General features: G+C 40.7%; 1 protein-coding gene across 1 annotated transcript; it reads left to right on the forward strand.

Moving 5' to 3' along the window:
• The first annotated feature begins 15,520 nt into the window (after positions 1-15,520).
• LOC139745926 (uncharacterized) lies at positions 15,521-113,403 on the forward strand. Its single transcript, XM_071656611.1, has 8 exons — positions 15,521-15,825; positions 27,707-27,883; positions 28,252-28,354; positions 44,420-44,583; positions 66,212-66,385; positions 85,736-85,912; positions 93,754-93,915; positions 102,306-113,403. Exons 1-8 carry the CDS (start codon positions 15,646-15,648, stop codon positions 102,447-102,449), a joined length of 1,281 nt encoding a protein of 426 aa, XP_071512712.1. The 5' UTR covers positions 15,521-15,645; the 3' UTR covers positions 102,450-113,403.
• Positions 113,404-144,179: the final 30,776 nt, after the last annotated feature.

Consider the following 144,179-nt stretch of genomic DNA (forward strand, 5'->3'; position numbering starts at 1 on the left):
GGAAAGGTCTGTGGGACCTGGTTGTGGATAAGTAGCTATGGTTTTAGTTCATTACACATGAAAGCTAGAGAATGGATGGGGGCAGATGTAGTCTTTCTTTGTCTGTTCCTGGCACTAACTTGTTAATGTGGAAATTATGATCAAGTATGAAAAATATATGTTTATAACCTTGGGTAGGGGAGAAAGAATTCTGTCTGCATATTTCCTGCATGTCATAGAAGGCAACCAAAGGGAGCTGGAATCCCCCCATTTTGTATTTCAGTATCTAAAAGAAGGAACAGAAGAAGGAGCCAAGCAGGAAGTGCTCATCCTCCTTGAAGGCTCAGCCTGGGATGTCTAAGTATATGTTGATGTAACCAAGATGAGAAGAGAGGAGAGATAAGCAGTATGTTAGAGGAAAGAAACCTGTTCCAGCTCCGAGCAAAACAAAACCCAAGGGTAAAGGGGAAGAATGGTTTGGAAATGTCTTAGGAGTAAAGGGAGGATAAGAGTCAAGGAAGGAGTAGCACTACTCCTGAAGCAGGACCTGTTGGAGTGTGGGATAGAGTGTAAGTAATTTCTATATTGATGTGGTTAAAAATGAAAGTGGATGTTGAGAGATGTATGCTTATTAGTATGTATGCACTTGGCCATGAGAAGAAATACCATGAGAGGCAAGTGTTCTAAAAGCAACTGAGAGAGTGTGTCAGCAGTTTTGATGTAAGAGACTGGATATTAGTGATGGGTGATTTGAATAAGAAGGTGGGTAATGAGACAGTTTAGGGTACAATTGGGGGCATGGGGGTAATCAGTGTTATGAGTGGAAATGGTGAATAGCTTGTGTAATTGTCTGCAGAAAAAGACACGTGACTGGGAGTATCTGGTTTAGAGATATATACACAAGTGTACCCATGTGAATAACACAGATGGTCAGTGAGCATTATTGGATGACATATTAAATATTAGGCTTGTAAATACTTTACCTTGTCTTTTCTTTTTCCATTTCATAATTCTTTCTATGTTTCAATTAAGGTCTGGACTTGATGTGGACTTTTTCTGTGACTGTAGTTCCAACATACAAAATAAGAATGTGCTGTGAGAGGCAGCTGTTGGGAGGTCAGATCACTATCTTGTGGAGCATAGATTGAAGTTTTGTAGAGGTTTTTGGAAAAGAAGAAACCATGTCAGCGAGAAGAGAATGCTGATTGTAAGTGAGCTTAGAAAAGAGGAAACAATGTTGGTGAGAAGAGAGTGTGGAGAGTATGTGAGCGTGGAAAAGAGAATTGAGTGAAGAAATATCAGGAGAGATTGGGCAATGAATGGCAAAAGGTGACAGTAAATGAAGTGAAGGTAATGGTTGAAGAATGGAAGGTACCTAAGGAAGCAGTGCCAACATGTGCAAGAGATGCATGTGGCATTCAAAAGATAGGAGATGGGCAGATTAGAAATGGTAGTGAGTGGTGGGATGAAGAAGTAAAGTTGCTAGTGAAAGAAAAGAAAGGCATTTGAGTGATGCTTTCAGGGAAGGTGTTCAAATAAGTGGGGAATGTATAAGAGAAAGCAGCTGAAGGTCAAGAGGAAGAAGTAGAGGTTGAAAGAGAGGGGAAATGAGAATTTGGGTATCAGAAAACTTTAAGAAAAAATAAGATATTTTGGAGGGAGGTCAATAATATGAGAAAAAAGAGAAAAAAGAAGGAACATCAGTGAAGGTAGCAAGTGGGGAGGGATAACAGGTAGTGATGAAGTGAGGAGATGGATGAGTAGTTTAAAGGACTGTTGAATGTATTTTATGATGAGGTGACAGGTGTAGGTTGTTTGGGTCAGAGTGGTATGTGAAGTGAAAGAGTCATGGAGAGTGGTTTGGTGAAGAGAGAATAGGCTGTGAAAGCCTTATGGCCGTTGATATGTGGATGGTATTGAATTTATTAAGAAAGGGGATGACTGTGTTGTTGATTGGTTGGTAAAGATTATCAGTGTATGTATTTATCTTAGAGAGATGCTTGAGGATTGGTGGAATGCATGTATACTCCCTTTATATAAAGATAAGGGGGATAAGAGTGAGTGTTCAAACTACAGAGGTATAAGTTTAATGGATGTGCCTTCTAAGTTGTATGGAAGGGTATTGGTGTAAAGGTTGAAGGCATGTAGAGAGCATCAGACTGGGGAGGAACAATTTGCTTCCAGAAGTGATAAAAGATGTGTGGATCAGATGTTTGCTTTAAAGAATGTGTGTGAGAAATACACACGGATGGATATGTATGTGGCATTTATGGATCTGAGAAAGCATATAATAGGGTTGATAGGAATGCCTTGTGGAAGGTGTTAAAAGTTTACAGTGTGAAAGGAAAGCTGGTAGAAACAGTGAGTTTTTATCGAAGGTGTAAGGCATGTGCATGAGTAGGAAGGGAGGAGAGTGAATAGTTCCAAGTGAAGGTTGGTTGCAGCAGGGGTGTATGATGTCTTTATGGTTCTTCAATTTGTTTGTGGATGTGGTGGTGAGGGAGGAAAATACAAGAGTCTTGGAGAGAGGGCCAAGTATCCAGTCTGCAGGGATGAAAGGGTGTGGGAAGTGAGTCAGTTGCTTTTGCTAATAAAACAGCACTAGTGTCAGATTCAAGTGAGAAACTGTAGAAGTTGGTAAGTGAGTTTGGAAGAGTGTGTGGAAGGAGGAGGTTGAGAGTAATGTGAATAAAAGTACGATTAATTAGGCTAAGCAGGGTTGAGGGACAAGTTAGTTGGGGTGAGAGTTTGAATTGAGAAAAGTTAGAGGAAGCGAATACCTAGAGGTGGACAATGCACCAAGGAAACAGAAGTGTCATGGGGTGGATGAGGGGGCAAAGATTTTAGGAGCAGTGACGAAAGTGCGGAAAAGAGAACATTATCTAGGAGGGCAAAAATGGGTGTTTGAAGGTATACGAGTCCCAATAATGTTATATGGATATGAGGTATGGGATATAGATAAAGTTGTGCAGAGATGGGTGGAAGTGTTAGCAATGAAACAATATGTGGTGTGAGGGGTTTGAATGAGTGAGCAATGAAAGGTGAAGAGAGATTTATGGTAATGAAAATAAGTGTACATACCGATACATTTCAACATATACATACATGTACATACACAGACATGTACATATATACACATGTACATATTCATACATGCTGCCTTCATCTATTCCTGCCACCACCCCACCACACATGAAATGGCACCCCCCTCCCTCTATGTGCGTGTGAGGTAGCGCTAGGAAAAGACGACAACAAAGGCAACATTCGTTCACACTCAGTCTCTAGCTGTCATGTGTAATGCACCGAAACCACAGCTCCCTTTCCACATCCAGGCCCCACAAAACTTTCCATGGTTTACCCCAGACGCTTCACAAGCCCTGGTTCAATCCACTGACAGCATGTCGACCGCGGTATACCGCATCGTTCCAATTTACTCTATTCCTTGCACGCCTTTCACCCTCCTGTATTTTCAGGCCCTGATCGCTCAAAATCTTTTTCACTCCATTCTTCCACCTCCCATTTGGTCTCCCACTTCTCATTCCTCCATCTCTGACACATATATCCTCTTTATCAATCTTTCCTCACTCATTCGCTCCATGTGACCAAACCATTTCAATACACCCTCTTCTCCTCTCTCAACCACACTTTTTATTACCACACATCTCTCTTACCCTTTCATTACTTACTCGATCGAACCACCTCACACCACATATTGTCCTCAAACATCTCATTTCTAACACATCCACCCTCCTCCACACAACCCTATTTATAGCCCATGCCTCACAACCATATAACATTGTTGGAACCACTATTTCTTCAAACCTACCATTTTTGCTCCGAGATAATGTTCTTGCCTTCCACACATTTTTCAACACTCCCAAAACCTTTGCGCCCTCCCCCACCCTGTGACTCTCTTCCACTTTCATGGTTTCATCTGCTGCTAAATCCACTTCCAGATATCTAAAACACTTCTTTTTCTCCAGTTTTTCTCCATTCAAACTTACCTCCCGATTAACTTGTCCCTCAACCCTACTGAACCTAATTATTCACATTTACTCTCAGCTTTCTTCTTTCACACACTTTACCAGACTCAGTCACCAGCTTCTGCAGTCTCTCAGCCGAATCAGCCACCAGCACTGTATCATCAGCGAACAACAACTGACTCACTTCCCAAGCCCTCTCATCCACAACAGACTGCATACTTGCCCCTCTCTCCAAAACTCTTGCATTCACCTCCCTAACAACCCCATCCATAAACAAATTAAACAACCATGGAGACATCACGAATCCCTGCCGCAAGCCGACATTCACTGAGAACCAGTCACTTTCCTCTCTTCCTACTTGTTCACATGCCTCACATCCTCGATAAGAAACTTTTCACTGCTATTAAAAACTTACCTCTCACACCATATACTCTTAATACCTTCCACAGAGCATCTCTATCAACTCTGTCAATTGCCTTCTCCAGATCCATAAATGCTACATACAAATCCTTCTGTTTCTCTAAGTATGTCTCACATACATTCTTCAGACCTGATCCACACATCCTCTACAACTTCTGAAACCACACTGTTCTTCCCCAGTCTGATGCTCTGTACATGCCTTTGCCCTCTCAATCAATACCCTCCCATATATTTTTTTATTATTATACTTTGTTGCTGTCTCCCGTGTTAGCAAAGGTAGCACAAGGAAACAGACGAAAGAATGGCCCAACCCACCCACATGCACATGTATGTACATAAATGCCCACACACACATGCACATATCCATACCTATACATTTCAATGTATACATACATATACATATATAGATGTATACATATATACACATGTACATATTCATACATGATGCCTTCATCCATTTCTGTCGCCACCTTGCCACACATGAAATGGCACCCCCCCCCCCACGCATGCACACGAGGTAGCGCTAGGAAAATACAACAAAAGCCACATTCATTCACACTCAGTCTGTAGCTGTCATGTGTAATACACCAAAACCACATTTCCCTTTCCACTTATAGGCCCCTCAAAACTTTCCATGGTTTACCCCAGACGCTTAACATGCCCTGATTTAATCCATTGACAGCACGTCGACCCCGGTATACCACATCGTTCCAATTCACTCTATTCCTTGCACACATATCATCCTCTTGTATGTTCAGGCCCTGATCGCTCAAAAATCTTTTTCACACCATCCCTCGTTCCCTCCACTTCCGACACCTATATCCTCTTTGTCAATCTTTCCTCACTCTTTCTCCCCATGTGTCCAAATCCTCTTCTGCTCTCTCAACCACACTCTTTTTATTACCACACATCTCTCTTACCCTCTCATAACTTACTCGATCATACCACCACACATCACATATTGTCCTCAAACATTTCATTTCCAACACATCCACCCTCCTCTGCACAACCCTATCTATAGCCCATGCTCCACAACCATATAACATTGTTGGAACCACTATTTCTTCAAACATACCCATTTTTGCTCTCTGAGATAATGTTCTGGCCTTCCACACATTCTTCATCGCTCCCAGAACCTTCGCCCCCTGCCCCACCCTGTGACTCACTTCCGCTTCCATGGTTTCATCCACTTCTAAATCCATTCCTAAATATCTAAAACACTTCACTGCCTCCAGTTTTTCTCTATTCAAAATTACCTCCTAATTAACTTGTCCCTCAACCCTATTGAACCAAATTACCTTGCTCTTATTCACATTTACAGTCTGTAGCTGTCATGTGTAATACACCAAAAACACAGCTCCCTTTCCACTTATAGGCCCCTCAAAACTTTCCATGGTTTACCCCAGACGCTTAACATGCCCTGATTTAATCCATTGACAGCACGTCGACCCCGGTATACCACATCGTTCCAATTCACTCTATTCCTTGCACACATATCACCCTCTTGTATGTTCAGGCCCTGATCGCTCAAAAATCTTTTTCACACCATCCCTCGTTCCCTCCACTTCCGACACCTATATCCTCTTTGTCAATCTTTCCTCACTCTTTCTCCCCATGTGTCCAAATCCTCTTCTGCTCTCTCAACCACACTCTTTTTATTACCACACATCTCTCTTACCCTCTCATTACTTACTCGATCATACCACCACACATCACATATTGTCCTCAAACATTTCATTTCCAACACATCCACCCTCCTCTGCACAACCCTATCTATAGCCCATGCTCCACAACCATATAACATTGTTGGAACCACTATTTCTTCAAACATACCCATTTTTGCTCTCTGAGATAATGTTCTGGCCTTCCACACATTCTTCATCGCTCCCAGAACCTTCGCCCCCTGCCCCACCCTGTGACTCACTTCCGCTTCCATGGTTTCATCCACTTCTAAATCCATTCCTAAATATCTAAAACACTTCACTGCCTCCAGTTTTTCTCTATTCAAAATTACCTCCTAATTAACTTGTCCCTCAACCCTATTGAACCAAATTACCTTGCTCTTATTCACATTTACAGTCTGTAGCTGTCATGTGTAATACACCAAAAACACAGCTCCCTTTCCACTTATAGGCCCCTCAAAACTTTCCATGGTTTACCCCAGACGCTTAACATGCCCTGATTTAATCCATTGACAGCACGTCGACCCTGGTATACCACATCGTTCCAATTCACTCTATTCCTTGCACACATATCACCCTCTTGTATGTTCAGGCCCTGATCGCTCAAAAATCTTTTTCACACCATCCCTCGTTCCCTCCACTTCCGACACCTATATCCTCTTTGTCAATCTTTCCTCACTCTTTCTCCCCATGTGTCCAAATCCTCTTCTGCTCTCTCAACCACACTCTTTTTATTACCACACATCTCTCTTACCCTTTCATTACTTACTCGATCATACCACCACACATCACATATTGTCCTCAAACATTTCATTTCCAACACATCCACCCTCCTCTGCACAACCCTATCTATAGCCCATGCTCCACAACCATATAACATTGTTGGAACCACTATTTCTTCAAACATACCCATTTTTGCTCTCTGAGATAATGTTCTGGCCTTCCACACATTCTTCATCGCTCCCAGAACCTTCGCCCCCTCCCCCACCCTGTGACTCACTTCCGCTTCCATGGTTTCATCCACTTCTAAATCCATTCCTAAATATCTAAAACACTTCACTGCCTCCAGTTTTTCTCCATTCAAAATTACCTCCTAATTAACTTGTCCCTCAACCCTATTGAACCAAATTACCTTGCTCTTATTCACATTTACTCTCAGCTTTCTTCTTTCACACACTTTATCAGACTCAGTCTCCAACTTCTGCAGTTTATCACCCGAATTAGCCACCAGCACTGTATCATCAGCAAATACCAACTGACTCACTTCCCAAGCCCTCTCATCCACAACAGAATGCATACCTGCCCCTCTCCAAAACTCTTGCATTCACCTCCCTAACAACCCCATCCCTAAACAAATTAAACAACCATGGAGACATCATGCATCCCTGCTGCAAACTGATATTCACTGGGAACCAATCACTTTCTGTTCTTCCTACTTGTACACATGCCTTACGTCCTCAATAAAAACTTTTCACTGCTTCTAGCAACTTACCTCCCACACCATATACTCTTTATACCTTCTACAGAGCATCTCCATCAACTCTATCATATGCCTTCTTCCGATCCATAAATGCTACATACAAATCCATCTGTTTTTCTAAGTATTTCTCACATACATTCTTCAAAGCAAACACCTGATCCACACATCCTCTACCACTTCTGAAACCACAGTGCTCTTCCCCAATCTGATGCTCTACACATGCCTTTACCCTCTCAATCAATACCCTCCCATATAATTTCCCAGGAATACTTAACAAAGTTATACCTCTGTAATTTGAACATTCGCCTTTATCCCCTTTGCCTTTGTATAATAGCAATATGCATGCACTCTGCTAATCCTCAAGCAAGTAACCATGAACCATACATACTTTGAATATCCTCACCAACCAGTCAACAACACAGTCACCCCTCTTTTAATAGATTCCACTGCAATACCATCCAAACCCGCCACCTTGGCAGCTTTCAGCTTTTGCAAATCTTTCACTACCTCTTCTCCATTTACCAAACCATTTTCCCTGACCCTCCACATCACACACCACCTCGACCAAAACACTCTATATTTGCTACTCTATCATCAAATTCATTCAACAAACCTTCATAATAACCACTCCATCTCCTTCTCACATCACTACTTGTTATTACCTCCCCATTATCCCCCTTCACCGATGTTCCCATTTGTTTTCTTGTCTTATGCACTTTATTTACATCCTTCCAAAACATCTTTTTATCCTCCCTAAAATTTAATGATACTCTCTCACCCCAACTCTCATTTGCCCTGTTTTTAACCTCTTGCACCTTACTCTTGACCTCCTGCCTCTTTCTTTTATACATCACCCAGTCATTTGCCCTATTTCCCTGCAAAAATCATCCAAATTCCTCCCTCTTCTCTTTCACTAACAATCTTACCTCCTCATCCCACCACTCACTATCCTTTCTAATCTACCCACCTCTCTCCATTCTCATGCCACATGCATCTTTTGCGCAACCCATTACTGCTTTCCTAAGTACATCCCATTCATCGCCACTCCCCTGATGTCATTAGCTCTCACCTTTTTCCATTTTGCGCTCAATCTCTCCTGCTACTTCCTCACACAAGTTTCCCTTCCAAGCTCACTTACCCTCAATACTCTCTTCTCCCCAACAGACTCTCTCCTTTTCTGAATACCTCTACAAATTTTCACCTTCGCCTGCACAAGATAATGATCAGACATCCCTCCAGTTGCTCCTTTCAGCACATTAACATCCAAAACTCTCTTTCACATGCCTATTAATTAACACATAATCCAGTAATGCTCTCTGGCCATCTCTCCTTCTTACATATGTATACTTATGTATGTCTCTCTTTTAAACCAGGTATTCCCAATCACCAGTCCATTTTCAGCACAAAAATCTACAAGCTCTTCACCATTTCCATTTACAACACTGAACACCCCATGTACACCAATTATACCCTCAACTGCCACATTACTCACCTTTGCATTCAAATCACCCATCACTATAACCTGGTCTTGTGCATCAAAACTGCTAACACACTCACTCAGCTGCTCCCAAAACACTTGCCTCTCATGATCTTTCTTCTCATGATCATTTGCATAGGCTCCAATAATCACCCATCTCTCTCCATCCACTTTCAGTTTTACCTATATCAATCCAGAGTTTACTTTCTTACACTTTATCACATACTCCCAAAATTCCTATTTCAGGACTAGTGCTACTGCTTCCTTTGCTCTTGTCCTCTCACCAACCCCTGACTTTACTCCCAAGACATTCTCAAACCACTTTTCCCTTTACCCTTGAGCTTTGTTTCTCTTAGAGCCAAAACATCCAGGTTCCTTTCCTCAAACATACCACCTATCTCTCCTTTTTTCTCATCTTGGTTATATCCACACACATTTAGACCCCTCAATCTGAGCTTTCGAGGAGGATGAGCACTCATATATGTGTCAGAGGTGGAGGGAATGAAGAGAAGTGGGAGACCAAATTGGAGGTGGAAGGATGGAGTGAAAAAGATTTTGAGTGATTGGGGCCTGACCATACTGGAGGGCAAAATGTGTTCAAGGAATAGAGTGAATTGGAATGATGTGGTATACCGGGGTCGATGTGCTGTCAGTGGATTGAACCAGGGCATGTGAAGCCTCTGGAGTAAACCACAGAAAGTTTTGTGGGGCCTGGATGTGGAAAGGGAGCTGTGGTTTCGGTGCATTATTCAGGACAGCTAGAGACTGTATTTATGAGAAAGGTGGGATGTGGGCAGATTATAAAGGCTAGTGAGTGGTTGGATGAAGAAATAAGATTGTTAGTGAGCGAGAAGATAGAGGCATTTGGACGATTTTTGCAGGGAAATAGTGCAAATGACTGGGAGATGTATAAAAGAACGAGGTTGGAGATCAATAGAAAGGTGTAAGAGGTGAAAAATAGAGCAAATGAGAGTTGGAGAGAGAGTATTAAATTTCAGGGAGAATAAAAAGATGTTTTGGAAGTAGGTAAGTAAAGTGTGTAAGACAAGAGAACAAATGGGAATCGGTGAAGGGGACTAATGGGGAGGTAATAACAAGTAGTGGTGAAGTGAATAGATGGAATGAGTATTTTGAAGGTTTGTTTAATGTGCTTGAAGATAGAGTGGCAGATATAGGGTGTCTTGGTCCTGGTGGTGTGCAAAATGAGAGGGGCAGGGAGAATGGTTTGATAAAGAGAGAAGAGGTAGTAAAAGTTTTGCAGAAGATGAAAGCCGGAAAACGGTAGGTTTTGATGGTATTGCAGTGGGATTTATTAGAAAAGGGGGTGCCTGTGTTGTTGATTAGTTGGTAAGGATATTCCATGTATGTATGGTTCATGGGGAAGTGAGGATTGGCAGAATGCATGCATAGTGCCATTGTACAAAGGCAAAGGGGATAAGGAAGAGTGTTCAAATTACAGAGGTATAAGTGTGTTGAGTATTCCTGGGAAATTATATGGGAGGGTATTGATTGAGAGGGTGAAGGCATGTACAGAGCATCAGATTGGGGAAGAGCAGTGTGGTTTCAGAAGTGGTAGAGGATGTGTGGATCAGGTGTTTGCTTTGAAGAATGTATGTGAGAAATACTTCGAAAAACAGGTGGATTTGTATGTAACATTTATGGATCTGGAGAAGGCATATGATAGGGTCGATAGAGATGCTTTGTGGAAGGTATTAAGACTACATGTTGTGGGAGGTAAGTTGCTAGAAGCAGAGAAAAGTTTTTACCAAGGATGTAAGGCATGTGTAAGAGCAGAAAGAGAGGAAACATCGGTTCCCAGTGAATGTCGGGTTGCAGCAGAGGTGTGTGATGTCTCCATGGTTGTTTAATTTGTTTATGGATTGGGTGATTAGGGAGGTAAATGCATGAGTTTTGGAGAGAGGGGCAATTACGCAGTCTGTTGTGGATGAGAAGGATTGGGAAGTGAGTTAGTTGTTGTTCGCTGATAATACAGCTTTGGTGGCTGATTCGGGTGAGAAACTGATGGTGACTGAGTTTGGTAAAGTGTGTGAAAGACGAAAGTTGAGAGTAAATGTGAATAAGAGCAAGGTTATTAGGTTCAGTAGGGTTGAGGGACAAGTTAATTGGGAGGTAAGTTTGAATGGGGAAAAACTGGAGGAAGTGAAGTCTTCTAGGTATCTGGAAGTAGACATAGCAGCGGATGGAACCATGGAAGCGGAAGTGAGTCACGGTGGGGAAGGGGGTGAAAGTTCTGGAAATGTTGAAGAATGTGTGGAAGGATAGAACAGTATCTTGGAGCAAAAATGGGTTTGATTGAAGGAACAGTGGTTCCAACAATGTTATATGGTTGCCAGGCAAGCTATAGATAGGGTTGAGCGGAGGAAGGTGGATGTGTTGGAAATGGGATGTTTGAGGACAATATTTGGTTTGAGGTGGTTTGATTGAGTATGAAAGGGTAAGAGAGATGTATGGTACTAAAAAGAGTGTGGCTGAGAGAGCAGAAGAGGGTGTGTTGAAATGGTTTGGTCACACGGAGAGAATAAGTGAGCAAAGACTGACAAAGAGAATATATGTGTCAGAGGTAGAGGGAACGAGGAGAAACAGGAGACCAAATTGGAGGTGGAAAGATGGTATGAAAAGGATTTTGAGCGATCGGGGCCTGAACATACAGGAGGGTGAAAGGCGGGCAAGGAATAGAGTGAATTGGAACGATGTGGTATACAGGGGTCGACGTGCTGTCAGTGGATTGAACCAGGGCATGTGAAGTGTCTGGAGTAAATCATGGAAAGTTTTGTGGGGCCTGGATGTTAAAAGGGAGCTGTGATTTGGGTGCATTACACATGACAGCTAGAGACTGAGTGTGAACGAATGTGGCCTTTTTCTTTTCCTAGCGCAACCTTGCGCGCGCGCGGTGTGGGATGAGGGGATGCCATTTCATGTATGGCGGTGTTCCGATGGGGTGGATGAAGGCAGCAAGTATGAATATGTACATATGTATATATGTATGTGTCTGTGTATGTATATGTATGTATACGTTGAAATGTATAGGTATGTATATGTGCGTGTGTGGGCGTTTATGTATATACATGTGTATGTGGGTGGGTTGGGCCATTCTTTCGTCTGTTTCCTTGCGGTACCTCGCTAACGCGTGAGACAGCGACAAGGTATTATATATATATATATATATATATATATATATATATATATATATATATATATATATATATATATATATATATATATATTGGAAAGGATCTCAATTTTGCGCGTGATCAAGATATTCCTATGAGTCCACGGGGAAAATGAAACACGATAAGTAACCCAAGTGCACTTTCATGTAATAATCACATCATCAGGGGAGACACGAGAGAAATATATCAACTGACTTATATTACTCTCTTGTGCCTCCCCTGATAATGTGATTATTACACCAAAGTGCACTTAGTAACTTATCGTGTTTCATTTTCCCCGTGGACTCATAGGAATATATATATATATATATATATATATATATATATATATATATATATATATATATATATATATATATATATATATATTTTTTTTTTTTTTTTTTTTTCATACTTTGTCGCTGTCTCCCGCGTTTGCGAGGTAGCGCAAGGAAACAGACGAAAGAAATGGCCCAACCCCCCCCCCCCATACACATGTACATACACACGTCCACACACGCAAATATACATACCTACACAGCTTTCCATGGTTTACCCCAGACGCTTCACATGCCTTGCTTCAATCCACTATATATATATATATATATATATATATATATATATATATATATATATATATATATATATATATATGGGCAAATGAGAGTTGGGGTGAGAGAGTATCATTAAACTTTAGGGAGAATAAAAAGATGTTCTGGAAGGAGGTAAATAAAGTGCGTAAGACAACGGAGCAAATGGGAACTTCAGTGAAGGGCGCTAATGGGGAGGTGATAACAAGTAGTGGTGATGTGAGAAGGAGATGGAGTGAGTATTTTGAAGGTTTGTTGAATGTGTTTGATGATAGAGTGGCAGATATAGGGTGTCTTGGTCGAGGTGGTGTGCAAAGTGAGAGGGTTTGGGAAAATGATTTGGTAAACAGAGAAGAGGTAGTAAAAGCTTTGCGGAAGATGAAAGCCGGCAAGGCAGCAGGTTTGGATAGTATTGCAGTGGAATTTATTAAAAAAGGGGGTGACTGTATTGTTGACTGGTTGGTAAGGTTATTCAATGTATGTATGACTCATTGTGAGGTGCCTGAGGATTGGCGGAATGCGTGCATAGTGCCATTGTACAAAGGCAAAGGGGGTAAGAGTGAGTGCTCAAATTACAGAGGTATAAGTTTGTTGAGTATTCCTGGTAAATTATATGAGAGGGTATTGATTGAGAGGGTGAAGGCATGTACAGAGCATCAGATTGGGGAAGAGCAGTGTGGTTTCAGAAGTGGTAGAGGATGTGTGGATCAGGTGTTTGCTTTGAAGAATGTATGTGAGAAATACTTAGAAAAGCAAATGGATTTGTATGTAGCATTTATGGATCTGGAGACGGCATATGATAGAGTTGATAGAGATGCTCTGTGGAAGGTATTAAGAATATATGGTGAGGGTGGCAAGTTGTTGGAAGCAGTGAAAAGTTTTTATCGAGGATGTAAGGCATGTGTACGTGTAGGAAGAGAGGAAAGTGATTGTTCCAAGTGAATGTATGTTTGCGGCAGGGGTGTGTGATGTCTCCATGGTTGTTTAATTTGTTTATGGATGGGGTTGTTAGGGAGGTGAATGCAAGAGTTTTGGAAAGAGGGGCAAGAATGAAGTCTGTTTTGGATGAGAGAGCTTGGGAAGTGAGTCAGTTGTTGTTCGCTGATGATACAGCGCTGGTGGCTGATTCATGTGAGAAACTGCAGAAGCTGGTGACTGAGTTTGGTAAAGTGTGTGAAAGAAGAAAGTTAAGAGTAAATGTAAATAAGAGCAAGGTTATTAGGTACAGTAGGGTTGAGGGTGAAGTCAATTGGGAGGTAAGTTTGAATGGAGAAAAACTGGAGGAAGTAAAGTGTTTTAGATATCTGGGAGTGGATCTGGCAGCGGATGGAACTATGGAAGCGGAAGTGAATCATAGGGTGGGGGAGGGGGCGAAAATTCTGGGAGCCTTGAAGAATGTGTGGAAGTCGAGAACATTATCTCGGAAAGCAAAAATGGGTATGTTTGAAGGAATAGTGGTTCCAACAATGTTGTATGGTTGCGAGGCGTGGGCTATGGATAGAGTTGTGCGCAGGATGGTGGATGTGCTGGAAATGAGATGTTTGAGGACAATGTGTGGTGTGAGGTGGTTTGATCGAGTAAGTAACGTAAGGGTAAGAGAGATGTGTGGAAATAAAAAGAGCGTGGTTGAGAGAGCAGAAGAGGGTGTTTTGAAATGGTTTGGGCACATGGAGAGAATTAGTGAGGAAAGATTGACCAAGATGATATATGTGTCGGAGGTGGAGGGAACGAGAAGTGGGAGACCAAATTGGAGGTGGAAAGATGGAGTGAAAAAGATTTTGAGTGATCGGGGCCTGAACATGCAGGAGGGTGAAAGGCGGGCAAGGAATAGAGTGAATTGGATCGATGTGGTATACCGGGGTTGCCGTGCTGTCAGTGGATTGAATCAGGGCATGTGAAGCGTCTGGGGTAAGCCATGGAAAGCTGTGTAGGTATGTATATTTGCGTGTGTGGACGTGTATGTATATACATGTGTATGGGGGTGGGTTAGGCCATTTCTTTCGTCTGTTTCCTTGCGCTACCTCGCAAACGCGGGAGACAGCGACAAAGCAAAAAAAAAAAAAAAAAAAAAAAAAAATATATATATATATATATATATATATATATATATATATATATATCAACTTGCAGAAGACTGTCTTTGAGCTCTCGTTCCTTGTTAGTTTGTATTACAAGTGACTAAAAACTGTTGTATGAATTGGGTTATCGTAAAAATGACACTCCGGGTCGGTTACGAGTGGCCGAAGTGAGTAAAGATTCCTGAATCAACATATATTAAAGATATGAGATTTTTATTGGCCAGTAAAACCATGTACACATCAATGAATATGTATGAATGTGGATACTTTACTTATGTTTGGTAGTTGCTAGGGTATGTCCACTGTCTAGCGTCATTGTCGCGTATATTTCCAAATTTATTTCAGAAAATTGTTTTCCAATGATATCTCGAATTTTAGTGGTAGAACATTTAATATTTATAGATTTGACATTGAAAAGAATTGATGAAATTGCTAAACAATTTTGAACATGAACTAAGAATTATGCCAAGTAAATCGGTTTATATTTATATTTTGATATTCATAGTGTATTTACTGATATTCTTGTAGACTGTAGATAACAATAGAAGGTGTTTTGTCAATCCTGATCAATTGTTGTATTTTTTAATGATATACCAGGTATTTTTCTTTGTATTTATTTGCGATGTGGCACATGTGTGTTGTGTCAGGGAAGCGACGCCGCCGAGTTGTTTACTTCGCGCACATGCAGGAAGGTCTTGAGTGGTAAAGTTGATGTCAAGTGATTCCACAGCTGGACTCTATATCAGCCCTTAACTCTAATATTCGACATTTATCTGTAACGTTTTAATGGTTATGGGTGATAAAGACAAAAAACAGAATGGAGAAGCAGCTGATAATCCCCGTAAGGATGAGGATGTTGGTGCAGAAGGGGATGAAACTACTGACGACGAGGGAGGCGTGGACACTCCTCCACCTCAGGACAGGGAGGAAGACGACGACCAGCCTGACGAAGAAGGCAATTATGAGGTATATTTTTTTTTACAATGAAGGTTTAGGTTAATGAGTTAGGTAAAGCCGTCATTTATGTATGTTGTCATCCTGTAAGTGTAATTGTGTAGGGAGTAATACCTAGCACATCATGCATCATCTCTAGTTTTCGAAATCTGATTTTAACTTTCTCCAAATGTAACATGAATGGTTTCTGTAGCCTGTACCTTCACTTGTGTCATGACATTTCATGAGTATCTTGTTAGAAAATTGGTTGTTGGACTCGTTTCATATATTGTGGTGCAGATAGTGATTATTACAGTTTCATGTATACTGGTGCAAATAGTGACTATTAGATTTTTTCCTATGCAAGATAATCCGGGTTTGACTATATTACCTGAACTTAGACTAGGGTAAGTTAGGTTCATTCAGACTGTACTGATGTCACTTGTTTGCTTTTACATGGCTTTGGTCGAACAAAATTAAACTATTAATCTCTGATTAGCCTGCATGAGATGAAACTCCCATGTTGAATGATGCTGTTAATTGATCTAATTGGGATGTTCCAAACCTAGATTGACATAATTGCAGTGTCAGTATTTAGATGTTAGTTTGATTTTGTGATAGAAATGTGGCAACTCGTGCGGTGTTTCTAGAGGTCCCTACCTTATGTTCCCTGCTAAGTACTACTACCTAATGTTATCAGGGATAGTTTAGGTTTAATTAACATGTCGAAACTTCACTTAATGTACCTAGCAGTCAATATTCATCTTTATGTTCAGTAATCTGACCATGATATGCTTGTCACCCCCAAGATTGAGCTGCATGCGAATGCTGTTCTAAAAAAAAATGGACAACAGACCAAATAGCCTTGCAGTACCCTCAAGCACACCATTTCAGTTGCTATGATGGGTGAAGTTTTTCTAGTTTATTTTTTTTACATGTGTTTTACCAGCTTTTACATTAATCAACTCAACCTTTTCCCAAGTATATGTAACCCTCAGTCCTATTACCTTACACAGTATTCTTCAGTAATAAGTAATACTCAGAAATCAAGCCCTACCATTGTTATTGTATTCCTTAAACACAGCATTGTAGAACAAAATCACTTGACAATCTTATTTATTGGCATAGGGAAGCAGGACTGTACATTTGCCTCTTATTGAGCCTGGGAAAGGGGGAAGGGCACCACAGTATGGTTCTGGTTGAGGGGCATCATGGAAGAGATACGTGTCAATGTTATCCGTATGCATAGTAGGGTAACTTAACAGTGTACACTTGTATCGAAAAAAACTTTGAATATTGACCAATTTTGTGTTGCAGTGTTGATTTAGTCATTAGATATGGTAGAGTTGAAGAGTATTATATTTTTCCTGTGATAGTAGATAAGGGGTCTCCATAAATACCAAAATACTCCTTAAATACAGGAGTAGAAGGAAATACAAACAGAAGACGCGAGTTTAGGAAATACTCTCATAATGGTATAGGATGCCTGACGCTTTGTCCTCTACCAACACTTTAGCCCTAACTGCAACTAAGGGAAGTTGCTGTATCAAAAGGAAGAAATGAAGGAAGATGGAGAGTATTTTGATGAACTGATGTGGGGAAAGGGGAGGCAGCAGTTGTTACATGCATGGGTATGAGGACGGAGGGAAAAAGATACAAGTGTGTAGGTCTATAGCAAGAAGGGAGGAAAAATGGCAACTTGAGGTTGACACTAGGGAAGGCAGTTGGAGTGGATGAGATTATGGCTGAAATGCTGAAGTATGGAGGAGAGAGTGTGATAGAGTGGATCATTTGATATGTTATTTAGCATGAAAACATGCGCCTGAGTATTGGGTGAAAGCTATTATTGTTCCTTCGTTCAAAGGAAAAGATGCTGAGGATGTATGTAGCATTTGTAGGGAATGAATATGTTAAGAATACCAGGAAAAGTGTATGCAAGAATGTTTATTGATAGAGTGATGAAAGTTATTGAATGCAGAATGAATGAAGAGCAAGGGGGTTGTAGGAAAGGTAGGGTATCTGTGGATCAAATTTTGTGGCAAAAATGACTATGGGAAATGACCTAATGAAAGGTAGGAAGCTGTATGCAGCTTTTATGGATTGGGAAAGTGAATGACAGAGTCGAGTGGAATGCTTTGTGGAATGTGTTAGAGATACATGGGGTAGGGAACAACTGTTGGATGGTTTGAAAGCCTTCTGTAGAGGAGCAAATGCATGTGTAAGAGTGCATGGAGAGTTGAGTGAAAATTTCAGGATACACGTGGGTGTGAGGATTGGTTGCATGATGTCACCATGGCTTTTTAACGTATACATGGATGAAGCGATAAGGGAGGTGAAAGCAAAACTTAAGGAAAGGGGGTGCAGAGATGGATTGTGGTGGTGGTGAGGTATGGTGGTTAATGACATTGTTTGCTTAGAGTGAAGAAGAGTTGCAGAAGATTGTAAGTGTGTTTTATGATGTGTGTAAGCATAGGCTGTTAAAAGTGAATGTGAGTAAAAGTAAAGTAATGGTATTTGAAAGGAAACAGGGTGAAAGTCTAAATTTTGAAAACCTAATAAAGTGAAAGGAAAGTGTGCTAAACTTTGTTTTGGATGTCGGGGAAGAAAGACTGGAAGAAGTAAGAGAATTTTGAGTATTTAGGAGCTTCTTGGGTAAGTGTGGAGATATGGAAGGAGAGATAAAGTAGACTGCAGTACAGGGTAGAAGAGTCATTGGGTCTCTTGATAGAATAATGAAGGGTAGATATGTAAGTACGGAAGTGAAGGGTACAGCATAGTCCTCCCACTCTGACCTGTGCAGCCAAAACATGTACATGGAATGAGTCACAGAGGACAAGAATTCATGCTGTGGAAAGGAACTGTTTGAGTGGAGCATGTACTATGACTAGATGGAATGAAGAAAGAAATGAAGGGGCAGATGAGAGATGTGGTTTGGCAGGGAATGCAATGGGAATGAATTGTGGAGTGGCAGAGTGGGTGAAACTTAATACTTTATGGGGGTTTGGGCATTTGGAAAGAATGCAGAACTGGAAGTTTACAAGGAAAGTGTACGATAGTACAATTAAAGGGTTTGGTATGAGAGTAAGACCACCTGTGACATGGGAAATAGAGTGGAAGAATCCTGGAGGGAGAGAAGTGGTGGAAGAATGCCAGGAATAGTGTATGCGAGGAAGGCATGTAAGGACAGGAATAAGTGGATACTATTTCTGTGGCCACCCCTTGATAGGAGTTACCAAAGGGAATGGGTGTCAGAGATACAGATAGATAGATAGAAGTGGATGACTTTCTGTAGATGAGAAAAGATAGATAGATAGAAGTGGATGACTTTCTGCAGAGGAGGAATTACCTAAATGAGTGACAGCATGGTTTTAGGGAAATGAGGTCATGTGTAACTAACCTCATAGAGTTTTACAAGAGAATGAGCTCACTCTAGGCAAAAGGGAAGTCTAGGTTGACTGTCTGTATCTTGACTGCCATCTATCTATGTGTCTCTGACATCTGTTCTAAATGGAACTCATTCAAAGGGTTGGCCATGGTAACAGCTTCCATAACTAAAGAACTCCACTGCCGCTTCTTATCCTTTAGTGCCTCACCCTTAATAGGCCACTGGCAGAGGGCAGTGGTTGCTGAGGCTCCAATCTAATGTTCCTAATGACTACTTCTATCTAATGCTCCTACCTACTGTTTCTAATGTTTGTACCTAATAGTCCTGCCTAAATGTTCCTACCAACTACTTCTTTCTACTACTCCTACTACCATTTTGCAAAAAAGGCAGGGCTAGCGCATAGTGCTCAGCACAGAAAAGTCTAGAGTTAAGAAGAATGAGCTGTGTGAGTTAAGTGTTGTCAAGTGTTACATATAAGAAGAAGAGAGTGTATGTTTGTGGACAGAATGCCAGGAGTCCACATGTTAGTGAGGCAGAAAGAAAAGACAGCTACCTGGCTCAAAAGAGTGCAACCTGACAACTACTAATGTGCTGGCTCACTAAGTAGATGTCACTAACCCTCCTGATACCCAAGCAAGTAGTACTAGTAATATGCCTCCCTGGTCATTGGCTGCCTACCAGAAGTTATTATGAATGTACAGTCTTAATAACTAAAGATACCAAAAATAGAACTAGATATATCGAGAGTATTTAAGAAATTCTCACAAAATACTTATAGATATTACTGAAAATACTTATAGATATTACTGAAACATGGATGAATGAAAAAGGTAAGTTATGAAGTCACTTTAGAAAGATGTATGATCTTTAAGGCTTATAGATGAAAGAGTAAGCAAGGCGGGGTATCAGTATGCATAAGAAACAGATTTGGCGCAAGACAGATAATGAAATGGTTTCACGAGAATTGTGAAACTAGCAGTAAGCATACTAGCAGTGAGATCATTTAATATGCTTACTTAATACCGTAAAACTAAAATGGAGGAGTTCTGCTTGACCCTTAACAAAAACAAGAAATTTAGTGGGATGATAACTTGCCTGAAACAACAGTAATTTGGATGGATTTCAATTTTGTTATAAAATGCAAAAAGCATGAACTGTAATATGGACATAGTGAAAAAAATGTACAAGTACATTTTTAATTTTCCAAAAGAAGGAACAGAGAAGGGGGCCAGGTGAGGATATTCCCTCAATGGCCCCGTCCTCAGTTCTTAACGCTACCTCGCTAACGCGGGAAATGGCGAATAGTTTGAAAAAAAAAAAAAAACATTTGCAGAAGAAAGGAAAAATTTTACATGCTGATAATCTAATGCAAGCAAGGCCTACAAAGTATATCAAATTATAAGTTAACTATCAAGAAATGATAACATCATTGATCTGTTTTCATGATTGATATAGCTGTCTTTTCTTTCTGCTTACCCACATGTGGATTGCTGGTATTCTGTCCACAAACATACAGTCTCTCCATGTCACAAACAGCACTTGACAACACCTGACTCACACAATTCATCCTTTGCAAATCTAGACTGTATTGTGTTTAGTACTTTGTCCTAACCCTTCCTTTTGGCAAAATGGTAGGAGCAATAGATAGAAGTAGTGGAAAAGAATGTTAGATGGGAGGTTTGGGTAGAAACATTAGGTAGAAGTAGTAGGTTGTAACATTAGGCAGGAGTATTAAATATACACATCAGGTAGAAGTAGTTGGTAGGAACATTTTAGGAGCCTCTGAAAACACTGCACTAGAGTTGCCCCGTGCCAGTGGCCTGTTAAGTGTAAGGCTTTAAAAACTATTAAGTGGCAATGGAGTTTAACATTTATGGAGATTTTTTTGCTGTGGCCACCCCTTTGAAGGAGTTCCTAAAGGGAATTGGCATGAATGATATAGATAGATGGAAGATAGATGGATAGATGAAAATAATATACAACACATACAGGAAACGATGAACTCGCATTTGCTTAATTTTTACTTCCACATTTCTGTGTGATAATGGGGTAGGGTAGGTAAGGTTTTGTTATTTTTTCTGCATATGTAGATAATTAATAGGTCATGTATTAGGGAAGAAATTACAGAAGAGAACTACATAGAAAAATTCCTTTAGAGTATTGAAAAATACAGTTTACAATATCATTTATCAAAGAGTTTATGATTGTTTTTAACTTAAATGTTGCCTGTTTGAATTACAGGCATTGTAGTCTCCCACCTATATTTCAGCTATTTTTCGTAATTTATTTTTATTATTATTTATTGTACTCAATTGCTGTTCCCCTTGTCAGCGAGATAGCGCCAGGAAACAGACGAACAACGGCCCATCTACTCACTCACACATTATTTTTTTTTAATTATACTTTGTCGCTGTCTCCCGCGTTTGCGAGGTAGCGCAAGGAAACAGACGAAAGAAATGGCCCAACCCCCCCCCCATACACATGTACATACATACGTCCACACACGCAAATATACATACCTACACAGCTTTCCATGGTTTACCCCAGACGCTTCACATGCCTTGATTCAATCCACTGACAACACGTCAACCCCGGTATACCACATCGCTCCAATTCACTCTATTCCTTGCCCTCCTTTCACCCTCCTGCATGTTCAGGCCCCAATCACACAAAATCTTTTTCACTCCATCTTTCCACCTCCAATTTGGTCTCCCTCTTCTCCTCGTTCCCTCCACCTCCGACACATATATCCTCTTGGTCAATCTTTCCTCACTCATTCTCTCCATGTGCCCAAACCACTTCAAAACACCCTCTTCTGCTCTCTCAACCACGCTCTTTTTATTTCCACACATCTCTCTTACCCTTACGTTACTCACTCGATCAAACCACCTCACACCACACATTGTCCTCAAACATCTCATTTCCAGCACATCCATCCTCCTGCGCACAACTCTATCCATAGCCCACGCCTCACAACCATACAACATTGTTGGAACCACTATTCCTTCAAACATACCCATTTTTGCTTTCCGAGATAATGTTCTCGACTTCCACACATTCTTCAAGGCTCCCAGAATTTTCGCCCCCTCCCCCACCCTATGATCCACTTCCGCTTCCATAGTTCCATCCGCTGCCAGATCCACTCCCAGATATCTAAAACACTTCACTTCCTCCAGTTTTTCTCCATTCAAACTCACCTCCCAATTTACTTGACCCTCAACCCTACTGTACCTAATAACCTTGCTCTTATTCACATTTACTCTTAACTTTCTTCTTCCACACACTTTACCAAACTCAGTCACCAGCTTCTGCAGTTTCTCACATGAATCAGCCACCAGCGCTGTATCATCAGCGAACAACAACTGACTCACTTCCCAAGCTCTCTCATCCCCAACAGACTTCATACTTGCCCCTCTTTCCAAAACTCTTGCATTTACCTCCCTAACAACCCCATCCATAAACAAATTAAACAACCATGGAGACATCACACACCCCTGCCGCAAACCTACATTCACTGAGAACCAATCACTTTCCTCTCTTCCTACACGTACACATGCCTTACATCCTCGATAAAAACTTTTCACTGCTTCTAACAACTTTCCTCCCACACCATATATTCTTAATACCTTCCACAGAGCATCTCTATCAACTCTATCATATGCCTTCTCCAGATCCATAAATGCTACATACAAATCCATTTGCTTTTCTAAGTATTTCTCACATACATTCTTCAAAGCAAACACCTGATCCACACATCCTCTACCACTTCTGAAACCACACTGCTCTTCCCCAATCTGATGCTCTGTACATGCCCTCACCCTCTCAATCAATACCCTCCCATATATCACACATAGATATACATAAACGCCCATACAAGCACATATACATACATATACATATATTCACATGTACACATTCATACTTGCTTGCCTTTATCCATTCCTGTCACTATCCTGCCACACAAGAAATAGCAACGCTAACCCTGCTTTAGTTAGGTAGTGCCAGGAAAACAGACAAAAAAAGGCCACTTTTATTTACACTGACTTTAGCTGTCGTGTGATGCACCGAAACACAGCTCCGTATCCACATCCAGGCCCCACAGTCCTTTCTATGGTTTAGTGTATGAATTAGTCATAAATTTACTAAATAATGTATAGAAAAAAAATATAAAGAATACAATTTATCATATCCGCTGGGTCAGCTATAAGTTTTGAACCGTGAGATGACAGCACCACACGTCCTACCCTTAACTGGAAATGTCCTAAATTGTACATCATTGATCATAGCTGCCATGCTCAGACACCACATCTTCATTTTCCTGGCCTGCTACCCATTATCTTCAGAAGTTTATTCCTTGTGCTTTAAGCCTTTGTTGCAAATAAGGATGTGGTGGACTGGCAGGTTCTTTTTGTCCTCTTGCTTTTGTAATGTATAGTTTAAATGGTAGAGGAAGCTAATCCTAGCAACTGACTAGGGAGGCAAAGGGCCTTATTCTTCATGTACTGGTAGGGGACATAAGGAGCCATGTTTCTCAGCTGCTGGTGGGGAAGCAAGGAGCCTTGTTCTTTTTGTTATTGGTGGGAGAGGTGAGGTACCTTGTTCCTTAGATACTGGCGAGGGAGGCAAAGATCCCTGTTCCTGTGATAATGGTGGTGCTAGGCAAGGAGCCCCATTCCTCTGATTCTGATAGGGGAGGCAAGGAGCCTTATTCTTCAGGTACTGGTGAGGAGATGAAGAGCCTTGTTCCTCAGATACTTGCAAGGGAATTGAGTAGCATTGTTCCTCAGATACTATTGAGGTAGGTTAGGAACCATGCTCCAAAGGTACTGGTGGGGGAGGCAAGGAGGCTTACTTCTCAGGTAATGATGGGAAACTATTGTAATATTGGGAAAAATGAGGAGCATTGGTCCTCAGATTCTAATGGTAGTAGTGAGGGGCATTGTTCATCAGATACTGGTAGGAGAGGTGAGGAGCTTAGTTCCTTAAATATTAGTGGTTGATACAGTTTACTAGATCATCCTCTTTAGCATCTAGAGCATTGCACAGTCTGTGTTCCATTGACAATCCAGTGATAATTCCTTTGTAAAATATAGAGTTTAGAATTATTTATATTTGAAGGAATAGTAGTTCCAACAATATTATATGGTTATGAGGCACGGGCTATAGATAGGGTTGTACGGAGGAGGGTGGATGTGTTTAAAATGAAATGTTTAAGGACAGTATGTGGTATGAGGGGGTTTAATTGAGTAAGTAATGAAAGGGTAAGAGAGATGTGTGGGCAGAAAAAGAGTGTGGTTGAGAGAGCAGAAGAGGGTGTGTTGAAATGGTTTGGACATATGGAGAGAATGAGTGAGTAGAGATTGACAAAGATGATATATGTGTCTGAGGTGAGGGAAGAAGGAGAAGCAGAAGGAGAAGGATGGAGTGAAAAAGATTTTGAATGGTTGGGGCTGAACATACAGGAGGGTGATAGGTGTGCAAGTGATAGAGTGAATTGGAACGATGTGGTATACTGGGGTCAATGTGCTGTCAGCAGACTGAACCAGAGCAAGTGAAACATCTTGAGTAAACCATGGAAAGGCTGTGGGGCCTGGACAAGAAGCTGTGGTTTCGATGTATCACAAATTACAGCTAGAGACTGAGTGTGAACAAATGTGGCCATTTTTGTCTTTTCCTGCTACTCCCTCGCTGAAGCAGGGGATGGTGCTGCTGTTTCCTGTGGGACTGGGTAGTGCCAGGAATGGATGTAGGCAAGCATGAATATGTATATGTGTATATGTCAGTGTATGTGTATGTATTCCTGGTAAATAATATGGAAGGGTATTGATTGAGAGGGTGAAGGCATGTACAGAGCATCAGATTGGGGAAGAGCAGTGTGGTTTCAGAAGTGGTAGAGGATGTGTGGATCAGGTGTTTGCTTTGAAGAATGTATGTGAGAAATACTTATAAAAGCAAATGGATTTGTATGTAGCATTTATGGATCTGGAGAAGGCATATGATAGAGTTGATAGAGATGCTCTGTGGAAGGTACTAAGAATATATGGTGTGGGAGGAAAGTTGTTAGAAGCAGTGAAAAGTTTTTATCGAGGATGTAAGGCATGTGTACGTGTAGGAAGAGAGGAAAGTGATTGGTTCTCAGTGAATGTAGGTTTGCAGCAGGGGTGTGTGATGTCTCCATGGTTGTTTAATTTGTTTATGGATGGGGTTGTTAGGAAGGTGAATGCAAGAGTTTTGGAAAGAGGGGCAAGTATGCAGTCTGTTGGGGATGAGAGAGCTTGGGAAGTGAGTCAGTTGTTGTTCGCTGATGATACAGTGCTGGTGGGTGATTCGTGAGAAACTGCAGAAGCTGGTGACTGAGTTTGGTAAAGTGTGTGAAAGAAGAAAGTTAAGAGTAAGTGTGAATAAGAACAAGGTTATTAGGTACAGTAGGGTTGAGTGTCAAGTCAAGTGGGAGGTAAGTTTGAATGGAGAAAAACTGGAGGAAGTAAAGTGTTTTAGATATCTGGGAGTGGATCTGGCAGCGGATGGAACCATGGAAGCGGAAGTGAATCATAGGGTGGGGGATGGGGCGAAAATCCTGGGAGCCTTGAAAAATGTGTGGAAGTTGAGAACATTATCTCGGAAAGCAAAAATGGGTATGTTTGAAGGAATAGTGGTTCCAACAATGTTGTATGGTTGCGAGGCGTGGGCTGTGGATAGAGTTGTGCGCAGGATGGTGGATGTGCTGGAAATGAGATGTTTGAGGACAATATGTGGTGTGAGGTGGTTTGATCGAGTAAGTAATGCAAGGGTAAGAGATATGTGTGGAAATAAAAAGAGCGTGGTTGAGAGAGCAGAAGAGGGTGTTTTGAAATGGTTTGGGCACATGGAGAGAATGAGTGAGGAAAGATTGACCAAGAGGATATATGTGTCGGAGGTGGAGGGAACGAGGAGAAGTGGGAGACCAAATTGGAGGTGGAAAGATGGAGTGAAAAAGATTTTGTGTGATCAGGGCCTGAACATGCAAGAGGGTGAAAGGAGGGTAAGGAATAGAGTGAATTGGATCGATGTGGTATACTGGGGTCAACATGCTTTCAGTGGATTGAATCAGGGCATGTGAAGCGTCTGGGGTAAACCATGGAAAGTTGTGTGGGGCCTGGATGTGGAAAGGGAGCTGTGGTTTCGGGCATTATTACATGACAGCTAGAGACTGAGTGTGAACGAATGAATGGGGCCTTTGTTGTCTTTTCCTAGCACTACCTCGCACACATGAGGGGGGAGGGGGATGTTATTCCATGTGTGGCAAGGTGGTGATGGGAATGAATAAAGGCAGACTATGAATTATGTACATGTGTATATATGTATATGTCTGTGTGTGTATATGTATATATATGTGTACATTGAGATGTATAGGTATATATATTTGCGTGTGTGGACATGTATGTATATACATGTGTATGGGGGTGGGTTGGGCCATTTCTTTCGTCTGTTTCCTTGCGCTACCTCGCAAACGCGGGAGACAGCGACAAAGCAAAATAATGATAATAATAATAATAATGTGTATGTGTACATGTTGATATGTATTTATATGCATATATCAAATTTCGTGCATTATACATGACGGCTAGAGACTAAGTGTGAACGAGTGTGGCCTTTGTAGTCTTTTCTTAGCGCTACCTCGCACACATGGGAGGGGAGGGGGTTGTTATTTCATGTGTGGTGGCGATGAGAATGAATAAAGGCAGACAGTATGAATTATATACATGTGTATATACATATATGTCTGTGTGTGTATATATATGTATACGTTGAGATGTATAGGTATGTATATTTGCATGTGTAGACGTGTATGTATATACATGTGTATCTGGATGGGTTGGGCCATTCTTTCGTCTGTTTCCTTGTGCTACCTCGCTAACGCTGGAGACAGCAACAAAGTAAAATAGATATAAGAAATGAATATAATGTATATACATGTATATGTGCGTGTATGGGCATTTATGTATATATATGTGTATGTGGGTGATGTGGGCCATTTTTCGCGTGTTTCCTGGCACTACTTTGCTAACGTGGGAAACGGCGATCAGGTATGATGAATATAGATAGATTGTTTCATTATAACTTATTGTGATTATTATTATATGTATTTATGAATTTATTATCATTATAACTATTGTTTTCTGTCATAGCATTTGTTTCCTTTATTTCTGTTGAACGATTCATCAAACAAGCTGTTAATGATTGTCTCATCATCATCATGCAGCATGATTATAAGAAGAGTAGCCTAAGACCAACACTAACCAAGATTATTATGTCTACAGTTTATGTAGATATTGACTGCTGAAGTTGAGTAAATCATCAAAGAAGCTATCATCTTTATAATCAGGGTAGGCCAAGATAGCTGGGTTAACATCTGTTCATGTGAACTGAATTAAGGTATATTTTAGTGAATTGTATGAAACTGTAAATATAATGTGACCAGCATAGCATATGGCCATTACCTGCTGCTCTATTTTATCTTTTTCTCAAAATTCATAATTTTGATTGTAGGTTGAGCAAATAGTGGATATGGAATGTCAGAGGCGTTGGAAGTGTCCAGTCAAATTTCGTGTCCGTTGGCTAGGGTATGGAGAAAAAGATGATACATGGTTACCTGCTTCTGAACTCAGCTGTGATGATCTCATTAATGAATTTCTTGAAATTTCTGGAAGAACTAGTGAATATAAGGTAAGGTGCAGTGATTGATATTATACTATTTACTCTTTAATGTAATTTCAATGTTGACCTAGAGTGTAGCAAAATATACATACAAATTATGTAGTTGTGTAGTCTTTCTTTATAAAATCCAGGTATCTTGGTTAGGTTCTACAACAGTTTAGATATGTCTCTTGAGTGATTTCCAGTATTCAGCGATGAATTTGTTATTTCATTCAAATTATTTATTATTTCATTCAAATTATTTAAAACCAGTAGTGATGTTATGTGTAATGAATTAATTATTGTTGAGATGGTGCTCTCACTGTTGTGAGCCATTATATAGTCGTTTTGAATAATGACAGTTATACTTTTAGATAAAACATCTTTCTTACTAACAGAATGCCATGGCCCCCAAAAAGCGGGCAGGAGAGGATGGGGAAAGGACAATTGAGACAAGAAAAGCAATGAGGTTTTCCTACAGTGAGTTGGATGAAGACCAAGGTAATTAGAAATATCTGACTACAGTTCTCTAAAGATGCCATGAATTGTAGTATGTAGGAGACTTAGATATAATTCACTGTAACCACACTATTTTGAGTTATATTGGGAAATTGTTGGTTGAATAAGCCAAGAACTTGATGTAAGGATTAGAATTATATTGGGTTATTTTTGGCTGGTTTCTGATACAGTATGTTGCTTTTATTGCAGTCACACATAGCTCATACCATTAATTTGAGCAAACTGTTCTGTAGGAATTCAATCTGTGCTCTGAATTAATCATTTCATTGTGCATTTATTTTGAAATAATGCCCCTTCATGCATTTATTTTGAAATGATGCTCCCAGTGCACAAAAAATCCAGAAATTATTTTCTCTTGCTGAACATCTCTTTTGTTTCATACTTGATTGCTGTTTCCCACTTAAGCAAAGTTATACTAGGAACAAGTGAAGGAAGGCCACACCTACTCACATACGTTCACTATGTCATGTGTTATATACTGAAACCACAGCTCCCTATCCACAGCCAGGCCCCACAGACTTTTTCTTGGTTTACTCCAGATGCTTCACATGCCCTGTATCTACACTTACTTGTGTGACTCTCCTACCAGGAAGAGAAAGGGTTCAGTTGGTAGTGTATTAGCCCCCTCCTAATACCCCAGCTAACTCATGAAATGTCCCATCCCTTACCCTTGGAACAATCTATTTAGTAGTAGGCTGTTGACAGCAGCTGCCCAGGGTGGTACTATTGACCTTTCAGAGAAGTGTTGGAGTGGCGCCTAGAATCATCTTATACTCTCCAAGTTAGAATTACTGGTCTTACTTTTTGTGTTATCAAAATGGAACTACCTGCCATCTTTTTACAAGCACCATACACCTGCTCAAACCTCAATATTTTCTTCTTATAAGCACTCTTGCCAACTCCTGTCTACTCAAATGCTCTTCAGCGTAGAGTCCAAGAAATCAGTGGCTCCTAGTCCCTGGCATCATGGGGTGCTGAGAATCTCCCGATTTCCACCTGACTGTATTGTCAATGGAACGGAGGGCTCAGACAGTAGTAGTACCAGCCCCTTCCATGACCTTTCCATCTCTCTTCGACTTACCTCTTTTTCTATTTACTATACCAACATTCCAGGTCTCTAGTAGCCTATCCTTTGGTGAATGCCATCTGTCTAGTACCTCTCCTAATATCTTACTTCTGTCTGAGACTCATTTGTATTATGAAATTCTCACTAATTCCTTTTCCATATCCATCTGTAATCTCCACTCATGATTCTGGCTCAAAGGTGGTGTTTGTGCATATTCCAGCATCAGTACACCTGTTGCATGCCTCAAGGACTTTGGGTCCCCAAACATTGATGTTATGTGGCTCACAGTTTATCTCCCAACTACAACACTTTTCCCATTTCACCCATTGCTCTCTGAATTCTACAAATTTTATATCTCTTTTCAACTACCTAGACTCCTGCCATGAGGCTGTAGCATCCTCTCATCTACAAGCCGAGATCCTTTTTTTGGTGATTTCAACATTCACCATAGGGAATGGTTGAATTCCTCCTCACTTGGCTGCTTGCTCTGTTCCTCCTTTTGGAAAGTAATACAGGAAGTAAGGATTTTCAGCCACATGCTTCCACCCCTTGTAGTCGCTTTCTACGACTTCTTTCTTTTCTTCTTTCTTTCATACTATTCGCCATTTCCCTCATTAGCGAGGTAGCGTTAAGAAAAGAGGACTGGGCCTTTGAGGGAATATCCTCACCTGGCCCCCTTCTCTGTTCCTTCTTTGGGAAAAAAAAAACAAAAAAAAATAAGAGGGGAGGATTTCCAGCCCCCCCCCCCCCCTTCCCTTTTAGTCGCCTTCTACGACACGCAGGGAATACGTGGGAAGTATTCTTTCTCTCCTATCCCCTATCCCCTGTACGACATACAGGGGAATACATGGGCAGTATTCTTTCCCCCTTATATCCAGGGAAAAATTAATTGTACCTGAATAAGTAAATAAATGAATAAATAGGTAATCCCTTGTACTTAAGTAATTAATGTATATATGGAATTTTTTGAAAGCAAGATACTTTATGACATCTTCATTAATTATATCAAATAGTACAGGTATATTTGCTTTGTTGCAAGGAACCAGACGAAAGAATGGCCCAACCCACCCACATACACTGTGGTTTCAGTGCATTATACATGACAGCTAGAGACTGAGTGTGAACGAATGTGGCCTTTGTTGTCTTTCCCTAGTGCTACCTCGCCCACATGCAGGAGAGGGGGGTTGTTATTTCATGTGTGGCGGGGGTGTGACAGGAATGAATAAGGGCAGACAGTATGAATTATGTACATGTGTGTATATATATATATATATATATATATATATATATATATATATATATATATATATATGTCTGTATGTGTATATATATGTATACGTTGAGATGTATAGGTATGTATATTTGCGTGTGTGGACGTGTGTGTATATAAATGTGTATGTGGGTGGGTTGGGCCATTCTTTCGTCTGTTTCCTTGCGCTGCCTCGCTAACGCGGGAGACATCGACAAAGTATAATAAAATAGATATATCTCTTACCCTTTCGTTATTTACTTGATCAAACCACCTAACACCACATATTGTCCTGAAACATTTCATTTCAGCCGCATCCACCTTCCTCCACTCAGCCTATAACCCATGCTTCACATCCATATGATATTGTTGGGACTACTGTTCCTTCAAACATGCCCAATTTTGCCCTCCCAGATAATGATTTCTCTTTCCACACTCTCTTCATTGCTTCCAGGACCTTCACCCCTTCAACCCTATGATTCATTTTAGTGGTTCCATTCACTGCCATGTCCTTTCCCAGATATCTAAAACACTTCTCTTCCTCCAATTTTTTTTGCTTTCAACCTAACATCTTAACAAACTTGTCCATTAACCCAGCTAAACCAAATGATCTTACTTTTTCTCACATTCACTCTGTACTCTCTCTTTTCACACACTTTTCCAAAATCAGTCTCCAACTTCTGCAGTTTCTCACTGAAATCTGCCACCAGTGCTGTATCATCAGCAAACAACAAATGCCTCACTTCTCAGGCCCTCTCATCCCACACAGACTGCATACTCACCCCTCTCTTCAAGACTTGCATTTATCTACCACCCCACCTCATCCATGAACAATTGAGCTGCCACGGTGATGTCATACACCCCTGCTGTAGACCAACCTTTGATTGGAACCTTTCACTCTCCTCCCTTTCTACTCATACACAAGCCTTACACCCCTGATAAAAACTTCTCTTTACTTCTAGCAGCTTTCCTCCCACACTGTATATTCTTAAGACCTTCCACAAAACATATCCATCAATCCTGTCTTCTCCAGATCCATAAGTGCCATACACATATCCATCTGTTTTTCTAATTTTTTCTCACGCATTCTTTAAAGCATACTCTTTATCCACACATCCTCTATTCCTTCTGAAAGCACAGTGCTCCTTCCCAATCTGATGCTCTGTACATGCCTTCACCCTCTCAAACAATACCCTCCCATACAACTTACCAGGTATTAAACATACTTATCCCTCTGTGGTTTTGACACTCACCTTTATCCCCTTTGCCTTTATACAGTCACACCTCACTTGAAATTCCTTATTATGCAATTGACAACACAGTTACCCCTGTCTGAAAAGATTCAACTGCAATACCATCCACTCTAGCCAAATGTCCCAGATGCTTTCTGACAGTCAAGATATAAACAGTGTACCCAATCTTCCTTTTTTTTTTAAAGACAGATTTCACTTTCTCTTAGAAATCCAAGAGATTCATGACTCAGGACGTCCTGTCTCTAGATCTGTGTTGACTCTTGCTTAGTTAATTTCTCCTTTGGCACTTAGCCTTTTTCCAGAGAGGTCATGAACGCTGCACTAGAGTTGCACTTTGCCAGTGGTCTGTTAAAGGGGAGGCGCTAAAGGCAAAAAAGTAGCACCGGAGTTCTCTAGTTATGGAAACTCTTTTGCCATAGCCACCCCCAGAGGGAGATCCAGGTGGGCACAGGCATCAGAGATACAGATAGAATAGGTGGATATGCTAAGATAAGTGCCTTGCCATTAATTCCAACCACAAGTTTTTAATTTTTTCCTGGGGATATCATATGTTTCTGTTGTTTTGTTAGTATTATTTTTATTTTCATTTCATAATAAAGATAACTATTTTTTTATATTACTATTTTGGCAAGCAAAAGACATTTCTAGTTTTGGGAGACTGATCTAAAGAGAGCATTAGGGCAAAACAATTAAGTTTATTTCTTTGGCTACAATTCTTCCTTACTTTTTATTTTGTATTTTATTTATTATTTTGCTTTGTCGCTGTCTCCTGCGTTAGTGAGGTAGCACAGGGAAACAGACGAAAGAATGGCCCAACCCACCCACATACACATGTATATACATACACGTCCACACATGCAAATATACACACCTATACATCTTAACATATATATACACACACAGACATATACATATATACACATGTACATAATTCATACTATCTGCCTTTATTCATTCCCATCACCACCCCGCCACACATGAAATAACAACCCCCTCCCCCCTCATGTGCGTGAGGTAGCGCTAGGAAAAGACAACAAAGGCCACATTCGTTCACACTCAGTCTCTAGCTGTCATGTAATAATGCACTGAAACCACAGCTCCCTTTCCACATCCAGGCCCCACAGAACTTTCCATGGTTTACCCGAGACGCTTCGCATGCACTGGTTCAATCCATTGACAGCATGTCGACCCCGGTATACCACATTGTTCCAATTCACTCTATTCCTTGCACACCTTTCACCCCCCTGCATGTTCAGGCGCCGATCACTCAAAATCTTTTTCACTCCATCCTTCCACCTCCAATTTGGTCTCCCACTTCTCCTCGTTCCCTCCACCTCTGACACATATATCCTCTTGGTCAATCTTTAATCACTGATTCTCTCCATGTGACCAAACCATTTTTCAAAACACCCTCTTCTGCTCCCTCAACCACACTCTTTTTATTTCCACACATCTCTCTTACCCTATCATTACTTACTCGATCAAACCACCTCACATCACATATTGGCCTCAAACATCTCATTTCCAGCACATCCACCCTCCTCCGCACACCTCTAACTATAGCCCACACCTCGCAACCATATAACATTGTTGGAACCACTATTCCTTCAAACATACCCACTTTTGCTTTCCGAGATAATGTTCTCGACTTCCACACATTCTTTAACGCTCCCAGAACTTTCGCTCCCTCCCCCACCCTATGATTCACTTCCACTTCCATGTTTCCATCTGCTGCCAAATCCACTCCCAGACATGTAAAACACTTCACTTCCTCCAGTTTTTCTCCATTCAAACTTACCTCCCAATTAAATTGTCCCTCAACCCTACTGTACCTAATACCCTTGCTCTTATTCACATTTACTCTCAACTTTCTTCTTTCACACACTTTACCAAACTCAGTCACCAGCTTCTGCAGTTTCTCACATGAATCAGCCACCAGGGCTGTATCATTAGCGAACAGCAACTGACTCACTTCCCAAGCTCTCTCATCCACAACAGACTGCATACTTGCCCCTCTTTCCAAAACTCTTGTATTCACCTCCCTAACAACCCCATCCATAAACAAATTAAACAGCCATGGAGACATCACACACCCCTGCCGCAAACCTACATTCACTTGGAACCAGTCACTTTCCTCTCTTCCTACACGTACACATGCCTTACATCCTCGATAAAAACTTTTCACTGCTTCTAACAACTTGCCTCCCACACCATATATTCTTAATACCCTCCACAGAGCATCTCTATCAACTCAATCATACACCTTCTCCAGATCCATAAATGCTACATTCAGATCCATTTGCTTTTCTGTGTATTTCTCACATACATTCTTCAAAGCAAACACCTGATCCACACATCCTCTACCACTTCTGAAACCACACTGCTCTTCCCCAATCTGATACTCTGTACATACCTTCACCCTCTCAATCAATACCCTCCCATATAATTTACCAGGAATACTCAACAAACTTATACCTCTGTAATTTGAGCACTCACTCTTATCCCCTTTGCCTTTGTACAATGGCACTATGCAAGCATTCTGCCAATCCTCAGGCACGTCACAATTAGTCATACATTCATTAAATAACCTTACCAACCAGTCAACGATACAGTCACCCCCTTTTTTGATAAATTCCACGGCAATACCATCCAAACCCGCTGCCTTGCCGGCTTTCATCTTCCGCAAAGCTTTTACTACCTCTTCTCTATTTACCAAATCATTTTCTTTAACCCTCTCACTTTGCACACCACCTCGACCAAAACACCCTATATCTGCCACTCTAGCGTCAAACACATTCAACAAACCTTCAAAATACTCCATCTCTTTTTCACATCACCTATACTTATTATCACCTCCCCATTAGCCCCCTTCACTGAAGTTCCCATTTGTTCCCTTGTCTTACGCACTTGATTTACCTTCTTCCAAAACATCTTTTTATTCTCCCAAAAATTTAATGATACTTTCTCACCCCAACTCTCATTTGCCCTCTTTTTCACCTCTTGCTCCTTTCTTTTGACCTCCTGCCTCTTTCTTTTATACATCTCCCACTCATTTGCATAATTTCCCTGCAAAAATCATCCAAATGCCTCTCTCTTCTCTTTCACTAATAATCTTACTTCTTAATCCCACCACTAGCTACCATTTCTAATCTGCCCACCTCCCACGCTTCTCATGCCTTAAGCATCTTTTGCGCAAGCCATCTCTGCTTCCCTAAATACATCCCATTCCTCCCCCACTCCCCTTACTTTCTTTGTTCTCACCTTTTTCCATTTTGTACTCAATCTCTCCTGTTACTTCCTTACACAAGTCTCCTTCCCAAACTCACTTACTCTCACCACTCTTTTCACCCCAACATTCTCTCTTATTTTCTCAAAACCTTTACAACTCTTCACCTTTGCCTCCCCAAGATAATGATCAGACATCCCTCCAGTTGCACCTCTCAGCACATAAATTCCAAAAGTCTCTCTTTTGCGCGCCTATATTTATTATACTTTGTTGCTGTTTCCCGTGTTAGAGGTAGCGCAAGGAAACAGACAGAAGAATGGCCCAAACCCACCCACATATACATGTATATACATACATGTTCACATGCGCATATACATACCTATACATCTCATCATATACATATATATATATATATATATATATATATATATATATATATATATATATATATATATATATATATATATGGATCTGGAGAAGGCATATGATAGAGTTGATAGAGATGCTGTGTGGAAGGTATTAAGAGTATATGGTGTGGGAGGCAAGTTGTTAGAAGCAGTGAAAAGTTTTTATCGAGGATGTAAGGCATGTGTACGTGTAGGAAGAGAGGAAAGTGATTGGTTCTCAGTGAATGTAGGTTTGCGGCAGGGGTGTGTGATGTCTCCATGGTTGTTTAATTTGTGTATGGATGGGGTTGTTAGGGAGGTGAATGCAAGAGTTTTGGAAAGAGGGGCAAGTATGAAGTCTGTTGGGGATGAGAGAGCTTGGGAAGTGAGTCAGTTGTTGTTCGCTGATGATACAGCGCTGGTGGCTGATTCATGTGAGAAACTGCAGAAGCTGGTGACTGAGTTTGGTAAAGTGTGTGGAAGAAGAAAGTTAAGAGTAAATGTGAATAAGAGCAAGGTTATTAGGTACAGTAGGGTTGAGGGTCAAGTCAATTGGGAGGTGAGTTTGAATGGAGAAAAACTGGAGGAAGTGAAGTGTTTTAGATATCTGGGAGTGGATCTGGCAGCGGATGGAACCATGGAAGCGGAAGTGGATTATAGGGTGGGGGAGGGGGCGAAAATTCTGGGGGCCTTGAAGAATGTGTGGAAGTCGAGAACATTATCTCGGAAAGCAAAAATGGGCATGTTTGAAGGAATAGTGGTTCCAACAATGTTGTATGGTTGCGAGGCGTGGACTATGGATAGAGTTGTGCGCAGGAGGATGGATGTGCTGGAAATGAGATGTTTGAGGACAATGTGTGGTGTGAGGTGGTTTGATCGAGTAAGTAACGTAAGGGTAAGAGAGATGTGTGGAAATAAAAAGAGCGTGGTTGAGAGAGTAGAAGAGGGTGTTTTGAAGTGGTTTGGGCACATGGAGAGGATGAGTGAGGAAAGATTGACCAAGAGGATATGTGTGTCGGAGGTGGAGGGAACAAGGAGAAGAGGGAGACCAAATTGGAGGTGGAAAGATGGAGTGAAAAAGATTTTGTGTGATCGGGGCCTGAACATGCAGGAGGGTGAAAGGAGGGCAAGGAATAGAGTGAATTGGAGCGAGGTGGTATACCGGGGTTGACGTGCTGTCAGTGGATTGAATCAAGGCATGTGAGGCGTCTGGGGTAAGCCATGGAAAGCTGTGTAGGTATGTATATTTGCGTGTGTGGACGTATGTATATACATGTGTATGGGGGGGGTTGGGCCATTTCTTTCGTCTGTTTCCTTGCGCTACCTCGCAAATGCGGGAGACAGCGACAAAGTATAATATAATAAAAAATAAAAATATATATATATATGTATATATATATATATATATATATATATATATATATATATATATATATATATATATATATTATCCCTGGGGATAGGGGATTAAGAATACTTCCCATGTATTGCCTGCGTGTCGTAAGGTATGCCTCTCAAGGGTCCCCCCCTCCCCCCAACCCCCTATTCTTTTAAGCCTGGTATAGTACAGGTTGTATCTCCACTCTGGCTCTATGTGGTCCAGTACATTCTGAATCTGTCATCATTAGTTTGTGGATCTGCCACCAGGCTGGCATTGTTAGCAGCACTAAGGTGCCAAAATCTGTTTATACTGCAGCCAAGCTAATTAACAGTCCTGTTAATTTCTTATGTGCAGTTTTTGCTGAAAATGAATGCCTTCTTTGAAAGGTGCCAGGAGTACAGAATTAGACAGTGCACTTATAAAGTGGTTTAAGCTCCCACTCAATGAAGATGTAAGCATTTCTTGGGAGATGCTTATTGAGCAGGCCAAAGTTTTTTTACAAAGAACTATAGCTAGTCTGTGACTGAATATTTGCAAGAATAGTTTCACAATTCAAGTGGAGACATGGAATTTCAGTACATAGTGTGTGTGGTGAAAAGTGTAGTGCTGACTTGGAAGGAAGCATATAGTATAAGGTCATATTAAAGGAATTGATAAAAACTCCAATTCTATATTAAACAACTGAGAGCAATATGTACAGGGTGAGAGAGAGAGTATGAGCTTGCTGCATGGCTGGGACTGATGCAGTGTGGGCTGGCTGCCTTGATGATAGCAATAAAGCAACAATAGCAATAAGAGTCTTCCAAAACCATCTGCCAACCTGTGGTAATTTGTTACATTAATTCCTTGTCACAAAGCTTCGATAAGTTTGTGTATGGATTTGCACAGTTAGTGGAAATGGAAAACTTAGCCCAAGAACAAGTGTATAATACTAACACATCTGTCCTGTATTGATGTATGCCACAAAAAACCCTTGCCCAAGATATTGAAGATTCTCTATCAGCTCCATCTGGGGGTACTTCTGCTGTAACACTAAAAACCTTGTTTGGAAGCATTAATGGTTGTATTATTTCCTATTATAAGTTTTGTTCTGCCTTTGATAACACAGCAATATGTTTGTAGAATGAGCTGGCAAGACTAGAGGTCAGGCATACGTTTACATAGGGGGTCCCCTCAGGGGTTAGCTTCTGTTTTCTGGCATTTTCTATGGTTTGGCAATGGCCAAGTCCCAAGGTTGCCAGATTAAAGAGGCTCAATCTGTATGTCTCTCAAGGGTCACTCCTTCTGAACCTTCTATTTTCCAAAAGCTTAGTACCTCATCAAATGTGGCTTCGCCAACCACTGGGGTTGCCAGGAACTTAATACTAGAGGCTAGTGAAAGACCTCTGTACCATCCACTTCATCTACCTCTCTATATATTTATAGTTATTTATTTTGCTGTGTCGTTGTCTCCCGCGTTTGCGAGGTAGCGCAAGGAAACAGACGAAAGAAATAGCCCAACCCACCCCCATACACATGTATATTCATACACGTCCACACACGCAAATATACATACCTATACATCTCAATGTACACATGTATATACACACACAGACATACATATATACACATGTACATAATTCATACTGTCTGCCTTTATTTATTCCCATTGCCACCTCTCCACACATGGAATAACATCCCCCTCCCCCCTCATGTGTGCGAGGTAGCGCTAGGAAAAGACAACAAAGGCCCCATTCGTTCACATTCTGTCTCTAGCTGTCATGAAATAATGCCCGAAACCACAGCTCCCTTTCCACATCCAGGCCCCACAGAAATTTCCATGGTTTACCCCAGACGCTTCACATGCCCTGATTCAATCCATTGACAGCACGTCGACCCCGGTATACCACATCAATCCAATTCACTCTGTTCCTTGCATGCCTTTCACCCTCCTGCATGTTCAGGTCCCGATCACTCAAAATCTTTTTCACTCCATCTTTCCACCTCCAATTTGGTCTCCCACTTCTTGTTCCCTCCACCTCCGACACATATATCCTCTTGGTCAATCTTTCCTCACTCATTTTCTCCATGTGCCCAAACCATTTCAAAACACCCTCTTCTGCTCTCTCAACCACACTCTTTTTATTTCCACACATCTCTCTTACCCTTACATTACTTACTCGATCAAACCACCTCACACCACATATTGTCCTCAAACATCTCATTTCCAGCACATCCACCCTCCTTCGCAAAACTCTATCCATAGCCCACGCCTCGCAACCATTTAACATTGTTGGAACCACTATTCCTTCAAACATACTCATTTTTGCTTTCCGAGATAATGTTCTCAGCTTCCAAACATTCTTCAAGGCTCCCAGGATTTTTGCCCCCTCCCCCACCCTATGATTCACTTCTGCTTCCATGGTTCCATCCGCTGCCAGATCCACTCCCAGATATCTAAAACACTTTACTTCCTCCAGTTTTTCTCCATTCAAACTTACCTCCCAATTGACTTGACCCTCAACCCTACTGTACCTAATAACCTTGCTCTTATTCACATTTACTCTTAACTTTCTTCTTTCACACACTTTACCAAACTCAGTCACCAGCTTCTGCAGTTTCTCACACGAATCAGCCACCAGCACTGTATCATCAGCAAACAACAACTGACTCACTTCTTAAGCTCTCTCATCCACAACAGACTTCATACTTGCCCCTCTTTCCCAAACTCTTGCATTCACCTGTCTATATTTCATCTAAACGAAGGCTTTCATCACCTCTCTTCTTTTCGCCAAACTGTTTACCATGGCACTCGCCTTGCATACCTCCCAGACCTAAACACTCAGCACCTGACACCTTTTTTGTCAAACACATTCAACGATCTATGAAACACAGCTCTTTTCGTCTGTGATTCTATGTATTGAGTTGAAATTGTTAACAATCAGTTGAGTTTTTTCTTTATATCCTGATGGAATGATTATTGTTTTGGCTTCATTCTTTTACAATGATTGTCATTATATGGCCCTCATTGATATAACAGTTAGCATTGTTGACTGTGACACATTCATATGTTGTCTGTTTTCAAGTACATAGGTTCAAACCCTAGTTGTGCCAGTCATTCAGCAGTCAACCCAGCAACTCATCCTTCCCTAGGGTTGGTTGATAAAATTGGTACCTGGCTTAGGCAAAGGTTCTGGGAGCATTGAAAATTGTGTAGAAGACGAGAACGTTATCTCAGAGAGCAAAAATGGGTATGTTTGAAGGAGTAGTGGTTCCAACAATGTCATATGGCTGCAAGTCATGGGCTATAGATAGGGTTGTGCAGATAAGGGTGGATGTGTTGGAAATGAAATGTTTGAGGACAATAGGTGGAGGGAGGTGGTTTGATCGATTAAGTAATGTAAGGATAAGACAGATGTGTGGTATTAAAAAGAGTGTGGCCGAGAGAGCAGAAGAGGGTGTGTTGAAATGGTTTGGACTCATGGAGAGAATGAATAAGGAAAGATTGACAAAGAGGACATTTGTGTTAAAGGTGGAGGGAACAAGGAGAAGCAGGAGACCATATTGGAGGTGGAAGGATGGAGTGAAAAAGATTTTGAGCGATTGGGGCCTGAACATACAGGAGGGTGAAAGGAGTGCAAGGAATGGAGTGAACTGGAATGGTGTGGTATACTAGGTTCATCATGCTGTCCGTGGATTGAACCAGGGCATGTGAAGCATCTGGGGTAAACCATGGAAAGGTCTGTGGGGTTTGGATATGGAAAGGGATCTGTGGTTTCAGTGCGTTACACATGACAGCTAGAGGCTGAGTGTGAACGAATTGGCCTTTTTGTACTTTCCTTGCACTACCTTGGTGGAGAAGGGGGGGTTGCTATTTCCTGTGTGGTGGGGTGGCGACGGTAATGGATGAAGGCAGTGAGTGTGAATGTGTACATGTGCACATATGTATATGTCTGTTTATGTATATCCCTGGGAATAGGGGAGAAAGAATACTTCCCATGCATTCCCCGCATGTCGTAGAAGTGGACTAAAAGGGATGGGAGCAGGGGATTAGAAACCCTTCCCTCGTATTTTAACTTTCTAAAAGGGTAAACAAAAGAAGGAGTCATGCAGGTAGTGCTCATCCTCCTCGAAGGCTCAGATTGGGGTGTCTAAATGTGTGTGGATGTACCCAAGATGAGAAAAAAAGGATAGATAGGAAGCATGTTTGAGGAAAGGAACCTGGATGTTTTGGCTCTGAGTGAAACAAAGCTCAATGGTAAAGGGGAAGAATGGTTTGGGAATGTCTTAGGAGAGAAATCAGGGGTTTGTGAGAGGACAAGAGCAAGGGAAGGAGTAGCACTACTCCTGAAGCAGGAATTGTGGGAGTATGTGATAGAGTGTTAGAAAGTAAATTCTTGATTAACATGGGTAAAACTGAAAGTGGATGGAGAGAGATGGGTTATTATTGGTGCTTATGCACCTGGTCATGAGAAGAAATATCATGAGACACAGATGTTTTAGGAACAGCTGAGTGTGTGTTAGCAACTTTTATGCACGAGACCAGGTTACAGTTATAGGTGATTTGAATGCAAAGGCGAGTAATGTGATGGTTGAGGGAATAATTGGTGTACATGGGGTGTTCAGTGTTGTAAATGGAAATTGTGAAGAGCTTGTAGATTTATGTGCTGAAAAAGGACTGGTCCTTAGGAATACCTGGTTTAAAAAGAGAGATATACATAAGTATATATATGTAAGTAGGAGAGATGGACAAAGAGTGTTATTGGATTATTTGTTGATTGATAGGCACACGAGAGACTTTTGGATGTTAATGTGGTGAGAGGTGCAACTGGAGGGATGTCTGATCATTACCTTGTGGAGGTGAAGGTGAAGATTTGTTGAGGTTTTCAGTAAAGAAGAGAGAATGTTGGGGTGAAGAGAGTAGTGACATTAAGTGAGCTTGGAAAGGAGACTTGTGTGAGGAATTACCTGGAGAGATTGAGTGCAGAATGGAAAAAGTCAGAGCAAATGACGTAAGGGGAGTGGGGGAGGAAAGGGATGTATTTAGGGAAGCAATGAAGGCTTGTGCAAAAGATGCTTGTGGCATGAGAAAGGTGGGAGGTGGGCAGATTAGAAAAGGTAGTGAGGGGTGCGATGAAGAAGTTAGATTGCTAGTGAAAGAGAAGAGAGAGGCATTTGGATGATTTTTGCAGAGTAATAGTGCAACTGAGTGGGAGATGTTTAAGAGAAAGCAGCAAGAGATCAAGAGAAAGGCTCAAGAGGTGAAAAAGAGGGCAAATGAGAGTTAGGGTGAGAGAGTATCATTAAATTTCAGGGAGAATAAAAAGATGTTTTGGAAGGAGGTAAATAAAGTGTGTAAGACGAGAACAAATAGGAACATCGGTGAAGGGGGCTAATGGAAAGGGAATAACAAGTAGTGGAGAAGTAAGAAGGAGTGAGTGTTTTGAAGGTTTTTTGAATGTGTTTGATGATAGAGTGGCAGATGTAAGGTGCTTTGGTCAAGGTGATGCATAAAGTGAGAGGGTCAGGGAGAATGGTAAGGAAAGCTTTGCAAAAGTTGAAAGCTGGTAAGGCTATGTGTTTGGATGGTATTGCAGTGAAATTTATTAGAAAAGGGGGTGACTGTGTTGTTGACTGGTTGGTGAGGATATTCAGTGTATGTATGGTTCATGGTGAAGTGCCTGAGGATTGGCAGAATGCATGCATTGTGCCATTGTACAAAGGTAAAGGGGATAAAGATGAGTGTTCAAATTACTGAGTTATAAGTTTCTTGAGTATTCCTGGGAAATTATATGGGAGGGTATTGATTGAGAGGGTGAAGGCATGTACAGAGAATCAGATTGGGGAAGAGTAGTGTGGTTTCTTAAGCGGTAGAGGATGTGTGGATCAGGTGTTTGCTTTGAAGAATGTATGTAAAAAATACTTAGAGAAAAAAATGGATTTGTATATAGCATTTATGGATCTGGAGAAGGCATATGATAGAGTTGATGAGATGTTCTGTGGAAGGTATTAATAATATATGATGTGGGAGTTAAGTTGCTAGAAGCAGTGAAAAGTTTTTATCGAGGATATAAGGCATGTGTACGAGTAGAAAGAGAGGAAAGTGATTGGTTCCCAGTGAATGTTGGGTTTTGGCAGGGGTGCGTGATGTCTCCATGGTTAGGTTAGGTTAGGTTAGGGGCAGCATAGTCTTTCTGACCCTGACCTCTGCAGCTGAAACTTGACATGGAATGAGGCACAGAGGTCAGGAATCCAGACTGTGGGAATGAGCTATTTTAGAGGAACATGTGGTATAACTAGATAGAATAAAGAAAGTATTGAGGTGGTATATGAAAGAATTGGTATGGCAGTGAATGTAAAGGGAGTGAATTATGGAATGGTAGAGTGGATGAAATGTGATACTTTAAGGTGGTTTTGGTATGTGGAAGAATGCAGAAAGGGGATATTACAAGGAAAGTGTATGATAGTATGATCAAAGAGGTTGATGTGAGAGAAAGACCACTTGTGTCATGGGGAAAGAGAGTAGAAGAGTACTGGAGGGAGAGAAATTGAGGAAGAAAGCATGGAATAGTGTATGCATGGTAGACATGTGAGGACATGGATGAATGGGTAATCTTTTGCCGTGGCAACTCCATTCAAAGGAGTTCCTGGAGGGAACGGGCATCAAAGATATGGATAGACTGTGAGATAGAATATACAAGTAAGCAGAAATTGGTGCATGTCGCAACATTGCACATACTGAATAATTCCTTACTTATCGGTCTTATTTGCAGTAACTGAGGCTGATTGTCTTTTAGAAGCATTTAGCTTGATGTTGTGGTAGGAAATCTCAATCAGTGTATACATGGATGGACAGGGGGCTATGATTATTTTGAAATTTTAGAACAGTGATAATGATATTATCACCATTTCATTACTACCCTTACTCCATAATTACCCTTGCTTTATCACCCTCATTCTACCACCACCTTCACTCTTTCATAACCCATGCTCCATAACCACCCTTGCTCCATTGCTACCCTTCATCGCTACTCTTGCTCCATTGTCACCTTTGCTCCATCATCCTCCAACTCCATTACCCACTTCAATCCATCCCAGCCTGTGGTTCATCTCGGCCTTTATTCCACTGTCATTCCATCACCACCCTTATTCCTTTAATACCCTAGCCTCATCACCACCCTTGATCCATCATCTCCCTCACTCTTTCAGCTTCCTTACTCCACTTTTGCTCTGTCACCCCCATGTGGTCTATTTTTTTCCCATAGGCAGAGCTGTTTAATTATCTTTGTTATTATGTATTCCATTCTTATCATTATGGAGGGGATCAGCAGCACACGTGCTTTCACAAATCATCCTTGTAATTCCTCAGTATATGTTCATTCCCAGTGTTTTCCCCTACTAAGTCTGTTATTATAATTCTTTACACATTTGCTAATGTAATGATTGAAATTCTGGTGATTTTGTTATGAATGGTGTGCTTATAGTTTTGTATTCAATTCTTTAACAGATGAAGTCATTCCTGCTGGGACAAGATCTCGTAAAGTTAAGACTAAAGCTGAAAAAAAGTTAGTGAAACCTCCTCCTAAAAAGAAGTCAAGAGTGTCAGCTTCACAGGCTGCCAAGGGAAAAGCCCGTGGAGGGAAGCAGAATGTTGAACCAAAGGAATATGAGGTATATTGATTTTTCTATTTGATGAAATACATAGAGAAATAGATGCTGAATGTTAAAGAAAATTTATCAGTTTTGAAAGGAGGTTGATGAGACATAAATTCTATAGGAAGTGAATATGATGTCACTTCAAGAAATCTTTTAAGGTAGATGCCACTTGAATTATGAAAGCTCATGTACAGGGAGAGCTTAGGGCTATATAAACTTACCACCATTGAGGAGAAAATTGTTAGGTTTGATGCAATTACAGCCTTCAAGTTTTTGAATCATTTGGACATGGACTATGAACAGTTCTTCATGAGATCCTTAGATAGCAATCAGAGATCAAGACAATAAACTAGGCAGGAAGTTTGCTAGAATGGATATGAGGTACTGTTTTAGTGTTAGGGTGATGGATGGAATAATCTCGGTGATTGAACTGTAAATGCTGGTAGCAGAGACGGGTTCCTATGAGTGTAGAGTTCTCTTCTGCTGTACTGTGCTTTTGTCTGCTTTTAGAGCTTCCTTTCAGTGGCTGCTTTGCTTTTTTGTTCTCTAAAGCAAAGTTTCCTTTCTGGCAAATCCTTTGCATTAGTCACTGATTGAGCAGCATCTCCATATTTTACAAATAACAGTGGTGTTCCTAAGGGTTCTGTACTGTTTGCCCATTCTCTTTCTTCTTTCCGTAAGTGATCTCTTTAGCCTTTTTGTTCATTCTCACACTAATGATTCCACATCATATACCTCAGCCTCTTTCTCTCCCCATACTCAAATACTTATTCTCTTTCTCATGCTGAGTTTTTTTTTTCTCTCTCAATTTGGATTTTTTGTAGCATTTTTGGGTAGGAAAACTAACCAGGTTGAATTCTGTATAGTAGTGCTGAAATGCAATTTCTTCATATCTATCTATGTCTGTATCTCTGATGCCTGTTCCAACTGGAACTTTCTCAAGGGGGTGGCTATGGCAGTAGTCTCCAAAACTAGTGAACCCCATTGCTGCTTCATAACCTTAAGTGCCTCACCACTAATAGGCCACTGGCAGAGGGCAGTTCTAGTGCAATGTTTGCAGAGGCTCCTGCCTGATGTTCCTACTGACTACTACCTAATGCTCCTACCTACTACTTCCACCTAATGTTTCTACCTAATACTCTTGCCAGTATTTCCTCCCTACTGCTTTTATCTACTGTTCCTACTATTTTGCCATGCAAAAAGGCATGGCTAGCACATATTGCTCACCACAGGAAAATCTAGAATTATGAAGAATGGGCTGTTTGAGTTTTGGTTATGAAAAGGAGAGATTGTTTGTTTGTGTACAGAATGCCAACAGTCCACATGTGGGTGAGGCAGAAAGAAAAGACAGTTACCTTGGATAGAGGAGTGCAACTTGACAACCACTGAATTACTGGCTAACTATGCAGCTGTCACTAACCCTGCTAGTAACTAAACAGGTAGTGCTGGTAATTTACCTCCCTTTCTAAGTGTACCACTCATTTCTCTTTGTTCAATTTCAAAATGCCATGATTTAACCCTTAATATCTTAAACTGTTGAGCATAACCCCATCCACTATGTCTTTGAAGCCCTATGTAATCAACATCAGAAAGTCTGCTTCCTTAAAGTTGTAATTGTTTTATCGGTGCTGTAACTGTTTATCTTGGGAGCAGCTGTTTTATATCTAGAAATGTTTTATTTTCTCTAGTGTGGAGCACTGTTCACTTATGTTGGATGTTTCTATGTCCATGTGTGCCAGCAAAAATTGAAAGAAAAACCCTTCAATACATTAATTTACCTTGGTGTTACCTCTGATGATCCTTTTCTGTGTCCCATGATTTTTTTTTCATGATGATAGCTGAGGTGGTATGGATTACTTAATTATCCAGTCATGCCTATCTTATATACACTACATATATACCCACTTTTTTTTTTTTTTTCCGCTGTCTCCTGCGTTTGCGAGGTAGCGCAAGGAAACAGACGAAAGAAATGGCCCAACCCACCCCCATACACAGGTATATACATACGTCCACACACGCAAAATATACATACCTACACAGCTTTCCATGGTTTACCCGACGCTTCACATGCCCCGATTCAATCCACTGACAGCACGTCAACCCCGGTATACCACATCGCTCCAATTCACTCTATTCCTTGCCCTCCTTTCACCCTCCTGCATGTTCAGGCCCCGATCACACAAAATCTTTTTCACTCCATCTTTCCACCTCCAATTTGGTCTCCCTCTTCTCCTCGTTCCCTCCACCTCTGACACATATATCCTCTTGGTCAATCTTTCCTCACTCATTCTCTCCATGTGCCCAAACCATTTCAAAACACCCTCTTCTGCTCTCTCAACCACGCTCTTTTTATTTCCACACATCTCTCTTACCCTTACGTTACTCACTTGATCAAACCACCTCACACCACACATTGTCCTCAAACATCTCATTTCCAGCACATCCATCCTTCTGCGCACAACTCTATCCATAGCCCACGCCTCGCAACCATACAACATTGTTGGAACCACTATTCCTTCAAACATACTCATTTTTGCTTTCCGAGATAATGTTCTCGACTTCCACACATTCTTCAAGGCTCCCAGAATTTTCGCCCCCTCCCCCACCCTATGATCCACTTCCGCTTCCATGGTTCCATCCGCTGCCAGATCCACTCCCAGATATCTAAAACACTTCACTTCCTCCAGTTTTTCTCCATTCAAACTCACCTCCCAATTGACTTGACCCTCAACCCTACTGTACCTAATAACCTTGCTCTTATTCACATTTACTCTTAACTTTCTTCTTTCACACACTTTACCAAACTCAGTCACCAGCTTCTGCAGTTTCTCACACGAATCGCCACCAGCACTGTATACCCAGCAAAAAAAACTGACTCACTTTTAAGTCTCTCATCCACAAAGATTTCCCAACTTGCCCCTTTTCCCCAAAAATTTTTGCATTCACCTGTCTATTTTCATCTAAACGAAGGCTTTCTCACCCCCTTTTTTTTTTTCCCCAAAACCCTGTTTCCCATGGCACTGCCTTGCATCCCCCCAGCCTAAACACTCGCCCCTGACCCCCTTTTTTGTAAAAACCCCATTCAACGACCCTATGAAACACAGCTTTTTTCGTCTGTGATTCATGTATTAAAGTTGAAATTGTTAACAATCAGTTGAGTTTTTTCTTTATACCCTGAGGGAAATGATTATTGTTTTGGCTTCATTTTTTTTACAATGATTTTTTATTTAGGGCCCCTTTTTGATAAAAACATTTTAGATTGTTGACTGTGACACTTTCCCTTATTTTGGGTCTGTTTTCAAGTAACATGGGTTTAAAAACCCTGGGGTTTTGGTGCCGTCATTCAGCAGTCAACCCAGAAAAAACTCACCCTTTCCCCTAGGGTTGGTTGAAAAAATTTTGGGTTTCCTGGCTTAGGCAAAGGTTCTGGGGCATTGAAAATTGTTAGAAGACGAGAACGTTATCTCAGAGAGAAAAAATGGGTATGTTTGAAGGAGTAGTGGTTCCAACAATGTCATAGGGGCTGCAAGTCATGGGCTATAGATAGGGTTGTGCAGATAAGGGGGGAAAGTTTTGGGAAAAATGAAATGTTTGGGGACAATAGGTGGGGGAGGTGGTTTGATCGATTAAGTAATGTAAGGATAAGACAGATGTGTGGTATTAAAAAGAGTGTGGCCGAGAGAGCAGAAGAGGGTGTGTTGAAAGGTTTTGGATCATGGAGAGAATGAATAAGGAAAGTTTGACAAAGAAATTTGTTTTAAAAGGGGGGAGGGAACAAGGAGAAGCAGGAGCCCAATATTGGGGGGGAAAGGGGGAGTGAAAAAGTTTTTGGCGATTGGGGCCTGAACATACAGGAGGGGGGAAAGGGAAAGTGCAAGGAATGGGGGTGAACGGGAAGGGTTTGTGGTTTTTATTTGGTTCATCATGTTTCCGTGGATTAAACCCAAGGGATGTGAAGCATTGGGGGAAAACCATGGAAAGGCCCTGTGGGGTTTTTTTTGGGGAAAAGGGATCTGGGGTTTCAGTGCGTTACACATGACAGCTAGAGGTGAGTGTGAACGAATTGGCCTTTTTGTACTTTCCTTGCACTACCTTGGTGGGAAGGGGGGGTTTTCTAAATTTTCCCGTGTGGTGGGGGGGGGGCGACGGTAATTTGGGTGAAGGCAGTGAGTGTGAATGTGTACATGTGCACATATGTATATGTCTGTTTTTGTATATCCCTGGGGGAATTTTTGGGGGAAAGAATACTTCCCATGCAATTTCCCCCCATGTCGTTTGAAGTGGACTTAAAAAAGGGTGGGAGCAGGGGATTAAAAAACCCTTCCCTCGTATTTTAACTTTCTAAAAGGGTAAACAAAAGAAGGAGTCATGCAGGTAGTGCTCATCCTCCTCGAAGGCTCAGATTGGGGTGTCTAAATGTGTGTGGATGTACCCAAGATGAGAAAAAAAGGATAGATAGGAAGCATGTTTGAGGAAAGGAACCTGGATGTTTTGGCTCTGAGTGAAACAAAGCTCAATGGTAAAGGGGAAGAATGGTTTGGGAATGTCTTAGGAGAGAAATCAGGGGTTTGTGAGAGGACAAGAGCAAGGGAAGGAGTAGCACTACTCCTGAAGCAGGAATTGTGGGAGTATGTGATAGAGTGTTAGAAAGTAAATTCTTGATTAACATGGGTAAAACTGAAAGTGGATGGAGAGAGATGGGTTATTATTGGTGCTTATGCACCTGGTCATGAGAAGAAATATCATGAGACACAGATGTTTTAGGAACAGCTGAGTGTGTGTTAGCAACTTTTATGCACGAGACCAGGTTACAGTTATAGGTGATTTGAATGCAAAGGCGAGTAATGTGATGGTTGAGGGAATAATTGGTGTACATGGGGTGTTCAGTGTTGTAAATGGAAATTGTGAAGAGCTTGTAGATTTATGTGCTGAAAAAGGACTGGTCCTTAGGAATACCTGGTTTAAAAAGAGAGATATACATAAGTATATATATGTAAGTAGGAGAGATGGACAAAGAGTGTTATTGGATTATTTGTTGATTGATAGGCACACGAGAGACTTTTGGATGTTAATGTGGTGAGAGGTGCAACTGGAGGGATGTCTGATCATTACCTTGTGGAGGTGAAGGTGAAGATTTGTTGAGGTTTTCAGTAAAGAAGAGAGAATGTTGGGGTGAAGAGAGTAGTGACATTAAGTGAGCTTGGAAAGGAGACTTGTGTGAGGAATTACCTGGAGAGATTGAGTGCAGAATGGAAAAAGTCAGAGCAAATGACGTAAGGGGAGTGGGGGGAGGAAAGGGATGTATTTAGGGAAGCAATGAAGGCTTGTGCAAAAGATGCTTGTGGCATGAGAAAGGTGGGAGGTGGGCAGATTAGAAAAGGTAGTGAGGGGTGCGATGAAGAAGTTAGATTGCTAGTGAAAGAGAAGAGAGAGGCATTTGGATGATTTTTGCAGAGTAATAGTGCAACTGAGTGGGAGATGTTTAAGAGAAAGCAGCAAGAGATCAAGAGAAAGGCTCAAGAGGTGAAAAAGAGGGCAAATGAGAGTTAGGGTGAGAGAGTATCATTAAATTTCAGGGAGAATAAAAAGATGTTTTGGAAGGAGGTAAATAAAGTGTGTAAGACGAGAACAAATAGGAACATCGGTGAAGGGGGCTAATGGAAAGGGAATAACAAGTAGTGGAGAAGTAAGAAGGAGTGAGTGTTTTGAAGGTTTTTTGAATGTGTTTGATGATAGAGTGGCAGATGTAAGGTGCTTTGGTCAAGGTGATGCATAAGTGAGAGGGTCAGGGAGAATGGTAAGGAAAGCTTTGCAAAAGTTGAAAGCTGGTAAGGCTATGTGTTTGGATGGTATTGCAGTGAAATTTATTAGAAAAGGGGGTGACTGTGTTGTTGACTGGTTGGTGAGGATATTCAGTGTATGTATGGTTCATGGTGAAGTGCCTGAGGATTGGCAGAATGCATGCATTGTGCCATTGTACAAAGGTAAAGGGGATAAAGATGAGTGTTCAAATTACTGAGTTATAAGTTTCTTGAGTATTCCTGGGAAATTATATGGGAGGGTATTGATTGAGAGGGTGAAGGCATGTACAGAGAATCAGATTGGGGAAGAGTAGTGTGGTTTCTTAAGCGGTAGAGGATGTGTGGATCAGGTGTTTGCTTTGAAGAATGTATGTAAAAAATACTTAGAGAAAAAAATGGATTTGTATATAGCATTTATGGATCTGGAGAAGGCATATGATAGAGTTGATGAGATGTTCTGTGGAAGGTATTAATAATATATGATGTGGGAGTTAAGTTGCTAGAAGCAGTGAAAAGTTTTTATCGAGGATATAAGGCATGTGTACGAGTAGAAAGAGAGGAAAGTGATTGGTTCCCAGTGAATGTTGGGTTTTGGCAGGGGTGCGTGATGTCTCCATGGTTAGGTTAGGTTAGGTTAGGGGCAGCATAGTCTTTCTGACCCTGACCTCTGCAGCTGAAACTTGACATGGAATGAGGCACAGAGGTCAGGAATCCAGACTGTGGGAATGAGCTATTTTAGAGGAACATGTGGTATAACTAGATAGAATAAAGAAAGTATTGAGGTGGTATATGAAAGAATTGGTATGGCAGTGAATGTAAAGGGAGTGAATTATGGAATGGTAGAGTGGATGAAATGTGATACTTTAAGGTGGTTTTGGTATGTGGAAGAATGCAGAAAGGGGATATTACAAGGAAAGTGTATGATAGTATGATCAAAGAGGTTGATGTGAGAGAAAGACCACTTGTGTCATGGGGAAAGAGAGTAGAAGAGTACTGGAGGGAGAGAAATTGAGGAAGAAAGCATGGAATAGTGTATGCATGGTAGACATGTGAGGACATGGATGAATGGGTAATCTTTTGCCGTGGCAACTCCATTCAAAGGAGTTCCTGGAGGGAACGGGCATCAAAGATATGGATAGACTGTGAGATAGAATATACAAGTAAGCAGAAATTGGTGCATGTCGCAACATTGCACATACTGAATAATTCCTTACTTATCGGTCTTATTTGCAGTAACTGAGGCTGATTGTCTTTTAGAAGCATTTAGCTTGATGTTGTGGTAGGAAATCTCAATCAGTGTATACATGGATGGACAGGGGGCTATGATTATTTTGAAATTTTAGAACAGTGATAATGATATTATCACCATTTCATTACTACCCTTACTCCATAATTACCCTTGCTTTATCACCCTCATTCTACCACCACCTTCACTCTTTCATAACCCATGCTCCATAACCACCCTTGCTCCATTGCTACCCTTCATCGCTACTCTTGCTCCATTGTCACCTTTGCTCCATCATCCTCCAACTCCATTACCCACTTCAATCCATCCCAGCCTGTGGTTCATCTCGGCCTTTATTCCACTGTCATTCCATCACCACCCTTATTCCTTTAATACCCTAGCCTCATCACCACCCTTGATCCATCATCTCCCTCACTCTTTCAGCTTCCTTACTCCACTTTTGCTCTGTCACCCCCATGTGGTCTATTTTTTTCCCATAGGCAGAGCTGTTTAATTATCTTTGTTATTATGTATTCCATTCTTATCATTATGGAGGGGATCAGCAGCACACGTGCTTTCACAAATCATCCTTGTAATTCCTCAGTATATGTTCATTCCCAGTGTTTTCCCCTACTAAGTCTGTTATTATAATTCTTTACACATTTGCTAATGTAATGATTGAAATTCTGGTGATTTTGTTATGAATGGTGTGCTTATAGTTTTGTATTCAATTCTTTAACAGATGAAGTCATTCCTGCTGGGACAAGATCTCGTAAAGTTAAGACTAAAGCTGAAAAAAAGTTAGTGAAACCTCCTCCTAAAAAGAAGTCAAGAGTGTCAGCTTCACAGGCTGCCAAGGGAAAAGCCCGTGGAGGGAAGCAGAATGTTGAACCAAAGGAATATGAGGTATATTGATTTTTCTATTTGATGAAATACATAGAGAAATAGATGCTGAATGTTAAAGAAAATTTATCAGTTTTGAAAGGAGGTTGATGAGACATAAATTCTATAGGAAGTGAATATGATGTCACTTCAAGAAATCTTTTAAGGTAGATGCCACTTGAATTATGAAAGCTCATGTACAGGGAGAGCTTAGGGCTATATAAACTTACCACCATTGAGGAGAAAATTGTTAGGTTTGATGCAATTACAGCCTTCAAGTTTTTGAATCATTTGGACATGGACTATGAACAGTTCTTCATGAGATCCTTAGATAGCAATCAGAGATCAAGACAATAAACTAGGCAGGAAGTTTGCTAGAATGGATATGAGGTACTGTTTTAGTGTTAGGGTGATGGATGGAATAATCTCGGTGATTGAACTGTAAATGCTGGTAGCAGAGACGGGTTCCTATGAGTGTAGAGTTCTCTTCTGCTGTACTGTGCTTTTGTCTGCTTTTAGAGCTTCCTTTCAGTGGCTGCTTTGCTTTTTTGTTCTCTAAAGCAAAGTTTCCTTTCTGGCAAATCCTTTGCATTAGTCACTGATTGAGCAGCATCTCCATATTTTACAAATAACAGTGGTGTTCCTAAGGGTTCTGTACTGTTTGCCCATTCTCTTTCTTCTTTCCGTAAGTGATCTCTTTAGCCTTTTTGTTCATTCTCACACTAATGATTCCACATCATATACCTCAGCCTCTTTCTCTCCCCATACTCAAATACTTATTCTCTTTCTCATGCTGAGTTTTTTTTTTCTCTCTCAATTTGGATTTTTTGTAGCATTTTTGGGTAGGAAAACTAACCAGGTTGAATTCTGTATAGTAGTGCTGAAATGCAATTTCTTCATATCTATCTATGTCTGTATCTCTGATGCCTGTTCCAACTGGAACTTTCTCAAGGGGGTGGCTATGGCAGTAGTCTCCAAAACTAGTGAACCCCATTGCTGCTTCATAACCTTAAGTGCCTCACCACTAATAGGCCACTGGCAGAGGGCAGTTCTAGTGCAATGTTTGCAGAGGCTCCTGCCTGATGTTCCTACTGACTACTACCTAATGCTCCTACCTACTACTTCCACCTAATGTTTCTACCTAATACTCTTGCCAGTATTTCCTCCCTACTGCTTTTATCTACTGTTCCTACTATTTTGCCATGCAAAAAGGCATGGCTAGCACATATTGCTCACCACAGGAAAATCTAGAATTATGAAGAATGGGCTGTTTGAGTTTTGGTTATGAAAAGGAGAGATTGTTTGTTTGTGTACAGAATGCCAACAGTCCACATGTGGGTGAGGCAGAAAGAAAAGACAGTTACCTTGGATAGAGGAGTGCAACTTGACAACCACTGAATTACTGGCTAACTATGCAGCTGTCACTAACCCTGCTAGTAACTAAACAGGTAGTGCTGGTAATTTACCTCCCTTTCTAAGTGTACCACTCATTTCTCTTTGTTCAATTTCAAAATGCCATGATTTAACCCTTAATATCTTAAACTGTTGAGCATAACCCCATCCACTATGTCTTTGAAGCCCTATGTAATCAACATCAGAAAGTCTGCTTCCTTAAAGTTGTAATTGTTTTATCGGTGCTGTAACTGTTTATCTTGGGAGCAGCTGTTTTATATCTAGAAATGTTTTATTTTCTCTAGTGTGGAGCACTGTTCACTTATGTTGGATGTTTCTATGTCCATGTGTGCCAGCAAAAATTGAAAGAAAAACCCTTCAATACATTAATTTACCTTGGTGTTACCTCTGATGATCCTTTTCTGTGTCCCATGATTTTTTTTTCATGATGATAGCTGAGGTGGTATGGATTACTTAATTATCCAGTCATGCCTATCTTATATACACTACATATATACCCACTTTTTTTTTTTTTTTTCCGCTGTCTCCTGCGTTTGCGAGGTAGCGCAAGGAAACAGACGAAAGAAATGGCTCAACCCACCCCCATACACATGTATATACATATGTCCACACACGCAAATATACATACCTACACAGCTTTCCATGGTTTACCCCAGATGCTTCACATGCCCTGATTCAATCCACTGACAGCACGTCAACCCTGGTATACCACATCGGTCCAATTCACTCTATTCCTTGCCCTCCTTTATACCCACCTATGTGAATATTTTTTTTTTTTTTTTTTTTCGGTCTCCTGCGTTTGCGAGGTAGCGCAAGGAAACAGACGAAAGAAATGGCCCAACCCACCCCCATACACAGGTATATACATACGTCCACACACGCAAAATATACATACCTACACAGCTTTCCATGGTTTACCCGACGCTTCACATGCCCCGATTCAATCCACTGACAGCACGTCAACCCCGGTATACCACATCGCTCCAATTCACTCTATTCCTTGCCCTCCTTTCACCCTCCTGCATGTTCAGGCCCCGATCACACAAAATCTTTTTCACTCCATCTTTCCACCTCCAATTTGGTCTCCCTCTTCTCCTCGTTCCCTCCACCTCTGACACATATATCCTCTTGGTCAATCTTTCCTCACTCATTCTCTCCATGTGCCCAAACCATTTCAAAACACCCTCTTCTGCTCTCTCAACCACGCTCTTTTTATTTCCACACATCTCTCTTACCCTTACGTTACTCACTTGATCAAACCACCTCACACCACACATTGTCCTCAAACATCTCATTTCCAGCACATCCATCCTTCTGCGCACAACTCTATCCATAGCCCACGCCTCGCAACCATACAACATTGTTGGAACCACTATTCCTTCAAACATACTCATTTTTGCTTTCCGAGATAATGTTCTCGACTTCCACACATTCTTCAAGGCTCCCAGAATTTTCGCCCCCTCCCCCACCCTATGATCCACTTCCGCTTCCATGGTTCCATCCGCTGCCAGATCCACTCCCAGATATCTAAAACACTTCACTTCCTCCAGTTTTTCTCCATTCAAACTCACCTCCCAATTGACTTGACCCTCAACCCTACTGTACCTAATAACCTTGCTCTTATTCACATTTACTCTTAACTTTCTTCTTTCACACACTTTACCAAACTCAGTCACCAGCTTCTGCAGTTTCTCACATGAATCAGCCACCAGCGGTGTATCATCAGCGAACAACAACTGACTCACTTCCCAAGCTCTCTCATCCCCAACAGACTTCATACCTGCCCCTCTTTCCAAAACTTGCATTCACCTCCCTAACAACCCCATCCATAAACAAATATATATAGTTCTTTATTTCCCATCTGTTTTTATGAACCTCCCATAGCACTCAGGAAGCTGGCTACCCTCTACTGGGCAGGACCATGAGTTATATAGTGATGTGTTCATAAATGTAGGGAAGGTACAGAGCATCTGTGCAGTAAGTGTCTGGGACTGTCATTGTGGTTGTTGTATTGTGGGCATGAAGGATATTGGGATGTGTTGAATCAGTGATTGTAATAATATAGGGATAGAAAAGTCTGACTTATGTTTGTCTGGGGAGTGTAGTTTTAGATGGATATATGTCTGGCCTGTTGATGTTTAAGACTGAGTTGCAAGAGTCGTTGTTTAGTGCTTGTCGGGTCATTTTGGTGTGTGTGTGCGGTTTGTCTGTTTCATTTTTGTTAATGGTAGGGGATCTGTGAGTAGAGGCTGGTGAAGTGTGAGGCATGAGTAGGCATTGTATTTCTGCTTCAAAGTTGATAGATAGTTACTGAGTGGTTTGGATGGGAAGGGGTCTGCTACCATTGCAAAGAATTGAGTGCCAAACATATAGAGGTGGCATTATGTTGGGGGGATATTTGTGTCAGTGTGCTTGTAATGATTTTTCTGAGTGCTTTTATTTTGTGTGGTTCATATGTTTGTTGATATACTTTAGAGAGGGTAGAAGACCAGGCAGTTGAGGCATTGTTTAGAGTGGAGCATATGAATTTTTTGTTTAGGATATGAAGGGATTCTTTTTTTTTTCTCCCAGAATGTCATACAAGTTGATGTTCTAAGGGTATTTAGTTTGTGGATAGCTAATGTGTTAGTATTATTGATGTGAGGAGTGAATGCCATGTGTGATATCTAGAAAGGTTGGTACTGTGTTCTGTAGGACTGATTTTCCGTTCAGCTTAATTGGAGGATGTGAGCTACATTTCTTTCTGTCAGGGAATAAAAAAGTGAGTAAAGACTGGAGGTGCAGATATTCTGTTTTGGGTGAGCCTTTGTTCCAGTTGTGTAATGTAGTTTAGCATGTCTGCATGATTGTTGTTGCTACTATTGTGTCAGTGTTGTGATGTGATTTTGAGGTTGCAAATATGAGGACCCTCATATTGTGGTTTGTTGGAGGTAATGTGAGTTCATGTAGGCAGAAATAAAAGGGGGTTAGAGATGGAACTGCTCCGTGGGGAACTTCTTTGTAGAATTATGAGTTTTAGATGTAGAGCCATTGTGAGTGACTGGCTTGGTGGCTAACTGTGATTTTGGGCAACCACTTCATAGTCAATGTTGTGGAGGGTGGTGTTTAGTATTTTTTGTGTGTTAATGTGTAGGGGGAAAGTGTCAAATGCTTCTTTGAATTTTATTGCGTCTAGTATTGTGTAGGATGGGGGATATGGTTGATTGAAGCCATCAGAGATGTGTTGTACATGGAGAGTGGTGGTTGAGTGGTTGTGTCTGAAGCCATGTTTTGCAGGTGTTAGGTAGATGTTTTGGTTAATTCTTTTGTGGCTCAGTTTTTCAGACTTTGGATATTGGAGACAGAAGTGGTACAGAGCTGTAGAAGAAGAGAGAATGAAGTGGTTAGGTTAGGTTAGGTTTGTCAAGCTTTCCATGTACTTCATAATCATCCTTTCCATGTGTCCATGCCATTTCAGTGGACCCTTCTCAGCTTTCTCACAAACTCCTCTTACTACCACACCTTGCTTTTACCCTATAATTCCTTATTTGATCAACCCTTCTCGCATCACATATTGTCCTCAAATATTTCATGTGACACATCCTCCCTGTTCTATACTTTTTTTTTTCTTGTGAAGGGCCTGTGCTAGGTATCCATAAAACACTATTCAACCCAATTCATTGTAAAGTAATGAGGATGGCTCACAATGGAAGAAGGTGGAAATGATTTGCAGGAATCTCTTTGAGAAAGATTTGGGAGTTGACGTTGTCTATAACCTGTTGCCAGAGTACCACCTTAGGAGAGTAGTGGAGGATGCCAATCGTCTTTTTACAAAAATTAGATCTGAATTCTAGTGCATGGGTAAAGAAAGAATCAGCAAGTTGTTCACACCTTACATAAGGCCAAAACTCGAATATGCTTATCAAGTTCTATCACCATACTTAAAGAAACACAAAGAACTAAGAAGGAAGGTCCAAGGGAGAGCAACATAGGAATTGATAAGACTGGGTTATTGGGAAAGGCTTGTAGCCTTAAATTTGTCTGCCTTGGAAAAGAGAAGAATGAGGGATGACCTAATCACAACCTTTAAGTTTTTGAAGCAGATTGATGATGTAGACACTAGTTCTTTAAGAGATGTAGGGATAGAACTGTCATAGGATATGAATAAAATTTCATAAGATATTTGTTAAGTACTTTTGTATTCTGATAGCATAGAATGCCTGAATACATAGTTAATGGAGACCTGTAGAAATTTAAAAAGTTTTATGATAGAAAATGTTCAAGAGAATAAGTACCTCCCCATTTAGTACAAATAAATAATTACACAAGAGGGGAGACCCACACCAGCACTGCAGATAGGTCAGGAATGTTAGGTAATGCTGATGAATTAACAATAATCGGTAAAGAACTGGAATTTGAGGGAGAATGCACCTGGTATTGTTATGGAAACAGAATTTACTAAAGATATTAGATCTCACCTTTTCTGTTCATAAAGGTATATGACAGTAAGGAGGGAAAGAGAAGACAAAGGGTGAGGATTGGCCCTCCTAATAAGAGATAATCCTTTGTTTCAGGATATAGTGGTACAGGTAATTTATCCGGCCCCTTCAGGACTTTGGACATACTGGATAATGAATTTTTCTTTTATAAGAAGGTATTTTGGTCGAGGTGGTGTGCAAAGTGAGAGGGTTAGGGAAAATGATTTGGTAAACAGAGAAGAGGTAGTGAAAGCTTTGCGGAAGATGAAAGCCGGCAAGGCAGCAGGTTTGGATGGTATTGCAGTGGAATTTATTAAAAAAGGGGGTGACTGTATTGTTGACTGGTTGGTAAGGTTATTTGATGTATGTATGACTCATGGTGAGGTACCTGAGGATTGGCGGAATGCGTGCATAGTGCCATTGTACAAAGGCAAAGGGGATAAGAGTTAGTGCTCAAATTACAGAGGTATAAGTTTGTTGAGTATTCCTGGTAAATTATATGGGAGGGTATTGATTGAGAGGGTGAAGGCATGTACAGAGCATCAGATTGGGGAAGAGCAGTGTGGTTTCAGAGGTGGTAGAGGATGTGTGGATCAGGTGTTTGCTTTGAAGAATGTATGTGAGAAATACTTAGAAAAGCAAATGGATTTGTATGTAGCATTTATGGATCTGGAGAAGGCATATGATAGAGTTGATAGAGATGCTCTGTGGAAGGTATTAAGAATATATGGTGTGGGAGGAAAGTTGTTAGAAGCAGTGAAAAGTTTTTATCGAGGATGTAAGGCATGTGTACGTGTAGGAAGAGAGGAAAGTGATTGGTTCTCAGTGAATGTAGGTTTGCGGCAGGGGTGTGTGATGTCTCCATGGTTGTTTAATTTGTTTATGGATGGGGTTGTTAGGGAGGTGAATGCAAGAGTTTTGGAAAGAGGGGCAGGTATGAAGTCTGTTGGGGATGAGAGAGCTTGGGAAGTGAGTCAGTTGTTGTTCGCTGATGATACAGCGCTGGTGGCTGATTCATGTGAGAAACTGCAGAAGCTGGTGACTGAGTTTGGTAAAGTGTGTGGAAGAAGAAAGTTAAGAGTAAATGTGAATAAGAGCAAGGTTATTAGGTACAGTAGGGTTGAGGGTCAAGTCAATTGGGAGGTGAGTTTGAATGGAGAAAAACTGGAGGAAGTGAAGTGTTTTAGATATCTGGGAGTGGATCTGGCAGCGGATGGAACCATGGAAGCGGAAGTGGATCATAGGGTGGGGGAGGGGGCGAAAATTCTGGGGGCCTTGAAGAATGTGTGGAAGTCGAGAACATTATCTCGGAAAGCAAAAATGGGTATGTTTGAAGGAATAGTGGTTCCAACAATGTTGTATGGTTGCGAGGCGTGGGCTATGGATAGAGTTGTGCGCAGGAGGATGGATGTGCTGGAAATGAGATGTTTGAGGACAATGTGTGGTGTGAGATGGTTTGATCGAGTGAGTAACGTAAGGGTAAGAGAGATGTGTGGAAATAAAAAGAGCGTGGTTGAGAGAGCAGAAGAGGGTGTTTTGAAGTGGTTTGGGCACATGGAGAGAATGAGTGAGGAAAGATTGACCAAGAGGATATATGTGTCGGAGGTGGAGGGAATGAGGAGAAGAGGGAGACCAAATTGGAGGTGGAAAGATGGAGTGAAAAAGATTTTGTGTGATTGGGGCCTGAACATGCAGGAGGGTGAAAGGAGGGCAAGGAATAGAGTGAATTGGAGCGATGTGGTATACCGGGGTTGACGTGCTGTCAGTGGATTGAATCAAGGCATGTGAAGCGTCTTGGGTAAACCATGGAAAGCTGTGTAGGTATGTATATTTGCGTGTGTGGACGTATGTATATACATGTGTATGGGGGTGGGTTGGGCCATTTCTTTCGTCTGTTTCCTTGCGCTACCTCGCAAACGCGGGAGACAGCGACAAAGTATAATAATAAAAAAAAAAAAAGAAGGTATTTATATTTACAGTATTGAAAAAAAGTATTACAGTCAACTCCCTTTCAAAGAAACCTTTGTGTATTGGAATTTGGCTTCTAACAGACCCCACTGGACTAAGTTTGGGATCTGAAAGACATTTATGTAAAAGTAATTTTTCTTAATTTTTTTCCTCTGTGCATGTCACCTTTTTTCTGTATTAACAAGGTAGTGCCAAGAATAGACAAAGAAAGCCCTTATTTTTTTTTTTTTTTTTTTATACTTTGTCGCTGTCTCCCGCGCTTGCGAGGTAGCGCAAGGAAACAGACGAAAGAAATGGCCCAACCCCCCCAATACACACGTATACACATACGTCCACACACGCAAACATACATACCTACACAGCCCTCCATAGCTTACCCCAGACGCTTCACATGCCTTGATTCAATCCACTGACAGCACGTCAACCCCGGTATACCACATTGCTCCAATTCACTCTATTCCTTGCCCTCCTTTCACCCTCCTGCATGTTCAGGCCCCGATCACACAAAATCTTTTTCACTCCATCTTTCCACCTCCAATTTGGTCTCCCTCTTCTCCTTGTTCCCTCCACCTCCGACACATATATCCTCTTGGTCAATCTTTCCTCACTCATCCTCTCCATGTGCCCAAACCACTTCAAAACACCCTCTTCTGCTCTCTCAACCACGCTCTTTTTATTTCCACACATCTCTCTTACCCTTACGTTACTCACTCGATCAAACCACCTCACACCACACATTGTCCTCAAACATCTCATTTCCAGCACATCCATCCTCCTGCGCACAACTCTATCCATAGCCCACGCCTCGCAACCATACAACATTGTTGGAACCACTATTCCTTCAAACATACCCATTTTTGCTTTCCGAGATAATGTTCTCGACTTCCACACATTCTTCAAGGCCCCCAGAATTTTCGCCCCCTCCCCCACCCTATGATCCACTTCCGCTTCCATGGTTCCATCCGCTGCCAGATCCACTCCCAGATATCTAAAACACTTCACTTCCTCCAGTTTTTCTCCATTCAAACTCACCTCCCAATTGACTTGACCCTCAACCCTACTGTACTTAATAACCTTGCTCTTATTCACATTTACTCTTAACTTTCTTCTTCCACACAATTTACCAAACTCAGTCACCAGCTTCTGGAGTTTCTCACATGAATCAGCCACCAGCGCTGTATCATCAGCGAACAACAACTGACTCACTTCCCAAGCTCTCTCATCCCCAACAGACTTCATACTTGCCCCTCTTTCCAAAACTCTTGCATTCACCTCCCTAACAACCCCATCCATAAACAAATTAAACAACCATGGAGACATCACACACCCCTGCCGCAAACCTACATTCACTGAGAACCAATCACTTTCCTCTCTTCCTACACGTACACATGCCTTACATCCTCGATAAAAACTTTTCACTGCTTCTAACAACTTTCCTCCCACACCATATATTCTTAATACCTTCCACAGAGCATCTCTATCAACTCTATCATATGCCTTCTCCAGATCCATAAATGCTACATACAAATCCATTTGCTTTTCTAAGTATTTCTCACATACATTCTTCAAAGCAAACACCTGATCCACACATCCTCTACCACTTCTGAAACCACACTGCTCTTCCCCAATCTGATGCTCTGTACATGCCTTCACCCTCTCAATCAATACCCTCCCATATAATTTACCAGGAATACTCAACAAACTTATACCTCTGTAATTTGAGCACTAACTCTTATCCCCTTTGCCTTTGTACAATGGCACTATGCACGCATTCCGCCAATCCTCAGGCACCTCACCATGAGTCATACATACATTAAATAACCTTACCAACCAGTCAACAATACAGTCACCCCCTTTTTTAATAAATTCCACTGCAATACCATCCAAACCTGCTGCCTTGCCGGCTTTCATCTTCCGCAAAGCTTTCACTACCTCTTCTCTGTTTACCAAATCATTTTCCCTAACCCTCTCACTTTGCACACCACCTCGACCAAAACACCCTATATCTGCCACTCTATCATCAAACACATTCAACAAACCTTCAAAATACTTACTCCATCTCCTTCTCACATCACCACTACTTGTTATCACCTCCCCATTTGCGCCCTTCACTGAAGATCCCATTTGCTCCCTTGTCTTACGCACTTTATTTACCTCCTTCCAGAACATCTTTTTATTCTCCCTAAAATTTAATGATACTCTCTCACCCCAACTCTCATTTGCCCTTTTTTTCACCTCATGCACCTTTCTCTTGACCTCCTGTCTCTTTCTTTTATACATCTCCCACTCAATTGCATTTTTTCCCTGCAAAAATCGTCCAAATGCCTCTCTCTTCTCTTTCACTAATACTCTTACTTCTTCATCCCACCGGTGACTCACTACCCTTTCTGATCAACCCACCTCCCACTCTTCTCATGCCACAAGCATCTTTTGCGCAATCCATCACTGATTCCCTAAATGCATCCCATTCCTCCCCCACTCCCCTTACTTCCATTGTTCTCACCCTTTTCCATTCTGTACTCAGTCTCTCCTGGTACTTCCTCACACAGGTCTCCTTCTCAAGCTCACTTACTCTGACCACCCTCTTCACCCCAACATTCACCCTTCTTTTCTTATTTATTTACATCCATTTTTTGTTATATTGCAGAGTAGTCTGGTAAGTTAAGAAGGACCTACTGGGCTGGCTCTAGGATGTAATTGAATAGTCCACAAGTTTCTCACCTCAGTTTATGACATTAGTGTCAGGAGAACATATAACAGCATGTTGTGGATTATCATGGTGCATTTTTCTTTATTTTCCTAACAAAGTGTTGATATGTAGTAGTTGGTAGGCAGCCAGCAGTCACCAACCTGGGATGTATATTACCAGTACTACTTCCGTGGGTAACTGGAGGGTTAGTAATGGCTGTGTAGTGAGCCAGCACTTCAGTGGTAGTCAGGTTGCACTCCTCTGTTCCAGGTAGCTGTCTTTTCTTTTTGCCTCACTCACACATGGACTGCTGGCATTCTTTCCACAAACATACAATCTCTTCTTGCCACACTTAACACTTGACAACACTTAACTCACAGAACACATTGTCCAAGACAATCGCATGTTTACCAAATGGTGTCCTACCAAATGGTGTTCATCCTACTGTGGAAGTAAAAGCTTTGTCTCCTTCATTTTCGTAGCATCACAACTTTTCAACTTTCCCTTTCCATATACCGTGATGTTCATGTTCTGTCTCTATTTTATAGGTATTCTTTTGGCCATTGTCCTCATGAGTTGTCTGCATACGTCTTCACCCCTCAGGTTTGGACCTGTGGCATATGTTTTGCTGCTGCTTCCCAGAGTTTTTCTGTAGAGGCCTTCCACTCATAGATTGGTTGTTATGATGCCTCCTCCTTCCCACGAACAGCTAAGCTGTGGAATTATCTCCCTCTTTTGTCCTCCCCCTTCATAGAAAATTTCCTTTAAGCCCTGATTATTTTATTTTATTTTTTACTTTTTCTACTCATCTTGAAAAACAGATATGGGAGGGTTATTCTTCACACTGCTAGATGATGTTAGTATTCTCATCTTCTCACTGGAAGAAAGTTGAGCAAACTCAAGCATATCATCCCAGCCTGCTTGCAGTGCTGCTGTGGAAGTTACAACACATAAAATGAAAATTTCTTTTATCTCTCACTCTCATCCTGTATAATGATTATGCACCTAGTTTAATTGGTCATTAACATTTAAGAACTGAATGGTAGAAAAAACGTGTATAAAAGATGAGTTACTTAGTGACCAATAGCCATGTGATCTGCTTCATTCCATCTAGTGGTGACCAGTAATCATGTGTTTGACTCTCGTGATGACCCACAGTCTCCCACTTCATTTGGCTCATTCTCATGTTTCTCAGGTGAACACTAAATGTGTGTTAAGTTAGCTGAAACATATATTTATTTACATAAGCTTTCATTCCTATGTTACCCATTCACATCACTTATGCATTATGTAAATAACGTGTTCTTATATATGCCATACGCCGTGTTGGACTTACTCTTGTCTGTCAACACTCGTGTAGTTGCCAGATGCAAGAACATAAAAAGTTGTTACTGAATGTAAATGTACAAATAATTTTGGTCATATATCTGTATTTTACATATTTAATAATTTTTCTCAGTACTCAAAACTGTTAAAGATACCCATCATAAGCACTGTACAGTTTTTCTGTTATGCTGTACAAAACATTTGTAGAGGTATACAAGCTGTCACCAGTGATGTACTTTGGAGTTCATTTGCTAGCTTTAGTAAACTAAATCCTGTACAGTATCCATAATGTGATCAAGTATATTATATCATTCCAAACACTTAAGATACTTTATTTAGTTATGTTGTTCATTAGAAATTATTCACTATGGTAATTTTTTTTTTTTTTTTTTTTTTTGCTTTGTCGCTGTCTCCCGCGTTTGGGAGGTAGCGCAAGGAAACAGACGAAAGAAATGGCCCAACCCACCCCCATACACATGTATATACATACGTCCACACACGCAAATATGCATACCTACACAGCTTTCCATGGTTTACCCCAGACGCTTCACATGCCTTGATTCAATCCACTGACAGCACGTCAACCCCGGTATACCACATCGCTCCAATTCACTCTATTCCTTGCCCTCCTTTCACCCTCCTGCATGTTCAGGCCCCGATCACACAAAATCTTTTTCACTCCATCTTTCCACCTCCAATTTGGTCTCCCTCTTCTCCTCGTTCCCTCCACCTCCGACACATATATCCTCTTGGTCAATCTTTCCTCACTCATTCTCTCCATGTGCCCAAACCATTTCAAAACACCCTCTTCTGCTCTCTCAACCACGCTCTTTTTATTTCCACAGATCTCTCTTACCCTTACGTTACTTACTCGATCAAACCACCTCACACCACACATTGTCCTCAAACATCTCATTTCCAGCACATCCATCCTCCTGCGCACAACTCTATCCATAGCCCACGCCTCGCAACCATACAACATTGTTGGAACCACTATTCCTTCAAACATACCCATTTTTGCTTTCCGAGATAATGTTCTCGACTTCCACACATTCTTCAAGGCTCCCAGAATTTTCGCCCCCTCCCCCACCCTATGATCCACTTCCGCTTCCATGGTTCCATCCGCTGCCAGATCCACTCCCAGATATCTAAAACACTTCACTTCCTCCAGTTTTTCTCCATTCAAACTCACCTCCCAATTGACTTAACCCTCAACCCTACTGTACCTAATAACCTTGCTCTTATTCACATTTACTCTTAACTTTCTTCTTTCACACACTTTACCAAACTCAGTCACCAGCTTCTGCAGTTTCTCACATGAATCAGCCACCAGCACTGTATCATCAGCGAACAACAACTGACTCACTTCCCAAGCTCTCTCATCCCCAACAGACTTCATATGGTAATATAAGTGTATTTTTAAACTTCAAGGTCTTTTGGTTTTAGTTTACGTTCTGGTATTTTTTTCTTCTTTCACAACACAAACTTCAGAAACTTTGTTTTATTACCTGAGAGTCCTTATAGGTTGTGTGATAAACATACCCTTGGACTGATCTAGATATTTCCTAGATGTACATGAACTAGGTAAATGCTCTAGAATATTCTCACATTTTGGAGGGGAGCTTGATGATACTGAATATGCATTTGATATTTTTTTTTTATAGATTAACTATATTTTATCTGTAATGTAGAATGGAAAGAGCAGTGCTTATGGTAATGAGCTTGAGTAAATTTCTCTGTTTGTAGCTCCAAATAATAGGTTGCTTTTTTTTATGGCCTTGTTTTTATTTATGTGTTTAGCATTGAGCTGAGTTGGCTTTAAATGTAAAATTGAAATAATGTTCATTGCAATACCAATACCAATAAGAAGCGTGCAATGCAGGTGGAGGCAGTGGTGGATCATCGTGTACGTGGTCGCTTCACAGAGTACAAAGTAAGATGGAAGGGATTTGGACCCATGGATGATTCATGGGTACCTGAAGCAGAGCTTAGCTGTGACAACCTCCTGAATAAGTACTTTAAGACTGTTGGCCGCAACTTAGAGGAGTCATATGAGGTAGGAATTTATTTATCTTCCCTATTTTTCTTCATGTACCTTTTTTTTTTTTTTTTTTTTCATACTATTCGCCATTTCCCGCGAGTGTAGTATTTCGAGTTCATTTCCTTCTTTTGTTTTGCCAATTCCTTTCTAGATATAGTATTTATATCTTCATTGCACAGCAGATAAATAGAATATTAGTCTGTTAGTATGTATACAGAATGTCCTTTCTTCCATTTGGATGAAATTCTTAGGTAGTTGAAATTTTGAAGTTGACCCAGCTTTTCATCCTCCTCCCAAATCTCACTCTAAATTCTCATAAAACATTACATTTTATTTCTCATTTTTATTTGATTCAAACTTTCAGGCTCCCTCTTGTCTATCTACCTTTATCTCTGACACCTGATCCCTCTGGGAACTCATATCAATGGGATGGCCACGGCAAAAGACTCTCCACTTGTAAGTGCCCTCACATGCCTCCCTTGCATACACCATTCCACGCATTCCTCCATCATTTCATTCTATCTAGTACTCTTCCATTATATCCCTGTGTCACAGGTGGTCTTCATCTCACACACCAACCCCTTTAATTGTACTGTCATACACAATCCTTATGAACTCCCCAACTTGCATTCTTTCCACTTGTCCAAACCATCTCAAAGTATTATGTTTTACTCACTCTTCCACTCCACACCTCATTCCCTTTGGATTCCATGCCACATTCTTCTCTCCTACACACTCTCATTTCTTTCTTCATTCCATTTAGTTATACCACATGCTTCTCTCAAATAGCTTATTTCCACTACCTTGATGCTTGACCTCTGTGATTCTTTCCATGTCCATGTTTTGGCTGAACTTACATCTTACAACTCTAGCTTCATTATTCTGAAAAGGGACCCAGTGACTCTTCTACCCCATACTGTGCTCTCCTTAATTTCCTTCCATATCACCAAACTTACCTAGGATAGCTCCTAAATATACTCTCTCTCTCTCTCTCTCTCTCTCTCTCTCTCTCTCTCTCTCTCTCTCTCTCTCTCTCTCTCTCTCTCTCTCTCTCCCTCTCTCTCCCCTCTCTCCCTCTCCCCCCCCCCCTCTCTCTCTCTCTCTCAAGAAAGAAAGAAAGAAAGAAAGAACCCAATATAATCTACAAGCAGGCTTGTCACAAGCCTCAACACCTCACTTTATCTCTGCACCATGTTTCCCAACCATTTCTTTCACCTCTCTTATTGCTCCATCCTTCCTCCAGTGATATAAAATTTGTCTCCTGCCTATCTGTTCACGCTGTGTCATTCACTTGTTAACCTGATACCCAGAGTGCAACCAACTTATATTATGCTGTACCCAAATGTCTTCCCTAGTTCAGAAAGCCAAAGATTGGATCGTAAATAATTCACTCAGAGTTTTAGTGTAGAATTATGGTGGTATCCAAGACATGTTGGTATCAGTGGTTAAGAAGTAGATGCTGAGGCCAAAGCAGCTATATCTGACAACTGTATATGAGAGCTGTGTCACAATGATGTCATAGGCAGATTATAGAATTATATTTTATGTAAGTGGATCATAGGGTGGGGGAGGGGGCGAAAATTCTGGGAGCCTTGAAGAATGTGTGGAAGTCGAGAACATTATCTCGGAAAGCAAAAATGGGCATGTTTGAAGGAATAGTGGTTCCAACAATGTTGTATGGTTGCGAGGCGTGGACTATGGATAGAGTTGTGCGCAGGAGGATGGATGTGCTGGAAATGAGATGTTTGAGGACAATGTGTGGTGTGAGGTGGTTTGATCGAGTAAGTAACGTAAGGGTAAGAGAGATGTGTGGAAATAAAAAGAGCGTGGTTGAGAGAGCAGAAGAGGGTGTTTTGAAATGGTTTGGTCACATGGAGAGAATGAGTGAGGAAAGATTGACCAAGAGGATATATGTGTCGGAGGTGGAGGGAACGAGGAGAAGAGGGAGACCAAATTGGAGGTGGAAAGATGGAGTGAAAAAGATTTTGTGTGATCGGGGCCTGAACATGCAGGAGGGTGAAAGGAGGGCAAGGAATAGAGTGAATTGGAGCGATGTGGTATACCGGGGTTGACGTGCTGTCAGTGGATTGAATCAAGGCATGTGAAGCGTCTGGGGTAAACCATGGAAAGCTGTGTAGGTATGTATATTTGCGTGTGTGGACGTATGTATATACATGTGTATGGGGGTGGGTTGGGCCATTTCTTTCGTCTGTTTCCTTGTGCTACCTCGCAAACGCGGGAGACAGCGACAGAGCAAAAAAAAAAAGAAAAAAAAATTATGTAAGTGGTACGATAAATGAGACAGGGAAGTCCAAAAGAAAAACAAACTATTGAAGATTGACCTTCCTCTCTCAACAGGAATCACAGTTTAGATATACTTCATTGTCAATTGATGGTTGGTCATACAACATTGATTCATGGTCACTTAATGGAGAGAAGACCCTCCCCAGCATGTGCGATGTATAATTGCCGTATTACTCTGGAATATATGCTACTATCAAAAATACTGGGATCTGAGAGTCAGATGTGAATTTTATGATAGCATTGGAAGAAATAAAAGAACTGTATTAGTGAAAATTAAGACTAATGTCAATGTAAATGGACTGATGATTTTTAAAAGGAAGTTTTTTATACTAAAGAGTGTTGAATAACCATTAGGTTGTAATACTTTACAAATTTCACAAAATCAACCATTCATTCATCTTTTGGCAGAAGCATTTCTTCTCTCCACTCCCATCCCTTTACTGTCTTAATTCTATTCAGGTTTTCTTGCTATCACCTTTCATTCATCTGAGTTCATATATTCTTAACAGTTGGGCATAATACACCTTTCCTTGGCAGTTTCATCCCCAAACCAGTCACTTCTTCCTTATGTTAAATCAGCCCATAAGATGGTTCTTTTTGAAAGACATTTCTTTCTTTTTCTTTCGTACTATTCGCCATTTCCCATGTCAGCGAGGTAGCGTTAAGAACAGAGGAATGGGCCTTTGAGGGAACATCCTCACCTGGCCCCCTTCTCTGTTCCTTCTTTTGGAAAATTGAAAAAAAACGAGAGGGGAGGATTTGCAACCATGTAATATCACTTATAATGGAGAATCAGAAGTTGCTAATGAATTTAATTATTTGGGAGTAGGATTGGATGAGTCATAAATTGGGAAAAGTGAAGTTTAGAGTAATCAAAGAAGGAAAACGGAGGTGCACTGAAATCTCTGGGAGTGAAAAGAATTTGTTTATAGTGTAGAAGTTTGTATTGTAGAGTGCTTGTCCAAACTGATATTATAGATGAGAAACTATTGTTATCTTCTGTTCAGATAGGTCTGAAATGATAGCAGAAGAGATGCATAACTTACTGAATGCAGATGGAGTTTTGAGAATAGGTAAAGAATGAAGAAATTAGAAAGATGTAGTGGTTGAAGAACAGTGTGTGGTTGGAAGAATGTGAGTTGGTATGGCAGCATAGGATGAATGGTAAATGATTGGGTAGGGAAGATGTATGGTAAAAATTTAGGTATGAGAAGATGTAAATTGAAAAAAAGTGGCAGCAGAGGATGTATGGCAAATGATTGGTTAGGGAAAATGTATGGTAAAATTTTAGGGTATAAGATGTAAATTGGAAAAGAGGGCCTGATGCAGTGAGTTAAATGTTGATCCAGAACAATCACCTTTTAACCCCTGTCATACATAAGTCCAACTCATGCTGGCCAGTCATCTTAAATGGACAATCACTTCCTCAGAACAAAACTCCAACTATTCTAGGCATAGTGTATGACATACACAGCATTCACTCCCCACACTAATAACATCAACACAAAAGCAACACATACTAAATGCCCCAGAACACTAGCTGGCACCAGATTTCAACAAGTAAAGTAACTCTTCTTCATCCTGTACAAACAATTCATAACACTCTAAACTGTGCTAAGCTTACATGCCTGGTCTTTCACGCTCTCAAGAGCAAATATAACAAAGGTGAAATACACACAAAATAATGCACTTAGAACAATCTCTGGCTGCCTGGCAACAACAGATGCTGAACACATAGACAATGAAACAAAAATCTATCTAGTACAGTCCCTCCTCAACATGCTTGGCACTCATTTCTCTGCAACTGCATTAGATCCCTCCGGCCCTAACCTTGGTACTACAATCCTGACTGAGGGGCATTAAAGAGGCGCCCAGAACCATTTTACACTCTCCATGTCAGGATTGCTGGTCTTACTTTCTGTTTTATCAAAATAGGACCACCAACCTAGTTCCACCATCTTCTTACAAGCACCATGCACCCACTCAAACTGTGCTTATTATTATTACTTTTTTTTTCAAATAAGTACTTTTGCTATTTCCTGTTCACTCAAACTTGTATAAGTATCACCATGATGAGAGTCCATCAGATCTATGGCCCCCAGTCCCCAGCATCATGGGATGCTAAGAATCTCCAGGTTTCTGTCTGACTGTACTGCCAGTGAGAGAGGTTGCAGTAGTAGTACCAGCCCCTCCCATGACCTCTACTGCCAGTGAGAGGGAGGGCTCTGGCAGTAGTAGCACCTGCCCCTCCCATGACCTTTCTCAATCTGTTAGACCTTCCTCGTTTCTATTCACTATACCAACCTTTGTGGACTCTCTAGAAACCTTTCCTTAGTTGAACACCATCTGTCTAGTACCTCTCATAATATCCTAATTTTGCTTGAGACAGTTGTCTAGTGATGTTCTCATTAGTCCCTTTTCCATATCTTACTATAACCTCCACTCATGATTCCAGTTTAAAGGTGGTGTTTGTACTTATTGCAACATGAACACACCAGTTTCATGCCTCAAGGACCTTGACTCTCCAAACTTTGATGTTATGTGGCTTATCCTCTATTTCATTTATTGTTCTCTTAATTCTGCAATTTATATCCTTCTTTGAGTATCTAAACTCTAGCCATCATGAGACTGTGACATCCTCTCACCTGCAAGCCAAGATCCTCTACCTCTGGGATTTCAGTGTTCATCAGAGGGAATGGTTGAATTCCTCTTATACAAATGTTGGACGGAATGAGGCCCTCACATTCTCCGTTCTCAATGATTTAGAGCAAGTTATCTCCCACCCTACCCATATTCCTGACCACTGTGACCACTATCCTAATATTCTGGATTTGTTTTTCACCTCTAGTCCATCCCACTGTAAATACACAATCTCACCCCAATTGGTTCATCTGATCACACTTTCATGATTGTATCTATTCTAACAGCACCTCCTTCTCCAGCAGCCCCTTCAAGTGTAAATACTGGCACCTGAACAAAGTGTACTCGAATAATGTACATAACATCTTTTCTGACTTTCCTTGGGTAAGTTACTGTCTCTTATGTGGTAATGCTTCTGTCTCTGCCAAACATGTAGCAGAAGTCATTCTTGCAAGAATGGAAGCATTTATCTCTTCGTCTAAGACGACCTTGTCATCCAGTCCATGTTCAACTGTTCCTGTTCTGAGGCCATTCAGGCAAGGGATCAGCCATATCGGGCTTGGAAAAATTCTTCTTCCTCTTCCTCCCATCCACCTTATATCACTCCCTGTAATTGCTGCAAGCACGTCATCTGTGAGGTGAGGCATTCCTTTATTCAAAGGAAGTGCAATAACCTCTCTTTGTCATCCACTATTAGGTTTTTCTGGTCTTTAGCTAAGGGCATCTCAAACAACTTCTGTCGCTTTACCTTCCCTTCAATTTTCACTGTGACGGTACTATAGCTGTCACTCCTGTAGGCAAAGCAACACTCTTTGTTTCCCATTTCTCCTCAAACTCTACCTTGGATGACCCTTAACATTCCTTCACCCCTCTGATGCTCCTCTTACTAATCCTGTGCTCCTTCCTATAATCTCTTTTTGGACTGTCCAAGAAGTGCTTCTTTCTCAGGACATAAGCAAGGCTTATAGTCTTGATAGCATCCATCCCCATGTGCTGAGTGTGCATGTGAACTTGCACCTGTGCTTGCTCATCTTTTCTGTTTCTGTTTAAAAACTAAAACTTTTCCTTCTCCATGGAAGCATGCATTGATACATCCCATCCCTAAGGAGGGTGATTGTTCTAACCCCTCTAACTATTGTCCTATTACTTTGACATTTATCATTTCCAAAGTTTTTGAATCCCTCTTCAACTCCCTTAAACTCCTCGAAAATCGCTGTATTCTCTCTGATCACCATTATGGCTTCCATAAGGCAATATCCACTGGTTATATTCTTTCTTATCTTATTAATGTCTGGTCATCATACCTGAAAGATTTTGGTCAATCAAGTGTAGTTGCCATCAACATATGTAAGGCTTTTGACAAGGTGTGGCATCAAGGTTTCATCTCTAAGCTCCCTTCTTTTGGCTTCCCTCCCTCACTTTGCTTCCTCTCTGGCTGATATATCTCTGTGGTTGTTGATGGACCAGCCTCCCCCTCTTCTCCATCAGTAGCGGTTTCCTTCAAGGTTCTGACCTATCCCTTAAACTTTTACTCCTTTTTTTCTTGTTTTTTCAGTGATTTCCTTTCCTCCACAAATAATCCAATGCACTCATATGCTGATGACTCAACACGGCATTCATCCACGTCCTTCAATTCTGCTTCTTCTTCCTCACTTGATCTGCATCTTGCTTTGACTCACTCAACTTTGACAGGATATCTCAGAGGGGTAGACAAAATCTTGTTAAGTTTAATGCCTCCAAGACCCAGTTTCTACTCATCTCTCTATCGAAAACTCCTCTCAACTCTTGTCTGTCCTTTGACTATTCTGGAATTCCACCTCTTGACTCAGTGAACATATTTGGCATTACTGTAACATCCACTCTTTCTTGGAAACCCCACATTGTAGGAATAGCTAAGTCTGCCTCCAAGAAACTGTGTGTCCTGTTTAGATGTTGAAACTGCTTCTCCTCTGAATAGTTGCTCTGTTTATACAAGGGATTGATTCGTCTTTGTATGGAGTACTGCTCTCTCATTTGGGTAGGTTGTAACTCAGCATCCTTACTTGACAGAGTTGAGTCGAAAGTGATCCTCCCTATATACTGTCCCTAACTTCCAAACTTGACCCCTACACAGCAGTGTTTGCTCACTTTCCCTCTTCTGTAGTTATTACTTAGGTTTTTGTTCCTGAAAGTTGGCTGCTTGTGCACCTGCACGACTAGCTAGGTCATGCAATACTTGGCAAGCTGCTGTGTCATATGATTATTGTGTGGCCATCAGCAACTCAAGTGTTGGCCCTTTTGATACTAGCTTCTTTCTCTAAACATTAGAGTTTTGGAACTCTTTACCCTCTTGTGCGTTTCCCAATAACTATGACGTAGCACATTTCAAAAGACAGGTTTTTCACTTTCTCAAAAATTCATAAATACTTTCCCATATCTTTTCTTTTTCCATTTCATAATTCTATTTATATTTTGATTAAGGCTTGGCCTTGATGTGACTTTTGTCCATGACAGGAGCCTTTAGAAAAAATAGAAGTGAATACCTACCCCTGCTTCACACCTTAGTAACCTCCACTGACAGATTCCTCATCCCTCAACAAATGGAATAATGACAAAATGCATACACACTGACATAACCCAGCTAGCACAGACAACCAACCTTCTAACTTAGTCTTAAACTCCAGCTTTGTGGATATACATTCATCTGAAACCACACTCCTCTAACAAACGTGAGTCACACTCTTCCACTTAGACTCAAGACTTCACCCAATGCTACAACACTGCAAACACCCTTTCAACACATCCCAAGACCATTCATGCCTATAATAGAACTATCACAAAGAAGACGTCAAGCACTCACTGTGCAGTTGCCCTGCTTTTTATGCACATAGAAAGCTGTGTAGGTATGTATATTTGCGTGTGTGGACGTGTGTATGTACGTGTGTATGGGGGTTGGGCCATTTCTTTCGTCTGTTTCCTCGCGCTACCTCGCAAACGCGGGAGACAGCGACAAAGTATAAAAAAAAAAAAAAAAAAGAAAAAAAAAAAAAAAAAAAAAAAAGAAGCACACATAACACTTTATGACCTGCTGTCCTTACTGGTGGACATAGCTAGCTTCCTGAATGCTGCAGGAACCTCATGATAATAGAAGGGCCTCTTGGGCAGGAAGATGAAGTAAGGATTCATCTGGTAGGGTTGACAGAAGAATGATTTTTGGTAATTTGCAGTGGACATATTTTGTGAGTGGGAAGAAACAAATGGAGTCATTAATTTCACTTAATCACCTTACTATACATGGTTTCAATTACCTCTTTGCATGGTTTGAATCACCTGAGTTTGCATGGTAAAGAATTGATAAGTGTAAATGTTACTCTGGAACCCTAGGCTCGTTTAAGCATGTTGGACATGAATTGAGAATGTGCTGTGAATTGATCGAATAAGTAATGAAAGGGTAAAAGAGATGTCTGGAAATAGAAAGAGTGTATTTGACAGAGCAGAAGAGCTTATGTTGAAATGATGTGGACATATGGAGAGAATGAGTGAGGAAAGATTGACGAAGAGGATATATGTGTCAGAGGTGGAGGGAAGAAGGAGAAGCGGGAGACCAGATTGGAGGTGGAAGGATGGAGTGAAAAAGATTTTGAGCTATTGGGGATTGATCATACAGGAGGGTGAGAGGCATGCAAGAATAGATTGAATTGGAATATTGTGGTATACCGGAGTCGATGTGCTGTCAGTGGACTGAACCAGGGCATGTGAAGCATCTGGGGTAAACCATGGAAAGGTCTGTGGGGCCTGGAGGTGGATAGGGAGCTGTGGTTTCGGTGCATTACACATAACAGCTAGAGACTGAGTGTGATCAAATGTTGCCTTTTTGTCTGTTTTCCTGTCAAAACCATGCTGAAGCAGGGGTAGCGGTGCTGTTTCCTGTGGGGCGGGGTAGCGACAAGAATGGATAAAAGCAGGCAAGTATATGTATATGTGTATACATGTAGATGTCTGTGTATGTGTATGTACATGTTGATATGTATATGTATGTATATGTGCATATGTGGGCATGTATGTATATGTGTCTATATGGGTGGATGGGCTATTCTTAGTCTGTTTCCTGGAGCTACCTCACTGTTGGGGGAAAAGTGATTAAGTATAATAAATTAATGAATGAAGGAATATGAATTGAAAGTGGAGAAAATGTAATTTATGTGGATAGATCACTTTAGATGTAAACAGAAAGAGTGCCAGGTTGATTAACTTCATTTTGGAAATTGTAAAGATTATTTTTAACTTTTTCTGCTTGATACACAGGTTGTTTTAGCCTGTAACAGTACCAAAACAAATTTTCTGCAATCTTTGTATGTTTCTAAGGCTTGGGTGAATTAACATTTTTTCTGTTCAATGGGAAAACAATATTCATCTGTCTTAAATCATTGTTGTATGAAAATGGTAAAAAAAAACTGGAAACTAATAACCTTACTCTTATTCACATTTGCTTTCACCTGGTAAAAGAATTTGGAACCTAATAACCTTGCTCTTATTCACATTTACTCTCACCTTTCTTCTTTCACACACCAAACTCAGTCACCAGCTTCTGCAGTTTCTCACCCGAATCAGCCACCAGTGCATGAATCTTTTTCACTCCATCTTTCTGCTTCCAGTTTGGTCTCCCACTTCTCGTTCAATCCACCTCTGACACATATACCCTCTTTGTCAATCTTTCCTCACTCATTCTCTCCATGTGCCCAAACCATTTCAAAACACCCTTTTCTGTTCTCTCAACCACACTCTTTTTATTACCTCTTGTCTCTGTTACCCTTTCATTACTTACTTGATGAAACCACCTCACACCACATATTGTCCTCAGACATCTCACTTCCAACTCATCCTCCCTCCTCCGCGCAACTCTATCTATAGCCCACACCTTGCAACCATATGACATTGTTGGAACCACTATTCCTTCAAACATACCCATTTTTGCTTTCCGAGATAACGTTCTTGCCTTCCACACATTTTTCAATGCTCCCAGAACTTTCGCCCCCTCCTCCATCCTATGACTTACTTCCGCTTCCATGGTTCCATCCGCTGCCAAATCCACTACCAGATATCTAAAACACTTCACTTCCTCCAGTTTTTCTCTGTTCAAACGCACCTCCCAGTTGACTTGTTCCTCAACCCTACTGTACCTAATAACCTTGCTCTTATTCACATTTACTCTCAGCTTTCTTCTTTCACACAATTTACCAAACTCCGTCACCAGTTTCTGCAGTTTCTCACCCGAATCAGCCACCAGCGCTGCATCATCAGATAGCAACAATTGACTCACTTCCCAAGCTCTCTCATCCACAACATCATGCATACTTGCCCCTCTCTCCAAACTCTTGCATTCACCTCCCTAACAACCCCGTCCATAAACAAATTAAACAACCATGGAGACCATGCACCCCTGCCGCAAACTGACGTTTACTGAGAACCAAGCAATTTCCTCTTTTCCTACTCGCACACATACCTTACATCCTAGATGAAATCTTTTCACTGCTTCTAAGAACTTGCCTCCCACACCATATATACTTAATACCTTCCACAGAGCATCTCTATCAACTCTATCATATGCCTTCTACAGATCCATAAATGCTACATACAAATCCATTTGCTTTTCTAAGTATTTCTCACATACATTCTTCAAAGCAAACACCTGATCCACACGTCCTCTACCACTTCTGAAACCATACTGCTCTTCCCCAATCTGATGCTCTGTACATGCCTTCACCCTCTCAATCAATATCTTCCCATATAATTTCCCAGGAATACTCAACAAACTTATACCTCTGTAATTTGAGCACTCACATTTATCCCCTTTGCCTTTGTACACTGGCACTATGCTAGCATTTCGCCAATCCTCAGGCACCTCACCATGAGTCATACATACATTAAATAACCTCACCAACCAGTCAGCAACACAGTCACCCCCTTTTCTAATAAATTCCACTGCAATACCATCCAAACCCACTGCCTTGCCAGCTTTCATCTTCCGCAAAGCTTTTACTGCCTCCTATCTGTTTGCCAAATCATTCTCCCTAACCCTCTCACTTTGCACACCACTTCTACCAAAACACCCTGTATCTACTACTCTATCATCTAACACATTCAACAAACCTTCAAAATACTCACTCCATCTCTTTTTCACATCACCACTACTTGTTATCACCTCCCCATTAGCCCCCTTCACTGATGTTCACATTTGTTTCCTTGTCTTATGCACTTTATTTACCTCCTTCTCATATATATATATATGAATGTAGGTTTGCGGCAGGGGTGTGTGATGTCTCCATGGTTGTTTAATTTGTTTATGGATGGGGTTGTTAGGGAGGTGAATGCAAGAGTTTTTGGAAAGAGGGGCAAGTATGAAGTCTGTTGTGGATGAGAGAGCTTGGAAAGTGAGTCAGTTGTTGTTCGCTGATGATACAGCGCTGGTGGCTGATTCATGTGAGAAACTGCAGAAGCTGGTGACTGAGTTTGGTAAAGTGTGTGAAAGAAGAAAGTTAAGAGTAAATGTGAATAAGAGCAAGGTTATTAGGTACAGTAGGGTTGAGGGTCAAGTCAATTGGGAGGTAAGTTTGAATGGAGAAAAACTGGAGGAAGTAAAGTGTTTTAGATATCTGGGAGTGGATCTGGCAGCGGATGGAACCATGGAAGCGGAAATGAATCATAGGGTGGGGGAGGGGGCGAAAATCCTGGGAGCCTTGAAGAATGTTTGGAAGTCGAGAACATTATCTCGTAAAGCAAAAATGGGTATGTTTGAAGGAATAGTGGTTCCAACAATGTTGTATGGTTGCGAGGCATTGGCTATGGATAGAGTTATGAGCAGGATGGTGGATATGCTGGAAATGAGATGTTTGAGGACAATATGTGGTGTGAGGTGGTTTGATCAAGTAAGTAATGTAAGGGTGAGAGAGATGTGTGGAAATAAAAAGAGCGTGGTTGAGAGAGCAGAAGAGGGTGTTTTGAAATGGTTTGGGCACATGGAGAGAATGAGTGAGGAAAGATTGACCAAGAGGACATATGTGTCAGAGGTGGAGGGAACGAGGAGAAGTGGGAGACCAAATTGGAGGTGGAAAGATGGAGTGAAAAAGATTTTGAGTGATCGGGGCCTGAACATGCAGGAGGGTGAAAGGAGGGCAAGGAATAGAGTGAATTGGATCGATGTGGTATGCCGGGGTTGACGTGCTGTCAGTGGATTGAATCAGGGCATGTGAAGTGTCTGGGGTAAACCATGGAAAGTTGTGTGGGGCCTGGATGTGGAAAGGGAGCTGTGGTTTCGGGCATTATTGCATGACAGCTAGAGACTGAGTGTGAACGAATGAGGCCTTTGTTGTCTTTTCCTAGTGCTACCTCGCACACATGAGGGGGGAGGGGGATGGTATTCCATGTGTGGCGAGGTGGTGATGGGAATGAATAAAGGCAGACAGTGTGAATTGTGTGCATGGGTATATATGTATGTGTCTGTGTGTGTATATATATGTGTACATTGAGATGTATAGGTATGTATATTTGCGTGTGTGGACGTGTATGTACATACATTGTGTATGGGGGTGGGTTGGGCCATTTCTTATATATACATATATAGAAAAATCATTAGAGACAAGTGTTTTGGGAGCAGCTGAGTGAGTTTGTTAGTAGTTTTGATGCATGAGACCGGGTTATAGCGATGGGTGATTTGAATGCAAATGTGAGTAATGTGGCAGTTGAGGGAATAATTGATGTACATAGGGTGTTCAGTGTTGTAAATGAAAATGGTGAAGAGCTTATAGATTTGTGTGCTGAAAAATGACTGGTGATTTGAAGTACTTGGTTTAGCAAGAGAGATATACATAAGTATACGTATGATGGGTGTGTGATGTCTCCATTGTTGTTTAATTTGTATATGGATGGGGTTGTAAGGGAGGTGAATGCAAGAGTTTTGGAAAGAGGGGCAAGTATGCAGTCTGTTGTTGATGAGAGAGCTTGGGAAGTGAGTCAGTTGTTGTTCGCTGATGATACAGCGCTGGTGGCTGATTCATGTGAGAAACTGCAGAAGCTGGTGACTGAGTTTGGTAAAGTGTGTGAAAGAAGAAAGTTGAGAGTAAATGTGAATAAGAGCAAGGTTATTAGGTTCAGTAAGGTTGAGGGTCAAGTCATTTGGGAGGTAAGTTTGAATGGAGAAAAACTGGAGGAAGTGAAGTGTTTTAGATATCTGGGAGTGGATTTGGCAGCGGATTGAACCATGGAAGCGGAAGTGAATCATAGGGTGGGGGAGGGGGCCTTGAAGAATGTTTGGAAGTCGAGAACATTATCTCGGGAAGCAAAAATGGGTATGTTTGAAGGAATAGTGTTTCCAACAACGTTATATGGTTGCGAGGCGTTGGCTATGGATAGAGTAGTGCGCAGGAGGATGGATGTGCTGGAAATGAGATGTTTGAGGACGATATATGGTGTGCAGGAGGATGAATGTGCTGGAAATGAGATGTTTGAGGACGATATATGGTGTGAGGTGGTTTGATCGAGTAAGTAATAATAGGGTAAGAGAGGTGTGTGGTAATAAAAAGAGTGTGGTTGAGAGAGCAGAAGAGGGTGTTTTGAAATGGTTTTGTCACATGGAGAGAATGAGTGAAGAAAGATTGACCAAGAGGATATATGTGTCAGAGGTGGAGGGAACGAGGAGAAGTGGGAGACTAAATTGGAGGTGGAAAGATGGAGTGAAAAAGACTTTGAGTGATCGGGGCCTAAACATGCAGGAGGGTGAAAGGCGTGCAAGGAATAGCGTGAATTGGAACGATGTGGTATACCGTGGTCGATGTGCTGTCAATGGATTGAACCAGGGCATGTGAAGCGTCTGGGGTAAACCATGGAAAGTTCTGTGGGGCCTGGATTTGGAAAGGGAGCTGTGGTTTCAATGCAGTATTACATGACAGCTAGAGACTGAGTGTGAACGAATGTGGCCTTTCCTAGCGCTACCTCGCACACATGAGGGGGGAGGGGGTTGTTATTTCATGTGTGGCGAGGTGGCAGTGGGAATGAATAAAGGCAGACAGTATGAATTATGTACATGTGTATATATGTATATGTCTGTGTGTATATATATATGTATACGTTGATATGTATAGGTATGTGTATTTGCGTGTGTGGACGTGTATGTATATACATGTGTATGTGGGTGGGTTGGGCCATTCTTTCGTCTGTTTCCTTGCATTACCTCGCTAACGCGGGAGACAGCGACAAAGCAAAATAGATAAAAAATAAATAAATATACGTATGTAAATAGGAGAGATGGCCAGAGAGTGTTATTGGATTACGTGTTAATTTTTAGGCGCACAAAAGAGAGACTTTTGGATGTTAATGTGCTGAGAGGTGCAACTGGAGGGATGTCTGATCATTATCTTGTGGAGGCGAAGGTGAAGATTTGTAGAGGTTTTCAGAAGAGAAGAGAGAATGTTGGGGTGAAGAGAGTGGTGAGAATAAGTGAGCTTGGGAAGGAGACTTGTGTGAGGAAGTACCAGGAGAGACCGAGTGCAGAATGGAAAAAGGTGAGAGCAAAAGACGTTAGGGGAGTGGGGGAGGAATGGGATGTATTTAAGGAAGCAGTGATGGCTTCCGCAAAAGATGCTTGTGGCATGAGAAGCATGTGAGGTGGGCAGATTGGAATGGTTAGTGAGTGGTGGGATGAAGAAGTAAGATTATTAGTGAAAGAGAAGAGAGAGACATTTGGACAGTTTTTGCAGGGAAATAGTTCAGATGAATGGGAGATGTATATAGAAAGAGGCAGGAGGTCAAGAGAAAGGTGCAAGAGGTGAAAAAGAGGGCAGATGAGAGTTGGGTGAGAGAGCATCATTAGATTTTAGGAAGGATAAAAAGATGCTCAAATTACAGAGGTATAAGTTTGTTGAGTATTCATGGTAAATTATATGGGAGGGTATTGATTGAGAGGGTGAAGGCATGTACAGAGCATCAGATTGGGGAAGAGCAGTGTGGTTTCAGAAGTGGTAGAGGATGTGGATCGGGTGTTTGCTTTGAAGAGTGTATGTGAGGGGTGCTTAGAAAAGCAAATGGATTTGTATGTAGCATTTATGGATCTGGAGAAGGCATATGATAGAGTTGATAGAGATGCTCTGTGGAAGGTATTAAGAATATATGGTGTGGGAGGCAAGTTGTTAGAAGCAGTGAAAAGTTTTTATCGAGGATGTAAGGCATGTGTACGTGTAGGAAGAGAGGAAAGTGATTGGTTCTCAGTGAATGTAGGTTTGCGGCAGGGGTGTGTGATGTCTCCATGGTTGTTTAATTTGTTTATGGATGGGGTTGTTAGGGAGGTGAATGCAAGAGTTTTGGAAAGAGGGGCAAGTATGAAGTCTGTTGGGGATGAGAGAGCTTGGGAAGTGAGCCAGTTGTTGTTCGCTGATGATGCAGCGCTGGTGGCTGATTCATTTGAGAAACTGCAGAAGCTGGTGACTGAGTTTGGTAAAGTGTGTGAAAGAAGAAAGTTAAGAGTAAATGTGAATAAGAGCAAGGTTATTAGGTACAGTAGGGTTGAGGGTCAAGTCAATTGGGAGGTGAGTTTGAATGGAGAAAAACTGGAGGAAGTGAAGTGTTTTAGATATCTGGGAGTGGATCTGGCAGCGGATGGAACCATGGAAGCGGAAGTGGATCATAGGGTGGGGGAGGGGGCGAAAATTCTGGGAGCCTTGAAGAATGTGTGGAAGTCGAGAACATTATCTCGGAAAGTAAAAATGGGTATGTTTGAAGGAATAGTGGTTCCAACAACGTTGTATGGTTGCGAGGCGTGGGCTATGGATAGAGTGGTGCGCAGGAGGATGGATGTGCTGGAAATGAGATGTTAGAGGACAATGTGTGGTGTGAGGTGGTTTGATCGAGTAAGTAACGTAAGGGTAAGAGAGATGTGTGGAAATAAAAAGAGCGTGGTTGAGAGAGCAGAAGAGGGTGTTTTGAAATGGTTTGGTCACATGGAGAGAATGAGTGAGGAAAGATTGACCAAGAGGATATATGTGTCGGAGGTGGAGGGAACGAGGAGAAGAGGGAGACCAAATTGGAGGTGGAAAGATGGAGTGAAAAAGATTTTGTGTGATTGGGGCCTGAACATGCAGGAGGGTGAAAGGAGGGCAAGGAATAGAGTGAATTGGAGCGATGTGGTATACCGGGGTTGACGTGCTGTCAGTGGATTGAATCAGGGCATGTGAAGCGTCTGGGGTAAACCATGGAAAGCTGTGTAGGTATGTATATTTGCGTGTGTGGACGTATGTATATACATGTGTATGGGGGTGGGTTGGGCCATTTCTTTCGTCTGTTTCCTTGCGCTACCTCGCAAACGCGGGAGACAGCGGCAAAAAAAAAAAAAAAAAAAAAAAAAGATGTTTTGGAAGGAGTTAAATAAAGTGTGTAAGACAAGAGAACAAATGGGAACATCGTTGAAGGGGAGCTAATGGAGAGGTGATAACAAGTAGTGGTGATGTGAGAAGGAGATGGAGTGAGTATTTTGAAGGGTTTGTTGAATGTGTTAGATGATAGAATGGCAGATATAGGGTGTTTTGTTTTAGGTGGTGTACAAAGTGAGAAGGTTAGGGAGAGTGATTTGGTAACCAGAGGAGAGGTGGTAAAAGCCTTGCAGAAGATGAAAGCTGGCAAGGCAGTGGGTTTGGATGGTATTGCAGTGGAATTGATTAAAAAAGGGGTGACTATTGTTGACTGGTTAGTAAGGATATTTAATGTATGTATGACTCATTGTGAGGTGCCCGAGGATTGGTGGAATGCATGCATAGTGCCATTGTACAAAGGGAAAGGGGATAAAGGTGAGTGCTCAAATTGCAGAGGTACAAGTTTGTTGAGTATTCCTGGGAAATTATGTGGGAGGGTATTGATAGAGAGGGTGAAGGCATGTACAGAGCATCAGACTGGGGAAGAGTAGTGTGGTTTCAGAAGTTGTAGAGGATGTGTGGATCAAATGTTTGCTTTGGATCAAATGTATGTAAGAAATACTTAGAAAAGCAGATGGATTTGTATGTAGCATTTATGGATCTGGAGAAGGCATATGCTAGAGTTGATAGAGATCATTTGCGGAAGGTATTAAGAGTATATGGTGTGGGAGGTAAGTTGCTAGAAGCAGTGAAAAGTTTTTATCGAGGATGTAAGGCATGTGTAGGAGTAGGAGGAGAGGAAAGTGATTGCTTTCATGTGGATGTCGGTTTGCGGCAGGAGTGTGTGATGTCTCCATGGTTGTTTGATTTGCTTATGGATGGGGTTGTTAGGGAGGTGAATGCAAGAGTTTTGGAGAGAGGGGCATGTATGCAGTCTGTTGTGGATAAGATGGCTTGGGAAGTGATTCAGTTGTTGTTCGTTGATGATACAGTGCTGGTGGCTGATTCGTAAGAGAAACTGCAGATTTTGGTGACAGTTTGGTAAAGTGTGTGAATGAAGAAAGTTAAGAGTAAATGTGAATAAGAGCAAGGTTATTAGGTTCAGTAGAGTTGGGGGACAATTCAGTTGGGAGATAAGTTTGAATGGAGAAAAACTGGAGGAAGTGAAGTGTTTTAGATATCTGGGAGAGGATTTGGCAGTGGATGGAACCATGGAAGTGGAAGTGAGTCACAGGGTGGGGGAGGGGGCAAAGGTCCTGGGAGCGTTGAAGAATGTGTGGAAGGTGAGAACGTTATATCGGAGAGCAAAAATGGGTATGTTTGAAGGAATAGTGGTTCCAACAATGTTATATGGTTGTGAGGCATGGGCAATAGATAGGTTTGTGCAGAGGAGGGTGGACATGTTGGAAATGATATGTTTGAGGACAGTATGTGGTGTGATGTGGTTTGATCGAGTAAGTATTGAAAGGGTAAGAGAGATGTGTGGTAATAAAAAGTGTGTAGTTGAGAGAGCAGAAGAGGGTGTGTTGAAATGGTTTGGTCACATGGAGAGAATGAGTGAGGAAAGATTGACAAAGAGGATATATGTCAGAGGTGAAGGGAACAGAAGTGGGAGACCAAATTGGAGGTGGAAGGATGGAGTTTAAAGGATTTTGAGTGATTGAGGCCTGAACATGCATGAGGGTGAAAGGCATGTAAGGAATAGAGTAAATTGGAATGATGTGGTATACTGGAGTGAATGTTCTGTCAGTGGATTGAACCAGGGCATGTGAAGCTTCTGGAGTAAACCATGGAAAGTTTTGTGGGGCCTGGATGTGGAAAGGGAGCTGTGGTTTTAGTGCATTACACATGACAGCTAGAGACTGAGTGTGAATGAATGTGGCTTTTGTTGTCCTTTCCTAGTGCTACCTCACACGCACGGAGGGGTAGGGTGTGTCATTTCATGAGTGGTAGGGTGGCGGCTGGAATGGATAAAGGCAGCATGGATGAATATCTACATGTGTATATATGTATATGTCTGTGTATGTATATGTATGTATATGCTGAAATGTATAGATATGTATATGTGCGTGTATGGGCGTTTATGTATGTACATGTGTATGTTGGTGGGTTGGGCCATTCTTTCGTCTGTTTCCTTGTGCTACCTTGCTAACACAGGAAACAGTGTCAAAGTGTAATTGAAAAAAAGATTTATAATGGATATTCTTTATCACAGATACTTAGAAATACTTACCAAATAAAGTTAATCAGAGGCACTTTTCAGTGTACTATGCCCCTCCAGAGATGGACCCTAATTGCTGCTCTCTACAAAATCACACTCATCTGAAATGCTTTATTGGTATATGAATAGTGTGAATTTGTGCAATGTGGTTTTATCCATCTCAAGCTGGTAGTGCAGATGTGCAGTATCTGCCACCACTGCATGAAATTTACCTGATCACGCATGTGTGAACACTCTTCGAAGTGTGTGTATTTCTAACCCACTTGTTTTTGCACAACATGAATTCACACTCTTGTGAACAAGACATAAGTTGGATGAGTGTATCTGGTAAGGCATATGGAAGAGTGATGATTAAAAGGGTGATGGCATGCACAGAGCCTCAGATTAGAGAGGAGCATTGTGGTTTCAGAAGTGGTTGAGGATGTGTGGCATTTCTAGATCTGAAGAAAGCATATGGTAAGGTTATTATAGATGCTTTGTGGAAAATGTTACAGGTGTTTGATATGGAAAGAAGGCTACTTGAAGCAGTAAGGAGTTTTTATCAAGAGAGTATGGTGTTTATGCATTTGTTTTTGTTTGTACCTTTATCATTATGGTTAGGAGTCACATGCATATCCAAAAAAAGGACCTGGAAAGTAAGAAGTTTAAGTTTTTGGTATGGCTCTTTCTTATATACATGTCTGGTTTGTATGAGCTGTATATGTCATGAAATACTGGGGTAAATATTATGTCACCTCTCATATTCAAAAAATTTTACTCAAACATGCCATTTTTTGACAGCTGTTTGTATTGCAGAGACTAAATCAGTTCCTACCTTTTGAACAGGTAGAAGCCATAATGGGTCTCAGAGAATTGAAGGGTCGCACAGAATACAAAGTTAGGTGGAAGGGCTGGAGTGCCAAATATGACTCATGGCTCACCGAAGATGAATTGAATTGTCCAGATCTTCTAAAGCGCTTTAAAGATACTCTTGAGAAATTGGAAAAGCAAGAGGATTGGCAGGTAAGGAGTGTTAAGCCCCTTTTGTATATATATATGCATTATGCAGTTTTGTGTAACTGATTCAATTTATGAAAGTATACATATAATGTATACGTATGTGAGTTGGAGGGATGGTCAACAGGCATTATTAGATTGCTTATTAATTGATAAGTGTGTAAAAGAGAGCCTTTTGGATGTATATGTGCTGAGAGGGGGAGCTGGGGCAATGTCTGATAACTATTGTGGAGGCAAGGGTAAAGATTTGAAGAGGTTTTCGGAAAAGGGGACAATGTCGGGAGAAGAGAATGGTGAGAATAAGTAAGCTTGGAAAGGAGACATGTGTGAAGAAATACCATGAGAGATTGAGTGTAGAATGGCAAAAGGTGAAAGTAAATGAAGTGAGGGGAGTGGATGAGGAATGAGGTGTATATAGGGAAGCAGTGATGGTATGTACATGAGATGCATGTGGTATGAGAAAGATGGGAGGTGTGCAGCTTAGAAAGGGTAGTGAGTGGTGGGATTAAGAAGAGAAGTTGCTAGAGAAAGAGGAAAGGGAGGAGTTTAGGCAGTACTTACAAGGAAGGAGTCCAAATGAGTGGTAAATGTATAAGAGAAAGTGGCAGGAGGTCAAGAGGAAGGACAAATGAGAGTTGGCTTGAGAGAGTATCATTACAGTTTAGGGAGCATAAAAAGGTAAATAATGTGCAAAAGGCAATAGAACAAATGGGAACATCATTGAAGGGGTCAAGGGGGGAAGTTATAACAAGTAATGATGGAGTGAGTATTTTGAAGGATTGTTGAATGTGTTTGATGATAGAGTGGCAGATGTAGAGTGTTTTGGTTGGGTTGGAGTGCATAGTGATAGAGTCAGGGAGAGTGTTTTGGTGAAGAGAGAGGAGACGGTGAAAGCCTTGCGGAAGATGAAATCTGGTAAGGTGGAGGGAGTGGTGTTGCAATTGAATTTTTTAAGAAAAGGGGTGACTGTGTTGTTGATTGCATGGTAAGGATATTCAGTGTATGTATGGATCATGGTAAGGTGCCCAAGGATTGGCAGAATGCATGCATAGTGCCATAATATAAAGGCAAGGGGAATAAAGGTGAATGCTCAAACTACAGAGGTGTAAGTTTGTTGAGTACATCTGGTTAAGTTGTATAGATTGAATGGATGGAGGCATGTACATAGCATCGCATTTCGGAGGAGCATTGTGGTTTCAGAAGTAGAGGATTTGTGGATCAGGTGTTTGCATAGAAGAATGTGTGTGAGAAATGTTTAGAAGAGTGTAAGGCTTGTGTACCACCAGTAGGAAGAGAGGAAAATGAATGGGTTGGTCCAAGTGAAGAGGTTAGTCTGTAACAGGGATGTGTGATGTCACCATGGTTGTTTAATTTGTTTATGGATGAGGTATTGAGGTTAAATGTAAGAGTCATTGAGAGAAGGGTGAGTATGCAGTCGCTGGAAAGTGAGTCATTTTTTGTTTGCTGATGACATACCACTGGTGGCTGATTCGATTGAGAAACTACAGAAGTTGATGACTAAGTTTGGAAGAGTGTGTGAAAGGAGAAAGTTGAGATTAAATGTGAAGAAAAGCAAGGATATTAGGTTCAGCAGGGTAGAGGGACAAGATAGTTGGAATGTGAGTTTGAGTGGAGAAAAAATGGAGGAAGTGAAGTGCTTTAGATAAATGGGAGTAGATTTGGCAGCAAATGGAATTATGGAAGTGGAAGTGGGCCCCACATCCTTTCCCACACCATATATTTGTAAAACCTTCCTCAAGACACTTCTATCAACCCTGTCATATGTTTTCTCCAAATCCAAAACTGCCATATATAAACTTTTTGTTTCCCACTCACTTGATCCACATATCCTCTGCCACTCTAGAAGCCACATTGTTCATACACATTTATGCACATATACATACATATACATATCGACATATGCACATATACATACATACATACACAGACATATATATATAAACATGTACATATTCATACTTGCTTGCCCTCATCTATTCCTGTTGCTACCTCGCTCCACAGGAAACAGCATACCTACCCCCTGCTTCACCATGGTAACACCAGGAAAACAGACACAAAAGGTCCCATTTGTTCATACTCAGTCTCTAGCTGTCTTGTGTAATGCACCGAAACCACAGCTCCCTATCCACATCCAGGCCCCACGGACCTTTCCATTGTTTATCCTAGACATATCACATGCCCTAGTTCAGTCCATTGACAGCACGTTGACCCCAATATACCACATTGTTCCAGTTCACTTTATCCTTGCATGCCTTCATAATTCGAACATTCACCTTTTTCCCCCTTAACCAATTATCCTTAGATAATTGAAAATGATTTGTGCTTTCTTCCAACACTCATTGTCTCTTATTTCTGCCTTCAAGATAATCAGCCTTGCTAACTGTTATAGGAACAATATCACATGATTTTTTCAGAGAAAGCAGTAGGAACTCCTTATTTAATTTTGAGCTAGTTTTGAGAATTATGCTGTATTTCACCCAGTTTTGTAGCACTGGCCTCAATAGAGAGTGATATTGGTCAACTGGACCAGAGTTCATACTAGGTAGAGTCTGAGTTTTCTGCTAACTGGATAAGGGTCTGTGTGTCAGCGTATTTTGTTTTATTTATATCTCTCTTTTTTTTTTTTTTTTTTTTTTTTTTTTTTTTGTCTCCCGCGTTTGCGAGGTAGCGCAAGGAAACAGACGAAAGAAATGGCCCAACCCACCCCCATACACATGTATATACATACGTCCACACACGCAAATATACATACCTACACAGCTTTCCATGGTTTACCCCAGACGCTTCACATGCCTTGATTCAATCCACTGACAGCACGTCAACCCCAGTATACCACATCGCTCCAATTCACTCTATTCCTTGCCCTCCTTTCACCCTCCTGCATGTTCAGGCCCCGATCACACAAAATCTTTTTCACTCCATCTTTCCACCTCCAATTTGGTCTCCCTCTTCTCCTCATTCCCTCCACCTCCGACACATATATCCTCTTGGTCAACCTTTCCTCACTCATTCTCTCCATGTGCCTAAACCATTTCAAAACACCCTCTTCTGCTCTCTCAACCACGCTCTTTTTATTTCCACACATCTCTCTTACCCTTACGTTACTTACTCGATCAAACCACCTCACACCACACATTGTCCTCAAACATCTCATTTCCAGCACATCCATCCTCCTGCGCACAACTCTATCCATAGCCCACGCCTCGCAACCATACAACATTGTTGGAACCACTATTCCTTCAAACATACCCATTTTTGCTTTCCGAGATAATGTTCTCGACTTCCACACATTCTTCAAGGCTCCCAGAATTTTCGCCCCCTCCCCCACCCTATGATCCACTTCCGCTTCCATGGTTCCATCCGCTGCCAGATCCACTCCCAGATATCTAAAACACTTCACTTCCTCCAGTTTTTCTCCATTCAAACTCACCTCCCAATTGACTTGACCCTCAACCCTACTGTACCTAATAACCTTGCTCTTATTCACATTTACTCTTAACTTTCTTCTTTCACACACTTTACCAAACTCAGTCACCAGCTTCTGCAGTTTCTCACATGAATCAGCCACCATCGCTGTATCATCAGCGAACAACAACTGACTCACTTCCCAAGCTCTCTCATCCCCAACAGACTTCATACTTGCCCCTCTTTCCAAAACTCTTGCATTCACCTCCCTAACAACCCCATCCATAAACAAATTAAACAACCATGGAGACATCACACACCCCTGCCGCAAACCTACATTCACTGAGAACCAATCACTTTCCTCTCTTCCTACACGTACACATGCCTTACATCCTCGATAAAAACTTTTCACTGCTTCTAACAACTTGCCTCCCACACCATATATTCTTAATACCTTCCACAGAGCATCTCTATCAACTCTATCATATGCCTTCTCCAGATCCATAAATGCTACATACAAATCCATTTGCTTTTCTAAGTATTTCTCACATACATTCTTCAAAGCAAACACCTGATCCACACATCCTCTACCACTTCTGAAACCACACTGCTCTTCCCCAATCTGATGCTCTGTACATGCCTTCACCCTCTCAATCAATACCCTCCCATGTTTCTTTATTATACTTTGTTGCTGTCTCCCACGTAAGCGAGGTAGCGCAAGGAAACAGACGAAAGAATAGCCCAACCCACCTACATACATATGTATATAAATACACGTCCACACACGCACATCTAATACCTATACATTTCAACATATACATATATACAAATACACAGACATATACATATATACACATATACAAAATTCATACTTTGCTGCCTTTACTCATTCCCATCGCTACCCTGCCAAACAGGAAATAACCCCCTCCCAACGCATGTGTGCGAGGTAGCGCTAGGAAAAGACAGCAAAGGCCACCTTCGTTCATGCTCAGTCTCTTGCTGTCATGTATAATGCACCAAAACCACAGCTCCCTTTCTACATCCAGGCCTCACAAAACTTTCCATGATTTACCCCAGATTCTTCACATGCCCTGGTTCAATCCATTGACAACACGTCAACCCTGGTATACCACATCGTCCCAATTCTCTCAATTCCTTGCATGCCTTTCACCCTCCTGCATGTTCAGGCCCCAGTTGCTCAAAATCTTTTTCACTCCACCCTTGCACCTCCAATTTGGTCTCCCACTTCTCCTCGTTCCCACCACCTCTGACACATATATCCTCTTTGTCAATCTTTCCTCTCATTCTCTCCATGTGACCAAACCATTTCAATACACCCTCTTCTGCCCTCTCAACTACACTCTTTTTATTACCACACATCTCTCTTACCCTTTCATTACTTACTAGATCAAACCACCTTACACCACATATTGTCCTCAAACATCTCATTTCCAACTCATCCACCCTAATCTGCACAACCCTATCTATAGCCCACACCTTGCAACCATATACCATTTGTTGGAACTACTATTCCTTCACACATACCCATTTTTGCTTTCCGAGATGATGTTCTTGCCTTCCACACATTTTTCAATGCTCCCAGAACTTTCAGCCCCACCTCCACCCCTGTGACTCACTTCCGCTTCCATAGTTCCATCCACTGCCAAATCCACTCCCAGATATCTAAAACACTTCACTTCTTCCAGTTTTTCTCCATTCAAACTTACCTCCCAATTGACTTGTCCCTCAACCCTACTTTACCTAATAACCTTGCTCTTGTTCACATTTACTCTCAGCTTTCTTCTTTCACACACTTTACCGAACTTAGTCACCAGCTTCTGCTGTTTCTCACCCGAATCAGCCACCAGTGCTGTATCATCAGCGAAAAACAACTGACTCATTTCCCAAGCCCTCTCAACTGACTGCATACTTGCCCCTCTCTACAAAACTCTTGCATTTACCTCCCTAACAATCCCATCCATAAACAAACTAAACAACCATGGAGACATCATGCACCCTTGCTGCAAACCGACATTCACTGAGAACCAATCACTTTCCTCTCTTCCTACTTATACACATGCCTTACATCCTCAATAAAATCTTTTCATTGCTTCTAGCAACTTACCTCCCACACCATATACTCCTAATACCTTCCACAGAGCATCTCTGTCAGCTCTATCATATGCCTTCTCCAGATCCATAAATGCTACATACAAATCCATTTGCTTTTCTGTGTATTTCTCACATACATTCTTCAAAGCAAACACCTGATCCACACATCCTCTACCACTTCTAAAACGACACTGCTCTCCCCGAGTCTGATGTTCTGTACATGCCTTCACCCTCTCAAACAGTACCTTCCCATATAATTTCCCAGGAATACTCAACAAGCTTATACCTCTGTAATTTGAACACTCACCTTTATCCCCTTTGCCTTTGTACAATGGCATTATGCATGTATTCTCCCATTCCTCAGGCACTTCACCATGAGCCATACATACATTGAATATCCTCACCAACCAGTCAGCAACACAGTCACCCCCTTTTTTAATAAATTCCACTGCAGTACCATCCAAACCTGCTGCTTTGCCAGCTTTCATCTTCACCAAAGCTTTCACTACCTCTTCTTTGTTTACCAAATCATTCTCCCTAACCTCTCACTTCGCACAACACCACGACCAAAATACCCTATATCTGCCACTCTATCATCTAACACATTCAACAAACCTTCAAAATACTCACTCCTTCTCCTTCTCACATCATCACTACTTGGCATTACCTTCTCATAACCCCCTTCACCGATGTTCCCATTTTTACTCTTGTTTTATGCACTTTATTTACCTCCTTCCAAAACATCTTTTTATTCTCCCTAAAATTTAATGATGCTCTCTCACCCCAACTCTCATTTGCCCTCTTTTTCACCTCTTGCACCTTTCTCTTGACCTCTTGCTTCTTTCTTTTATACATCTCCCACTCATTTGCTTTATTTCTCTGCAAAAATTGTCCAAATGACTCTTTCACTGATAATCTTACTTCTTCATCCCACCACTCACTACCCTTTCTAATGACACTTCTCATGTCACAAGCATCGTTTGCACAAGCCACCACTGCTTCCCTAAATACATCCCGTTCCTCCCCCACTCTCCTTATGTCCTTTGCTCTCATCTTTTTCCATTCTGCACTCAGTCTCTCCTGGTACTTCCTCACACAAGTCTCCTTCCCAAGCTCACTTACTCTCACCACTCTCTTCACCCCAACATTCTCTCTTCTTTTCTGAAAACCTCTGCAAACCTTCACCTTCGCCTCCACAAGATAATGATCAGACATCCCTCCAGTTGCACCTTTCAGCGCATTCACATCCAAAATTTTCTTTCACGCGCCTATCTGTGAACACCTAAACCAATAACGCTCTCTGGCCGTCTCTCCTACTTACATACATATACTTATGTATGTCACTTATTTATGTCTCTTTTTAAACCAGGCATTCCCAATCACCAGTTTTTTTTCAGCACACAAATCTACAAGCTTTTGACCATTTCCATTTACAACGCTGAACACCCCATGTAAACCAATTATTCCCTCAACTGCCATATTACTCACTGTTGTATTCAAATCACCCATCACTATAACCCAGTCTCGTGCATCAAAACTGCTAACACACTCACTCAGCTGCTCCTAAAACACTTGCCTCTCATGATCTTTCTTCTCATTCCCAGGTGCAAAGGCCCCAATAATCACCCATCTTTCTCCATCTACTCTCAGTTTTACCTATATCAATTTAGAGTTTGCTTTATTACACTCTTATCTCATACCCCCACAACTCCTGTTTCAGGAGTAGTGCTACTCCTTCCTTTGCTCTTGTCCCTCACCAACCCCTGAGTTTACTTCCAAAACATTCCCAAACCTCTCTTCCCCTTTACCCCAGAGCTTCGTTTCACTCAGAGCCAAAACATCTTTCCTTTCCTCAAACATACTACCTATCTCTCCTTTTTTCTCATCTTGGTTACATCCACACACATTTAGACACCCCAATCTAAGCCTTCGAGGAGGATGAGCACTCCCCATGTGACTCCTTCTGTTTCCCCTTTTAGAAACTTAAGATACAAGAAGGGGAGGGTTTCTAGTCCCCTGCTCCCGTCCCTTTTAGTCGCCTTCTACAACATGCGGGAATGCATGGGAAGTATTCTTTCTCTCCTATCCCTAGGGATATTTTGTTTTAAAGTTCCAAATTTTCCACTCATAAAATGTCTGCTTCTTTGATTTTTGTTGTTTGTGGTTACACTGAAGGGTGATGTCAAATGATGCTATAAATTCACTGTAATTCATACATACCATCCGAATTGTTTTATGAACGAATGTTAGATATCCTCAAAACACCTACATAAATCACATAGCTATTGAAATATGGTAATATTCTGCAGGTTGAAAAGATATTGGAACATCGTGATAAAAAAGGCAAGACTGAGTACTTAATTCAGTGGAAGGATTGGGGGCCTAAATATAACACCTGGGAACCAGAAGAAAATCTTATGGGTTGCCAGGATATTGTGAAGCGTTTCATGGAGCAACAGAAAAAGCAGAAGGTTGGTTGATATCATATGATTTTTTGTGGTGCATTGGTGACATCTGATTTTTTCTTTGTTTCTGCTTTATACACTAAGCTTGATAGTGTCGGAACAATCATCATCAGACTCTTGAATCATTTTCTTTCAGAATTCATCTGATTGTTTCTTTGTTTCTGTTTTATATGTTTCTGTTTTATACACTAAGCATGATAGTGTCAGAACAGTCTTTGTATATTCATTTATTATACTTAATCGCCATCTCCTACGTTAGCGAGGTAGCGCAAGGAAACAGACGAAAGAATGGCCCAACCCACCCACATACACATGTATATACATACACGTCCACACACCCAAATATACATACCTATACATCTCAACGTATACATATATATATATATACACACACAGACATATACATATATACACATGTACATAATTCATACTGTCTGCCCTTACTCATTCCCGTCACCACCCCGCCACATATGAAATAACAACCCCTTCCCCCCGCATGTGCGAGAGGTAGCACTAGGAAAAGACAACAAAGGCCACATTCGTTCACAGTCTGTCTCCAGCTGTCATACATTTTTCAAAGCAAACACCTGATCCACACATCCTCTATCACCTCTGAAACCACACTGCGCTTCCCCAATCTGATGCTCTGTACATGCCTTCACCCTCTCAATCAATACCCTCCCATATAATTTCCCCGGAATACTCAACAAACTTATACCTCTGTAATTTGAGCACTCACTTTTATCCCCTTTGCCTTTGTACAATGGCCCTATGCAAGCATTCCGCCAATCCTCAGGCACCTCACCATGAATCATACATACATTAAATAATCTTAGGGGAGAAAGAATACTTCCCACACATTCCTCATGTGTCGTAGAAGGCGACTAAAGGTGATGGGAGCGGGGAGTTAGAAACCCTCCCCTCCTTGTATTTTAACTTTCTAAAAGGGGAAACAAAAGAAGGAGCCACGTGGGGAATGCTCATCCTCCTCAAAGGCTCAGATTGGAGTGTCTAAATGTGTGTGGATGTAATCAAGATGAGAAAAAGGAGAGATAGGTAGTATGTTTGAGGAAAGGAACCTGGATGTTTTGGCTCTGAGTGAAACGAAGCTCAAGGGTAAAGGGGAAGAGTGGTTTGGGAATGTCTTGGGAGTAAAGTCAGGGGTTAGTGAGAGGAGGAGAGCAAGGGAAGGAGTAGCACTACTCCTGAAACAGGAATGGTGGGATTATGTGATAGAGAGTAAGAAAGTAAACTCTAGATTGATATGGGTAAAACTGAAAGTGGATGGAGAGAGATGGGTGATTATTGGTGCATATGCACCTGGGCATGAGAAGAGAGATCAGGAGAGGCAAGTATTTTGGGAGCAGCTGAGTGAGTGTGTTAGTAGTTTTGATGCATGAGACCTGGTTATAGTGATGGGTGATTTGAATGCAAAGGTGAGTAATGTGGCAGTTGAGGGAATAATTGGTGTATATGGGGTGTTCAGTGTTGTAAATGGAAATGGTGAAGAGCTTGTAGATTTATGTGCTGAAAAAGGACTGGTGATTGGGAATACCTTGTTTAAAAAGAGAGAGATATACATAAGTATATGTATATAAGTAGGAGAGATGGCCAGAGAGCGTTATTGGATTACGTGTTAATTGATAGGTGTGCGAAAGAGAGACTTTTGGATGTTAATGTGCTGAGAGATGCGACTGGAGGGATGACTGATCATTATCTTGTGGAGGCGAAAGTGAGGATTTGTAGAGGTTTTCAGAAGAGAAGAGAGAATGTTGGGGTGAAGAGAGTGGTGAGAGTAAGTGAGCTTGGGAAGGAGTCTTGTGTGAGGAAGTACCAGGAGAGACTGAGTACAGAATGGAAAAAGGTGGGAACAAAGGACGTAAGGGGAGTGGGGGAGAAATGGGATGTATTTAGGGAATCAGTGATGGCTTGTGCGAAAGATGCTTGTGGCATGAGAAGCGTGGAACGTGGGCAGATTAGAAAGGGTAGTGAGTGGTAGGATGAAGAAGTAAGATTGTTAGTGAAAGAGAAGAGAGAGGCATTTGGATTATTTTTGCAGGGAAATAATGCAAATGAGTGGGAGATGTATAAAAGAAATAGGTAGGAGGTCAAGAGAAAGGTGCAAGAGGTGAAAAAGAGGGCAAATGAGAGTTGGGGTGAGAGATAATCATTAAATTTTAGGGAGAATAAAAAGATGTTCTGGAAGGAGGTAAATAAAGTGTGTAAGACAAGAGAACAAATGGGAACATCAATGAAGGGGGCTAATGGGGAGGTGATAAGTAGTGGCGATGCGAGAAGGAGATGGAGTGAGTATTTTGAAGGTTTGTTGAATGTGTTTGATGAAAGAGTGGCAGATATAGGGTGTTTTGGTTGAGGTGGTGTGCAAAGTGAGAGGGTTAGGGAGAACGATTTGGTAAACAGAAAAGAGGTAATAAAAGCTTTGTGGAAGATGAAAGCTGGCAAGGCAGCAGATTTGGATGGTGTTGCAGTGGAACATACACATATATGTACATATGTACACATGTAAATATTCTTAAATGTCGACCTTCATCAATTCCTGATACCACCCTGTTCCACAGGGAACAGCATGGCCTCATCATGTTTGAATGAAGTGGCACCAGCAAACATACAGAGAAAGGCAACATTTGCTTCATCTATGCATGAGCTCTCATGTGATGCATCAAAACCACAGTTCCCTATGTGCATCCAGGCTCTTCAGACCTTTCCATGGTTTACCCCAGATGTTTCACATGCCTTTGTTCAGTCCATTGACGGCATTTCATTTCAATCTCAGTATACCACATCATTTCAGTTCACTCTATTCCATGCATTCTTTTCACCGGATTGCTCGAAATTTATTTCACTCTGTCCTTCCATCTCCAATTTGTCTCCCGGTTCTCCTTTTCCCCCCTCTACATACCCTGGTTCAGGCCATTGATGGCATGTCGACCCCGGTATACAACATTGTTCCAATTCATTATTCCATGCAAGCCTTTCAACCTCCTGCATGTTCAGGACCTGATCACTTAAAATCTTTTTCACTCCCTCCTTCCATCTCCAATCTGGTCTCCTGGTTCCCATGTTCCCTTCACTTCTGACACATAAACCCTCTTTGTCAACCTTTCCTCCATTCTTTGTCTTGGCCATTTCAACACACCTTCTTTCACAACTGCATTTTTTATTTCCACACAGCTCTCTTACCCCTTTCATTATTTTCTTGATCAAACCACCTCATGCCACATATTGTCCTGAAACATTTCATTTCCAACATATCCTCACACACACACACACACACACACACACACACACACACACACACACACACACACACACCTGCACATTTATGCCACTGAATTTCTTACCAACAAACCCATAATGGTATATTAAAACTAAATAACAGAATTAATTAGGCTGAAGAATTCTGTCAGCCACATGCAGACTGGTTTGGTTTGGTGAAGCACCAGAAATGGGGCTGCCATTTTCCATGAATATCTGCTGAAGCCCAGGCTGGGGTCAGGCTGCTGGGTTGGGTATTTTTGGTCAACCAGGCTTTTGGAAACCATGGTGCACAGTCTCATGTAGCCTATATGGCTTAGCTACAGTGTGTAAATAATTGTCCCAGGCTTTCTTAAAATTCTCAAGTGTGCATCTTATGGAGCTTGTTGTAGAAAGAGCAGAAAAGCAAACAAAATGCAAGGAAAAATCACCACAAACTTCATAACTAGGGAAGGGAAAAAATTTGTCTTGGACTTATCATGTTTCTTTTGTAAATATCTTTGTTGTAGGATAGGATAGGAGAGCAGGAGTAGGTATTTTTGAAGGAATGTTGGTTCCAACAATGTTATATGGTTGTGAGTCATGGGCTATAGATAGGGTTGTGCGGAGGAGGGTGGATGTGTTGGAAATAAGATGTTTGAGGACAATATGTGGCATGAGGTGGTTTGATCGACTAAGTAATGAAAGGGTAAGAGAGATGTGTGGTAATAAAAAGCATGTGGTTGAAAGAGCAGAAGAGGGTGTATTGAAATGGTTTGGTCACATGGAGAGAATGAGTGAGGAAAAATTGACAAGGAGAAAGAGGATATATGTCTGAGGTGGAGGGAACGAGGAGAAGTGGGAGACCAAATTGGAGGTGGAAGGATGGAGTGAAAAAGATTTTGAGCGATTGGGGCGTGAACATACAGGAGGGTGAAAGGCATGCAAGGAATAGAGTGAATTGGAACGATGTGGTATACCGGGGTCGACATGCTGGCAATGGATTGAACCAGGGCATGTGAAGCTTCTAGGGTAAACAATGGAAAGTTTTGTGGGGCCTGGATATGGAAAGGGAGCCGTGGTTTGGATGCATTACACAGAACAGCTAGATACTGAGTGTGAACGACACGCAGGGGAGGGGGATGCCCTTTCATGTGTGGTGGGAGTGGATGAAGGCAACATGTATGAATATGTACATGTGTATATATGTATATGTCTTTGTATGTATATGTATGCATATGTTGAAATGTATTGTTTTTTTTTTTTTTTTTTTTTTTTTTTTTTTTTTTTTTTTTTTTTAATACTTTGTCGCTGTCTCCCGCGTTTGCGAGGTAGCGCAAGGAAACAGACGAAAGAAATGGCCCAACCCCCCCCCCATACACATGTACATACACACATCCACACACGCAAATATACATACCTACACAGCTTTCCATGGTTTACCCCAGACGCTTCACATGCCTTGATTCAATCCACTGACAGCACGTCAACCCCGGTATACCACATCGCTCCAATTCACTCTATTCCTTGCCCTCCTTTCACCCTCCTGCATGTTCAGGCCCCGATCACACAAAATCTTTTTCACTCCATCTTTCCACCTCCAATTTGGTCTCCCTCTTCTCCTCGTTCCCTCCACCTCCGACACATATATCCTCTTGGTCAATCTTAACTCACTCATTCTCTCCATGTGCCCAAACCATTTCAAAACACCCTCTTCTGCTCTCTCAACCACGCTCTTTTTATTTCCACACATCTCTCTTACCCTTACGTTACTTACTCGATCAAACCACCTCACACCACACATTTTCCTCAAACATCTCATTTCCAGCACATCCATCCTCCTGCGCACATCTCTATCCATAGCCCACGCCTCGCAACCATACAACATTGTTGGAACCACTATTCCTTCAAACATACCCATTTTTGCTTTCCGAGATAATGTTCTCGACTTCCACACATTTTTCAAGGCTCCCAAAATTTTCGCCCCCTCCCCCACCCTATGATCCACTTCCGCTTCCATGGTTCCATCCGCTGACAGATCCACTCCCAGATATCTAAAACACTTCACTTCCTCCAGTTTTTCTCCATTCAAACTCACCTCCCAATTGACTTGACCCTCACCCCTACTGTACCTAATAACCTTGCTCTTATTCACATTTACTCTTAACTTTCTTCTTCCACACACTTTACCAAACTCAGTCACCAGCTTCTGCAGTTTCTCACATGAATCAGCCACCAGCGCTGTATCATCAGCGAACAACAACTGACTCACTTCCCAAGCTCTCTCATCCCCAACAGACTTCATACTTGCCCCTCTTTCCAGGACTCTTGCATTTACCTCCCTAATGTATTGGTATGTATATGTTTGTATTTGGGCGTTTATGTATATACATGTGTATGTGGGTGGGTTGGGCCATTCTTTCGTCTGTTTCCCTGCGCTACCTTGCTAATGCGGAAGGCAGTGATAAAGTATGATAAATAAAAGATAATCTTTATTGTTGCCTTCAACTTCATTTATTCGAGAATCAGTCTTTTAACAATCCTTGAGAAGAAGTATTTTGCTATGTTTGAATGAAAGCATTTGCCCTCAAGTTTGTATCATTACTCTGATGAAAAGCAGACTAATCTAGCCTAAGGTAGTTGCTTAGATCAAGATCATTAGAACTGTTTTGTTAATCTTGAACACTTGTATTAAATCACCCCTTACCCTTTTCTATTTTAAGCTAAAATGTTCTGGGTACTAAGACACCCTCCATTGGATTTGTTTTTCATTTTGGGAATCATTTGGATGATTTGGACGATTTTTGCAGGGAAAAAATGCAATTGAGTGGGAGAAGTATAAAAGAAAGAGACAGGAGGTCAAGAGAAAGGTGCAAGAGGTGAAAAAAAGGGCAAATGAGAGTTGGGGTGAGAGACTATCAGTAAATTTTAGGGAGAATAAAAAGATGTTCTGGAAGGAGGTAAATAGGGTGCGTAAGACAAGGGAGCAAATGGGAACTTCAGTGAAGGGCGTAAATGGGGAGGTGATAACAAGTAGTGGTGATGTGAGAAGGAGATGGAATGAGTATTTTGAAGGTTTGTTGAATGTGTCTGATGACAGAGTGGCAGATATAGGGTGTTTTGGTCGAGGTGGTGTGCAAAGTGAGAGGGTTAGGGAAAATGATTTGGTAAACAGAGAAGAGGTAGTAAAAGCTTTGCGGAAGATGAAAGCCGGCAAGGCAGCAGGTTTGGATGGTATTGCAGTGGAATTTATTAAAAAAGGGGGTGACTGTATTGTTGACTGGTTGGTAAGGTTATTTAATGTATGTATGACTCATGGTGAGGTGCCTGAGGATTGGCGGAATGCGTGCATAGTGCCATTGTACAAAGGCAAAGGGGATAAGAGTGAGTGCTCAAATTACAGAGGTATAAGTTTGTTGAGTATTCCTGGTAAATTATATGGGAGGGTATTGATTGAGAGGGTGAAGGCATGTACAGAGCATCAGATTGGGGAAGAGCAGTGCGGTTTCAGAAGTGGTAGAGGATGTGTGGATCAGGTGTTTGCTTTGAAGAATGTATGTGAGAAATACTTAGAAAAGCAAATGGATTTGTATGTAGCATTTATGGATCTGGAGAAGGCATATGATAGAGTTGATAGAGATGCTCTGTGGAAGGTATTAAGAATATATGGTGTGGGAGGCAAGTTGTTAGAAGCAGTGAAAAGTTTTTATCGAGGATGTAAGGCATGTGTACGTGTAGGAAGAGAGGAAAGTGATTGGTTCTCAGTGAATGTAGGTTTGCGGCAGGGGTGTGTGATGTCTCCATGGTTGTTTAATTTGTTTATGGATGGGGTTGTTAGGGAGGTAAATGCAAGAGTTTTGGAAAGAGGGGCAAGTATGAAGTCTGTTGGGGATGAGAGAGCTTGGGAAGTGAGTCAGTTGTTGTTCGCTGATGATACAGCGCTGGTGGCTGATTCATGTGAGAAACTGCAGAAGCTGGTGACTGAGTTTGGTAAAGTGTGTGGAAGAAGAAAGTTAAGAGTAAATGTGAATAAGAGCAAGGTTATTAGGTACAGTAGGGTTGAGGGTCAAGTCAATTGGGAGGTGAGTTTGAATGGAGAAAAACTGGAGGAAGTGAAGTGTTTTAGATATCTGGGAGTGGATCTGTCAGCGGATGGAACCATGGAAGCGGAAGTGGATCATAGGGTGGGGGAGGGGGCGAAAATTTTGGGAGCCTTGAAAAATGTGTGGAAGTCGAGAACATTATCTCGGAAAGCAAAAATGGGTATGTTTGAAGGAATAGTGGTTCCAACAATGTTGTATGGTTGCGAGGCGTGGGCTATGGATAGAGTTGTGCGCAGGAGGATGGACGTGCTGGAAATGAGATGTTTGAGGAAAATGTGTGGTGTGAGGTGGTTTGATCGAGTAAGTAACGTAAGGGTAAGAGAGATGTGTGGAAATAAAAAGAGCGTGGTTGAGAGAGCAGAAGAGGGTGTTTTGAAATGGTTTGGGCACATGGAGAGAATGAGTGAGGAAAGATTGACCAAGAGGATATATGTGTCGGAGGTGGAGGGAACGAGGAGAAGAGGGAGACCAAATTGGAGGTGGAAAGATGGAGTGAAAAAGATTTTGTGTGATCGGGGCCTGAACATGCAGGAGGGTGAAAGGAGGGCAAGGAATAGAGTGAATTGGAGCGATGTGGTATACAGGGGTTGACGTGCTGTCAGTGGATTGAGTCGGGACATGTGAAGCGTCTGGGGTAAACCATGGAAAGCTGTGTAGGTATGTATATTTGCGTGTGTGGACGTGTGTATGTACATGTGTATGGGGGGGGGTTGGGCCATTTCTTTCGTCTGTTTCCTTGCGCTACCTCGCAAACGCGGGAGACAGCGACAAAGTATAAAAAAAAAAAAAAGAAAAAAAAAATTGGTAATTTCAAAGTAATAATCACATTTTTAGAAGAGCCATTGTTGGTACCCTACTTTTATTGCTGGAAATTATGATTTTTCTTATATAGGGATTTCATTGAGTATATGACACAAAGCAAATGAGGTAGTTAGTGATTTGCTTCAGTTATAACAAAGATGAAATCTGCGAGTTCTTTTTGTTAATACTTATGTAAATGATGTAGTGATTTTGAACTTTTTTGTCTGATCATTTCAGGATAAGTTGATGAGGGAAGGACGTAAGATGCGAGAAGACAGACCAACAACTCAAAGATACATTGACAATTACTCTGAAGGATCACGCTCTCGCTCCCGTCGAATAGGAAAAATTCGCTCCTATTCAGAGTTTTATGATCAGTGATTTGTTGGAGTTTATTGGTATCAAAGTGGTAAAGATTACTATGTCAAGTTGATTATGGCAAAATAACTTGCCGTTGAAAGTTACAGTGCAATGACAAAAGAAATATCAGTTTCTTATTAAACTATTATTTTGATTTTTTTTGTACCAGATTGCCTTTCCTGCTTTTGTGAGGTAGCACCAGTTCTCTTAGTAGTTATATATATCAAAACCAGAGCATACAGTGATAAAACCACTGTTTTGGTTGAAATCTATGAAAGATAGAAATGAGTTCAGGAGTTCAGGGTGTTGATGATATCAGAATGTGAATCTTACATGATGATTTTATTAATGACACAACTAGGATAGATAGTAAACATGTTTTTTGTGCTTAATTGCTCCTCCTGTATCAGCAGGGTAATATAAGGAACAGGTGAATAATGGCCTCATTTCCCCACTTCCACTCTCTGTGTGTCATTTATGATATACTAAAACTAGGGCCCATTGTCTGCAACCAAGCCCAACAGACCACAGTATTTCTTGGTAGATAAATGTTACTCATTGAATTTGTAGATTACATCCAAAGTTGCCCATATTTTGTAATAATTAGTTACTCTATTACATGAGTATGTACATTATTTACTGTACTTTTTCATACTTTAATAAACCAACCAACCATATTTTCAATCATGTCTGTCTATAAATCAATCTATTCTATCTATCTGTTTATATCTCTGATGCCTGTTCCCTTTGGGAACTCCTATAAAGGGGGTGGCCACAGCAAAAGTGTCTCCACTTATCCTTCTCCATACATGCCTCCTTCGCATTCACCATTCTGCATATTCCTCCACCATTTCTCTCCCTCCAATGCTCCTCCATTTTCCCCATGTCACAGGCGGTCCCTCTCACACCAATCCCTTTAATCATACTATCATACACTTGATGTAAATTTCTTGTCTTTCTACGTTAAAACCACCTCATTGTATTATGTTTCATCCACTCTACCACTGCATAATTCAGTCCCTTTTGCGTTCCTTGCCATACCAAATGTCTCTTAAACCTCATTTCTTTCTTCATTCCATATGGTCATACCACATGCTCCTTTCAGATATCACATTTCCACAGCCTGGATTCTTGACATCTGTGACTCATTACATTTCCATATTTTGGCTGTAAAGGTCAGGGTTGGGAGGACTGTGTTTTCCCGTAATCCTTTCTTCACTTCCATACTTACACCTCTACCTTTCATTATTCCACTTAGGGACTCGCTGACTCTTTTACCTTGTTCTGCTGTCTCCTTTATCTCTCCTTCCATATCACCAAACTTACCCAAGTTAGCTCCGAAATATTTGACTTCTCATCTCTTTCTTTCCCCCATATCAAAAACAGTGTAGTATACTTTCTTCATTCACTCCGTTCGACTTTCTAAATCTTTACTTCACTATATTTTCCATCAAACACCATTACTTGTACTTACATTTACCTTCAATTGCCTATGCTTACACATCATAAAACATGCTTACAACCTCATACATCCCCTTGTCTTAAGCAAACAGCACAGTGTCATCTGCACAAAGGCCTGTCACTAGGCACCATACCTCACTATCACACTGTTTCTGAACCCCCTTTCTCTAGTTTTGCTTTTGTCCCTCTTGTTACTCCATAAACATAAATGTTAAACAACCAGGGTGACATCATGCAGCCCCTGCCTCACTCTCACATTTATACAGACACTTTCGTTCAATTCTTCATCAACTCTTATACATACATTTGCTTGTCTTCTTGGTCAAAAATAATTATTTTTTGGTAAATATAACTAATTTGTCTTTCACATACTATGGTTCTGCCCAGTGACATCATCTTCCTTCTTTATACTATGTTGAACAAATTCCCTCTGTACTATGCATGCCAGAATGTTTACCTAGATGCATTGGTAACATTAACCCAGAAATGATGGCTAACATCTTAGTGATGTTTTCTTAGGGAGTATAGTCAACATCATATGATGTTTAAACTTTTTCACATCTCTAAATATTCAGCCTAATTATGGTAACATTTGTAACATTTAGAGGTTTCTTCCATTACCTGATAGGTAAGGAGAAAAATTCTTCCCTTATTAGTATCCCTACAATCATCATTATATGTGCAAGTCTATCGACCTCTTAAGTCCTGAGTTCAGTGAGGCAGATGAAAATTTGCAGATTTAATGAATGAATGTAAGTAAGGAGGTGGAGTATTTTTTATCGGATGTATCAGCTAGTGAGGTAAGTGAAGAAGAATAACAGGTGGAAGGTGGAGAATAAGTGACTTGGAAAGTGATGTCAGCAAGAGTAAGGAGGAGGATGACCTGCATAGGACCTTACCACACTCACACTTGGCCTGGGTGTGATTACGTGGAACAGTGCTCCTAATTTTCATGTATGTAAACCTTTGGTGATGGGAGTCTTTGGTATAACAGGTTATATTTCTAAGCATATTATGACTGAAGTATTGTGTATTGTGGTAATTCACTTATTGTGTCTGTAGAATAACAGTAGCGTTTATCAGAGGTGTAAGACTTGCGTATGAGTAGGAATAGAGGAGAGTGAATGGTTCCCAGTGAAGTTTGGTCTGTGGCAGGGATGTGTGGTGTGACTGGAGTTGTTTAGTTTGATTGTGGATAGGATGGTGAGGGAGGTGAATGCAAGAGTCTTATGCTGTCTGTTGGGAATGAGGGGTAGTGTGGTGAGGGAGGTGAATGCAAGAGTCTTATGCTGTCTGTTGGGAATGAAAGGCCTGGGAAGTGTCAGTTGTTGTTCGCTGATGATACCGCACTGGTGGCTGATTCAAGTGAGAAACTGAAGAAGTTGGTGACTGAGTTTGGAAGAGTGTGTGAAAGAATGTTGAGAGTGAATATGAATAAGACCAAGGTTATTAGGTTCAGCAGGATTGAGGGAGAAAGTTAGTTGGGATGTAAGTTTGATTGGAGAAAAATTGGAGGAAGTTAAGTGTTTTAGATATCTGGGAGTGGACATGGCAGTGAATGGAAACATGGGAGCAGAAGTGAGTTATAGGGTTGGGGAGGGAGCAAAAGTTATGGGAACAGTGAAGAGTATGTGGAAAGAGAGAATGCTATCTCCAAGAGCAAAAATGGGAATGTTTGAAGGAATAATAGCCGCAACAGTATTATATGGTTGCAAGGCATGGGCTGTAGATAGGGTTGTACGGAGGAGGGTGCATGTGATGGAAATGAAGTGTTTGAGGGTAATGTATGGTGAGAAGTGGTTTGATTGAGTAAGTAATGAAAAGTCTGAGAGAGATGTGTGAAAATAAAGAGTGTGGTTGAGGGAGCAGAAGAGGGTGTGTTGAAATGGTTTTGACATATGGATAGAATGAGTAAGGAAAGGTTGACAAAGAGGATGTATGTGTCAGAGGTGGAGGGAACAAGAATCAGGAGACCAAATTGACTATGGAAGGATAGCGCAAAAAAGATTTTGAGCAATCAGGGACTTAGCATGCATGAGGGTGAAAGGCATGCATGGAGTAGAATGAATTGGAACGATGTGGTATGCTGGGGTCACTGTGACATCAGTGGAATGAAAAAGGGCATGTGAGATGTCTGAGGTAAACCATGGAAAGGTTTGTGGGATCTAGATGTGAATAGGAAGCTATGATTTTGGTGCATTACACATGACAGCTCGTGGCCTCTCTTTGTCTTTTTCCTGTTGCTAAACTTGCTGACGCAGGGGGCAGCGATCGTGTGTGTGGGAAAAAATGAGAATGTACATGTTATCTTTTTTCTTTTCCTTCCTGCATTTGTGTTGTTTCTCATGGTGCACGGTGGTGTTGGGAATGCAGGAAGGTGAGCAAGTATTAATATGTACATGTGTGTATAAGTGATATGTTATTTATGTATTTATTATACTTAGTCACTGTCTCACACATTAACGAGGTAGCACAAGGGAACAGACGAAAGAATATCCCAACCCACCCACATACACATATATATACATAAACGCCCACATCCACTCATACAGACCTATACATTTCAACGTATACATATACATACACAGACATATACATATATATACTTGTACGCACTCATACTTGCTGCCCCCATCCATTCCCGTCGCCATCCTGACACACACACACACACACACACACACACACACACACACACACACACACAAGGAAACAGACGAAAGAATGTCCCAACCCACCCACATACACATGTATATACATAAATGCCCACGTCCACACATACATACCTATACATTTCAACGTATACATATACATACACAGACATATACATATATACACTTGTACACACTCATACTTGCTGCTCCCATCCATTCCAGTCGCCATCCTGGCACACATGAAATGGCACACACACACACATGCACACACACACACACACACACACACACACACACACACACACACACACACACACACAAAAGGAAACAGACGAAAGAATGTCGCAACCCACCCACATACACATGTATATACATAAACATACGTACCTATACATTTCAACGTATACATATACATATACATATATACACTTGTACACACTCATACTTGCTGCCCCCATCCATTCCCGTCACCATCCCGGCACACATGAAATGGCACACACACTCACACACACACATAGATAGAAAGATAGTTTATTGACCACAACAAGATAAGATTGACATTAAGCATACATAAATACAATGAAATATTAAATCTAAAGTAACAATAATCACTAAATCCACTTTTAATGTTGATAATGTAGTCCACAGAATATTATCTTCAAGTTATTTAATCATACATTTCTAATATCTTAAAGATTATTTTACAACATGTGTCATGGGGAAAATCAGGTGTAAAAAGGTCCTCTAATCTTATGAAGTTATACATATGGCTGATGTTCTGTGTCAAAGAGCAATTTTCAGTCACATGCCTCTCAGTTTGTACACCTCCACCACAAATACACACACGTTCTTCAAAAGGTATGCGGCCACGTCCCCTTCTATTCCTGCGACCTGTTTCAACACTTAAACTGTGGCCGCTTACACGGAAGCGCGTAAATGCAATGCGGTTGAACTCTGGTATCAGATGTTTTTTAGTGTATACGTCATGTACAGACAAACCTGGGTTGAGCTCTTTATATATGATACACCTTGAGGAGCTGGAATTTTCAATTTCGTTATGTACATTTTTAATTAAGGAAGTTAGGTCAGGAGGGCGGTTATCAATGAAATTTTGAATATGTTTCCCCATGTGTGTATTGGTGCTGGTTATAACATGGATGGAAAGTGTTAGGGGATCGTCTGGCATATCTGATCTTTAGGACCACATACTGCTGAAAAACTTGTGCTGCTTAAACTTAATCAAATCTGGGAGTGAAGGATATCCAGCTTCTGCATAGCATACCGAATTTGATGTAGTCTTCCTGACACACACACACACACACACACACACCCCCACCCACCCAACCACCCACCCACCCACCCACCCACCCATGTGCGAGGTAGCACCAAGAAAAGACAACAAAGGCCACATTTGTTCACACTCAGTCCCTATCTGTCATGTGTAATGTACCCAAACCACTGCTCCCTTTCCACATCCAGGCCCCACAAAACTTTCCATGGTTTACCCCAGATGCTTCACATGCCCTGGTTCAATCCCCTGACAGCACATCGACCCCTGTATACCACATCGTTCCAATTCACTCTATTCCTTGCACGCCTTTCACCCATCTGTATGTTCAGGCCCCAATCGCTCAAAGTCACTCCATCCTTCCACCTCCAATTTGGTCTCCCACTTCTCCTCATTCCCTCCACCTCTAACACATATGTCCTTTTTGTCAATCTTTCCTCACTCATTCTCTCCATTTGACCAAACCATTTCAATACACCCTCTTCTGTTGTCTCAACCACACTCTTTTTATTACCACACATCTCTCTTACCCTTTCTTTACTTACTCAATCAAACCACCTCACACCACATATTGTCCTCAGACATTTCATTTCCAACACATTCACTCTCTGCACAACCCTATCTAAGCCCACACCTCGCAACCATAAACATTGTTGGAACCACAATTCCTTCAAACATACCCATTTTTGCTCTCCAAGTTAACTTTCTTGCCTTCCACACATTCTTCAGTGTTACTAGTACCTTCGCCCCCTCCGACACCTTGTGACACTTATGTTTCCATGGTTCCATCTGCTGCTAAATTCTCTCCCAGCCATCTAAAACACTTCACTTCCTCCAGTTTTTCTCCATTCAGACTTACCTCCCAGTTAACTTGTCCCTCAACCCTACTGTACCTAATAACCTTGCTCTTATTCACATTTACTCTCAGCTTTCTTCTTTCATACACTTTTCTAAACTTATTCACCAACTTCTGCCGTTTCTCACCCGAATCAGCCACCAGTGATGTATCATCGGCAAACAACAACTGACTCACTTCTCAAGCCCTCTCATCCACAACAGACTGCATACTTGCCCCTCTCTCCAAAACTCTCTCATTCACCTCCCAAACAACCCCATCCATAAACAAAATATACAACCATGGAGACATCACGCACCCCTGCCGCAAACTGACTCACTGGGAACCAATCACTTTCCTCCCTTCCTACTTGTACACATGCCTTACATCCTTGGTAAAAACTTTTCACTGCTTTTAGCTGCTTACCTCCCACACCATATACTCTTGATACCTTCCACAAAGCATCTCTATCAAGTTTATCATATGCCTTCTCCAGATCCATAAAGCTACATACAAATCCGTCTGTTTTTCTAAGTATTTCTCACATACATTCTTCAAAGCACACACCTGATCCACTCATCCTCTACCACTTCTGAAACCACACTGCTCTTCTCTGGTCTGATGCTCTGTACATGCCTTTACCCTCTCAATCAATACCCTCCCATATAATTTCCCAGGAATACTCAACATACATATACCTCTGTAATTTGAACACTCACCTTTATCCCCTTTGCCTTTGTACAATAGCACTATGCATGCATTCCACCAATCCCCAGGCACTTCACCATGAACCAAATGTATATTGAATATCCTTACCAACCAGTTAACAACACAGTCACCCCCTTTTTTTAATAAGTTCCACTGCAATACCTGCCAAACCTGCCGCCTTACCAGCTTTCATCTTCCGGAATGTTTTCACTACCTCTTCTCTGTTAACCAAACCATTCTCCCTGACCCTCTCACTTTGCACACCACCTCAACCAAGACATCCTATATCTGCCACTCTATCATCAGACACATTCAACAAACCTTCAAAATACTCACTCCATCTTCTCACTGCCCAACTACTTGTTATTACCTCCCCATTAGCTCCCTTCACCGATGCTTCCATTTGTTCTCTTGTCTTACAAACTTTATTTACCTCCTTCCAAAACATTTTTTTATGCTCCCTAAAATTTAATGATACACTCTCACCCTAACTCTCATTTGCCCTCTTTTTCACCTCTTGCACTTTTCTCTTGACCTCCTGCCTCTTTCTTTTATACATCTCCCAGTCATTTGCACTACTTCCCTGCAAAAATCGTCCAAACGCCTCTCTCTTCTCTTTCACTAACAATCTTACTTCTTCATCCCACCATTCACTACCCTTTCTAATCCGCCCACATCCCACCTTTCTCATGCCACAAGCCTCTTTTGTGCAAGCCATCATTGCTTCCCCAAATACATCCCATTCCTCCTCCGCTCCCCTTACATCATTTGCTCTCATCTTTTTCCATTCCTTTCTCAATCTCTCCTGGTACTTCCTTACACAAGTCTTCTTTCCAAGATCACTTACTCTCACCACTCTCCTCACCCCAACATTCTCTCTTCTTTTCTGAAAACCTCTACAAATCTTCACCTTCAATTCCAGAAGGTAATGATCAGACATCCCTCCAGTTGCCCCTCTCAGCACATTAACATGCAAAAGTCTCTCTTTCACGTGCCTATCATCCCTCCAGTTGCCCCTCTCTGCACATTAACATCCAAAAGTCTCTCTTTCATGTGCCTATCAATTAACACATAATCCAATAATGCTCACTGGCCACCTCTCCTTCTTACATACATATACTTATGTATATCTCTCTTTTTGAAGTAGGTATTCCCAATCACCAGTCCTTTTTCAGCACAAATCTACAAGCTCTTCATTTCCATTTACAACATTAAACACCCCATGTACACCAATCATACCCTCAACTGCTACATAACTCACCTTTGCATTCAAATCACCCATCACTATAACCCGGTCTTGTGCATCAAAGCTGCTAACACACACACTCATCTGCTCCCAAATCATTTGCCTTTCATGATCTTTCTTCTCATGACCTGGTGCATAGGCACCAATAATCACCCATCTCTCTCCATCCACTTTCAGTTTTACCCATATCAATCTAGAGTTTACTTTCTTACACTCTATCACATACTCCCACAACTCCTGCTTCACGAGTAGTGCTACTCCTCTCACCACCCCTGACTTTACTCCCAAGACATTCCCAAACCATTCTTCCCCTTTACCCCTGAGCTTCGTTTCACTCAGAGCCAAAACATCCAGGTTCCTTTCTTCAAACATACTACCTATTTCTCCTTTTTTTTTTCATCTTGGTTACATTGACACCCTAATCTAAGCCTTCAAGAAGGATGATCACTCCCTGCATGACTCCTTCTTCTGTTTCCCCTTTTAGAAAGTTAAAATACAAGGAGGGGAGGGTTTCTAGCCCCCCGCTACCATCCTCTTTAGTCGCCTTCTACAACATGCGGGGAATGCATGGGAAGTATTCTCTCTCCCCTATCCCCGGTAATATGTATGTATGTATATATATGTTTTTGAATGTGTATGTGAGTGGATGTGACTTTCTTCGTCTGTCTGCTGGTAATACCTCACTAACGCGGGAAAGGGCAGTCAAGAATGAAAATGAATCGTTATTTACTACCAATTTTATGGCTGTGCAGGAAATAAAAGAGTTGTGTGTGATATGAATTTCAGGAAAAATCTACAAACATGACCTCCATGTCCATCCCTCGTATCTCAGTGTGATGAAGGATTGCCCTATACATCTCAGCCCCGTCCTATCCTCCCACTGATTTGTAGTTTGCATAGTGTGATAGTTCTTTTCGTATTCATGTTATTCACCACCAACACTCTGCCTTTGTGAGATTATCTTACAAATGTAAGATATAAAGGTAGAATATGGTAATAAGTTTAGGATAAGCAAGTAGATGAGACTTCCATGTTTTCCCCTCATATCTTGAGATGCCCTGACAAAGAAATAAGACCTCTATGTTCTCCCCTTCTATCTCAAGGTTTCATACATATCAACTATACCCCTTACTTCCACTTACTGAGCACTCCACTAAGCTGATACAAGGGTAGTTATATTTCTTTTTTATGTATTTTCTGCTTTTACCTGCCAGTCTGTCAGTTCATAAAGGAATTTTTATTTTTTCCTTTTGAGATGGAATTTCTGAATGTAACCCTCCTTCTGGGGTTAGCATGTACATTTGTACACAGAAAAGAATGAAGGCAAACTTCATACTATTTGTTACCTCATGTATAAAGAACAGAACTTTCTGTGATAAATTTTATCTGTCTTTCATATGACCATCCTCCCATATACTGTACTGAATCAGTTCATTCTGTTTTATTCAAGCCTAAATTTCCAGGCCCTGATACCCAGGGAGCCACCTCCACATCATCCTTTCATCTCCTTAGCTATGCTCCTTTCATTGTTCCTTGCACTTGTGACACATTAAGTCTAATAAGTCAGCCTTCTTTTGCAGTTCTATTGCAATATGTCCAGAATATTTTAGCACTTCCAAGTTGGCCCTTTCAGTCAGGCTGCTGACTGCCACACCTCTTCATTTGTCATGCTGTACACAGTCATCTTGCCTTACCCCAATATTGCCATTAGTCAATTAAATTCCAGTACTTCCATCATCTATCCTTTTCTGTGTAAGGCTAAGACATGCTATCCATACAAAACTATTGGAAGTGGAATTCTGTCAAACATACTCATATTTGTCATAACAGATGCTGACTGCTGGTCAAAGTGAAGGTAAACCAAGGACTAGTGTATGAGTTAGTTTTAGTGCATTAAATGTGACATCTAGGGAGTGGATGTGTTCGGTAAGGCTATTATGCATTAATTGCCTACCCTTATTCGCTGAAATGGGAGAAGCATTTTTGTAAAAAAAATATGTCTTTTATGCTTCTAAAGTTTGATATCAAAGGCATGATGCAGAAACTTGGGTCATTGTATTTTTGTATAGGGATAACTCAGTTACCTGGTGACTATGACATCACAGTTTCTGCAGCTTTTGATTCTTTCATGACAAAGTGAAAAATTGCTGAAACAGAGTGATTGTATTTGCTATAATTTTTGGAGTTTGAGACTGTCTTATTTTTGTATATTAAGGTTGGTAATAGTAGTTTTGCCATAAAGACTTCAAATTATCATGGGATTGTTTCATGTTTTATTTTAAGATGAGGTTACCATTTCACATATGGTTGTAATCATGAGTAATGCATACAATTTAATTCTGATTTTAATTTTGCTAGTAAAATGCATGTTTTTCAAGATAAGCATTCTGATGATAAGTACATGATGTATTTATGGTAGCAGCTACTCTGATATAGCTGTGTTTTGGGGTTTCAGTGGAAAGCAGTCCTAAAATTTTTAAGCTGATAAGTTGTATGTTTATTCATGAAAAGTATGTAAATTATATGATGTTTATTTTTAGATAAGATTGCCTCTGGCATTTTTCTTGAGAATTCTCCAGTATTTGGTCACTGGATAGTTCTAGTGAACTCAGTGTTTATTCCTCAATATACTCATACATATTCTATTTCAGTGAGATACTTACACCAAGAGTACCATCTCTTGTGCCGAGATCATAATTATCCTTGCACAGTATTCTTGAAACTCTGTTACATCTCTTGAGGAAAGAAAGAATGTTAAAATTTATTTTATAAATGCTTTTGCTTCATGTAATTCATTTTAATTCCCATTAAATCACCCAAGACCCTTTTTTACAGGGTACCTGCAAATTTAGATCTGCCCTACAGTCAGTAGTAAGGTGATGATGGACACCTTTAAAGTGAGTAACTTCTCGAGATTGTGCTCCGTTTTGTCCATTGACAGCAATACAGTCTCACTGAAGATGACTTTTTCACTCACGGGGTAACTTTATACAGGCATAGTAACACACTTCATATGAAAAATGGTGACATCCATGTCATCATGGTTGTTTAATGTATATGGTGGGGTGGTGAGGGAGTTAAATGTGAGAGTCTTGGAGAGAGGAGTGAACATGTGTGTTAGGAATAAAAGGTCTGGGAAGTGAGTATACTGTTGTTTGCTGATGACAGAAATGGTGACAGATGTGAGTAAAAAAAACTGCAGAAGTTGGTGTAAGTGTTTGGAAGAGTGTGTGAAAGGAGGAAGTTGAGAGTAAGTGTGAATAAAAGTTAGGTTAATATTAAGTTTAGCAGGGTTGAGGGACAGGTTAGTTGGATGTGAGTTTGAATGGAGAAAACTTAGAGAAAGTGAAGTGATATAGATACCTGGGAGTGAACATGGCAGGGGATTAAACCATGGAAGTAAGTCTTTGGGTGTGTGATGGAGCAAAGGTTCTAGGAGCACTGAAAGATTTATGGAAAGATAGAACGTTATCATGGAGGGCAAGAATGGGTATGTTTGAAGGAATAGTAGTCCCAACAGTATTATGTGGATGTGAGGCATGGGCTATAGATAGTTGGTGTGGAGGACAGTGGATGCATTGGAAATCAAATATTTTAGTACGATATGTGTTTTGATCAAGTAAGTAATTAAAGGGTAAGAGAGAGGTTTGGTAATAAAAAGATTGTGGTTAATCAAACCACCTCACACAACATATTGTCCTCAAACATTTCATTTTCAACACATCTACATTCCTCCACACAACCCTACCTATAGCCCATGCTTCACAACCATATAATATTGTTGGAACTGCTATTCCTTCAAATATATCAATTTTTACTCCAAGATAACTTTCTTTCCACATATTCTTCATCAATCCCAGAACCTTTGCCCCCTCCCCCACCCTATGATTCACTTCCGCTTCCATGGTTCCATATGCTGCCAGGTCCACTCGCAGATGTCTAAAACACTTCACTTACCCCAATTGTTCTCCATGAAAATTTACATACCAACTGACTTGTCCCTCATCCCTGCTAAGCCAAATATCCTTGCTCTTATTCACATTTACTCTCAACTCTCCTCTTTCTCACACTTTTCCAAACAGTCACCTTTCCCTGGGGATAAGGGAGAAAGAGTACTTCCCACCTATACCCTGTGTGTTGTAGAAGGCAACTAAAGGGGGCTGGAAACCCCTCATTCTTGTATTGCAATTTCTAGAAGAGGAGGAGTATATGGATAGGGCTGTACAGAGGAGGTTGGATGTGTTGGAAATGAAATGTATGAGTACAATATGTGTGTGAGGTGGTTTGATTGAGTAAGTAATGTAAAGGTAAGAGAGATGTGTGGATATAAAAAGAGTATGGTTGAGAGAGTAGAAGAGGGTGTGCTGAAATGGTTTGAACATATGGAGAGAATGAGGTGAGGAAAGATTGACAAAGAGGATATATGTGTCAGAGGTGGAGGGAAGAAGGAGAAGCAGGAGACCAAATTGGATGTGGAAGGATGGAGTGAAAAAGATTTTGAGTGATTGGGGCCTGAACATACAGGAGGGTGAAACGTATGCAAGAAATAGAGTGAATTGGAATGATGTGGTATACCAGGGTTGATGTGCTGTCATTGGATTGAACCAGGGCATATGAAGCGTCTAGGGTAAACCATGGAAAGGTCTGTGGGGCATGTATGTGGAGAGGAAGCTGTGGTTTCGGTGCATTACACATGACAGCTAGAAAATGAGTTTGAATGAATTTGGCCTTTTTGTCTTTTCCTGGTACTGACTCACTAGGAGGGGTTGTGCTATTTCTTTTGTGATGGGTTGGCGACGGGAATGAATAAAGGCATCAAGTATGAATATGTATATGTGTATATATGTATATGTCTGTGTATGTATATGTATGTATACATTGAAATGTATATATATGTATATGTCTGTGTATGGACGTTTATGTATACATGAGTGGTTGGGCCATTCTTTCGTTTGTTTTTTTGTGTTACCTTGCTGACATGGGAAACAGTGATTAAATATAATAGATAGATAGATAAATAAATATTTATTTATTTATTTTGCTTTGTCGCTGTCTCCCGCGTTAGCGAGGTAGTGCAAGGAAAGAGACGAAAGAATGGCCCAACCCGCCCACATACACATGTATATACATACACGTCCACACTCGCAAATATACATACCTATACATCTCAATGTACACATATATATACACACACAGACATATACATATATACACATGTACATAATTCATACTGTCTGCCTTTATTTGTTCCCATCGCCACCTCGCCACACATGGAATAACAACCCCCTCCCCCCTCATGTGTGTGAGGTAGCGCTAGGAAAAGAAAACAAAGGCCACATTCGTCCACACTCAGTCTCTAGCTGTCATGTAACAATGCACCGAAACCACAACTCCCTTTCCACATCCAGGCCCCACACAACTTTCTATGGTTTACCCCAGACGCTTCACATGCCCTGGTTCAATCCATTGACAGCACGTCGACCCCGGTATACCACATCGTTCCAATTCACTCTATTCCTTGCACGCCTTTCACCATCCTGCATGTTCAGGCCCTGATCACTCAAAATCTTTTTCACTCCATCTTTCCACCTCCAATTTGGTCTCCCACTTCTCCTCGTTCCCTCCACCTCTGACACATATATCCTCTTTGTCAATCTTTCCTCACTCACTCTCTCCATGTGACCAAACCATTTCAAAACACCCTCTTCTGCTCTCTCAACCACACTTTTTATTTCCACACATCTCTCTTACCCTTACATTACTTACTCGACCAAACCACCTCACACCACATATTGTCCTCAAACATGTCATTTCCAGCACATCCACCCTCCTGCGCACAACTCTATCCATAGCCCACGCCTCGCAACCATACAACATTGTTGGAACCACTATTCCTTCAAACATACCCATTTTTGCTTTCCGAGATAATGTTCTCAACTTCCAAACATTCTTCAAGGCTCCCAGAATTTTCACCCCCTCCCCCACCCTATGCTTCACTTCCGCTTCCATGGTTCCATCCGCTGCCAGATCCACTCCCAGATATCTAAAACACTTTACTTCCTCCAGTTTTTCTCCATTCAGACTTACCTCCCAATTGACTTGACCCTCAACCCTACTGTACCTAATAACCTTGCTCTTATTCACATTTACTCTTAACTTTCTTCTTTCACACACTTTACCAGACTCAGTCACCAGCTTCTGCAGTTTCTTACATGAATCAGCCACCAGCGCTGTATATTATTTATTTTATTATACTTTGTTGCTGTCTCCCGCATCAGCGAGGTAGTGCGAGGGAACAGACGAAAGAATGGCCCAACCCACCAACATACACATGTATATGCATACACATCCACACGCACATATACATACCTATACATTTCAACTTATACATATATATACATACACAGACATATACATATATACACATGTATATAATTCGTACTTGCTGGCTTTATTCATTCCCGTCGCCACCTGTCACACATGAAATGACAACCCCCTCTCCCCGCATGTGTGCGAGGTAGCGCTAGGAAAAGACAACAAGGCCACATTCGTTCACACACAGTCTCTAGCTGTCATGCACAATGCACCAAAACCACAGCTTCCTTTCCACATCCAGGCCCCACAAAACTTTCCATGGTTTACTTCAGACGCTTCACATGCCCTGGTTCAATCCATTGACAGCACGTCAACCCCGGTATACCACATCGTTCCAATTCACTCTATTCCTTGCACGCCTTTCACCCTCCTGCATGTTTAGGCCATCTCTCTTACCCTTTCATTAATTACTCGATCAAACCACTTCACACCACATATTGTCCTCAAACATTGTCCTCAAACATCACATTTCCAAAACATCCACCCTCCTCCACACAACTCTATCTATAGCCCATGCCTCGCAACCATATAACATTGTTGGAACCACTATTCCATCAAACATGCCCATTTTTGCTTTCCGAGATAATGTTCTCACCTTCTACACATTCTTCAATGCTCCCAGAACTTTCGCCCCCTCCCCCATCCTATGACTCACTTCCACTTCCATGGTTCCATGGATGAATGAATATATATATGAATGATTAGATATATTTTTGCAGGGAAATAGTGCAATTGACTGGGAGTTGTATAAAAGAAAGAGGCAGGAAGTCAAGAGAAAGGTGCAAGAGGTGAAAAAGAGGGCAAATGAGAGTTGAGGTGAGAGATTATCATTAAATTTTTAGGAGAATGAAAAGATGTTTTGGAAGGAGGTATATAAAGTGCATCAGACATGAGAACAAATGGGAGCATCAGTGAAAGGGGCTAATGGGGAGGTAATAACAAATAGTGGTGATGTGAGAAGGAGATGGAGTATTTTGAAGGTTTGTTGAATGTGTTACATGATAGAGTGGCAGATATAGGATGTTTTGGTCGAGGTGGTGTGCGAAGTGAGAGGGTCAGGGAGAATGATTTGGTAAACAGAGAGGAGGTAGTGAAAGGTTTGTGGAAGATGATGGTATTGCAGTGGAATTATTAGAAAAGGGGATGACTGTTGTTGACTGGTTGGTAAGGATAATCACTGTGTGTATGGCTAATGGTGAAGTGCCTGAGGATTGACGGAATGCATGCATAGTGCCATTGCACAAAGGCAAAGGGGATAAAGGTGAGTGTTCAAATTACAGAGGTATAAGCTTGTTGAGTATTCCTGGGAAATTATATGAGAGGGTATTGATTGAGAGGGTGAAGACATTTACAGAGCATCAGATTGGGGAAGGGCAGTGTGGTTTCAGAAGTGATAGAGGATGTGTGGATCAGGTGTTTGCTTTGAAGAATGTATGTGAGAAATACTTAGAAAAGCAAATGGATTTGTATGTAGCATTTATGGATCTGGAGAAGTTGATAGAGATGCTCTGTGGAAGGTATTAAGAGTATATGGTGTGGGAGGCAAATTGTTAGACTCAGTGAAATGTTTTTATAGATGTAAGGCATGTGTACGAGTTGGAAGAGAGGAAAGTGATTGGTTCTCAGTGAATGTCGGTTTGCAGTAGGGGTGTGTGATGTCTCCATGGTTGTTTAATTTGTTTATGGATGGGATTGTTAGGGAGGTGAATGCAAGAGTTTTGGAGAGAGGGGCTAATATGCAGTCCGTTGTGGATGAGAGTGCTTGGGAAGTGAGTTAGTTGTTGTTCACTGATGATACGGCACTGGTGGTTGATTCAGGTGAGAAACTGCAGAAGCTGGTAACTTAGTTTGGTAAAATGTGTGAAAGAAGAAAGCTGAGAGTAAATGTGAATAAGAACAAGGTTATTAGGTACAGTAGGGTTGAGGGACGAGTCAATTAGGAGATAAGTTTGAATGGAGAAAAACTGTAGGAAGTGAAGTGTTTTAGATATCTGGGAGTGAATTTAGCAGCGGATGGAACCATGGAAGTGGAAGTGAGTCACAGGATGGGGGAGGGGGGGCAAAAGTTCTGGGAGTATTGAAAAATGTATGGAAGGCGAGAACATTATCTCGGAAAGCAAAAATGGGTATGTTTGAAGGAATAGTGGTTCCAATAATGTTATATGGTTGTGAGGCATTGTGCGGAGGATGGATGTGTTGGAAATGAGATTTCTGAGGACAATATGTGGTGTAAGGTGGTTTGATCGAGTGAATAATGAAAAGGTAAGAGAGATGTGTGGCAATAAAAAGAGTGAGGTGAGAGAGCAGAAGAGGGTGTATTGAAATGGTTTGTTCACATGGAGAGAATGAGTGAGGAAAGATTGACAAAGAGGATATATTTGTCAGAGTTGGAGGGAACGAGGAGAAGTGGGAGACCAAATTGGAGATGATAAAGATTTTTAGCGATCGGTTCCAGAACTTGCGGAAGGGTGAAAGGCGTGCAAGGAATAGAGTGAATTGGAACGTTGTGGGAGGGGGTTTTCATTTCATGTGATGTGGGGTGGCGGCGGGAATGAATAAAGGCAGTAAGTATAAATTATGTACATGTGTATATATGTATATGTCTGTGTATGTATATATATGTATACTTTGAAATGTATAGATATGCATGTGTGGACATAAATGTATATACATGTGTTTGTGGGTGGGTTGGGCCATTCTTTCGTCTGTTTCCTTGTGCTACCTCGCTAACATGGGAGTCAGCGACAAAGTATGATAAAGAAATAATGAAAATATAGATAGGGAGACAGCGACAAAGTTTGATAAAAAGATAATGAAAATATAGATAGAGTTGTGCAAGTAAGTAATGACAGGGTAAGAGAGATGTGTGGTAATAAAAAGTGTGGTTGAGAGAGCAGAAGAGGGTGTGTTGAAATGGTTTGGTCACATGGAGAGAGTGAGTGAAGAAAGATTGACAAAGAGAATATATGTGTCAGAGGTAAAGAGAACGAAGAGAAGTGGGAGACCAAAATGGAGGTGGAAGGATGGAGTGTGAACGAATGTGGCCTTTTTTGTCTTTTCCTCGTGCTACTTCAAATGCGCGTGGGAGAAAGGGGGTGCTATTTCATGTGTAGCGAAATGGCAACGGGAATGGATGAAGTTAGCAAGTATGAATATGTACATGTGTATGTATGTATATGTCTTTGTATGTTATGTATGTATAAGTTGAAATGTATAGGTATGTGTGTGGGTGTTTATGTATATATATGTGTATGTGGGTGGGTTTGGGCCATTCTTCCGTCTGTTTCCTTGCGCTACCTTGCTAACGCTTGAGATTGTGATTAAGTATATTGTATGATATTTATTATTATATTATTGTACTTAATCGCTGCCATTTCCCACTATAGCGAGTTAACATCAAAAACAGAGAACTGAGCCTTCGAGTGAAAATCCTCACTTAGCCCTCTTCTAGCAACTTACCTCCCATACCATATACTCTTAAGACTTTCCACAAAGCATGTCTATTAATCCTATCATATACCTTCTCCAGATCCATAAATGCTTCATACAAGTCCATCTGTTTTTTTTAAAGTATTTCTCACACACATTCTTCAAAGCAAACACCTGATTCACACTACTCTTCCCCAGTCTGATGTTCTGTACATGCCTTTACCCTCTTCAGTCAATACCCTACCATAATTTCCCAAGAATCCTCAACAACTTATGTCTCTGAAATTTGAACACACACCTTTATCCCCTTTGCCATTGTCCATTGGCACTATGCATGCACTTCGCCAATCCTTAGGCACTTCACCATGATCTGTACATACATTGAAAATCCTCACTAACCAATCAACAACACAGTCAACCCCTTTCTAAATAAATTCTACTGCAGTACCATCCGAACCTGCCTCCTTGCTGGTTTTCATCTTCCGTAAAGCTTTCTCCAAGTCTTCTTTCTTTACCAAATCATTCTCCTTGACTCTCTCTCTTCACACACCATCCTGACCAAAGCACACTACATCTGCTAATCCATCATCAAACATATTATACAAACCTTCAAAATACTCACTCCGTCTCCTCACTTCATCAGTACCTGTCACCCCCCCCCCCCCCCCCTCTCTGTCTCTCTTGTCTCTCCTCTCTCTCTCTCTCTCTCTCTCTCTCTCTCTCTCTCTCTCTCTCTCTCTCTCTCTCTCTCTCTCTCTCATGTTCTCATTTGTTCTCTGTCTTACGCACGTTATATACCTCCTTCCAAAACATCTTTATATTTTCCCTAAAGTTTAACGATACTCTCTCGGCCCATCTCTCATTTGCCCTCTTTTTTAACCCTACCATCTTTCTCTTGACCACATGCTGCTTTCTTTTATACATCCCTCAGTCGTTTGCACTCCTTCCTTGTAAGTATCGTCCAAATGCCTCTCTCTTCTCTTTCACTAACAACTTTACTTCTTTAGCTTATTACAAACTACCCATTCTCATCTACCTACCTCCCACCTTTCTCATGACACATGCATCTTTTGCACATGCCATCACTGCTTCCCAAAATGCATCCCATTCCTCACCCACTCCCCTCACGTCATTTGCTTTCACCTTTTACCATGCTGCACTCAATCTCTCCTGGTGCTTCCTCAAACAAGTGTCCTTTCCAAGCTCACTTACTCTCACCACGAGTAGGAAGAGAGGAGAGTGATTGGTTCCCAGTGAAGGTTGGTCTGTGGAAGGGGTTTATGATGTCCCCTATGGCTGTTTACTTTGTTTGCAGATGGGGTGATTAGGGAGGTAATTTCAAAAGTTTTGGAAAGAGGGGCAAGTATGCAGTTTGCTGCGGATGAGAGGGCCTGGGAAGTGAGTTGGTTGTTGTTCGCAGATGATACAGCTCCAGTGGCTGATTCGAGTGAGGAACTGCAGAAGTTGCTGACAAGAGAAAGTCGAGAGTAGATGTGAATAAGAGCAAGGTTATTAGGTTCAGTAGGGTTGAGGGACAAGTTGATTGGGATGTAAATTTGAATGGAGAAAAATTGGAGGAAGTGAGTTGTTTTAGATATCTGGGCGTGGACTTAGCAGCAAATGGAACCATGGAAGCGTAAGTGAGTCAGGATGGGGGAAGGAGCAAAGGCTCTGGGAGCGATGAAGAATGTGTGAGAGAACATTATCTTGGAGAGCAAAAACAGGTATGTTGGAAGGAATAATAGTTCCAACAATATTATATAGTTGCGAGGCATGGGCTATAGATAGGGTTGTGCGGAGGGTGGATGTGTTGGAAATGAAATGTTTGGGGACAATATGTGGTTGAGGTGGTTTGATTGAGTGAGTAATGAAAAGGGAATAGAGATGTGTGGAAATAATTGAGTGTGGTTGAGAGAGCAGAATAGGTTGTGTTGAAATGGTTTGGACACATGGAGAGAATGAGTGTGGAAAGATTGACAAAGAGGATATATGTGTCAAGAGGTAGAGGGAAGGAGAAGCAGGACACCAAATGAGAGGTGGAAGGATGGAATGAAAAAGATTTTGAGCAATCGGGGATTGAACATACAGGAGGGTGAGAGGTGTGCAAGGAGTTGAGTGAATTGGAACGATGTGGCATACTAGGGTCAGCTTGCTGTTATTGGACTAAACCAGGGCATATGAAACGTTTGGGGTAAACCATGGAAAGGTCTGTGGTGCCTGGATGTGGATAGGAAGCTGTGGTTTTGGTGCATTACACATGCCTGCCAGAGACAATGTGAATAAAAGTGGCCTTTTTTTTTTGTCTTTTCCTGGTGCTATCCCACCCCAAAGGAAACAGCATCACACACACACACGCACGCACCACTTCAGCAAGATAGTGCCAAGATAAACAAAAAAGGCCACATTCATTCACACTCAGTCTCTAGCAGTCATGTAAAAAAGATTTTAAGCGATTGGGCCTGAATATGCAGAAGGGTGAAAGGCATGCATGGAATAGAGTGATTGGTATGATGTCGCATTTATGGATCTGGAGAAGGCATATCATAGGGTTGTTAGAGATTCTTTGTGGAAGGTCTTAAGAATATATGGTATAGGAGAAAAGCTGTTAGAAGCAGTGAGAAGTTTTGATAGGGAGGAAGGTGAATGGTTCCAAGTGAAGGTTGGTCAGCGGCAGAGTTGTGTGATGTCATCATGGCTGTTCAGTTTGTTTGTGATGGGGTGGTGAGGGAAGTAAATGTGAGTCTTGAAGAGAGGGGCAAGTTTGCAGTCTGGAGGGATGAGAGTGCTTGGGAAGTGTTTGTTTTTGCTTGATGATGGTACAGCACAGGTGGCAGATATGAATGAGAAACTGCAGAAGTTGGTGACCGAGTTTGGAAGAGTGTGAAAGAAAGTTGAAAGTGAATATGAATAAAAGCAAGGTTATTAGATTAAATTCAGAAGGGTTGAGGGACATGTTAGTTGGAGTTTGAGTGTTAATGGAGAAAAATTGGAGGAAATGAAGTACTTTAGATATTTGGGAGTGGACATGGCAGCAAATGGCACCATGGAAGCTAAAGTGAGCCTTAGGATGGAGGAGGGGGTGAAGGTTGTTGGAGGGCTGAAGAATGTTTGGAAAGAGAGAATGCTATCTAGAAGGGCAAAAATTGATATGTTTGAAAGAAGAGTAGTCCCAACAATATAATATGGATGTGAGGCATGGGCTATAGTAAAGCTGTGCGGAGGAGAGTGGATTTGTTGGAAATTGAATGTTTGGGGACGTATGGTGTGAGAAGGTTTGATCGAGTAAATAATGAAAGGGTAACAGAGATGTATGGGAATAGAAAGAATGTGGTTGAGAGAGCAGAAGAGAGTGTGCTGAGATGGTTTGGACATACGGAAAGAATAAATGTGTAAAGGTTGACAAAAAGTATATATGTGTGAGATGTGGAAGGAATGGGGAGGCCATATTGGAGATGGAAGGATGGAGTAAAAAAGATTTTGAGGAATTAGCTCTTTAACATGCAGGAGGGTGAAGGGCATGCTTGGGATAGAGTGATTGGAACAGTGTGGCATACTGGGGTTGATGTACTGTCAGTGGACTGAACTAGGACATGTGGAATGTTGACGAACCATGGAAAGGTCTATGGGGACTGGTTGTGGGTAGAGAGCTGTGGTTTTGATGCATTACACATAACACCTAAAGAATAGGTGTGAGCAGATGTTTTATATACAGGGACCTGTCAGTTTGATTTTTTTTTCTAATTAAACCATTTTTAAGATAACATCCATGATCCATTTACTTGTTTTTTAATTAACAGTGGCTTAAGTCTGTGGCTTCAGTGCATTACATATGATATCTAAAGGATGTGTGAGCAGATTTATTTATATTCAGGGATCTCTCAGTGCATTTTATTTTTTTTATTTACACCTTTTTTAGAATAAAATGCATGATCCATTTTCATCTTTTTTGATTTACAGTGGCTTAAACCTGGAATAACGCAATCATCATTGAGCTGGCAGTGCATTGGTGTGGCATTACTAGCTCCATGTGAGAACTGCACATACACACAGTATTTTGAGCTGCAGTGTACTTAATATTGCACGTTTTGCCTCTCACATCATACCTCCAAAGCATCTTTTAAGCTCTCTTGGTATCTGTGGTACCAAGAGAGGTTAAGGCTGTCACTAGTGTGGTTAAAATGGTTGTACTCAAACAGTATAAGAGAAGTGAACAAACAGCTGATGTTAAGTGTATCCTTGGACTTAGTAAATTCACTGTACATACCATTTATGATAGTGCAGTAAAGATCAAGGAGAGTGCTAAGAGTGGCACATCATTTAGTGCATTTAAGACTTCATATTCCTGAAGATCAGGAATAGAAAAGAATGGAATGAATGTTAAGCACATGGACTGAAGACCAGTCATGAAAATGTTCCCATCTTCATGCTAGAAATACAAGCAAAGATTTGGGGTATGATGACTTAGCCACAGAAGAAGGAGCAGCAAAAACATTTTAAGCAAGTTCTGGTTGGATCACGAATGTAAGGAAATGCCACAACTACCACATCATCAAGATGACTGGTGGGGCTACTTTTGCTAATGTCATTGCTTCAGAAAATTTTCCGGGAACCCTCAGTACAAGTACTTAGGAAGGCACTTATTTTCCTAAGCAGATTTTTAACGTGGACAAGACCAGATTATTTTGGAAGAGAATGCCTTCAAGAATGTACATTTCCTGTGAAGAGAAGATTACATCAGGATTCAGAGCTACTAAGGATCACCTCATGCTTCCTCAAGGGGGCAGTGCCAAAGGTAACTGCAAGCTTAAACCATTAGTGATGTACCATTCAGAAAATCTAAGGGCTCTATTTAAGTGATATATGAAGCAATATTTGCTTGTACATTATTATTTTAATCTAAAGGGGTGGATAACAGGCAAAGTTTCCTGTTATAATTTTGCAGCAGAGCTCCATGTAGAGCTGAAGGAGTAATGTGCTAAGAGCATAAGTTTCAAGATTCTCCTTATCAGTAATGCCCCTTTCCCTCAACCTTTAATACAGGACTTAGTGAGAACATCAAAGTAGATTTATTTTTCTGCCTAACATTACATCTCTAATCCAGCCAATGGACCAAGGGATGATATTTACTTTCAGGGCCTGCTTTTTATGGAGAACATTTGCAAAGCAGCTCATGAAGGCTACAGAGAATGACCAGATGACTGTGAAGGAATTGTGGAAGTCCTTCACCATCAGGATGTCAGCATGATCATCAATGAGACCTGGAAGGTAGTCACCTGTGTTTGTATGAACAGAGTGTGGTAGAAGCTTAGCTCTTAGTTTGCTCATGGATTCCAAGGCTTTCATATAAACAGCAAAGTATCAAGAATGTGTGCACACTTGACAAGAAAGTTGGCTTTGATGAGTATGAGAAGGGTGATGTGGAGGAGACACTAGAATTGCATAAGGAAGAGATCTCAACCGAAGATTTTCAGTGGTGAAGGAATACCAGAAGCTGGTAGCAGAAAAAGGGGAGGTCAAGCAAATGCATTCCCTCACTAGCAAGAGGTTAGCTGAAGGATTTCATCACACTGATCTTGCTCTCACTGTATTTAACAGGGATGACCCAAACACAAATTGGAGTTCAAAGATTGCCCAAAATTACCATATCTATAGCTGAGTATGTCTGTGTATCTCTGATGCCCATTCCCTTTGGTAACCCCTTGAAGAGGGTGGCCATGGTAAAAGAGTCTCCATAACTGTTGAACTCAGTGCCGCTTCTTAGCCTTCATTGCCTCATCCTTAACAGGCCACTGGTAGAGAGTGACTAGCACAGTGTTTTGAGAGGCTTTTACTTAAAGATCCTACCAACTACTTCTACCTAAAGTGTCTATGTAATATTCCTGCCTAATGTTATAGCCTTCTACTTTATGTTCCCAGCTAATGCTCCTACTTGCTACTTCTACCTAATTTTTTTTTTTTTTTTTTTTTTTTTTTTTTTTTTTATACTTTGTCGCTGTCTCCCGCGTTTGCGAGGTAGCGCAAGGAAACAGACGAAAGAAATGGCCCAACCCCCCCCCCATACACATGTACATACACACGTCCACACACGCAAATATACATACCTACACAGCTTTCCATGGTTTACCCCAGACGCTTCACATGCCTTGATTCAATCCACTGACAGCACGTCAACCCCTGTATACCACATCGCTCCAATTCACTCTATTCCTTGCCCTCCTTTCACCCTCCTGCATGTTCAGGCCCCGATCACACAAAATCTTTTTCACTCCATCTTTCCACCTCCAATTTGGTCTCCCTCTTCTCCTCGTTCCCTCCACCTCCGACACATATATCCTCTTGGTCAATCTTTCCTCACTCATTCTCTCCATGTGCCCAAACCATTTCAAAACACCCTCTTCTGCTCTCTCAACCACGCTCTTTTTATTTCCACACATCTCTCTTACCCTTACGTTACTTACTCGATCAAACCACCTCACACCACACATTTTCCTCAAACATCTCATTTCCAGCACATCCATCCTCCTGCGCACATCTCTATCCATAGCCCACGCCTCGCAACCATACAACATTGTTGGTACCACTATTCCTTCAAACATACCCATTTTTGCTTTCCGAGATAATGTTCTCGACTTCCACACATTTTTCAAGGCTCCCAAAATTTTCGCCCCCTCCCCCACCCTATGATCCACTTCCGCTTCCATGGTTCCATCCGCTGACAGATCCACTCCCAGATATCTAAAACACTTCACTTCCTCCAGTTTTTCTCCATTCAAACTCACCTCCCAATTGACTTGACCCTCACCCCTACTGTACCTAATAACCTTGCTCTTATTCACATTTACTCTTAACTTTCTTCTTCCACACACTTTACCAAACTCAGTCACCAGCTTCTGCAGTTTCTCACATGAATCAGCCACCAGCGCTGTATCATCAGCGAACAACAACTGACTCACTTCCCAAGCTCTCTCATCCCCAACAGACTTCATACTTGCCCCTCTTTCCAAAACTCTTGCATTTACCTCCCTAACAACCCCATCCATAAACAAATTAAACAACCATGGAGACATCACACACCCCTGCCGCAAACCTACATTCACTGAGAACCAATCACTTTCCTCTCTTCCTACACGTACACATGCCTTACATCCTCGATAAAAACTTTTCACTGCTTCTAACAACTTGCCTCCCACACCATATATTCTTAATACCTTCCACAGAGCATCTCTATCAACTCTATCATATGCCTTCTCCAGATCCATAAATGCTACATACAAATCCATTTGCTTTTCTAAGTATTTCTCACATACATTCTTCAAAGCAAACACCTGATCCACACATCCTCTACCACTTCTGAAACCGCACTGCTCTTCCCCAATCTGATGCTCTGTACATGCCTTCACCCTCTCAATCAATACCCTCCCATATAATTTACCAGGAATACTCAACAAACTTATACCTCTGTAATTTGAGCACTCACTCTTATCCCCTTTGCCTTTGTACAATGGCACTATGCACGCATTCCGCCAATCCTCAGGCACCTCACCATGAGTCATACATACATTAAATAACCTTACCAACCAGTCAACAATACAGTCACCCCCTTTTTTAATAAATTCCACTGCAATACCATCCAAACCTGCTGCCTTGCCGGCTTTCATCTTCCGCAAAGCTTTTACTACCTCTTCTCTGTTTACCAAATCATTTTCCCTAACCCTCTCACTTTGCACACCACCTCGACCAAAACACCCTATATCTGCCACTCTGTCATCAGACACATTCAACAAACCTTCAAAATACTCATTCCATCTCCTTCTCACATCACCGCTACTTGTTATCACCTCCCCATTTACGCCCTTCACTGAAGTTCCCATTTGCTCCCTTGTCTTACGCACCCTATTTACCTCCTTCCAGAACATCTTTTTATTCTCCCTAAAATTTACTGATAGTCTCTCACCCCAACTCTCATTTGCCCTTTTTTTCACCTCTTGCACCTTTCTCTTGACCTCCTGTCTCTTTCTTTTATACTTCTCCCACTCAATTGCATTTTTTCCCTGCAAAAATCGTCCAAATGCCTCTCTCTTCTCTTTCACTAATACTCTTACTTCTTCATCCCACCACTCACTACCCTTTCTAAACAGCCCACCTCCCACTCTTCTCATGCCACAAGCATCTTTTGCGCAATCCATCACTGATTCCCTAAATACATCCCATTCCTCCCCCACTCCCCTTACTTCCATTGTTCTCACCTTTTTCCATTCTGTACACAGTCTCTCCTGGTACTTCCCCACACAGGTCTCCTTCCCAAGCTCACTTACTCTCACCACCTTCTTCACCCCAACATTCACTCCTCTTTTCTGAAAACCCATACTAATCTTCACCTTAGCCTCCACAAGATAATGATCAGACATCCCTCCAGTTGCACCTCTCAGCACATTAACATCCAAAAGTCTCTCTTTCGCACGCCTGTCAATTAACACGTAATCCAATAACGCTCTCTGGCCATCTCTCCTACTTACATAAGTATACTTATGTATATCTCGCTTTTTAAACCAGGTATTCCCAATCATCAGTCCTTTTTCAGCACATAAATCTACAAGCTCTTCACCATTTCCATTTACAACACTGAACACCCCATGCATACCAATTATTCCCTCAACTGCCACATTACTCACCTTTGCATTCAAATCACCCATCACTATAACCCGGTCTCGTGCATCAAAACCGCTAACACACTCATTCAGCTGCTCCCAAAACACTTGCCTCTCATGATCTTTCTTCTCATGCCCAGGTGCATATGCACCAATAATCACCCACCTCTCTCCATCAACTTTCAATTTTACCCATATTAATCGAGAATTTACTTTCTTACATTCTATCACATGCTCCCACAACTCCTGTTTCAGGAGTATTGCTACTCCTTCCCTTGCTCTTGTCCTCTCACTAACCCCTGACTTCACTCCCCAGACATTTCCAAACCACTCTTCCCCTTTACCCTTGAGCTTCGTTTCGCTCAGAGCCAAAACATCCAGGTTCCTTTCCTCAAACATACTACCTATCTCTCCTTTTTTCACATCTTGGTTACATCCACACACATTTAGGCACCCCACTCTGAGCCTTCGAGGAGGATGATCACTCCCCGCGTGACTCCTTCTTCTGTTTCCCATTTTAGAAAGTTAATACAAGGAGGGGAGGATTTCCGGCCCCCCGCTCCCGTCCCCTCTAGTCGCTTTCTACGACACGCGAGGAATACGTGGGAAGTATTCTTTCACCCCTATCCCCAGGGATAATATACATATATATATACATATACACACACACACACATACACACACATACGCACATACACACACACACACACACATACATATATATACATATGAAAAATGTAAGAAACAATTCTACCTAATGTTTCTACTTAAAGTTCCTGTTAGACATTTCTGCGTAATACTTCTGTCTGTTGCTTCTACCACTTTGCTAAAAGGCAGGGCTAGTGCGAAGCCCCTAATGCAGTAAAATCTAAATTTGTGAAGAAGGAGTTGTGCAAGTTAAGTGATGTCAAATGTTATTTGTGACTTTTTGCGGACAGAATACCAGCAGTCCTAGCTGACACCCCATGCTCTAAAGAAATCCACCACGAAAAGGCAGCGAAAGCTAAGCATAAGAAAAAGGACTCCCATAAGGAGGACCAGCTGTCAACAGCTAGTGACATAATAACTGATCTTGCTTGACCATCACCACCATTTTCCACATCTACATCAGTTAAAACAGATAACCCCTTTCCAGAGGAACTTCACTCATCTCCTCCCTCTCCATCAGCATCAGTAAGCAATTCAGGAACAGCAGAAAATGTGTTTTGCAGATAAGTTTGTTATTTTCTGTTTTTATAAACAGAATTCTTTGTGCAGTGTGTATAGTATATTGTTTTATACTTCCTGGTGCATGTACTGTAGTTTTTCACTAGTATGATGTTTGGTACTGACGAATTAGTTAAGAAACCCCCTAATCACAATTACTTAAATTATTTGATTTACATGCTCTTGATTCACAAGACCAATTTCAAGAATGTAACAAGTGTAAATCATGAGGTCCCTGTATATATATATATATATATATATATATATATATATATATATATATATATATATATATATATATTTTTTTTTTTTTTTTTTTTTTTATACTTTGTCGCTGTCTCCCGCGTTTGCGAGGTAGCGCAAGGAAACAGACGAAAGAAATGGCCCAACCCTCCCCATACACATGTACATACACACGTCCACACACGCAAATATACATACCTACACAGCTTTCCATGGTTTACCTCGGACGCTTCACATGCCTTGATTCAATCCACTGACAGCACGTCAACCCCTGTATACCACATCGCTCCAATTCACTCTATTCCTTGCCCTCCTTTCACCCTCCTGCATGTTCAGGCCCCGATCACACAAAACCCTTTTCACTCCATCTTTCCACCTCCAATTTGGTCTCCCTCTTCTCCTCGTTCCCTCCACCTCCGACACATATATCCTCTTGGTCAATCTTTCCTCACTCATTCTCTCCATGTGCCCAAACCATTTCAAAACACCCTCTTCTGCTCTCTCAACCACGCTCTTTTTATTTCCACACATCTCTCTTACCCTTACGTTACTTACTCGATCAAACCACCTCACACCACACATTGTCCTCAAACATCTCATTTCCAGCGCATCCATCCTCCTGCGCACAACTCTATCCATAGCCCACGCCTCGCAACCATACAACATTGTTGGAACTACTATTCCTTCAAACATACCCATTTTTGCTTTCCGGGATAATGTTCTCGACTTCCACACATTTTTCAAGGCTCCCAAAATTTTCGCCCCCTCCCCCACCCTATGATCCACTTCCGCTTCCATGGTTCCATCCGCTGACAGATCCACTCCCAGATATCTAAAACACTTCACTTCCTCCAGTTTTTCTCCATTCAAACTCACCTCCCAATTGACTTGACCCTCACCCCTACTGTACCTAATAACCTTGCTCTTATTCACATTTACTCTTAACTTTCTTCTTCCACACACTTTACCAAACTCCGTCACCAGCTTCTGCAGTTTCTCACATGAATCCGCCACCAGCGCTGTATCATCAGCGAACAACAACTGACTCACTTCCCAAGCTCTCTCATCCCCAACAGACTTCATACTTGATGACCATTTCCTGCTGTAGCAAGATAGCACCAGGAACAGATGAAGGCCACATTTGCTCAAATCCTTTCTCTGTCATGTGTTATACACCAAAACCACAGCTCTTTACTCACAACGAGGCCCCACAGGCCTTTCCATGGTTTACCTCCAGCCACATCACATGCCCCATGTCAGTCCATTGACAGCATGTATAACCCTGCATACATCATCCCATTTTGCCCCATCCTGTACACACCTTTCACCCTCCTGCATGTTCAGGTCCCATTGACTCAAAATATTTTTTTCTTTATCCTTCATCTTCAACTTTAGTCTCCGTTCTCCATGTTCTCTCCACTTCTGACACAATTATACTCTTTGTCAACCTTTCCCCACTCATTCTCTCTATATATCCACACCATTTTGATTTTAGCACACCCTCTTCAGCTTTTTCAGCCACAACTTTTTACTCCCACACCTCTCTTGCCCTTTTATTTCTGATTCAATCGAAACACCTCACATCACATATTGTTCTCAGACGTTTTAATTTCAACACATCCACCCTCTGCACAGCCTCCTCTATGGCCCATGCCTTGCATCCATATTATTGGGACTACTCTAGTTTCAAACATCCATTTTTGCCCTCCCAGATAATGGTCTCTCTTTCCATATTCTTCAGTACTCCCAGAACCTTTGCCTCTCACTTACCCTATGACTCATATACACTTCTGTGGTTCTGTTCAGGGCCATGTCCACTCCCTGGTCCTAAAACACCTCACGTCCTCCAGTTTTTGTCCATTCAAATGCACCCCAACTAGCCTGTTCCCTCAGCTGTGTTAAACTTAATTTTGCTTTTATTTACATTTGCTCTCAACACCTTCCTTTCATATTAAACCTAATTTTGCTTTTTTTCACATTTACTCTCAACACCTTCCTTTCACACCTTCTTCCAGCCTCAGTCACCAACTTCTGTGGTTTCTCACTTGAATCTGCCTCTAGTGCTGTATCATCAGCAAACAACAATTGACTTGCTTCCAAGGACCTCTCATCCTGTACAGACTGTATACTTGCTCCTCTATACAAGACTCACACATTTACCTTCCTCACTGTACCATCCATAAACAAATCAAACAACCATGGTGACATCAGATATTCCTGCCACAGACCAACCTTCACTTGGAACCATTCGCATTCCTCTCTTCCTACTTGAACACATGCCTTACACCCTTGAAAAGAATTTCTCTGCTTCTTGTAGCTTTCCTCCCTCACCATATATTCTTCAGGCTTTTCATAAGACTTCTCCATTAACACTCATATGCTTTCTCCAGATCCACAAGTGCCTTATACTGTTCCCTCTGTTTCTCTTAAGTATTTCTCACACATTCTTTCAAGCAAACACTTGATCCACACAAGGAGGAGGACTTAAAACATTCATCCTTCACACCATCATTCTTTAAAGCAAACACCTGATCCACACAAGGAGTAGGACACAAGACACTCATCCTTCACACCATACCTTTGACCGACACTAATGACACCACAAAACACCTCGCACACAATGATAACACTTTAAATATACAGTCCATGAATATAAAACTTTGCCGTACCAACCACAACATATTCAATCCTCTACATACCTTTACAGATACACTCCCTACTGCAGAATCTCACCCAGCATTCCACATGCCTATCTATGGAGATTTTCAATGCCCACCATTCCACTTGGCTTAACTTATACACACCCATGGTAACACAAGGTGAATTACTCATAAGCCAACTGTAATCTTTCAGTATCCTTAACCTGTGCAACCAGATTCATAACCCACCACTTACAGCAACTAGACATTACATTCTGCTCACCAGAACTACACACAAGGACCAACTGGAGCACACTTCATGAACTTTCAACTGACCACTTGTTCATCTTGATAGCACTCCATCTAGCCCACCCACACAACACATACTCAAAAGAAACTCACACAAACTACAGGAAAGCAAACTGGCCAGTCTTCTTAGTACATAGAAACAAAGTTCAAAAACTTCAGTATGGATTGCTTCTCATTCTTAGATCTTGCAGTCTCATACATCATTATCTCCAACCAAGCCAGCAAAAAGCACATATCTCAAGGAGTCAGAAAGAAATATAACCAAAATTTCTCCCCACAAGTTACATACCTCATAAAGCAAAGAAACCAGCTCATGGCAACCACTTACCCTCAGTAGAAATCAGAAAGCAGATCCCCACTTTAAATAACACTAGTACGGGTACACCACCAATTTTCCGGGTCTCTTGGTTCCAAAGCCTTGCTGGATTAACCATTTTGCCGGACTGACTGTGGTCACATAATAATAATTCATTAAAACACCTTTAACCCACTAATTATACATCTCCCATGTGTCTATAGTATACCATGGACTGTTAGAAATTTAAATTAAACAAATATTAAATGTTTAAGCACCCTAAGATTTGAATCCTGTGGAGTCTTCTTCGTCTTCTGTTGTTAGTGTTTTCCTAGGTGTGCATTGCCAGAATAATGCAGTTTCATCTGCATTTTATACCTGCTCAGGACTGTGTTGCTCGTCTGTTATGAGTTTCCCAAATTCGTCCACATACTTGGCAGCTCCTTCGTGGTTTGCAGACCGCTTTTCTCCTTACACTTTATTTGTGGAAATTCCATGAGTCTTTGAAGCCATCCTTCTCTATAGTTACGCTCATGTTATAATTTAAGTTCTTTATGGAACAACTTAGCCTGGTCCATAATGTCTTCTCCCAAAGAACATGCAGACATGGGAAACTATTCATAAATCAGCCACAGACAAACCTTAAACAGGAAAGGCATCAAAACCATACGCAAAATCTATTCAGAAATATCCCACATTTCATTCCTTCTGATACAAACAATGCCATTAAAACATCAAAGAACTTAACTGCAACTGGCCTTGATAACATGTTGAGTTTTCACCTAAAATGCTATGGCCCATTTGCAATCTAAACACTTACAGATATCTTGATTGGCTTCACAAGAAAATCCCTAATATCTAGAGACTTGCCGACATAATACCAATCCTAAAATTATCCAAGCCACCTTTTCTTACCACTCTACATCGCTTCAGTCCTCAGTATCCGTGCTTTGTGAAAGTAATGATCCACAGTTGATACAAACAAAACTTGCACACAAAACTCTTATCCATGTAGCATGATTTAGCCTAGACACACTAGTCTCCAAGCTTACATGACATTTATAGATGGATTCAGACAACCATAACCTCCCTCCTGAACAGTCCTGGTGGCAGGAGATATCAGCAAAGCATTTTTTTTTGGTTGTGTTACATCCCCAAAAAATATTTGACACTACCTGTCATAGCAGATGCAAAAAGTGGTTGGCTTATTTTATAGCCAGCCACCATGCCAGTTACTCACAGTGGCTTTACCTCTGAAACTCTCAAACTCTACAGTGGAGTTCTCAAAGAGCATTTTTCTCCCAACTCTCTTATGTCTCTTCCTTCATGATCTTCGATTACTTCAGGCAAACCTCTTCATGAAAGTCGTTTTATATGCAGACGACCTCAAAATCACATCATAAAACCCTGCCAAATTTTTTTTTTATTGTTGGCTACTCCAGTCACGGACAAAAGTCCACATCAAGGCCAGGCTTTGATTGAAATATAATGAGGATAGTGAAAGGAAAAAAGAAGAGACAAGGATAAATATTTACAAAATTTGGAGTGAGTGCAAAACCTGACTTTTCAACAGTGCCAGGTCATAGTTACTGGGAAAGGGGTAAATGGTTTCAAAGCTTCAAAACAGCCCTTTTTGAGTTTCCTGTGACCACCCTGTAATCATGTGATGCAGCAGCCTGCTGAGTATTGCATAATCTGACTAATGTTGGGGGCACACAAGCAGCCAGTTATTAGAGCAAAAACCATAGTATGTAATACCTATAGAAGAAGGAAAGTGACAAACATCGCAGTGTAAGGCAAGTGGATTAAGTTTTGAAGGTAGCATGGAAATGTTGATAAGTCGAATTGCTTTCAAGCTAACCCTGTCAGGTAAGGAAGCAGGGCTAGAACCACCCCTGATGTGGGAGTAATACTTTGTATTAAGTGAGCAACTGTCTGGAAGAAGACATTTTGACATCTAAACAAGAATCCCAGTATCTTAGAAGCAACCATTTTTGTGATGTGAGATTTCCCAGATAGTGTGGATGTTACAGCAATACATAGTATGTTGGTTAAGAATTTTTTTTTATTTATCTCACTTTGTCGTTTTCTCCTGCGTTAGCGAGGTAGCGCAAGGAAACAGACGAAAGAATGGCCCAACCCACCCACATACACATGTATATACGTACACGTCCACACACCCAAATATACATACCTATACATCTCAACGTATACATATATATATACACACACAGACATATACATATATACACATGTACATAATTCATACTGTCTGCCTTCATTCATTCCCATCGCCACCTCGCCACACATGAAATAACAACCCCCTCATGTGTGCGAGTTAGCGCTAGGAAAAGACAACAAAGGCCCCATTCATTCACACTCAGTCTCTAGCTGTCATGTAATAATGCACTGAAACCAGAGCTCCCTTTCCACATCCAGGGCCCACAGAACTTTCCATGGTATACCCGAGACGCTTCACATGCCCTGGTTCAGTCCATTGACAGCAAGTCAACCGCGGTATACCACATCGTTCCAATTCACTCTACTCCTTGCATGCCTTTCACCCTCCTACATGTTCAGGACCCGATCACTCAAAATCTTTTTCACTCCAACTTCCCACCTCCAATTTGGTCTCCCACTTCTCATTCCCTCCACCTCTGACACATATATCCTCTTTGTCAATCTTTTCTCACTCATTCTCTCCATGTGCCCAAACCATTTCAAAACACCCTCTTCTGCTCTCTCAACCACACTCTTTTTATTACTACACATCTCTCTTACCCTATTATTACTTACTCGATCAAACCACCTCACACCATATATTGTCCTCAAACATCTCATTTCCAGCACATCCACCTTCCTGCGCACAACTCTATCCATAGCCCACGCCTCGCAGCCATACAACATTGTTGGAACCACTATTCCTTCAAACATACCTATTTTTGCTTTTCGAGATAATGTTCTCGACTTCCACACATTCTTCAAGGCTCCCAGGATTTTCGCCCCCTCCCCCACCTTGTGATTCACTTCTGCTTCCATGGTTCCATCCGCTTCCAAATCCACTCCCAGATATCTAAAACACTTCACTTCCTCCAGTTTTTCTCCATTCAAACTTACCTCCCAATTGACTTGACCCTCAACCCTGCTGTACCTAATAACCTTGCTCTTATTCACATTTACTCTCAGCTTTCTTCTTTCACGCACTTTACCAAACTCAGTCACCAGCTTCTGCAGTTTCTCACATGAATCAGCCACCAGCACTGTACCATCAGCGAACAACAACTGACTCACTTTCCAAGCTCTCTCATCCACAACAGACTGCATACTTGCCACTCTCTCCAAAACTCTTGCATTTACCTCCCTAACAACCCCATCCATAAACAAATCAAACAGCCATGGAGACATCACACACCCCTGCCGCAAACCTAAATTCACTAAGAACCAATCACTTTCCTCTCTTCCTACACGTGTAGTACACATGCCTTACATCCTCGATAAAAACTTTTCACTGCTTCTAACAACTTGCCTTCCACTCCATATATTCTTAATACCTTCCACAGAGCATCTCTATCAACTCTTATCATATGCCTTCTCCAGATCCATAAATGCTACATACAAATCCATTTGCTTTTCTAAGTATTTCTCACATACATTCTTCAAAGCAAACACCTGATCCACACATCCTCTACCACTTCTGAAACCACACTACTCTTCCCCAATCTGATGCTCTGTACATGCCTTCACCCTCTCAATCAATACCCTCCCATATAATTTACCAGGAATACTCAACAAACTTATACATCTGTAATTTGAACAATCACTTTTGTCCCCTTTGCCTTTGTACAATGGCACTATGCAAGCATTCCACCAATCCTCAGGCACCTCACCATGAATCATACATACATTAAATAACCTTACCAACCAGTCAACAGTACAGTCACCCGTTTTTTTAATAAATTCCACTGCAGTACCATCCAAACCCACTGCCTTGCCGGCCTTCATCTTCCGCAAAGCTTTTACTACCTCTTCTCTGTTTACCAAATCATTTTCCCTAACCCTCTCCCTTTGCACACCACCTCGACCAAAACACCCTATATATGCCACTCTTATCATCAAACACATTCAACAAACCTTCAAAATACTCACTCCATCTCCTTCTCACATCACCACAACTTGTTATCACCTCCCCATTAGTCCCCTTCACTGAAGTTCCCATTTGTTCCCTTGTCTTACGCACTTTATTTACCTCCTTCCAAAACATCTTTTTGTTCTCCCTAAAATTTAATGATACTCTCTCACCCCAACTCTCATTTGCCCTCTTTTTCACCTCTTGCACCTTTTTCTTGACCTCCTGCCTCTTTCTTTTATACATCTCCCAGTCATTTGCATTATTTCCCTGCGAAAATCGTCCAAATGCCTCTCTCTTCTCTTTCACTGATAATCTTACTTCTTCATCCCACCACTCTGTACCCTTTCTAATCTGCCCACCTCCCACGTTTCTCATGCCACAAGTATCTTTTGCGCAAGCCATCACTGCTTCCCTAAATACATCCCATTCCTCCCCCACTCCCCTTACCTCCTTTGTTCTCGCCTTTTTCTTTTCTGTACTCAGTCTCTCCTGGTACTTCCTCACACAAGTCTCCTTCCCAAGCTCACTTACTCTCACCACTCTCTTCACTCCAACTTTCTTCTTTTCTGAAAACCTCTACAAATCTTCACCTTCGCCTCCACAAGATAATGATCAGACATCCCTCCAGTTGCACCTCTCAGCGCATTAAGATCCAAAAGTCTCTCTTTCGCACGCCTATCAATTAACACATAATCCAATAACGCTCTCTGGCCATCTCTCCTACTTACATACGTATATTTATGTATATCTTTCTTTTTAAACCAGGTATTCTCAATCACCAGTCCTTTTTCAGCACATAAATCTACAAGCTCTTCACCATTTCCATTTACAACACTGAACACCCCATGTATACCAATTATTCCCTCAACTGCCACATTACTCACCTTTGCATTCAAATCACCCATTACTATAACCCAGTCTCGTGCCTCAAAACCACTAACATACTCATTCAGCTCCTCCCAAAACACTTGCCTCTCATGATCTTTCTTCTCATGCCCAGGTGCATATGCACCAATAATCACCCATGTCTCTCCATCCACTTTCCTTTTTACCCATATCAATCTAGAGTTTACTTTCTTACATTCTATCACATACTCCCTCCACTCCTGTTTCAGGAGTAGTGCTACTCCTTCCCTTGCTCTTGTCCTCTCACTAACCCCTGACTTTATTCCCAAGACATTCCCAAACCACTCTTCCCCTTTACCCTTGAGCTTCGTTTCACTCAGAGCCAAAATATCCAGGTTCCTTTCCTCAAACATACTACCTATCTCTCCTTTTTTCTCATCTTGGTTACATTTAGACACCCCAATCTAAGCCTTCGAGGAGGATAAGCACTCCCCGCGTGACTCCTTCTTCTGTTTCCCCTTTTAGAAAGTTAAAATTCAAGGAGGGGAGGGTTTCTTGACCCCCGCTCCCGTCGCCTTCTACAACACATGAGGAATGCGTGGGAAGTATTCTTTCTCCCCTATCCCCAGGGTAATATACATATATATATACATATACCCCACACACACACAACACACACAACACAACACACACACACACAAAAAACATATATATACATATGAAAAATGTAAAAAAACAATTCTACCAAAAGTTTCTATTTAAATTTCCCTTTAGACTTTTTCTGCGTAATACTTCTGTCTGTTGCTTTACCACTTTGCAAAAAAGGCCCAGGGCTATTTGCGAACCCCCTAATGCAGAAAAAATCTAAATTTGTGAAGAAAGTTGTGCAAGTTAAGTGATGTCAAACGTTATTTTGTGACTTTTTGCGGACAGAATCCAGCAGCCCTAGCTGACCCCCCAAATGCTCAAAAGAAATCCCCCACAAAAAGGCAGCGAAAGAAAGGGCTTTACAACGCTAGATTTTCTTTTTGAAGGAATAAAAAGGACTCCATAAGGAGGACAGCTGTCAACAGTAGTGACATAATAACTGATCTTGCTTGACCATCACCACCATTTTCCACATCTACATCATTTTAAAACAGATAACCCTTTCCAGGGGGAAACTTCCTCATTCCTCCCTCTCCTTGCATCAGTAAGCAATTCAGGAACAGGGGGAAAATGTGTTTTGAAGAAAAAGTTTGTTATTTTTTTTTTTTTAAAAAACGAATTTTTTGTGCATTTGTGTTTAGAAATATTGTTTTTATACTTCCTGTGCATGTATGTTTGTTTTTCACTAGTATGATGTTTGGTACTGACGAATTAGTTAGAAACCCTAATCCACAATTACTTAAATTATTTGATTTACATGCTCTTGATTCACAAGACCAATTTCAAGAATGTAACAAGTGTAAATCTGGGTCCCCCGTATATTATATTATATTTAAAAATTATATTATAATTATAAAATTTTAATATATAATAATAATATTTAATATAAATTTTATTATTATATATTTAATATTTTAATAATTTTATTATTTAATATATAATAATAATTTTATATATATATAAATATATTTATTAAATTTATTTAAAATAATATATTATTATTATTTTATATTAATAAATTATATATAATTATTTAATTTAATATATATTATTAAAATAATTAATTAAATATTTATATATATAATTTATTTATAAATATAATATATATTATATAATTTTTTATTTATAATTAAAATAATTATTTTATATTATTTTATTAATTTTATTATTAATATTAATTTATAAAAATATATAAAATTATTTTTTTATTAATAAATATAATTATAAATATATATTTTATTTTATATATAATATTAATTTAATATTTATATAATATTTAAAATTTTAAAAAAATATTAAATTATAAATAAATATAATATATTAATTAATAATTATATTTAAAATTTTTATATAATTATTATTAATTAATAATATAAAAATTAATATTTATTTTTATATTATAATATAATTAATATTAAATTATAATATATTATAAAATATATTAATTATTTAATTTATTTATTATTAATTTATATAATTTTATTTATATAATTTATTTAATATAAAAAATATTTATATATATATTATTAAATATATAAAAAATAAAATATATTTATATTATATTTTTTAATATATATATATATATAATATATATTATATAATAAATTATTTTTTTAATTTTAATATAATATAATAAAATTAATAATTTTTTTTTTTTTTTTATTAATATTTTTATTTTTATTATTATTAAAAATTAATTTTTAAAAAAATTTTTTTATTTTAAATTTTTTATTTTTAAATTTTTAAAATTTTTATTATTATTATTAATTTTTAATTTTTATTAAATTTTTAAAAAAATTTTTTTTAAAATTATTAATTTTTAATATTATTATTAATTTTATTATTATTAATTTTATTTTATTAAAAATTAAATTATTAAAATTTTTATTTTTAAAAAATTTTTATTATTTTTAATTTTAAATTATTAATTTTTATTAAAATTTTTAAAAAATTTTTATTTTTATTTTTATTTTATTAAAATTAAAATTTTTATTATTTTTTAAATTTTTTTTTATTATTAAAAAAAAAAAAAAAAAAAAATTTTATTATTAAATTTTATTTAAAAATTTTTATTTTTATTATTATTAAAAAATTTTTATTAATTTTAAAATTTTAATTTTTATTTTTTATTTTATTATTAAAAATTATTATTAAAAAAAATTTTTTTAAAATTAAATTAAATTTTTATTTTTTATTATTTTTATTAAATTTTTATTTTATTTTTTAAATTAAATTTTAAATTTTTATTAAAATTAATTTTATTTTTTAATTTTTATTAATTTTTATTTTTATTATTATTTTAAAAAATTTTTAAAAATTAATTTTTAAAAAATTTTTAATTTTTATTATTAATTTTTATTATTAAATTTTTATTAAAAATTATTAATTATTAAATTAAATTTTTATTTTATTATTATTATTTTTATTTTTTTAAATTTTTAAATTAAAATTTTATTTTTTATTTATTAAAATTTTTTATTATTTAATTTTTTATTTTTTTAAAATTTTTATTTTATTATTTTATTATTAATTTTTATTTAAAATTAAAAATTATTTTATTATTATTTTTTTTTATTTTTATTATTATTATTATTATTATTTTTATTAAAAATTATTAAATTTTATTTTTTATTAAAATTTTTATTAAATTAAATTAAAAAAATTTTTATTTATTAAAAAATTAAATTAAAAAAATTAAATTTTTATTATTATTTTAATTTTTTTTATTTTTTATTAAAAATTTTTATTTTAAATTAAAATTTTTAAAAATTTTTAAAAAAAAATTTTTATTATTTTTAATTTTTATTTTTTATTTTTAATAAAATTTTTATTTTATTATTAAATTTTAAATTTTTATTTTTAAATTTTTTATTTTATTATTTTTATTATTATTATTATTATTATTATTTTTATTATTATTATTTTTATTTTTTTTTTTTTTTTTTTTTTTTTTTTTTTTTTATTTTTTTTTTTTTTCTTTATTACCAAAGGGAAAAAGCGGGAAAAAAATGGCCCAACCCCCCCCCTACACATTTTACATTTCACCGTCCACACACGCAAATATACATACCTACACAGCTTTCCATGGTTTACCTCGGACGCTTCACATGCCTTGATTCAATCCACTGACAGCACGTCAACCCCTGTATACCACATCGCTCCAATTCACTCTATTCCTTGCCCTCCTTTCACCCTCCTGCATGTTCAGGCCCCGATCACACAAAACCCTTTTCACTCCATCTTTCCACCTCCAATTTGGTCTCCCTCTTCTCCTCGTTCCCTCCACCTCCGACACATATATCCTCTTGGTCAATCTTTCCTCACTCATTCTCTCCATGTGCCCAAACCATTTCAAAACACCCTCTTCTGCTCTCTCAACCACGCTCTTTTTATTTCCACACATCTCTCTTACCCTTACGTTACTTACTCGATCAAACCACCTCACACCACACATTGTCCTCAAACATCTCATTTCCAGCGCATCCATCCTCCTGCGCACAACTCTATCCATAGCCCACGCCTCGCAACCATACAACATTGTTGGAACTACTATTCCTTCAAACATACCCATTTTTGCTTTCCGGGATAATGTTCTCGACTTCCACACATTTTTCAAGGCTCCCAAAATTTTCGCCCCCTCCCCCACCCTATGATCCACTTCCGCTTCCATGGTTCCATCCGCTGACAGATCCACTCCCAGATATCTAAAACACTTCACTTCCTCCAGTTTTTCTCCATTCAAACTCACCTCCCAATTGACTTGACCCTCACCCCTACTGTACCTAATAACCTTGCTCTTATTCACATTTACTCTTAACTTTCTTCTTCCACACACTTTACCAAACTCCGTCACCAGCTTCTGCAGTTTCTCACATGAATCCGCCACCAGCGCTGTATCATCAGCGAACAACAACTGACTCACTTCCCAAGCTCTCTCATCCCCAACAGACTTCATACTTGATGACCATTTCCTGCTGTAGCAAGATAGCACCAGGAACAGATGAAGGCCACATTTGCTCAAATCCTTTCTCTGTCATGTGTTATACACCAAAACCACAGCTCTTTACTCACAACGAGGCCCCACAGGCCTTTCCATGGTTTACCTCCAGCCACATCACATGCCCCATGTCAGTCCATTGACAGCATGTATAACCCTGCATACATCATCCCATTTTGCCCCATCCTGTACACACCTTTCACCCTCCTGCATGTTCAGGTCCCATTGACTCAAAATATTTTTTTCTTTATCCTTCATCTTCAACTTTAGTCTCCGTTCTCCATGTTCTCTCCACTTCTGACACAATTATACTCTTTGTCAACCTTTCCCCACTCATTCTCTCTATATATCCACACCATTTTGATTTTAGCACACCCTCTTCAGCTTTTTCAGCCACAACTTTTTACTCCCACACCTCTCTTGCCCTTTTATTTCTGATTCAATCGAAACACCTCACATCACATATTGTTCTCAGACGTTTTAATTTCAACACATCCACCCTCTGCACAGCCTCCTCTATGGCCCATGCCTTGCATCCATATTATTGGGACTACTCTAGTTTCAAACATCCATTTTTGCCCTCCCAGATAATGGTCTCTCTTTCCATATTCTTCAGTACTCCCAGAACCTTTGCCTCTCACTTACCCTATGACTCATATACACTTCTGTGGTTCTGTTCAGGGCCATGTCCACTCCCTGGTCCTAAAACACCTCACGTCCTCCAGTTTTTGTCCATTCAAATGCACCCCAACTAGCCTGTTCCCTCAGCTGTGTTAAACTTAATTTTGCTTTTATTTA

Source organism: Panulirus ornatus, chromosome 63 (genome assembly GCF_036320965.1).
Source record: "Panulirus ornatus isolate Po-2019 chromosome 63, ASM3632096v1, whole genome shotgun sequence".
NCBI lineage: Eukaryota > Metazoa > Arthropoda > Malacostraca > Decapoda > Palinuridae > Panulirus > Panulirus ornatus.

What these genes read in the sequence shown, in the direction of transcription:
- LOC139745926 (XM_071656611.1), top strand. Translation starts at nt 15,646, where the DNA reads ATGGTTATGGGTGATAAAGACAAAAAACAGAATGGAGAAGCAGCTGAT. An exon ending in GAAGAACTAGTGAATATAAG is followed by an intron (nt 27,884 to 28,251) that starts GTAAGGTGCAGT and finishes TCTTACTAACAG; the next exon opens with AATGCCATGGCCCCCAAAAA. An exon ending in ACTTAGAGGAGTCATATGAG is followed by an intron (nt 66,386 to 85,735) that starts GTAGGAATTTAT and finishes CCTTTTGAACAG; the next exon opens with GTAGAAGCCATAATGGGTCT.